General features: G+C 38.2%; 5 protein-coding genes and 3 long non-coding RNA genes across 13 annotated transcripts in view; 1 reads left to right on the top strand and 7 right to left on the bottom strand.

Annotated features, from left to right (window-relative positions):
* Positions 1–16,190, top strand: part of rubcn (rubicon autophagy regulator) — a 28,584-nt gene extending 12,394 nt beyond the window's left edge. For 2 of the 3 annotated variants that reach the window (XM_051909654.1, XM_051909653.1), the window contains 11 exons: positions 1,228–1,332; positions 2,753–2,827; positions 4,535–4,592; positions 5,694–5,826; positions 7,681–7,826; positions 7,912–7,976; positions 8,059–8,297; positions 9,322–9,383; positions 9,464–9,617; positions 9,769–9,862; positions 13,801–16,190. In XM_051909654.1, coding sequence (XP_051765614.1) covers positions 1,228–1,332; positions 2,753–2,827; positions 4,535–4,592; positions 5,694–5,826; positions 7,681–7,826; positions 7,912–7,976; positions 8,059–8,297; positions 9,322–9,383; positions 9,464–9,617; positions 9,769–9,862; positions 13,801–13,949 — 1,280 coding nt within the window. In that variant the 3' untranslated portion in view covers positions 13,950–16,190. The remainder of the gene's footprint in view (positions 1–1,227; positions 1,333–2,752; positions 2,828–4,534; positions 4,593–5,693; positions 5,827–7,680; positions 7,827–7,911; positions 7,977–8,058; positions 8,298–9,321; positions 9,384–9,463; positions 9,618–9,768; positions 9,863–13,800) is intronic. The other variant, XM_051909655.1, reaches the window with a different exon arrangement.
* A 114-nt stretch (positions 16,191–16,304) lies between these two features.
* On the bottom strand, positions 16,305–31,982 carry LOC127520926 (5-hydroxytryptamine receptor 3A). Its single transcript, XM_051909656.1, is given in 9 exon segments — positions 16,305–16,554; positions 17,400–17,663; positions 19,568–19,778; positions 19,948–20,108; positions 22,364–22,533; positions 31,338–31,447; positions 31,535–31,579; positions 31,667–31,835; positions 31,837–31,982. Coding segments are annotated over 9 exon segments (1,503 nt in total). The 3' UTR covers positions 16,305–16,327.
* A 1,765-nt stretch (positions 31,983–33,747) lies between these two features.
* On the bottom strand, positions 33,748–39,459 carry LOC127520927 (uncharacterized). The gene is made up of 2 exons (XR_007932231.1): positions 35,199–39,459; positions 33,748–34,395 (listed from the first exon to the last, which is right to left on the bottom strand). It is a non-coding gene; the product is annotated as an uncharacterized LOC127520927 (long non-coding RNA).
* A 38,868-nt stretch (positions 39,460–78,327) lies between these two features.
* On the bottom strand, positions 78,328–81,262 carry LOC127521385 (uncharacterized). The gene is made up of 3 exons (XR_007932343.1): positions 80,272–81,262; positions 78,666–78,728; positions 78,328–78,489 (listed from the first exon to the last, which is right to left on the bottom strand). It is a non-coding gene; the product is annotated as an uncharacterized LOC127521385 (long non-coding RNA).
* Positions 81,263–87,316: 6,054 nt separating this feature from the next.
* On the bottom strand, positions 87,317–96,965 carry LOC127520291 (5-hydroxytryptamine receptor 3A-like). The gene is made up of 7 exons (XM_051908265.1): positions 96,962–96,965; positions 95,803–95,807; positions 95,058–95,164; positions 94,616–94,793; positions 94,015–94,249; positions 89,696–89,887; positions 87,317–88,308 (listed from the first exon to the last, which is right to left on the bottom strand). Exons 1-7 carry the CDS (start codon positions 96,963–96,965, stop codon positions 88,019–88,021), a joined length of 1,011 nt encoding a protein of 336 aa, XP_051764225.1. The 3' UTR covers positions 87,317–88,018.
* A 5,119-nt stretch (positions 96,966–102,084) lies between these two features.
* LOC127521553 (5-hydroxytryptamine receptor 3C-like) lies at positions 102,085–116,002 on the bottom strand. Of its 4 annotated transcripts, XM_051910895.1 has the most exons (10): positions 111,618–111,949; positions 110,921–111,093; positions 110,485–110,529; positions 107,525–107,631; positions 107,208–107,260; positions 107,091–107,127; positions 106,829–106,995; positions 106,384–106,594; positions 105,871–106,062; positions 102,085–102,827 (listed from the first exon to the last, which is right to left on the bottom strand). In XM_051910895.1, the coding sequence occupies exons 5-10, from the start codon at positions 107,253–107,255 to the stop codon at positions 102,520–102,522; spliced, it is 963 nt and encodes a 320-aa protein (XP_051766855.1). In that variant the 5' UTR covers positions 107,256–107,260; positions 107,525–107,631; positions 110,485–110,529; positions 110,921–111,093; positions 111,618–111,949; the 3' UTR covers positions 102,085–102,519. The 4 variants fall into 4 exon arrangements, with proteins under 4 accessions (XP_051766855.1, XP_051766854.1, XP_051766856.1 ...); XM_051910894.1 differs by having other exon boundaries at positions 107,091–107,260; XM_051910897.1 differs by lacking the exons at positions 102,085–102,827; positions 105,871–106,062 and adding an exon at positions 102,834–103,320 and having other exon boundaries at positions 107,091–107,260; positions 111,618–116,002.
* Positions 116,003–117,830: 1,828 nt separating this feature from the next.
* Positions 117,831–119,907, bottom strand: LOC127521555 (receptor-transporting protein 2-like). Its single transcript, XM_051910898.1, has 2 exons — positions 119,670–119,907; positions 117,831–118,583 (listed from the first exon to the last, which is right to left on the bottom strand). Exons 1-2 carry the CDS (start codon positions 119,813–119,815, stop codon positions 118,241–118,243), a joined length of 489 nt encoding a protein of 162 aa, XP_051766858.1. The 5' UTR covers positions 119,816–119,907; the 3' UTR covers positions 117,831–118,240.
* Positions 119,908–128,210: 8,303 nt separating this feature from the next.
* On the bottom strand, positions 128,211–132,273 carry LOC127521019 (uncharacterized). Its single transcript, XR_007932262.1, has 4 exons — positions 130,407–132,273; positions 130,168–130,281; positions 129,518–129,725; positions 128,211–128,960 (listed from the first exon to the last, which is right to left on the bottom strand). It is a non-coding gene; the product is annotated as an uncharacterized LOC127521019 (long non-coding RNA).
* Positions 132,274–144,179: the final 11,906 nt, after the last annotated feature.

Raw genomic sequence — 144,179 nt, 5'->3', positions numbered from 1 at the left:
TCTCTTTCAATTAGAATTACAACTTCAGTTTCTACTATAAAGCAGCTCTCCAGTGTGTTCATGTTTTTACTTGTGCCTGACGAACTGAAGAAATGAACCGGAGATTTCCACGTCAAAGAAGGCAGAGCTTCAGAGCCACACCTACCTATTACATCATTACCACAATTGTAGTTCAGAGGTGTTTACCAGCCAGAGAGAAGTTGTCCCAGAAAGTTTGCTTTGGCAAGCTGTTTCAAACTCCTGAAATAAACAAATGTCATTTTGGCCTGATTTTATTCGCAATGACGTAACACCAGTTCATTCTTCGCATAGACCCATTTGGAATCAGACGTCACAGTTAAAGGATTAGTTCACTTTTAAATTAAAATTAGCCTAAGCTTTACTCAGCCTCAAGCCATCCTAAGTGTATATGAATTTCTTCTTTCTGATGAACGCAATCAGAGAAATATTAATAAATATCCTGGCGCATCCGAGCTTTATAATGGCAGTGAACAGGGGTCACGAGTATGAGCTGAAGAAAGTACTTCCATCCATCATAAACGTGTACTCCACATGGCTCCAGGGGGTTAATAAAGGCCTTCTGAGGCGAAGCGATGCATTTGTGTAAAAAAAAAAAATCCATATTTAACAAGTTATGAAGTAAAATATCTAGCTTCCGCTAGACTGCCTTCCGTATTCAAAGTTCAAAGAAAATGTAAAACTCTTGCAGTTCAAAAAGCTTACGCTACGTCTTCCCTATTCAACTTACGGAAAAAGTGTAACTGACGGTACGCCAGTTTACACTTTCTACGTACGTTGAATACGGAAGGTGTTTTTTTTGCCTTGCCGTTTCACACTGTATACTCCTAAACCCTGGGTTAATGTCTTTATTTGCATATTTGCGGTCTCAGTCTCACTGATTAGATGAACAATGAATGCGATATATTTACATAAAGTCTCTAGCATTGCCCATCCTCGTATTATATATTGCATATTGTACTATCAAGTTTATCTAGAATGGACTTCTTGCACTATAAAGGTAACCATTTGACAAACGCTGAAACTACTGTTTAAACTACTGGGTTTCATAACCCCAGGTAAAAAGTGGTGCTAACCCTGCTTCTAAATTACAAGTGTGAAACCTTCCTTTACCCGGGGTTTAAAGCAGGGTTTAAAACAACAATAATAACCCAGGGTTAAGCGCAGTGTGAAAAGCCCTAATATATTCATAATATTTTTTCCCCACAGAGGTCCCATCTGTTGATAGTGGGGGCTCACAGAGGAGCTCCCAGGATTCCTTTCATGCCTCTGACTCTGGCTCGGATAGAGAAGTGGAGGACATTGAGCTTCTAGGTAGGAACTCTAAACCGAACAAATGCATCTCTAAATGTGATGCCTTCATTCCCGCTTGTGATCATATAATCATCCTCACGATTGCCTTCATTACCCATAATGTCATGTGATGAGAAGTATGTTGGCCTCATAAAATCATTACCAGTTTCTCACTGATTATGCTAATTTTTAATTCCTAATTTGTAACTGAATCAAGTTCTTCTTGATTTGTTTGTGTTTCAGCAGGAAAGAGCAGAATAGTCATTGCAGGTGTTATATGCTTAAGTGCGCAAGTCAACGTAGAATCAAATTGACACCATTTACTTTAACTCGCTTTCAAATACAAAAAGCCTCAAATGTGGGTGTAGATGTTACAGGAGGTGAGATGTTTACTTCAGCTCTGGGTGGATGAAATCAAATCTTTATCATTAAATATCCTTGGCACTTGGAAATGTCACATTTATAGATGTAAAAAAGTACTGCAAAGGACATTTGCAACACTTTTAATATGGAAATAATGTGACGTATTTTTAGGGTTGCCCCCAACTGAAGATTTTTCTAGTCTACTTGTAGTCATTCATTTAAGCCATTAGTCGACTTATCGCACGTTTATATTAATTTAATTACTTAAATATATACTGAGGAGAATACTAAACCATAATGAACATTTAAAATACAGTATATAGGTGTAATATAGCCTGTTCTGCGCTCAAGCGCATGCATAAAGCTTGGTGCAAAGCACAGGCAAAAGTAATGATTATGAATGTGTCAGGAAAAATTGAATAAACTAGTATTTTCTGAGTCAGTGTCGGCTGCAAAGATGAAGTTGACGATGATGCTATAATGTTACAAAAATCTTCAAATAAGTGCTGTTCTTTTGAACTTACTATTCATTGAAATATCCCGAAACAAAATGTATCATGGTTTCCACAAAAATATTAAGCAGCACAACTGTTTTTAACATTGATGATAATCAGAAATGGTTCTTGAGCATCAAATCAGCATATTAGAATGATTTCTGAAGAATTATGTGACACTGAAGACTGTAGCAGTGATGCTGAAAATTCAGCTTTGATCACAGGAATAAATTACATTTGTATACATACTATATTCACATAGAAAATGGTTATTTTAAATTGTATTAATATTTAACAATATAAATGTTTTTTTTTTTTTTCTGAATTTGTGATCAAACAGCCTTGGTGAGCAAAAGAGACTTCTTTTTATATTTAAAATATATATATATATAATTTTTTTTTTTTTTTTTTTTTTTTAACATTGTATAACTATGTTTTTACATTGTCTTTTGAACAATGTGCAGTTTCTGCATTGATGAGTAAAAGTAAATGTGGCCAGTTTAGATGCTGTCTTGATAAATTGTACAACACCAAAAATGCAGCCATCTGGTTGAGCGGCTCAGTCTCTGGTCTGTGTCTCTCAGATGGCAATGATGGTCAGTCCCTCCTGGCGGTGTCTCAGAGCGGCCTGTCCCTGTCACTCGCGTCCCTCTTCTCAGGTACTAGAGACAGACGGGGGCCAAAGGGAAGCCATGTGTTCAGTCTTACAGCTTTGCTGCTTGATAAATGATAGACTATGCCAGTGGGCTCAGAGCAGTCAGATGGTTTAGACTTCCACAGCAGTAGTTGGTGGCTGTTCCTGCTTTTTTGCTTGTTCATCACTTTGCTTGTTCATCACCCCTCATCCCGTATGCATGTCATATACAGTAAGCCTTTTGTTTGCCATGTTGCTGCTTGCTGTCTTTGATTTATGGCACTAACTAATAAACCTGCAACCTTTAGCACTCCTAACTGCAGAATGATAAGATGATGAGAATGAATGTAATCATGTGGGTGAATCATTTTTTGTTAATATTAATTATTAAATCTGTAGTTTTCTTATCTTAATGCTTTTATTCATAGCCAATACCATGAATGACCTCTCTGTCTTTATGGTTATTGAGATTGATACCATTTTGTTATGTAATTTTTGGACATGGGGCATTTAGGAAATGAAAACTGATCGACCCTTTGCATAGTTTTACCAGAAACTGTAACAATTATAATAATAATTATTATTTATCATTACATAAATTATATACACACATACACACACTACTGTGCAAAAGTCTTAGGCACGTCAGTATTTTCTCCCCGTTATTTATATCTTTTGTTGTAGTGTATCAGTAGGAAAAATCAGTTCACATTTCCAAACATTTATTTTGCCATTAATTGTAATAATCCAGTGAGATTTTATATAAGGAGTCTGACAACAGTCAGTGCTCCACACAGAGATCTGATCTTACCATCACTGAATCCATCTATGATTACATGAAGAAACAGATGAAACTGAGACAAACTAAATCCAGAAGAACTGGCCGTGTCTCCAAGACATTTGAAGAAACCTTTCTGCAAAATGCAGTACTGTGAAGAATTTTAGGCACTTGTGTAAAAATGCTGTAAAGTGAGGATGCTTTCAAAAATACTGTCATAAATAGATTTTATTTATCAATTAACTTCTATTAAATAAAATCAAGATTTGGTGTGACCACCATTTAAAACAGCTTTTGTCCAGGTACACTTGCGCATCAATTTTCAGGTAGCTTTGCAGGAAGGTTTCTTCAAGCGTATTGGAGACGTTCTTCTGGATCGCAGTTCTTCTGGATTTAGTCTGTCTCAGTTTTTTCTGTTTCTTCATGTAACCACAGATGGACTCGATGATGTTGAGATCAGATCTCCGTGTGGAGCACCGGCTGTTGTCAGACTCCTTGTGCATGCAAAAATCTCACTGGATTATTACAATTAATGGCAAAAGGAATGTTTGGAAATGTGAACTGATATTTCCTACTGACACACTACAGCAAAATATATAAATAACTGGCTTTCCATTTTTTAGGACTGAAAATACCAACGGGCCTAAGACTTTTTATAAAATATTATAAATATATATTCAGAATTTATATAGTTTTTTATCTGGCCCCTTATATATTCAAAATCTTTTAAAAATATATTTATTGTGTGATAAACATTTACACAATATTTATTCAAATTTCTCTAAATGTTTTATGGACAAATATTTTTGCCATGCATGCACATCTTAATAATATAAAAATAATATTAAAAAAAGCCAAATACTGACCGGTGTATTAGTCTATTACTGGTACACAGCTCTTCTTGTAAATCAGTTATTGGAGGAAGCATTAACTGTTTCTTCTCATTGTTCTCAGATGCAGACATCAAACGCAGTGCTTCCAGCAGCAGATCCTTCCTCAGCTCAGACTCCATGTAAGCACTTCCTGAAATCTCTCTGTGATTCTGAATTTGAAGAGACACCATTTTTATTGTCTTTTTGTTAGGGCATCATTAGCTATATTTCCATCCACCTATTTTATGTGCTTTTTGGGATGTCACATTAAAAATTGTTGGGTAGAAACGCCAGGATGTGTATAAATTTTAAAAATGTGCACAAACTTTTGCGCTCAATTAAGTCGGATTAATTTTTTTTGTCCGATAAGAAAACATGCGCATAAACTATGCTGGAAATTTTCAGAATAAAAATTTTCAGAATAAATTCATTGATGTGAGAAAGTCATGTGACAGCATCTGAAATGCTGTTTTGTTCATTCTGAAAAGCCTAAGCAAAGTCTGTCATCAAAGTGGTTTGGTATTATCCCAGAACTGTCTTATATGACTGTGTTCCCAAACAGCAGGCATCCGTCTCAGAAAGCAAATAGGGTCGTGACTTAAATCCAAAATACTGGAAAATCCAAAAATCTTCCGCCATCATCTTGTCAGTCAGCTCCTAACTTTCTTGATAAACGAAATCTGACTCCTGCTGCTGGACTGTGCTGCGACAGACGCATTCAGTTTTTAATTGTAGTGTCTGTTTTCTAATTGAACTAAATTATTTTTATTACTATAAAAAAATCAAAACGACAGTGCCGCGGTGGGCAAGTGACGTAACCGGTGTTGCTGCTGAACACCAGTAACACCGACTATTGCAGCAAGCCTAAAAGCAAGTAAACATGACCGTGCTTATTGAGTTTCATCTGTGCGCTCTGAGGCCTAAGTAATTTATTATATATGAAAATTATTATATACAGTGGCCCCTCCTACTGCAGCAACTTCCATTTTTCTTATATATTTCTGATATTTAGTGCCAGTTTATCAGGAAATGATGATTTTGTTCTCTTCAGCTCACTGGATAGAAACGCTGCTTTTTTTGTTCGCAAATGTTTTATGCAATATTCCAATTTTGCGCATTAGTTAAATTCGCAACTTTGGATGGAAACATAGCTACTGACTGATCTTTTTGTGCTCAGGAAGTCCATTAGTTTTGAATTGCAAATGGTATCTACTGATCTGCTGTGATGTCTCTCTGCACAGCTCTCCATCCATGCTACAGTCCAATTCGGCAGAGTCTGTGGCTATGGGTCTCCTCAGGCAGTTTGAAGGCATGCAGCTGCCCGCTGCCTCGGAGCTTGACTGGCTGGTTCCAGAGCATGATGCCCCTCAAAAAGTACCTATATTTACATCCTTAGGCCTGAAACATACTCTATGCAAATACATGAATGCAATTTACGACTCTGGCATCAGCTTCCTTGTGTAAAGTTATCTGGACTAGTGTTCAACTGAGAAGGGCTTTTTTTTTTAACTCTTTCCCCGCCATTGACGTAATTTTCCAGCTTTCCATGTTTTCACTGTTATACGGTAAGGAGCGCTATTACACAACTTCTTATGCAAAACACAGGTGAAGAAGAAGCAGAAACAAGCGATAAAAGCATTGTGTACTACACGTTGTGTAGTAGTATTTATTTTTTTTAATAATTTTTTAATAATATTTGTAATAATTTTTTATTAAACTTATCCACATTCAAGTGTTGATAAAAAAGAATGCTTTTTTTTTTTTTTTTTAAAGCAGAGGCTCTGTTCTTTCTTTTGATTGTTTGGATGTTCAGATATTCATACAACAAAATGTTCTGGGCGTCATGAAAGTTTTGTGAAAATGATCAAAAATGATCAACTTAAAAACACTGGTAGGTAAAGAGTTAATGGTTAATGGCTGATAATATTGGAAAATAATGGTTTATTTATTAATTTATCATGCTATCAAGGCAAGATTATGGAAGCTTGTTTCCCCCAACAAAAAATAAAAAAGGTAATTGTGACTTTTTATCTCACAATTTTGACTTTGTTTTTCTTGCAATTGCCAGTTTAAATATTGCAATTTTGATTTTATAGCTTGCAATTCCGAGTTTATAATTCACAATTCTGAGGAAAAAATCAGATTTGCAAGATATAAACTCACAATTGCGAGAAAAAAGTTTAATTGTGAATTTCTCAGAAACAGTCCAAATTGTGATATTTAAACTTGTAATTGCTTGAAAAAAATCAGAATTGTGAAATTATAATAATAATAATACACAGCAATATCGCACGGCTACATGTGTGATAATGCGTTTATACAACAGTTCGACTGCACGAGTGAGTAAATAGTACAGAGTGAGTAAATTTTTATACAGAACTACTTCCTTCCACCACGGAATCAAATCTCAAGTTGACAGTTTAACAGTTGAGCCCAAGCCTCCGTTACTAATTCTAAAACGTCACTTTAGAAACACTGAGTCGCTTCATTGAAGCTTATTGTATTATGTAGAGTATTATGGTATTATGAGAGAGAGATTGGCTAAACGAGTGTATTATCTGCATCTGATATAGCATTCATTCTTCAGGTCGATGTCCATAATATTACATTTAATATTTAATATCATATTTTATTTCCATAGTATCTATATCCATTATAAAAATCAGTTTGAATGTTCACTGAGGAAAGCGATGTCTTTGTCCTTTTAAAAGATTTCCCATGATGGGGTAAAACAATTTGCTTGTTTTAGTCTAGTTTTAGTCACTTAAACTTCTTTGTCATGCTGCATATGGTTAAACAGACAATCACTATTAACCTATTTTGCTCAAAATTACAATCACAATGATAGAAATCTATTTTTACATTTCATCAGAATTATTGCACTTTCACCTTTAAGCACAAACGCATGGTTTATTTTACCTCATCCAGTTACCTGATTTATTATAGGCTATTTTTCATATAAATGAACACACTCTCTACATAAGAAAACTGGTAAAACAAGAAACATCTCTCAAAAATTAAAATGGTGAAATTCTTAATAGTAATTCCAATAATTCCAAATGACGTTGTTTTTCTATTAAAACAACGGCAAAAAAAAGCAAAAAATTTGACTGTATTGTCACACAGAGGGCAAGTGAGTGCATTTTTTAAGCAACCTTAAATTTTGATTTTTAATACAAAATGTTTGCATTTCTGCCAATTTTAGCATGATTTTTTTCTGTTTTACAGCTTCTTCCAATGCCAGATTCTCTTCCTATTTCACCGGATGATGGCGAACACGCAGACATTTACAAATTACGCATCCGGGTCCGAGGAAACTTGGAGTGGGCTCCTCCTAGACCACAGATCATCTTCAACATTCACCCTCCTCCAAAGTAAGACCATCACCATCAATATTCAGTTTCATTCACTTTATTACATGATTCTATAGCTTGTAAATCTCTTCATTGATCCTATTAGGAGGAAAGTGGTGGTAGCGAAACAGAACTACCGCTGTGCTGGCTGTGGCATTCGCATCGATCCAGGTACAAAACACATATGCACAATAAAAACAACTTGCTTTACTTGAACATGTAAGTTTACTTGAGTACTTTCTCTTTGTAATAGACTATATAAGGAGGCTGAGGTACTGTGAGTATCTGGGCCGGTACTTTTGCCAGTGCTGTCATGAAAACGCACAGGCCGTAGTGCCAGGAAAGATCCTTAGAAAGTGGGACTTCAGTAAAAGCTACGTCAGCAACTTTTCCCGGGACTTACTGGCCAAGATCTCAGGAGACCCGCTCTTCAACCCAAACGACATCAACAGCAGCCTTTACAAGAAGGTCAAAGCCCTGGAGACAGTGCGCGTACGTCACATGAACATGATTGTATCTTCGGTTACACTTTGTTTTAAGGTGTCCTTGTTACAGTGTAATTACACATTTATGTACTGAGTAATATTAATTGTTATCTTAAATATTAATTCATAAGTAATATCAATAACAACATATACTTACTGTACGAATAGGGTTAGGAATAGGGGTTGGTTTAGGGTTAGTTGTGTGTAATTATGCATAATTTATAGTTATTACTATAGTAACTACATGTAATAAGAACACAAGCGTTACCATGTCTTCATTTTAAAGTAGCATTTTTGCTCAACACTAAAAATGGATACATTGATTTAATGAATTGTATCATTTGGAAACTATTTTGTTCAAAATGTAGTAAAAATAATAATACATATTATTATTATTATTATTATTATTATAATAATAATAATAATAATAATAATAATAATGAATAATAATAAATAAATATTAATAAATAAATAAATAATAGAATATAAACTATTAAAAAATATAATATAGTAATACAATAAGATATATAACATGAAATATAAATAATATAATATATAAAAATATGTAATAAAATGTAATATATTTTGTAATTTCTTTCAAACTTTGTATTCAAAGAATCCTGATAAAAATGTATCACACTTTCCATAATAATAAGAAATGTTTCTTGAGCAGCAAACCAGTTGATTTTGATTGCTTCTATTGTTCTCCTCATTTGTAAGTCGCTTTGGATAAAAGCGTCTGCTAAATGATCTGATTTCTGAATGATCATGTGACACTGAAGACTGGAGTAATGATGCTGGAAATTCAGCTTTGATCACAGGAATATATTACATTTTACAATATATATTTGCATAGAAAACAGTTCTTTTAAATGAATAACTTACTGTACTTACAAACAAATAAATGCAGACTTGGTAAGCTAAGAAGAGAGCTTTTTAAAAAAAACCTTTGTTATAAATGTAATATTTAATGTTTTGTAGGGACATTTTATTTTATTTGTATTTTTCATGTGAAAAATGTTCTATTACAGGCATTGAGGGAACAGTTAAACCACATGAAGAATCTCTTAAAAACTTGTCGTTTGGCTAAGGAGTAAGTGTTTTTCCTGCATTTTTTTGAAACACCATGAAGAACACATTACATTGATTTACAAGTCTCCTCTCTGTTGACAGGGTGCTGGATCAGTTTGACACACTTCCTGGACATCTGACTGAAGACTTTCACCTCTTCTCTCTCAACGACCTCACCGCTGTACGTAGCGGCAGTCTGGCCCCAAAGCTACGCGACCTGCTCCGCCTCGGCTCCAGCCATGTCACAGACTGCATGGTGAGAAATTACTGCTTATAGGAGTTAAATAACTTTTCATTTCTCTAGGCATCTGAAGTGGGGAATTGATATATCATTGTCTAGATGTGCAGTCGATCAGTTCCAGATGATCAGGTTTATTCGTTATTCTTATCCTGTCATTCTCCCACAGCTCTGCCAGGCCAAGGGCTTCATTTGCGAGTTCTGTGGAAATGACAAAGATATTATCTTCCCCTACGAGCTCAGCAAGTGCATACGTTGTGATGGTGAGCTTCTATTCATTCATTCATTCATTCATTCATTTTTGCATTTATTTATTTTCACATGTATTAATTTATATATAAATTTATTTATTTATTTATACATTTATTTATACAATTTTTATATATATATATATATATATTACAGTGTTGGTCAGAATTATTGGCACCCTTGGTAAATATGATCAAGGATAACTGTAAAAATAAATCTGCATTGTTTATCCTTTTGATCTTTAATTCATAAAATTAGCAAAAATCTAACCTTTCATTGAAGGAAAATAATTGAAAGTGGGGGGGGAAATCACATTATGAAATAAATGTTTTTCTCCAAAACATGTTGGCCACAATTATTGGCACCCCTAGAATTTTTTATGAGTAAAATATCTCTGCAGTATATTCCCATTCATATTTACATTGTTTTAGCACACCAGGGTGATCAAGAACATGAAATTGTCCAGCCATGACTTCCTGTTCCACAGGAGTATAAACATGAGGAAACACAAAGGTCAAATTCCCATAATCATTCATCACAATGAGTAAAACCAAATAATATAGTTCTGATGTGCAGCAAAAGATTGTTGAGCTTCACAAAATAGAAAGTGGCTGTAAGAAAATAGCTAAAGCATTGAAAATCCCCATTTCCACTATCACGGCAATAATTAAGAAGTTCCAATCAACTAAAGATGTTACAAATCTGCCTGGAAGAGGACGTCTGTCTAAATCGTTCTAATGCGCGGTGAGGAGGAAAGTTTGAGTGGCCAAAGACTCTCCAAGGATCACAGCTGGAGAATTGCAGAGATTAGTTGAGTCTTGGGTCTCAAAAAGCCTAAAAAAAAATTATCAAACAGCACCTACATCCCCACAAGTTGTTCGGGAGGGTTTCAAGAAAAATCCTCTGCTCTCATCCAGAAACAATCTCCAGCATATTCAGTTGTCAGACAAGACTGGAGCTTCAAACGGGACCGGCTTCTATGGTCAGATGAAACTAAAACGAGCTTTTTGGCAGCAAACCCATCAGATGGGTTTGGTGCACACATGGATAAAAAGTACCCCATGCCCACGGTTAAATATACTGCTGGATCTTTAATGTTGTGGGCCTATTTTTCTGCTGGAGGTCCTGAACATCTTGTTCAGATACATGGTATCATGGATTCTATCAAATACCAACAGTTAAAAAATAAAACCTGACCGCTTCTGCTAGCAATCCATTAATGGGCCGTGGTTGGATCTTCCATCAGGACAATGATCCAAAACAAACATCAAAACCAACACAAAAATGTGTCACTGAGCACAAAATGAAGCCATGGCCATCCCAGTCCCCTGACCTGAACCCTAAAGAAAATGAGTGGGTGAACTGAAGAGAAGAAGCACCAACATGGAGCTGGGAACAGGGTATCCGCGGGGCATTAAAAAGCATTAAAAATCATTAAATGGATTTTGCGAAAATTAAGGCCTTAAATGTCATTAAAAAGCATTAAATTTTATTTCTACAGGCATTAAATTTTTTTAGATAGTTTTGAAGAAAAAAAATACTACAAGTTTATTTTGAATAAAGCCTAAATAATTAATAACTTTGATTTGCTGTCGCAAAATATGTACATTGGTGTGATACGCACACGGAACCAGTTTGGTAATTGCCGTAACGCCGGTTTGGACAGCGGCGGGCTGGGACCTGTAGACGGAAGGCTGCATCAGTGTTGCCAACTTAGTCACTTTTCAGCTCGTTTTTGCAACTTTTTTTCTAAGAAAGCGCGTTGTGACGAATATAGCAACTTGTTAACCTGATCTAGCTTCCGAGCTAGACTACCGCACGAGCGTGAGATCTTGCTTTCCTGCTGCAGGAGCACCTCTCTGGTTCAGCAGCGCATTCAGTTGAGGCTGTTCGCTCTGTCAGAGAACAAATAAAATAGATACTATTGCTTCTAACCTAAATGATCATTTTACCTGTACATATATCCAGAATCACAGCAAATGTCTTTATCTTATGTGTATTGTGATTTTTGTCAGACAATGTCTCGATTATAAATCAGGATTTTAGTGCTGGTGTAACATGTCAGGGCTCGACATTATTGCTTGTCCATTAGTCCGGGATAAGTGGATTTTTTTTGAAGGGGCAAGTGAAAGAGAATTTTACTTTCCCGGCTGGACAAGGACCTGATTAAAACGTCAATACCAAAAAAACAACAACAACTTGGGAATCACCAAAATGTGAGAGTGACTGATTTTACTACATTTAGTATAAGTGGCGATCGATAGTGGATAATAATAAGCTGTATAATGTACTGACAGTAACAAGGTTGCGCTGTTGAGGCTCGCGCAGCATCTCCAGGAGAAATGGAAACATGAGCGAAGCACACACAAAAAGAAACTCTGTTAAACATACTACGGTAAATATTAAAAATGGAGTTTTTATAACTTGATACTGGTAAGCAAAATCACACGACCAAGAATGCTGTTTTCCTAAATAGGCTACCATCACGATTAAAAACGTGACACTGATTTCATGCAACAGTTCAATTAACAAGAGGTTAATATTAAGTCACTTATGTTTTAGAAGGAACATTGACTGTTTTTGTTCCATTTTAGCAGCAAAAATAGTTTCAAACAAAGATCACAGCAGTACCATAGCGCAACACTCAGCCTTGTTTTCATTACTGAATGATTCAGCGTTTTGAACGAATCGGTTGAGTCAAAGATTAAATGACCCACTCATAAACAATTGCCTCATTCTTGAATGAATCATCCATTGGAATGAATCGTTTGAATGAATGACTCAATGACTCACTCATTAAGACGGTTACTTGCTGTCACCTACTGGTGGTTTAGTTTCATTTTTAAAAGTATCATTTTCCCCCCAACATTTCTTATTTGTATTTTCAAAAAATATTTAACACAGTCCCATAACATTATTTAATGCAGTTGTTATCTATCACAAATATGCAGATTTACATAATTATGTCAAAGCTGCAATATTCTGAAAGGATATTGCTTCAGAACAAATTTATATTTACACACAAAAAAAAAAATTTTTGTATTTTTTTTCCTGACAAGCAACTGTTTTACTTGTAAAAGTGAATGACCGATTTACGCAGTCACCATTTCGTATTGTCTGACAAGAGAAACAGAAAAATATATAGATGAAAGTTTTATGGGGAATTTGGCTGTATTAAAATATATTATGTGAGCAAAAGGGTAGCAGCAGAGAAGCAAACAAATGTTGGGCTGACACTTGGCAGAATGCGAATACAACAATGACATGATGAATATTCTAATTGCCGTATGTCGTCATCTATCGACATTTAGCGACATATATATGACATTAAAAATGAAAAAATTGGCATTAAAAAGGCATTAAAAAGCATTAAATTAGATTTGATGAAACCTGTAGAAACCCTGTGGGAATCTTAAGGATCTGTAGAGACTCTGCATGAAGGAATGGTCTCTGACCTCTTGTCAGGTGTTCTCCAAACTCATCAGGCATTATAGGTGAAGACTCAGAGCTGTTATCTTGGCAAAAAGAGGTTGCAAAAAGTATAAAGGGTGCCAATAATTGTGGCCAACGTGTTTTGGAGAAAAACATTTATTTCATAATGTGATCATTTTTATGCATGTATTTATGCATTTATTTATACTTATTTTTATGTATTTATTTGTATATTTGTTATTATTTATGTATCTATTTATTTATGCATTTATATATATTATTTATTTCTGCTTTTATTTATTTATGCATGTATTAAACTAGGCTAAAATGTTTTTTTTTTTTTTTTTTTTTTTTTTTTATGTCTTTGGGTTGTCCGTTCATCTTTCTGTCTTGCACCGTACAAGTATTTAAAAATTATTTTCAAAATGCTCCGAATCGGTGTTTTTTTTTTTTCTTTTTTTTTTTTCTTGTTTTTTTCTTGTTGTGTTTGGTTGTAATGGTTGGTGTGTTTGTTTTGCAGATTGTCGTGCGTGCTATCATAAGACCTGCTTTAAGGCTGGGAAGGAGTGTCCTCGCTGTCTGAGACTTGCCGAGAGGAGAGAGCGGATGGCTCGCAAGAACATGGAGGAGCTGGAGGACAGAGAGGAGGACGAGGCAAGTGGGACCTAGCACATAGTACAAGTAAGATTTCATGAGAGCACAACGGAACAATGAATGTAGAGACTGATATTCAGCAGAACTTTTCTTGATTCCCGTCCCAGTCCTGCTGACTGCAGCATAATTAATCATTAAAGTTACAAAGAGTTTTATGTGCAAACAATAAGCTTCTACTTTTAAGGATTGCTGCCTACAGCTAGAAAATTGTACTGATTTTTATGATCTGCTATGTTTTTGTTTGCTTCTTGCCTCCGTCCTTAAAAATCAAATTCGTTTTAATCAACTGGGTGTTGAGTCATAAACTTTTATGTGTATGAAATAACAGTCTTGATGTTTTTCTGTGTGTCCACGTTTTGTTGGTTATATTTATTAATGTATCTTGTTGTGTGCCTCATTAATGGCTGTTCATTTGTAACGATGAGAGACGGAGAAGGGCAGCTGAACTCTAGCAAGTCTTGCACAACCTTTGTTTTCTTAGAGGTTTCTAGAAGTGTCAGGTTCAAACTTAATGTGTTGAAGATCAAAGCTCTTAAGACAATAGGCCTTGAGTGAAATGACAGCAAAATTAATTTCTGTTATTGTAAAGATCAATTAATTTTAATACAACAATGGACCTCATTCAAGTGAAAAAAATTGTGAAAACAACTGGAATCGATTGAATGTATTTAACTGAATACAACAATTTGGGCGATTAAGACAGAAATTGTTCTGTTTGTTCGTAAAACCATTTCTACATAAATGTTAGTTTTGCAAACATTTTAGCCAGAAACCATTCTTGCATAAGTTGTTTTGGTTTCATGAATATTTTAGCCAGTAAGTAAAAATAGTAGGTTCGTGGGAGAAAAGCCCATTCAAATAGAGAATTTATACAAACTAGACTTGCTTAAATTCTTTTTTGGTTTTGCAATTTCATTGTTTTGCTCATTGGTTATAATCCCTTCTGAATTCTTTTGGTTAAATGAAAGATTTTCACAGAAGTTTGTTGTGCTCTTTTGTAAAACCATTTTTTTGGGGTGAACTTGGTCAAATTGTACTGAATGCAGCAAGTTGCGTAAGAATGGTTTTATGCACAATTTTGCACAAAAGTTCAATGTCCTTGTGCCTAAAATCATTCCTCCATTTCGTGAGGGATTTAGGCAGGATTTTTTTTATTTTTTATTTTTTTTATTTTTTTTGATCATTCACAAAATCTTTTCTGTGAAAGTTGTTTTTGGTTTCGCCAAATATTTTAGCAAGAAATTTCTTCTGCTCACATGTGTAGTCTTTCTTGCTTATTTTTTTTTAAAGAATTTATACAAATTTGTTCTGCTTGTTAGAAAAATCCAGACATAAATTTCTTTTGCTCTGTAATTAAGAACACATTCTTCCAAAATCCCTTGGGTTTTATGAACGATTTACTCGGAAGTTTCTTGTGCTCTTATAAAACTGAATGCGTCAACTTGCGAGAATGCTTTTACAGACAATTTCAACTGAAATTTTTTCTGCTCATGTTTCACAAATGAGGCCCAATGCTGGTCTTTCATTTAAATTAAAGGCCTTTTTGCTTTAACATTTTGCACCTACCAAAAATGGCACTTTGTTTGTATGGTTTCCTGTTCTTAAATAGACAAATCATTTCTTGTTGGTTCTTTAATTTGCACTAGTTTGATGTTTGTTTGAACAAGAACTGTAATAATGTTTGAACTGGAACATCATTCCAACATCTCACATTCAGTCCAAAATCTAAAATGGTCTTAAACAGTGGTTGTCCAGTGAAGTTGCTCATGCAAAAAGACTGTTGTACCAAAGTGTTATTTGATTAAAAGAGTTTATTACATTGGTAAGTTGTATTATAATTCATTACATCATACTGGACCTAAGTTAGTTGGAGTAGATAATGGAATATGTAAATGTATCTAAAAGAAAATATATTCAAGACGCCATTTGTTTGCTGCTCTGAGTATTTCTGAAGCAATAACAACCATGTACTTTGCCACAAGCATTTAATAACTTGAATGCACTGACCTTAAACTTTATGAGATTGAATGAATGAACAAACTTGCTTTTGTATGGTTGCTTATGAGCTATAATATTATGTTTATAACTTTTTCATTTGATCCTGCTGATGATGTGTCCACTTGAGCTTACTGTTGTAAAATTACTGAATTGCCTTTCTTATTCAGGGGTCTTTAATGCACTAATTGAGAAAGTGTACATATATAATTTCTTATTGTTATAAATACATAACTGACAATTAAAGATGTTTAGACTGTCTTAGACTATTTTTGTGTCATTATTGTGTTGTGTTAGTCAAAACCTTTGGTCTCTACATGATCACTATTTCTGCCCTAATGAATAAGGATAAAACAACAAAAAATATATATAAACATAATTTTCCTCAAGTCATTTTTCTATTGGTTCATCCAAATGCACCACATGCATATGATTACAAGTGCATAACCTGTGATTATCAGCAGGTAAATGCGGAAGAGAAGGAAGTCCAGGATGTATCCCACGTGGCACCACTGGTTCTGTAGATGGTCTTCCTTTCGTAGAATGGTCAAATAAGAGTTCATCTCTCTAAGATCCTGACTGATCTGTCTGAGTTCAGGCACATCCAGTGTCATGGTTCCAGACACTAGGGGCCAAAAAAGCAAAAATGTAGCATTAGTTTATAAACTTGCTATACATTAGCTGTATATTTTTATGCAAATGTTGGGATATCCAAAAAATCTGTTTGGAAACGCTAAGATGCACAGAAACTTGTGCGCTAAATGGGGCGGATAATTTTTTTTTTTATCCAATAAGACATGCTCATAAAGTACAGTGGAAACACATTTACCGAATAAATCCCTCAATGCGCAACAAATAAAGAGGACCAATTTTATTGCACAGCATCTCAAATGTTGGTTTGGTTGTTCTGAAATGCCTGAGCTAAAAGGCTTGTTCGAGATGCATCTGCGCAGACCAATGAACGTATGACATCAAAATACCGCGAGAGCGTTTGGAGCGCATACGATTCCTTATAGGCTTTTGAATCGCTCTCGCGGCACTTTGATGTCATATGCCGATCGGTCTGCGCAGCGCTAATGCATCTCGTACAAGCATATCGTCTGTCATCAGAATGATTTGGTATAATGACCTTTAAGAACTGTCACAAGATTCACAAATTCACAAACACCAGCATCCGCCTTCGAGCGCAAACATGACAGTGTTTATTGGAATTTATTTGCATGCTCTGAGATGCAAGTCATTTATGATGTAGGAAAAAAGAGCCACAGTGGCTTCCCTGATTGCGGATGAGACATTTTGCGACAATTTCTCAGGAAGTGATTTTGTTCTCTTAAACACATGGGATGGAAACGGTGCTTTATTGGCAGGTGTTTTATGGGATATTTAAATTTTGTGCACAAGTTAAATGGAAACTGGTTAAATGGAAATGGATGGAAACATAGCTAGTGAAATTTTGCTGGAGCATCTCACCATTAGTGGGTGTCTGTTGACTGGACGTTGATTCTGAAGGCTGGACAACCCATGCGTCGGTTTCTTGTTTCACTTCTAGTTTGGCTAAAGGGTCTTCGGGGAAACTGTAGCAAATAATTCGAGCAATGAAGCGCATCACCAGCACCTGTACCCAGTGCGGCACCTCCCTGTACTTCATTGAATTATGGTGGAGAACGCAGGTAATGAGGACCGTCTCCAGTAGACTTATTACCATGAGTGCCAAACACACGGAGAAATAGATACCTAAGGAGGTGAAACCAAATTTTAGACATTGTTTAATAATTTTTTTTTTTTTTAATTCACATACCATGTAAGTAAAATTGGTTAGCATAATGACTGTTAAACTGGATAATTCACCACTGTCCATGGCAAAATACTGGTGGTACTTTCATGTCTCTCATTTCACTCTGCATGTTTCATCTTGCAACACTTGTTTTGCTAATGGCCTTGGAGGACTTCAGAATAAAGCTGAAAGTATACTTCGGTTTTATGCATACGCTAGGGTATGTGTATAGTGCTCATGTCTCAAATTGTGTCATCAGCATGGTATGCGCCTGAATTTTTTTGCACTAATTAGTTGGTCCACAAAGTGGCAACACTGGTCTTTCACAGTCGGAAAAGAAAGTGAAGAGACAGAACAACAACAACAAACTACTTAAAGCTGCAGTCCGTAACTTTTTTTTGGCAAAAAATGATCCAAAATCAATTTTTGAGCAAATACATAATCAGCCAGTGTTCAAAACTGTCTCCTTACCTTAGGGAGTGAGAACAGTGACGCTTTTTTAAGTGAATTATTTATTCCAGTGTATTTTTAGCTTTAAAACACGCGCTCTGTCATTGTTTCTGAAGAGCGCAAGCCCTCACGCATCATGCTGTGTGAAATATCGACTGAACGTAATGTCAAAACATCCACATACCACTGTATGTCCGGATGTGGAGTCCGTTATATTGATGTGCAAACAAACCATTTATGTGTGCTCTCGACACACTGATCACACATTCCTTTTTTGGAAAGACACCTAAATTTACCTTGAAAAAATGTATCTATTGACATCCCTAGTACGAAGGCATTTTATCTTGAGAGAAATAGCACAGACACTGGACAAGGATGAAAATTCCTAATGCGCATGTATCGACCACCTGTGTTTGCGTGCTATCAACTGCTAGCAGTTTACTTTGAAAGGCCACAGGTGCGTCCCAATTTGCGTACTTATGCACTATTCTATGACGTTTTTGACAGGGTTGGCAGGTTTTCACAACAAAACCCACCCAATTGCTACTCAAAACTAGCCCAATCACGTTTCAGGGGGCTCCGCTGAAAAAAATCGTGTTCCGAGGGGAAAAATCCACATTTTTGGCAGGGTTCCCCTAGTAAACCCGCATTCCAGAGGCTAAATATCATGTTATGTGGGGTCGCTTCAACCCGCGGACATGAAAAATGACCTGCGGCAACGGTGTAAAAGTATCCCAATTCCGCGGGAAAACCGCGGACTTGGCAACACTGGTTTTTGAGTACAAATAGTGCAAGTAGTGTGTTTACACTGAAAATTCCAAAAAGAAAAATACTGAAGTATAGTGCGTCATTTGGGACACAGCTCATGCTTTTGGTTGTATGCATATGTTCATGTCAAAACTGGTGTACTTTTGGCTTAAGAGGAGCATACAACCTTTAATGGATGGATAAAAGCTAAAGATTCTTCAGCTGAAGCAAGAGAAAAAAAATGTTTAGAATATCGACCACTAAAAGATAATTAGTCCATAAAAAGTAACTTGGATTGTTTTCTACATTATTGTTTTGGTTCACAACACAATCATATGCAATTTTAAATGAATTTAATGGCTAGCATTGCTAATGCTAGTGGATTTACTTGATTTAGGCTACTTTAAATGGATGTGAAGTCTGACGAATTTTCTACATTCAGTGATGCCGCAAATATGATTGCCATTACACTCCTTGAGATTTGAATATACTTATGAAAATTGTCTGTTAAAAATGTTCAGTCTGTTAAAATTGTTTTTAGATGACCTGTTCCTTTAAGTAGAGTGTTAATAAAGCAGTCTACTCTACTCTCCTGGGTGTAATCAACCAATGTTCGTCATTTGATGTTCACACATTGCCTCACACAGGTGTGTTTTGGCTAATTGACCTATTAAAGGTGTTCCATTAGCAGTGCTGGGAAGCAAGTCGTTCATAATGAGAAGAAACACTGTATAGCCCAGAATGAGGGTCATTTTGAAGGAGGATCGATCCACGCTGTGCGGTGGCAAGTAGAACGACAGGATGTCAATGATCATGAGGAAGGAGCTGGGGATGATCAAGTTCACCACATACAGTATCGGCCGTCGCTTTATCACCACCTGCAGGATGGAAACAGTAAAGGCTCGTTCACACCAAGAACTATATTAGCGTCCACACCAACACGCATTCTGTTTATTATAAATTTTATTAGTTCATAAGTATGCTTAGTATGATTAGTATGCTATTCTAAACATAGCCATTTATACTCCCTTTTTGTCCCTTTCTTACCCAGAAAGTGATGATGTCCCATTCATCTATTCCGAACTTCAAAATGTTTGCGTCGCCCAGTATAACCACCAGCTCCCATTCTCCACTGGCCTGCAGGTATCGCTTTGAGTTTTCAGTCATCTCCTGAAAGGCCAGGGCAGGACTGACACGGACATCCTTTACTGAAGGGGTTACAGGTATTACAGATGTTATAACTACAGTTAAAGACACATGCAGGAACCTGCTTTGCCTAATCAGCTAAATTAGTTGTTGAATTCATGTCAACATGAAATCGGTTTATATTTTTGGTCATATTTATTAATTTGTTCCAAAATGCATAAAAACTTCCATGCTATTCATGTGTAATGACTTTAATACACAGCTTCTATGAGCATGTTTTAATTGATGTATTAAAAGGTATTTTTTCTCTGTCCTGATATCATTAAAAGAATGGAATTCTTGAAAAGTAAGTAGTTTTTAAGTAGTTTGGAATAAAATTATTTATTAGTTTTTTTTTTTTTTTTATGTATTTTGTTTTATGGAAGCTTGTTTCTGCCACAGAATAAAAAAATAATTGTGACTTTAATTGGTAACTGTGACTTTTTATCTCACAATTTGGACTTTTTTTTCTCAGAATTGGGCATTTATATCTCTCAATTCAGACTTTTTGTTCTTAGAATTGGGTATTTATATACTAATCTGAGAAAAAATAAGAATTGTGACATATAAACTCCCAATTCTGAGAAAAAAATTCAAATTGTGAGATATAAACTCGCAATTGTGAGTTATATAGTCCGAAATGTGAGATAAAAAAAACTTGAAATTGTAAGTTGTATAGTCCAAATTGTGATATAAACTCGCAATTGTGTTATATAATTTGAATCGTGAGATATAAATGCACAATTGTGAGAGATAAACTTGTAATTGTGAGTTAAGTCCAAATTGTGAAATAAACTCCCAATTGTTAGTTATAAAGTCCGAATTGTGAGGTAAAAACTCACAATTGTGATCTATATAGTCTGAGTTGTGATATAAACTTGGAATTGTGAGTTATATAGTCTGAATTGTGACATAAACTCACAAGTGTGAGTTATGTAGTCTGAATTGTGATATAAAATAGCAATTTTGAGTTATAAGGTCAGAATTGTGAGATATAAACTTGCAATTGTGAGCTATATAGTCTGAATTGTGATATAAACTTGAAATTGTGAGTTATATAGTCTGAATTGTGCAAGATAAACTTGTAATTGTTAGTTATAAAGTCAGAATTGTTAGTTATATATTTTGATTTGTGATATAAACTCACAAGTGTGAGTTATATAGTCAGAATTGTGATATAAACTAGCAATTTTGAGTTATAATGTCAGAATTGTGAGATATAAACTTGCAATTGTGAGTTATACAGTCTGAATTGTTAGACATAAACTTGCAATTGTGAGTTTAAAGTCAGAATTGTGAGAGATAAACTCGCAATTGTTAATTATAAAGTCAGAATTATGAAATATAAACTCACAATTGTTAGTTATATAGTCTGATTTGTGGTATAAACTTGCAATTGTGAGTTATAATGTCAGAATTGTGAGAGATAAACTTGCAATTGTGAGTAATATAGTCTGAATTGATATAAACTCGCAATTGTGAGTTATATAGTCAGAATTGTGATATAAACTCGCAATTTTGAGTTATATAGTCAGAATTGTGAGATATAAATGCACAATTGTGAGAGATAAACTCGCAATTTTGAGTTATAAGGTCAGAATTGTAAGATATAAACTTGCAATTGTGAGCTATAAAGTCTGAATCGTGAGATATAAACTCACAAGTGTGAGTTATATAGTCCGAATTGCGATATAAACTCGCAATTTGAGCTATATATTCCGAATTGTGATATAAAGTCGTAATTGTGAGTTATATAGTCCGAGTTGCTTCCATAATTTTTTAAAATTCAAAACTTCTTTATTTCTGGTGCGACCCACACAGTCATGTGGTTGAAACATGCAGTAAATATCCAAATATCATATCCATGCAGGATATGATATCATAGAAAGGACCCTTGCAGACCCTCATGACTGTCAAGGTTTTTTTTTTATAAATACTTTTGTATTTAAATGTATTGTATTTAAAAAAAAAAAAAAAAAAAAAGGATTAAGGTTGGTTCACATATTGTGATGTAAGGAAAATATGTAATTACGTTTTACTTGATGGTTACACCACATGACATTTTAGAGGCATTACATTTAAACTGTTCAAAATTGACATTCTCTTATTGCCATACAGTATGTGTTGACTTTAAATTACTACATGTGAAAGTCCACAGAAACTAAAACAGATTAAGTGAACCTTCAAAGACCTCAGAAACACACAAAAGGAAATGCCTCTGTCAAATATGCGCTGAGGTGGCAGGAAATGTGGAAAGCAATGAAAGTTGAGACGTTACTGGTATGCATGTAGGAGCCGAAGGTGAAAGAGCAGTTCTGTATGTCGAAAGGGAAACTGAAGATCTGTAGGTTACAGGCGCTAACCAGCCTCAACATCCTGTCATAGCGGATGTGGCCCGTGTGGTTCACATACACATAAGGACAGGCCTGAGATACATCGTCATCCACACTAAACACCAGAAGAGAGGGAGAGAGAGGACAAATATTGATTTGAGGTCAAATTATTATTATTATTTTTTTTTTACTTTTTATTTATTTATTTATTTTTTTACTTGTAGACAATATTATTACTATCTTCGGCTAAGACAAAAATAGTCCATTACAGCGTACAAAATTGGCCTTGATACAAAATGATCACTGCAAAAATAATACATAGCTAATATTCATACTATAAATCTTCTGAGGTCATTGTCGCTATTCGATGACTGAGACGCAAGATGGTGCCAGTTTTGTTTGTATGAAACAAACAAGAAGTTTTGAAGATTGTATGTTTTAAAGGAAAAAACTATTTCAGTTCCCTTTCGGAAGGGAACTCAACACTGCGTTTTACCGCATATGGGGAACGTCACTCTTGAACCGGTGTCTGAAAGCAAAATATCAAATCTCTCCAATCCTATTGGCCGGCGACAGCCTATGACGTCATCAAGATGCGGCTTGGAAGTATAAAGGAGCCGCCAGTGAAGCAGTCAGTATCTTTTCGTCTTTCAGAACTGTTTTGTCTGATCGCGATTTCATTGAATCTGGTAAGGAAACTTTATATCATGTCTGACAAACGTTTCAGAAAGTGTGCTGACCCGTGTCCAAGGTTTTTGACACCCGGTGACACACACAATCTGTGCGTTTTCTGTCTGGGAGAGGAGCACGCACAGACAGTGCTTAAGGGCGCTGTCTGTGTTAACTGTGAGCGTCTCCCTATAAGGACGCTCCGTTCTCGTTTGGCACTCTTCTCGAGGGAAGAGGTGTCAGCATCTTTGCCTGGTGGTTCTGGCCCCGCTCGTGCTGAGGCAGAGCGGTGGCTGAAATCATGGGGCTCGCAGGTGGAGCTCGATGAGGAGTTTGAGAGAGGTGTAAATCTCTCTCAGCCCCCAGCGGCCGGCGAGGATGAGCTGTTGGATGACGATGACGTCCTTTCATTGACGTCATTGGATCCAGCAGCGAGTGCTCTTCTGGCTTCTAGCCCTAGAGAACAGGAGATGGCTGTTGATGAGGAAGCAGGTGAGCCTGCTGAATCTTCAAAGCCTCCCTGCCCTGCGTATGCGGAGCTGCTGGAGGTTATGGAACGCGCTTCTGGCTGATTGCAGCAGCCTTAGGAGCGTGTTAAGAAAGGGTCCGCACGCGGACGGCTCGACGAGCGGTTACTTTCTGGCCATAGCCCAGCAGCCCCCGTGAGCCTTCCATTCCTTCTTGATCTCCATGTTGAGATCGAAAAGGCATGGAAGAACCCATATTCGCTCCCAACATCAGCAGGGGAATTTTGCTGATGTTGAGGGATTGAGCCAGCATGGGTATGTGTCGATGCCTCCTATTGACGAGACGTTTGCGAACTATCTTGTCAGGGGGCAGGCACCGACACTGAAAGCTCCGGTCCTGCCTTCTAAGCCCCTTAAGACCACCTCTCGCTTAAATGGCAGGGCATACGCGGCAGCGGGTCAGGCCAGGGCGGCCTTACACACCATGGCGGTGTTACAGGCCTACCAGGCCGACCTGCTGAAAGATCTGGATCAGGGGCAGGGTCTGTCCCCTGAGGCGGTAGAAGAGCTGCGCCACACCACGGATCTCGCTCTCCGGGCCACCAAGCAAACCGCCGCGTCGATCGGAAGATCGATGGCGGCGATGGTGGCCATGGAGAGGCATCTGTGGCTGAACCAGGCGGACATCGGGGAGAAAGAGAAGGGCTTTCTCCTTGATGCGCCAGTTTTGCCTTCCGAACTTTTTGGCACCTCCGTCAAAGCGGTGGTGGGAAAGTTCAGGGAGGCGAAGGTGCGCTCGGCAGCGTTTAAAACCTGCATACCGCTCAGATCTGAATCTGGGCCCAGACAGACAGGAGGTCCCGGCCTGTCTCGATTTGAGGATCGAAGACAGGGCCAAAAGTCCAGCGTGGCCTCTCGGGCACCTCCTCCTCCACGAAGCAGGTCCCAGAAAAGGTGGGACTCACGGAAGAAGAAGCAGGATTTGAGAGAGGTGATCGATCGCAGACGCCAGCAGCATCAGTAATCAATCCCCTCTTTGCAAGGGCAATTTACATCTGCCCTCTCCTCTTCTTCTTCACCTCCTGTGTTTTTGATTCATGTAACATGCTCAGACGCTTCTTACAGTCAGGCTGATGGCTGGGCCCATGATGAATATTTTTTTGGTGGCTCGCCTTCTGGCTTGATAGTGAAGAGGCTCTTTTAGGCTTAAAGGGTTAGTTCACCCAAAAATGAAAATTCTGTCATTAATTACTCACCCTCATGGCGTTCCACACCCATAAGACCTTTGTTAATCTTCGGAACACAAATTAAGATATTTTTGTTGAAATCCGATGGCTCAGTGAGGCCTCCATAACCAGCAATGACATTTCCTCTCTCAAGATCCATTAATGTACTAAAAACATATTTAAATCAGTTCATGTGAGTACAGTGGTTCAATAATAATATTATAAAGCGACGAGAATATTTTTGGTGTGCCAAAAAAACAAAATAAGGACTTATATAGTGATGGTCGATTTCAAAATACTGCTTCAGGAAGCTTCGGAGCATTATGAATCTATGTTCTGTTTACTTCAGTTCTGTCAAGTCTGCACCTGTCCTCGTTAGTCCCTGATTAGTTAATCTTCCTCCACCTGTTCCTGTTTAGTTCCCTCATTTACCCTTGTATTTATACTGCCCGTTCTGTTCAGTCCTTGTCAGTCATTGTTGGTGTAACCTGTTCTTATGTGTATAACCAGTAAACGCTATTCTATCGTATCCTGTGTGCATCATCTTCATTTATGGACCATGCGTTACAGGAACGGCATGAGGGTGAGTAATAAATGACATTATTTTCATTTTTGGGTGAACTAACCCTTTAAAAGAACCCTAGATTCCATCCTTCCATGTGGAAAATGAGGAGTCTTCAGTCTTCGAGCCGCAGGAAGGTAAGTCTATATTTTAAAATATGTCGACCTTGTTTTTCCTGTATAGTTTTTCCTGAGCATGTAGATGGAAAAAGATAGGGGGTTTTGGGCACCGAAGTTCCATTAGGTTGGCTGGAACAATTTATTTGTACTGTGTTGGCCACAAAATGGCCGCATCTCAGCCACCTTTGGTAGAGTAGCTTCTCCTCTGGTTTTAGCTAGAGTATGTTTGAGTTAGCACTCTTTACTTCGGATAGATCTATGTCTAGTGTCGGCCTCCTGGGCCGCCTGACATTGTTTGCTTGTTGAGCTTTGCTTTACTTGAGTTTCCTCTTCTCTGGTTGAGTTCAGAGGTTGAGTTTTAGCCCCAGGCAGATTCATGCTTCGTGCGGCCCTATAGGCCCACAGCTTAGCTGGCCTAGGCTAGAACTAGGGTTTAGGTGATTTACTAAAGCATTCACCCTTTATTGCTACTATCCCTTGTCAGGTTGTATAGTTCCTAGTTCTGGCCTCCTCTTATTTGAGTTGTCAGGCCAAATGCCCATTATCCTTTAGGTGTAGGTGCTAGTTAGATAAAAGCTAAGGTAGCAGGCTGCCACTAGCCTCCCTGGTGCCGTTGTCTCAGGTGGTAGGCCCTTGTCTTTGTTTAGATAAGTGTATGCTATGTTGCTTAGGCCCCACTTTTCTAGAACTTCATTCATACTGAATTTGTCTTTCCCCTGAGCCCCTTGAATTAGCATTCAAGCTTGAGGTTACGGTGTTAGCTTGGTTAGCTCCTGTTCTCTAGGGTTCAGTACAGATGTGTTATTTCTGTTTGGTGAAGGCATCCATTCTTTTCAGGATGATATGTATTGTGCAACCCAAAGCATTGTGTTTGCTTTGGGTTCTAGTTTTGCCCTACACATGTGTGAGCTTAACTCCTTGCTGCCACAGGCCCTCTGGGCCTCCTTTGAGAGCACGTTGGCGTATGTCTTTGTACTCCTCTTGCTTAAAGAGTAAAAGGTGTTTTACTGAGTACATTGCTGAGTGGCCATTGGCTCAGGTTGAGTTTATCTAGTTAACCCCACTTTGGTTTGGTTTTCTTGTGTTTGCTCCCTTGAGATTAAAACACTGCCACGAGCTGATGCTACGTGTCTGTCTGAAGTCGTAGGCCCACTTTGGGCCTCCTACAGAACATGATGGCATATGTTGTTCTCCTCTTACTTTAAGAGTAAAAGGTGCTTTTACTGAGTATACTGCTTGTCTGATTGTGGTAGGTGGACTGTTATGTGGGCACTCTACAGTCTTATCTGCTGGTTTAACTCAGTTTCATTCTGAATGAGTTACATGTTTGTGGGTTCTTGCTTTCAGCAAGCTAGCTGTTCGAGGTTTTGTGGCCTTAACAGGCCGCCCCTGAAGCTTTCCCACCCCCACATCTGGGTGTTGAAACTTAAGCAGATTAAACTTGTAGCTTCACATGTTGGCCTTTAGCAAGGCTGCTGTGTTATTTATATTTTTCTACACTGTGTAGAACTGTTGTCATGTTGTAGGCCCCTTCTTGGGCCTCCATGATTTTGTGCCTACAGTACGGTCTATCTGTAGGTTATACAGGTTGAGCTCTGTACTCCCCTCTTTTGAGGGTTGTCCTGCATAGTACTTAGCTCCCTAAGCTGGTCAGTGGTTGAAGGCCTCTCCGAGGCCTCCCTATTGAGGACCAGCCCCCAGGCTGGTAATGTACTCCCCTTGTTGGGTTCCTTTAGAGTGCACAGCCTCCTCAGTGCAAATAATCAGGCACTGAGTAGATCCTAGGATTGAGCAGAGTTTACTCCCCTCATTTGTAGGGTTAAGAGCACTTAGCTGAGTCCTGCTCTCCTGGATGCCCGTCTCTATGCTCTGGTCTGAGTTGCTTACTGCCCCTTTGCAGTCACTCTTACTGGATATCTTCTCTGAAGAATGCGTTGTTGAGGCTCTGTGTTCAGACAGGTAGCTGGCCAAGACTAGGTTGCTATCGGACCGGGTCGGCCTTCCTGGTGGCATTTGGGATGACTGTGTTCCCCTTCTAGTGACTGGCTGGGGTTCCTTCCAGCCCCCTGGCTACATTCCCTTAGAGGGACCCTCTTTCCTCTGAAGGTTCGGTCCCAGAAGCCTTGGAGCGGCCTTGGTAGGCCTTCTGCGGAAGGCATCTTTGAGGCTTATAGCTTGGGCTGTTGGCCGTAGGGAATGCTGTCACTGACAGCCTTTGTTTGACCCGAGGGGGAGTTGCTCTGGCGTTTCATTTGAAACTGCTAGTTGACGTTTGTCTAGCCATCTTCTTGGCATACACTCCCCTCAAGCATGGCGGCGTGGGTATATCGTACCTCGTATGCGGTAAAACACAGTGTTGAGTTCCCTTTTGAAAGGGAACGTCTCAGGTTACGCATGTAACCATGGTTCCCTGAGAACAGGGAATGAGACACTGCGTTCCTTGCCATGCATCGGGGCTGCCTGCTGAACAATCCCTTCAGACGATAAGATACTGACTGCTTCACTGGCGGCTCCTTTACAGGTGCTGGTCATATAATTAGAATATTATCAAAAAGTTGATTTATTTCACTAATTCCATTCAAAAAGTGAAACTTGTATATTATATTCGTTCATTACACACAGACTGATATATTTCAAATGTTTATTTCTTTTAATTTTGATGATTATAACTGACAACTAAGGAAAATCCCAAATTCAGTATCTCAGAAAATTAGAATATTATGAAAAGGTTCAATATTGAAGACACCTGGTGCCACACTCTAATCAGCTAATTAACTCAAAACACCTGCAAAGGCCTTTAAATGGTCTCTCAGTCTAGTTCTGTAGGCTACACAATCATGGGGAAGACTGCTGACTTGACAGTTGTCCAAAAGACGACCATTGACACCTTGCACAAGGAGGGCAAGACACAAAAGGTCATTGCAAAAGAGGCTGGCTGTTCACAGAGCTCTGTGTCCAAGCACATTAATAGAGAGGCGAAGGGAAGGAAAAGATGTGGTAGAAAAAAGTGTACAAGCAATAGGGATAACCGCACCCTGGAGAGGATTGTGAAACAAAACCCATTCAAAAATGTGGGGGAGATTCACAAAGAGTGGACTGCAGCTGGAGTCAGTGCTTCAAGAACCACGACACACAGACGTATGCAAGACATGGGTTTCAGCTGTCGCATTCCTTGTGTCAAGCCACTCTTGAACAACAGACAGCGTCAGAAGCGTCTCGCCTGGGCTAAAGACAAAAAGGACTGGACTGCTGCTGAGTGGTCCAAAGTTATGTTCTCTGATGAAAGTAAATTTTGCATTTCCTTTGGAAATCAGGGTCCTAGAGTCTGGAGGAAGAGAGGGGAGGCACACAATCCATGTTGCTTGAGGTCCAGTGTAAAGTTTCCACAGTCAGTGATGGTTTGGGGTGCCATGTCATCTGCTGGTGTTGGTCCACTGTGTTTTCTGAGGTCCAAGGTCAACACAGCCATATACCAGGAAGTTTTAGAGCACTTCATGCTTCCTGCTGCTGACCAACTTTATGGAGATGCAGATTTCATTTTCCAACAGGACTTGGCACCTGCACACAGTGCCAAAGCTACCAGTACCTGGTTTAAGGACCATGGTATCCCTGTTCTTAATTGGCCAGCAAACTCAGCTGACCTTAACCCCATAGAAAATCTATGGGGTATTGTGAAGAGGAAGATGCGATATGCCAGACCCAACAATGCAGAAGAGCTGAAGGCCACTATCAGAGCAACCTGGGCTCTTATAACACCTGAGCAGTGCCACAGACTGATCGACTCCATGCCACGCCGCATTGCTGCAGTAATTCAGGCAAAAGGAGCCCCAACTAAGTATTGAGTGCTGTACATGCTCATACTTTTCATGTTCATACTTTTCAGTTGGCCAAGATTTCTAAAAATCCTTTCTTTGTATTAGTCTTAAGTAATATTCTAATTTTCTGAGATACTGAATTTGGGATTTTCCTTAGTTGTCAGTTATAATCATCAAAATTAAAAGAAATAAACATTTTATATATATTAGTCTGTGTGTAATGAATGAATATAATATACAAGTTTCACTTTTTGAATGGAATTAGTGAAATAAATCAACTTTTTGATGATATTCTAATTATATGACCAGCACCTGTATACTTCTGGGCCGCGTCTTGATGACGTCATAGGCTGTCGCCGGCCAGTATGATTGGAGAGATTTGATACTTTGCTTTCAGACACCGGTTCACGAGTGACGTTCCCCATATGCAGCAAAACGCAGTGTCTAGTTCCCTGTTCTCAGGGAACCATGGTTACATACGTAACCTGAGACATTTTTCTAGTTTAAAATTTCATGTTTAATTCAGTGTTGTTTGCCATTTTCGTGCAAATTTCTGAGTGAAAATTGTTTCAAAGCCATTTTTTTTCAGTGTGACATGAGACATAAATGTAGCGTCTGTTTCAGTTAAAACCCTTTCACATCAAGAAAGTTACAGTAACTATAACAATAACTATATTAGCACCCAGCAGACGATAATATTCTGTTTAAGTGCGCGCTGTAGTTTTTCTCATCTGCCATTTTAAATGATCGAGTTCTTTAAGTAGGATGGATTCTGATTGAATCATTTATTAGCTGGAAACATTTTTTTCTGAACATTGTTTCATTGATATCATTCCTCTGTGCCGTATATCATTATAGTTGTGATGTGGACGTCGCTACTCTCATAAAATTAGATCGATTATTAAAACGTTATAGCTAAGACCCGTTCACACCAAGAATGATACTACAGACGATTATAATAATGATAACTGGCCCTGTTTACACCTGGCCCTATTTATTAAGATGTGTTTTTGTTGATCCGATCACAAGTGGACAGTGCTAAATACAGGTGTAAATGGGGTCTAAAATGTTTTGAGCTTGTTCACTTTCAACCACTTCCAGAGGTAGTCTAAAACACATCCACACAGATTGCTTTCATGGTGTAGATGCTCATGTAGTCAAATGTGTTCGAACAGCCACAAAAGACCGGCTACTCTCCGCCTACTAACCTACTGTGTAAACATTATGGGAAGCGCAGTAACCAGACAGGATTTTTTTTAACTTTGTCGGCTGAAGATCCAAGTTTGGTTTGAAGACGAAAAACATACCAAGCACAGTGTTCTCTGACCATTCCTGATTTTTTAAAAATATTTATTTTTGCCGTTTTTGCCTCTATTATGACAGGACAGGAAGTGAAGTTGGAGAGAGAGAGAGAGAGAGGAGGGGAATGGGATCAGGAAAGGTCCACGAGCCGGGACTCGAACTCAGGATGCCCGAAGCGCAACTGCGCGTTAATATGTAAATTGCAAGACCGTATTTTGTCCATTAGATTGAAAGATCTGAAAAACCCATACACTTACCCACCCATAGATCCTCCCCTCGAAGAAATCAGGACGGAAGTGGTTGAAAGTGGACAAAAGAGATGGATTAAAATACCAGGTATGCCATTTTTTTTTTGGCCATTTTATCATCTTGCAAACATTAAAACGTAATAACAGTTAAAAAATCTTTCAGTCATTAAATGACCATGTATAAGTAATGTTTTTATGTTAACATTTTGAAAACATTATTAAAGACCAGATAACTTTGAATGAACATTCTATTAATGTTACTAGAAGATCATTTGTTCATAACTTTGAGAGAACCTTGCCAGAACATTGGCCAAAGTTCTGAGAACATTTTCTCTTTGCTGGGTATTTTGCCATGGATGACAACAAATATTAGGAAATTGCACTGAATTCTGCAGTTGATCAGAATTAATTTTTGGAATTTTTGGGGTAAAACATTGTGAAACATCTTTATTAATTCTCTTCAGAGCAATAAAAAAAGATGTCCTGATCTTTCCCACTAGAGGGCACTTACAACTCATAAACGATTATGTCAGGAGTCCAGAGATCTTTGACAGGAAGAGAGATCTTCGTAATGCCATCACAGGGTTCTGGATCCCAAATGAGGAACTCATGGAACCAGTACTATACCCAAACATGATTAAAGAACAGGATTATGTCATATTCAAGTGATTATTAAAACATTTTTTACTGTTTATGCACCAAACTTACCAGTCTGAGCCAGAGGAATGTGGTAAGAATTTGTGCTTTTTCATTCTGCAAAACAGAACAGCCATCAAAATGTTCAGATGCGAGTATAATTTATACAGCCAGACACATATAGCTAGTCCCATATTGACTTACAACTCCCAAGATAGCGTAGAGAGTGAAGGAGATGTTGGTGATGGTGGGGGTGCTGAGGTTGACAGAAGGTCTGAAGGACTTCTTGTCAATGACTTGCTGTAGAGATTCATACGTAGGTCCACTCTGTCCGTCTTCACATTGAAGCATATTCACCAGACATGGCAACACTTAATAACACAATAAATCAGGGAAACTAACTTAGTGACTTCATCTGATGTCCATTTTTATTTACAGTCAGATGCAAATACTGTAATATTCGATATTTTTGTACACAGTTGTACATAATTTTTTTCTTTTTTTTTTTCTTTTGGTGCATAAACAATTTTCACTCAGAAATTGCTAGTAATTTTCACAACAAATTGAATTAAACGTGACATTTTGGTAACACTTTTCAATAAGGTTCCATTTGTTAACATTAGTTAACTACATTAGTTAACATGAACTAACAATGCACAATATTTCTACTGTATTTATTAATCTTAGTTAATGTTAATTTCAACATTTACTAATACATTTTTTTAATCAGAAGTTGTATTTGTAAACATTAGTTAACAATTAGTGTGAACAAACATGAACAAGTGATGAACGATTGTATTATTAACTAACATTAACAAAGATTAATAAATACTGTAACAAATGTATTGCTCATTATTATATCATGTTAGTTAATACATTAACTAATGTTAACAAATGAGACCTTATTGTAAAGTGTTACTGAAATTTTAAAGTAGAAATACTGAAATAGTATTTTCTTGTAAAACATACTCAAATAATCTTTTATTTACAACTTCGAAAAAAATTATTATTTTTTTTTTTTTGGAATGAATGAATTCTACCACTTTTAAGGCAATTACTTTCCAACATTTTTAAGTGTACTGTATGTTGTTTGATCATCCCTAATGGATATTTTTAGCATTTTTAACTTTAGCGATGAATTTTCTTTCTAGTCCATGTTATCTAATCTTATAAATGTATAGAAAGCAAAATAAATTCAAAATGACAGCAGAATAAAGACTCTGTATAGAAGTCGTAAGTAATTACTGTACAAAAACCTTTTTGAGGTAAGAAAGTAAAATATCACGTCTGGTTTATAATTTGATTTGCAATCATGTTAGATGATAAATGACAACTGATAACATATGAAAGAAAAAAAAAACACACACACACTTCCTCTAAATCATGTCAAGAAGTACTTAAATACTTCTGTAGATCAAAGTCAAAATAAGAATAAAATTTTACAAATATTTTGGAAGCCAGCAAAACTAATTGCTTTTAAAATAAATGTGTTCATTTTATTTTTAAGACAATCGATTCGGTAAAAATGAATCATTGAAGATATTTCATAATTGTTTTTACTGGTTTACAAAATTGACAAAATTGACCAAAAGTATTACGTCTGTGATCCACATATAATTTCAATTCATTACCTGTAAGTAGAATGAAACATGCCAAAAGAAAATTCAAAAGATGTCCCATATTGCTCTGTGTAGATAAGATATCCTTTTGTTTAAAACTGCTCAAGTTTAAATCACACCACTTACTTCCATAGGTGAAATGTGACTACTCTTTACTGGCACCATTATGTGAGGTTACATGTTGTTTAACACCTTCGGTAACCACTGACCTATCTTGTTTTAATAGCTTTGGATCTTGAACTCATTAGTGATCTACCTTGTTTTTCCATTAGACAAAAAAAAAAAGAAAAAGTGCCACACATTTAATTAGAGGAAAGAACACTGCATTCACACTTGAGCTATGATGTCTCTTCAAGATGTTGACACTCTTTCTTTATTAAATCTACTTGAACATATTTGTCATTGTGTATATTTGTAGTGTTTTTTTTTTTTTTATATGCTATGACTAGTTTTATATTTTCACAATCCCACCTTGAAACCCACAGAATCTGCCTAGTTTGTATGAAACTTGACATGTAACTTTTTTTAAATTAACATGCTGCATTTTTATTGCATTTTCATCATTTACCATAATTAATCATTTAGAAATTTATTAAAATATATTTAATATAGCATGGCAACTCAACTCAATTAACACTTTGACAAAACAACCACAAAACCAGGAGCAAAGTTTGTTGATATTTTTATTATAAGTTTTCCTCAAACTTAACTGGATAGTGACTACAATCAAAATTGCTATTCATGCTGTACCAAAACTAATAAGACAAATAAAACAAAATGTCAGATTCAAGTTAAAAATTAAGTTTAAATATATATTTTTTGAATTCTAGAGCAGAAAAGTGTGCCATAATTCTATGCAATTATAAGTATTAGGACACATAAAGCACCTATAAAGGGTATTTTGTTGATGATCCTTTGCATTACATCAGAAATAAATCTGGGCCCCATTGACATCATCAGACATTTGGTGTCTTCAGTTCGCAAAGCAGGCAATAATATTCTATGACTTTTTGTCTAGACTGTACGAGTGCAGCCACAGAACCATAATTGTGCTTAAACTCACAACAATAAAGACAGTATACAGTATAAAGAGCACACGGTCAATGACCTGACCAAACATCATCCATTCATCAGTGCTGTTGTCATTACTGAAGTGCTCTTCAACTTGCTGGCGGATGGCCAATAAATCTTTACTCATCTTCTTCATTTCCTCTAGACATTGATCCCAGACTCTCACTGGACTTGCACTAACTTGTTCTTTCTTTGGAATATCAGTCATGGTGTTTTTGTAGAAAGTGCTCTCAGATCCATTTCCTATATGTAAGAAACAAGAACACTGTTGTAAAACATCGTCAAGTTCGCAGCAATAACTCTAGTTGACACAATGTACACAATGGCACCTCCCCACACTCCAATTTTTACTAATTTTCAATATCGCTCAGTCCGTTGATCCGCACAGTATTTATTTGCCCATCAATAATAATGAACTGTGCCTAATGTACGAGTCCTGTATGCCACTGTAATCGTTTTTATCTTGATTACAATCGCCATCCATCAACTTTATTAGCGCGACACTGGTTTGCTTTATCCAACTGAGAGATGTAGTTTGTGTATCACATGCTCATGCTGTGGTTGGTTGAACCGCTGTTCAGTCTGTATTTTACAGCACAATGAGAAACGGCTTGGGCTGCTTCAAAACAATCACAGAATAGGAGAAATATTATGCTTTGAAGCCAAACACACTATTCTCTCCTCCATCTCTGATAAAATCAGCTGGGTTTTCTCTGCATTGGGGCTGTTTTGGACTGGCTGTTTGAATGCATTCACTTACTAGATCCTTAGACTGAAAACTTTCCAGGAGTTTACGGTTTAAAATGATCTGATCGAAAACAGAGAAACCAAAACGTAATGTCTCTTTTCCAAAAACCTGCTTCTTTTTAACTTTTTAAAGTATTGTTTCCTCTATAATGTGTTGTTTAAAATTATTAGTCACTAATTAATTAATTTTTTTTTTTACCACTCTGCATGCCTCCCCTGACATGCTCTGGCGCCCCCCACACTTTGAAAACCCCTGCTCTAGTGTAAGAGCATCCTGGAAGACGAAAATATCTGCTTACCTTCAGAGTTTTCTTCACAAGATTTCTTCATACAAGCAAGTTGAGCCAGATATTTCAGGACCAGAATCCTGAGCCACTTAGGTAAAGGAGGAAAGTCACGGGAACCACACAAGATATTGGTGATGAGGACAGTCTCAAGTAGACTTGCTACCATCAAGGCCATGCAGAGAGAGAAAAACACATCTAGATTGAGAGAGAAAGATTAGATCAGATAAGGCTGGAGGTGAAGAAGGATTACCTATGCTTCTGAAAGAGTCCTGGGCTGTGTTTCCCAAAAGCCTCTTAAGCATAAGTACAGTAGAAGACTGTAGAGACCATTAGCACCTTTGATGGTCTATGATGCTTTTGAGAAAGGCAGTTCACGCAGGTTTTGCTACAACCTAGACCAGAAAAACTTAAGCCCAATGTACACATCACTTTTTACATGTATACTAGCGTCCTAACCACACATGCGCATTGAATATTTTTTGCACTAATTAATTTGTCCACAAGGTGCGAAGAGGTTAGAAAGTACCCGTATTTGTACAACTCTAGCCTAAAATATTAACAAGATGTGTATTTGGCTTATAACTCATTGTGAGAAATTGCACAGACACTGGGCAAGGTTGCAAGGATGAAACATTCTGTCCACAGAGTGCAAGTTGTTGTAATGCACGTTTCAACCTCCTCTGAGCGTAAACATTAAAAGTATACTTTGAAAATCCATGCATACAACTGTCGGTTTTAAGCTGATTAACCAGAGCCATCTTCATGATTACACTGGTCAGCTCCAGTGAAGGGTAGGTTGCACCAGCATCCCATTCTAGAAACCATCAACGTATGCTGGTGACCATCTGGCCTTTTCAGCAGGGTGAAGATAAAAGAGGCCATTTCCCTCTTGAACTGATAAATGCCTTCCAAGGCATATGCCTGTAAGTGCAATACCCCTCTGCTTAGTGCAATATCTTTGCAAACTCAGCTAATATTTATATTTATTCATAATACTGTAAATATTTTCATAATCTGTAAATGTTTATTAGGACTAAATCTAGTGTCTTTATACTTTTATCTGTTTTATATTTGTGTTTCTTGTTGTATTGTTTATGTGCACTGGAAGCTTCAGAACCAAGAAAAATTCCATGTGTGTGCAAGCACATTTGGCAATAAAGCTCTTTCTGATTCTGATTCTGAAAATATGCAAAGGTAGAGAATAAGAAGGTTTAATTACTTATAAGAGGTAAGTTGTTTCCAGTGACAGGCAGCAGGTCATTCATTAGTAGCAGGAAGACGGTGTAACCTAGGATGAGTGTCATTTTGAAGGAAGCACGGTCCACACTTTGAGGAGGCAGGAGGAAGCTGAAGAGATCCAAAGAAAGCAAGAAGCTGCTGGGAATCAGGAGGTTCACCACATACAGCGTAGCTCGACGTCTCAAGACAATCTAGTCCACAACAGTGAATGAGAATATTAGTGTTTCTCAGGAGTAAACGTCTTTTCACAGTAGCAAACGTAACACTTGGGAGTAAATTCACTATAAAGTTTCACAACTTTGTGAATGGTATTTCAGCGCAACATCTAACCTCCTTGTACTGTATTTCCATTTTTTGTTGTTTTCAACTTTGTCTTTTGTTGTTTTTATTTTATTTTCTGGCATTTTCCATCCTCTTCTTCAACTAGTTCTTAAAAGTAACAAATCAACTGTGAGTGATGCCAACTAGTGGTCCCGTTAAATAGTGCATTCAATTCCTGTCACAAGAGCAGATGACAAGCAAAACCATATGGCATATGCACAATCTGTGTGGAACCTGGTTATTATGTGTGTTCGACTTGAAGCGGCACTGTGCAGACTGATCGGTGTATGATGTCAAAGTACTGCAAGAGCAATTTAAAAGCATACTGAGCCGTCTGCTCTCTAATCACTCTGGCTGTACTTTGTTCTGCAGCAAATCACCATCTCGTTTGGACTTGTATTTAAACCATTCATTTGCACTCAATCAGGGTCTGGCCTTGTTGTATGTTACATGGACTCACATTTTGCACTATTATTTGTTGGAAAAGCCTTACCTGTGTGTTTTTTTTACCTGTTGATGGACAATTTTTATTGAGATAACTGTTAAAGAGATAAGTGATTATGTAAACTGTTTATTGGATACTTACCTGTATTACTTACCATTTTTGGATTTTGAAAGACCTTTAATAATGTTTTGTTTACCTGATTTCTTGAAAAGACTGTGCTTTTAAAAGGTTAGTTCACCCAAAAATGAAAATTCTGTCATTAATGACTCACCGTCGTGTCGTTCCAAACCCATAAGACCCATAAGAACACAACTTAAGATATTTTTGATGAAATCTGAGAGCTCTCTGACTCCTCCATGGACAGCAATTTAATTACCACTTTCAAGGCTAAGAAAGGTAGAATCGTTAAAATAGTCCACTTGACTACAGTGGTTCAACCTTAATTTTATGAACAGCGTCGGCCAATACTGAGTCGCGTACTATGCCAGTACTGTGCTGTGGCTGTGTGGCTTGTCGGCCAGCTCCAAGTCTCTTTCGTTGTTGATGCTCTCTGCCTCCCACTCCCACCTCCTCTGCTGTTCCTGAAGTCTCTGCCATATCCAAGAAGGCCATCTTGAAACCCTTTGCCTTTGCTACCCAGTTCTTTGGCCCTGTCTCCGCTGGCTCCATTCTGCCCTTCAACTCCTCCTATGCTGGCTACACCTAGCAGCTTCTGGTGTGTTGACCCTCTGGCTCCACTTCTAACCTTAAAGCCCATCACTCCACCTTGGCCCATCAATCTGTTGGCTCCACCTCAGCTCCTTGCTTCCTCGGCTCCACCTGGGAGCGTCATCCTTACGGCTCTACAGGGCTTCCTCGTCCCTCTGGCTCCGCCTTGGTCAGTCATTGCTCTGCCTTCGCCATGCACTTCCGGGCCTTTGTCTGCGACTCATCCCTCTACCCCTTTGGCTCTGTTGGGTTCCTCCTTCCTTCTGGCTTCACTTCAGTCCTTAGTTGCACTGGCTCCGCCTCAGTCTTCTGGTACCCTGTCTTCACCAAGGCCGCTCCTCCCCGCAGTTCTGCCTTGGTCACCAGAACCTTCATTGTTACCCAGTCTCTTTGGATCTGCCTGGGTCTCCATCTTCACTAGTTCCACCTCAGTCAGTCATCCCCCTGGTTCCGCCTAGCATCTCCACCAAGGCTCAACCATGGCTCCTCCCTTCTTTCGACTCTGCTGTGGGCCCGCATCCTGGTGCTCCTGCTTGGGGTCACTCCCTGGCTCCTCCCACCATTGTCTCTTCCCTGGCTTCTCCCACAGTCATCTCCTCCCTGGCTCCTTCCATTGTCATCTCCTCCCTGGTTCCTCGTTCCTCCCTCCACTCCCCCATGGATTGTTAGATAAAAGTTTGGTGGATGTGGAGGTTCAGTCACAGCACATTGTAGACACCTCCCTCGCCTTCAGTCACCCGCTCTCACTTGCCTGAATTGTAATCATACAGACCCATAGCTAATCACCATCTCGTTTGGATTTATATTTTAATTGCTCACTTGCACTCCGTTTACTTGATTTCTTGATTTTAAGTCCCTAATTTGAAAAGAAAAGACATGTGACACTTACCTGTCATCGCGATTGGTGAATCGCGTTCTGTTTATGTTTTCTGAACTTCTTAAAGGGATAGTTCACCCCTAGTCTCAGCCTCAGACATCACGCCCATGGACGGTTGGCTGAATGTCTGATGCATATGGCAAGCTTAACTGGAAACACTTCAGGAGTTTCGAAGTCGTCATCGGTTGGTTAAATTCTACAGGATGTGCGGGAGATGCGTGTTGCGTTCTTTAACGGTCCGCCTAGAAACAAAGGCCATGACGCCAAATCCCCTCGTAGAAGAAGAACGCCATTGTGTTTACAACTGTGACAACGAGTGCTTACCAGGAACAAAAAAATTGCTGGAGTTTCAAAAGTATGTAAATTTTGCAGCTCCATTGTTGCAGTAAACTTGCACAACATTCTTGAATGAATAATTTATTAGATGCAAGCCGGTCTGTTATTGTAGGGACATCGACTTTCATTTTCACGCCCCTAAACATGACGTGAACAAAATGAACTGTAATTGGTTGCGTTACATGTCAGTCAAACATCCTCTTGAAAACGTCCACAGAATTTTCATTTTGGGGGGAACTAAACCTTTAAAGACTCTTCAAAGTATCTATTAATGTACCTGCATACTTACCTCACATTCCTCACCTGTTTGATCTCCATTGGTTTCAATAAACTCCCGCTCCTGGGTTATTCTCCCTAGTTTGTGTTGTTGTGTTGTTACACTTATGATGAATCTGACATCAAGCATGACATCATACTTTTGGCTTGTTTACTAACCATCAAACCAAGTGCTATCTGCAGAGATATAGAGAACTGCAGTGATGACATATTTTTGTAACCATCCCAGTTTGTAAGCATCACCCTGGTTCATTCGACAAAACACCCAATAGGATTTTTCCCTTGGCTTTTGGATTATTGCAGAAAATAAGATATGCACTCTTAAACATAAAGGTTGCAAAAATTAAGGTTGCCAATTCATGACATTAGATTGCTGTTGTGATTCTTTCTTAGTGAATTACCCCTAAATCTAAAATGCCACCAACATGAACAATGAGGTTATCCCATCCCCCATCCATAAAGAGCTGTACAGGTTTTTCTGCCCGTATGTCTATCAGCTCCCACTCTCCTTTAGTTGTCATTGCTTCAAGAGACTGCTTGAATATCTGCTCCACTGGCCGAAAGAAGAACAATTGAACATCATCACCTGTAGAGAAAGAGACCAACAGGTAAAATGTAATCACAAGTAGCCAAACAAGAAATATACAGTTTTCAGTTTTGCTCACTCACGAGAGTGTTTGTAAGAGTTGAAAGTATATGAGCAGTTTTGAAAATCAAATGGAAAGGTGTAGATGTCAAGTTTGCATGAGCTGATCACGTGAAACGGCCGTCCGTCGAGCACTTCACCAGTGGAGGTCACATAGACATAATATGTTTCTGGTGCTCTGTTTTCATCCATGCTGCAAAATGACAGTGGGTAGTAGGTTAAAGACAGAAAAGCAAATTCACTAAGAATTATACTTTTTGCATGTGCACAATCCAACACACTCACATAGCAATTCATAATTTTACATTTTGCCTAATTGGTGGCTAATTCATAACAATTCATACAATCTCATTCATACATTTTCGTACAATCTGCTTATGCCCCAGTGACTGTTAGGTTTAGGGTTGGACCTTAATGCTTACTTTTTAGAAACATCTTACAGTACATTTTCATACAAATCACATCATACAAATTCATACAAAATCACCACCACATAAATTATTTACATTTTTTTATGAGATCAGGTTGGCAATCCTGACCTTGCAAAATGTTTTTTTTGATAATGTTTTGATAAAAGTGTGAATTAAAGGGGACATATTATGTAAATTCACTTTTACATGGTGTTTGAACATAAAATGTGTGTCAGCAGTGTGTGTACTAGGGCTGGACAATTAATCGAAAAGTAATCGAAACCAAAATTCAGAACCTCTAACCGAAGTAATTTTCCCATGTTGGTTATTTTGTTTTTTTAATCCTGTTAATACTTAAAAACATACTACTGCGTGTGTATTCACATGACTCCGTCCCGTCCTATCAGCAGCATGGAAGCAACATGGAGGCGAACTCAAACGCCGAGTCTACACACACAGACAACGTGCGAGTGGCGAGCCCTGAAGTGAGATCACTTTCACTTGCATCTTCACTAAACTTTGTCAATTCTATGTGTTTTAAGGCTTGCCAGTTTGGACATTCAAGCAATTTTAGATCATCAGATGTGTATTATTATAGTGCGCTGATGCATTGTGACACATGAACACTCATGCAGACAGTGGCTTCACGTGAAGATCGCACACACAGAGAGGAGCGCAGAAACTCTTTCATGCTGTCCTGTGATTTATCACTGTAGCTTAGAAACTCAAAAGTTATAGCATATATATTTTTTCTACTTTTTAAGTAACTACTTACAACCCATAGCTTCACAATTAATAGAGAGAGGGACTAATTCACACACGCAATCGCTCTCATTAATGCATTCAAATAAATGTACTGGTACTGTGCTAATTTGCAGAAATCTGTAAGAATTATAGATAAAATAACTGCTGAAAGTGAGCTGTTATGTCAGAGCACTCTTCCATTAGGAAAAAATATCCCATTTTTAATAGTCAAGCATATTTACAGTACAAACCTTGTCAGTGAACTATGAGGGCCAAAAAAACAACAACAACAACAACAACAAAAAACAATACAAAAACAAAATAATCGTTCATTAATCGTAATTGAGGTAAAATGTTCAATTAATCAAGATTTTGATTTTAGGTAATATCATCCAGCCCTAGTGTGTACACAACCACCCTATAATGGTAAAAATCCACACACTCCTCTTTTTTTAATCCACATAAATCAAAAGCAGTGTCTCAGAACAAGCCGTTTGCAGATTGTAGCTTTTGTGACGTCACAAATGCTTAGGCCCCACCCATGACTGCTTAGGGACTCTGCCCTATTCGCATAGATCCCACCCTGAGTGGAATGTGTCCAAGAAAATAGCTAAATTCGTATATGTTTGTGTAAATCATTTCACACCGGAATGCTTTGCAAACAAGTGTCAGTAAAATGCATGATTTGCAAAAAAGATGATTCTCAAAAGATGGATCAGTACCAACTGTTCGTGATCAAACGTACTCGGTTACTAACGTAACCTCAGATCCCTTAGATACGGAACGAGTACTGCATCATTTGTCTTATTATTCATAAGACAAGACGCATATGGGGAAAACTCCTTTTTCTCCGATTTCTGAAGCCTTTTTCAATCACGCAGTGAAAAGTTAAAGTAAATGAACCAATGACGGCACGGCGGAGCTGCGCGAGCCAATGGTGAGTGAGCCCGCCAAAAAGGCCAATAAGTGGCCTTCTCACCTTGGCAAATCAATTTCATTCGACTGAAGCGATGGCATGAGTGTCCCGCGAGTAGCGCGACAAAGTATGCAGTACTCGTTCCATATCTAAGGGAACCGAGTTTACGTTAATAACCGAGTACGTTCCCTTTCGAGACTACACTCGTTCATCTTATTATTCATAAGACAAGACGGATATGGGGACAGTCCAATCATGCCGTGCTACGAAGGGGGGCAACAGAGCATCCGGGCAGAGCGCTCAAAAAAGGGGCTCGCGACGGATACCCATAGGACAGGATAGCCCGGACAACGGGGACTGAAAAACAGGGGAGTCATCCTCCCAATCCCATATAGCCAAGGCGCCAGCGGGGCCTAGGATGCATATAGGGGGCACAGAATATAGTTACCCATAAGCTGGTCACAGCAGTGAAGCTTATGCAGAATGGACCTGCATCTGTAGCGCAGGAATGTCCAGATTATAAAACCTGACAAATGTGGACGGCGAGGCCCAGCCGGCTGTCGCACAGATTTCGACGATGGATACGCCTCAGGACCATGCCCAAAAGGAGGCCATGCCTCTCGTGAAATGCGCTCTAACACCTAAAGGGCATTGTAGGCCTAAAGAGGAGTAAGCAAGCACTATAGCATCGACTATCCATCTGGATAATCTGGGCTTCGTGACCGGAAGACCTTTTGTGCGGCCACCGAAGCAGATGAAAAGCTGTTCCTTCTGATGAAAAGAGGCGGAACTGTCAATGTAGGTCCTCAGGGCCCTGACAGGACAGAGTAGGTTCAACTCCTGATCATCCTGAGAAGGAGGAAGAATGGAGAGAATGAACATCTGTGCCCTAAAGGGGGTGGATAGGAATTTTGGGACGTATCTATGTCTTGGTTTCAGGATGACTTTGGAGTCAATAGGCCCGAATTCAAGACAAGGGGGGCTCACAGAGAGAGCCTGTAAATCTCCCACACGCTTAACCGATGCTAAAGCTAGGACCTTTAAGGCCTCTAAGAACCAAGGATAGGTCCCAGGTATGAACCGTGAGGGGACGAGGAGGTTTCAACCTCCTGGACCCTTTCAGGAAGCGAACAACAAGGTTGTTTCTCCTTATCGACTGCCCTGCTATAGGAGCATGAGAGGCCGCTATAGCTGCGACATAGACCTTAAGGGTAGAGGGAGTACGGCCTTTATCCATTAAGTCTTGAAGGAAGGACAATGTCACAAGTTAATGAGTCCTTGCCCCGAGCTGTGCACCAGGCACAGATCTCGTCTCAGAGTAACCGGCCATGGCTTCATGGGCAATAACTGAGACAGTTCAGAGAACCATGGTTGGCTCCTACACAGAGGAGCCACCAGGAGGACCTTGTGAGCACCCTCCCTGATTCGTTTGATAACCTGAGAAATCAGAGTGATCGGGGGAAAAGCATAAAGGAGGAGGCTGGGCCAGTCGTGGGGGGAGGGAAGGTTGGTAAATGGAAGGTTGATAACGAGCTCTTGGGAAAATTGACCCTGAGCCCCAAGCACTCTAAGTGGTTGAGGATGATGGATCTGTGAGATATTAGCTCCGTCTCCGACTGGGCCAGAACGAGCCAGTCATCAAGGTAGTTCAGTATGCGTACACCCATCTGTCTCAGAGGGGAGAGAGCCACATCCATGCACTTCGTAAAAGTGTGGGGAGCTAGAGATAGCCAGAACAGAAGGACCGTGTATTGATATGCTACCCCTTCGAAGGTGAATCTCAAGAATTGCCTGTGATGGGGGGCTATCTGGATTTGAAAATAAGCGTCTTTCAGATCCAGGGTAAAGAACTAGTCTCCCGGGCGAATTTGCAGGAAGATCTGCTTCAAAGTGATCATTCTGAATGAATGCTTTATTAGGGCCCTGTTCAGATGTCTGAGATCGAGGATGGGTCTGAGACCGCCATCCTTTTTGGGAACGAGGAAGTACCTGCTGTAGAAGCCTGACTCACTCAGTGCTGGGGGAACCCAGGGGGAACCCCTTTGCCAGCATGGTGTTCACCTCTGAATGCAGGATGTGCACGTCCTTGTTTTCCACAGAGGTTGAATAACGGGGCCCGTTGAGAGTACATAACCTCGTTTTACTGTGTTCAGCACCCAAGTTGACACTCCGGGGCCACCTTGACATTCCCTGTGGTGAGTGTGTTGGTTTCCTCTCACTTGGAGAGTCGTTTTGTTCAAGCCACCACTCCGTTGAGCTCCAGGTGGTGAGTTCCCCTGAGTGTTGTGTGAGCTGGCCTCCTTTCTTTAGAGTTGTTAGGCTGAAGTCTCCGCTTCATTGAGCTCCAAGGAAGGTCATGAGTGCATGTGTGACAGCCCTTCTTTTGGGCCGCCCCGATATCCGGCCTAGGCTTGTACTCAGGAATATGTCTTTTTTGACAGAGGCTGTTCAGCTGTAGCTTTCCGCCTCCTAGCATGCAGTAGCCCGGAGTAGGCTACTCCTTGGAGAGCCTCTCCAGCTTAAGACTACCAGCTAGTGATCCTAGTATGCCTCCTCTCTTTGTTTGAGTCGTCCCCGGCCGGGGCCCGCCTTTTGCATTAGGCTATTAATGCATTAGGCCTCAATGTATCTAGGTTGAGCTGAAACTCCTCTTGATATTAAAGTATAAGCGATATGCTGAGCTTCAGTTCCCTGGTGGTGTTAGGCACTAACAAATAGCCAGGTGTTGTAGGCTTTCGTTGAAAGCCTCCCCTGTGGTTATCCTTGAGCGTTGTTAGGCTTCCTCTCGTTTAGAGAGTGGAAAGCACTATGCTGAAGTCTCCGCTCTCCAGAATTTGGTAGTAGCTAGTTTGAGCTTGGAGCATCTCTCCACCAAAAGCTCCTTGATTCTTATCAAGTCACAGAGTCGAGTGTTGCAGGCCCCTCCTGTGGAATTTCTTCCTTTTGGGGCCTCCATTCCTCCAGAGCTGAGCTCAGACGGCTTTTCTCATCTTGGAGCGAGAGTTTTTGCTCAGGTTTTTACTTTTGAGCCTTTATCGGGTTAGCTCACTTTGCTCCCAGAGCTCTGTGCCCCATATGTGCCCAACACCAGTGATGCTTAGGTTGAGCGTGTCGAGTACTCCCCCTTTTCAGGGCGAGTTGAGCACGCTCAAGCATTAGCCTCGGGCCTGTGGCCGTGTTATGCTAGAGTAGTGGGCCCTGACTGAGGCCTCCTTGTCAGCCCGGTCGCATAGTTTTGTACTCCCCTTGTTTTAAGTGTAGAAAGCGATATGCTGAGTACACGGCTCGTTATGGCAATGCGATTGAGTATTCCAAGCCTGCATACCTCTAGTGGCTATCTCTGCTGGAGATTTGCTACAAAGTAGTTGGCCCTCCTTGGGTCACCTTGAAAGCGAACCTCTGGGCTGAGCTAGGTTCCTGAGTGTCCTAGTTCCCTAGAATTGAGCAGATGGTTATCAGGTAGCTCAGGCTCCATTGGAGCCTCCCTGATACTAGCCCTGGAGTTCTAGATCTTTACCAAGTAGTTGGCCCTCGAGCAGGCCACCTTGAAGGAGATCCTCTGGGTCGAGTAGGTCCTTAGCACTTCCAGCTAAGATAGTATTCTGACTCCCTAGAGTTATATCAGAGTGTAGTACCCTGGTACTTGCTTTGAGCTTGGTCAATACTCGGCCTTTGAGTGGCCTTGGTAGGCCTCTAGATGTTTCTGGAGGCCTCTTTGAGGCTTATAGCTTGGGTGGTGGCCGTAGGGAATGCTATCACTGACAGCCTTTGCGACCCTTAGGAGGAGTGTTTTTTGCCATTTCAGTTGAAATGGTTTCTGATATTTGTCACAGCCATTCTTCGGCATGCACTTCCCTCAGCATGGTGCCGTGGGTATTCGTTCCCCAGATGCGTTAAGACGCAGTGCGAGTTCCCTTTTGAAAGGGAACGTCTCAGGTTACGCATGTAACCATGGTTCCTTGAGAACAGGGAACGAGACACTGCATCTCCCTGCCATGCCTCGGGGCCGCCTGCTGAACAGTCCCTTCAGACTATAAGTGGATGACTTGTTCTCTAGGCGCCCCTTATGTGCGTTTGGGTTGCACTAGTAGTGACGTCATAGGCTGTCGCCGGCCAATAGGATTGCCGTGATTTGATAGCGTTTCAGACACCGGTTCCCGCTAAGGCGTTCCCCAAATGTGTTAAGACGCAGTGTCTTGTTCCCTGTTCTCAGGGAACCATGGTTACATGCGTAACCTGAGACGTTTAATCATGTACAGTTAGTATTGATCCATCTTTGGGAATTCTATTAACTGTGTGGGGTTCTCCAGTTCTGCTGATGCCGTAGCATTTGAAGCAAGAGCTGGAAAGGCTATACACTCTTCTGGAATGGGGACAGGGAGCAGCAGCTCATTTGCATTTAAAGACACACACACACACACACACACACACACACACACGAAAACAGCGTGTTTCTCCCACCCAAATAGGGGCTTTTAAAACATCCTATAATAAATTATCTGTGGGTATTTTGACCTTAATCTTCACAGACACATTCTGGGAACAACTGAGATTTATATTACATCTTGTAAAAAGGGGCATAATATTTAAGTGTCCAAATGCTTTTCGGGGTCACTGATATTCCTGGTTATAATGAATTTCTCCATTCATGATCATTAGAAAGCATATAAAAAAAATTATTTTGTAACAAAAATTAGTTTGAAAATTTAGTTAGTTGCACCAAACAAATGCCACTGACGTTTGTGAATATGGTGCGATTTATAATAAGTCTTATTTACTTATAAAGAAGGCATGTTACACTAAAAAGAATGACTTAAATATGAATGGCACAGTGGAAATTTCATAAACAATTTGGAGGGTTTTTGCACTGAAATAATAGTAATATAATAACTATTTATAATGTAAAATTATATTGGTGTAATATAGTGGTTCTTACAGTTTGCAAAAAGTAACAAAAACACAAAGCAGATATTGACTTAGAGTTCCAATACAAAACATTGTGTATATATTACCCTATAGATGTCCACTGCAAGTGTGCAATTATGAACTTTTTTTTTTTGTTGTTTCCTAGTCACTTGTCAAAGCTGTTACATTTTACTAGTGCAACTTACAATTCGTTAATGACAATGTCTGGAACCCATATCTTCTCTCTTGGTAGGGAAATCTTTGTTGTTCCACACTCATCAGGATCCCAGCTTAAACCTTCAATCTGCCACCTCTACAAAAGATGAATAATTCTATCAGCACTGCTCTTTAAATAGTGTTCTTGCAATAGTTAAAACAGGCCTGGATGTATTAAGCAGTGTTAAATGTGTTTGGATCACACAAACCGACTGTTAATACCAGGTCTGAACAGTGTCTTTGTTGACTCTTACCATCCTCACCCACAGAAATGTTTCCAACACCTGTGATTTTTCATTCTGAAAGGGAATTTATATGGATTCTGTAACCATTTAGTGGTATTAGTACTATAATAATGTCATAATTTTGTAAATTTTAAATAAAAAATGCAGACTTCCATAGGGTTGCTTACCACTCCTAAAATGCCATAAAGAGTCAAGTCCACACTGACGTTGGTGGGAGTTTTCAGACTTATAACCGGCCTTGCCTCACTGTAGCTGATGACTTCCACTTTCATGGCATTAAGGAGTGACTTTGTTGTTGGTTCTGAACAGTTTAACGGCTCCACAGATCCTAGCAAGAGAGCTGAAAGAACAAAACTTGAATACAGGATGTGACATTTTATATAATTCAATCAGACTATAGATAGACGTTAAAGGTCTGGTTATGCAGTGGACAATGCGGTTTGTTTGTTAATTAATGCATCTTTTTGGCTAAACTTTATTTCAATGTTCCACTTTAGACATTCTACTAACTACAAGTAATGTTGCAACTACATGTCAACTAACTCTCATTAGAGTATTGGTAGACTGTAGTATACTGTTAGATTAGGTTTAGGTGTTACGATTAGTAGAATAAGTTGACGTGTAGTTGCAAAGTTACTTACAGTCAGTAGAATGTCTGTTGGGGAGCATCAAAATAAAGTGTTAGAAGATATTAAGCATACAGTCTACTAATACTCTAATGACTGCTAGTTGACGTAGCTGCAAAGTTACTTAAAGTTTAGTAGCAGTGTTGGGGAGTAGTTAACTACATGTAGCGACGCTACTAGTTTAACTACATTTTTCAGTAGCTTGTCAGTAGCTCAGCTACTTTTAAAACAGTGTAGCTTTTCCAGTAGTTAACTACTTTTTCCAGCAAGTATCGGTGTAGCGTGACCAAAAGCTACAAGCTACATTCCGTTTTGCGTTCTGACTGATGCATTGAAGCAGCACAGCGTCTTACTAGATCACGAACTAAAATCGTGCATTACTGCCATCTATTGTTATATCACGCATCTTGCGGCTTTACAGTTCATCGAGAAGAGATCGTCTCATGATTATGTAAAGGACAGGAGTGGGTTTACACTTCACATGAATCGATTAGTAAAGGTTACGATTACTTTATAAACAAATGATTAAAACGCTGTCTATGTCGAAGGCTTCAAGCACATACAGGTGAATAATAGCCTTTTTAAATTGATTGTCCTGCTTTATTGCAGCCTATATCAAATGTATGAAAACTATTTTATTACAGTGGTGACCCGCCATAGTCTAATCTGTCCCGCCATAGTTTTATAATGAACCTAATTCACTGACGCGGTGTTTTGCGTCATTGCATTGGCAAAGCATCCGTCAATTGAACAGAAAACAAAATCGCGATATAGCTTAGTGCGCTTATCACATGGCAAAGGCTGATCTAATAAAATAGGCTGCGCGGGTTTCAGAATGTTCACGCAAGAAACGCACGATTCGCGTCTCAAAGCTTCATCACTGCATGTGCTGTGAGTTTAACATGCATTTTTCTGTGTATCCAATTTAAGTTGCATATATTTTGTTCTTGCATTGGTGCAGGCCCAGTACCAGAATCAAATCACTGAGGGTGCTTCTGAAATCAGTCAGGATGCTATAGTAAACTGCAGATGTAATGTGTAAGAAACAGCTCCACCATAACAAGAATAGCAATGTACAGTGAGACATTTAAGATTTTTTAAGTCATTCATTTTACAAATAATTGGAATGGAAACTAAAAAATATTGATACAAAAATTCAAATATTTTTCTAGTCTGCATTTACATTGCTTATTATTATTATTATTATTATTGCATATTTTTGTCCCGTGTTACGGATATGGTAGCAATTTTGAGCGTGAATCTTGCATTTATATGTAGATATCACTTCTGAAACTGCAGAGTGCAATTGGTCGTCGGTCCTCTCATAGCATGAAAAACAAAACTTACATTAAAATTCTGATTGTATTATATAAAGCGTGCAAAGAGCGCTTCCTTTATAATCACTAAAAAGTCATAACTCATCTCAATTATAGCTGTCTACACTGCACAATGAGTCTCTTACATCATGTCTACACTTTGTTAATGAGAGGCTTCGCAAGCGTGCAAACTCAGTGCTGAACAAAAACTCCGGCGTGTCTTCCAGTGATTCTAACTAACTTAAACACCCCTGATTGGCCATTGCATTCAAGAGATCAACAGTTGTGTCTGTGATTGGCTACGTTGCTCACTGCTGCAAAATCATGTTGTAAATAGAAACATTTGAAATTCTCCAGAGCGCAAACACAAATACACACTGGAGCATTTGCCAAATCTGTTTCGCCAATATGATATCATTACAGTATCGACTGAGGGTGCTCTTGCTTTTGCTTGCGTTTGAGGGTGCTTAGGTGCGTAGAACCAGGCCTGCATTGGTGTGACATTTATAGCAGTTTTGCACTTTGACAGTCAGGTGTGAGATATAGGCTACATTTGAGTATTGTATCTTTTGATAATAACAAAATAAAACAGTACGCTTTGAAATCATAATTGTAGTGCATTGCGTTGTTTTAAACCCCAAACATTTTACTTAAACATTCTTCATTAACAGTTATTCAGTTATTTGTAATAGGCTATGTCATTTAAAATAAATAAATAAATAAATCAAAGTAGTTTCAATATAGCTAGCTACTTTTTGTTAGTAACTTGTAGTGTAGCTAACTACTTTTTCAGATGGGTAGCTTGAAGGTAGTTTAACTACTTTAATCTATGAGTAGCTTGTAGTTTGTCAAACTACAGTTTCAGAGTAGCTTCCCCAACACTGGTTAGTAGAGTTTTAGTCTAAATTTGATCAAAATAAAGTGTTACAATTTTTTTTTTTATTAATCTACTATCAAATCACCTCAAATGTTCTTGCTGTAAAACCACAGTCAATTAAATGGATTAAGGAAACAAATGATTTGTATGGAAATGTAACTTACATTGTATAATGAAGCAGTTGGTGATCCACCAGAACCAAGTGTGAGTGGCATACCATGTTGTAGCCTGTTAAATTTATTTAAGGTACATGAGTACATGAAAATACAATATATGTCACTGAGTAATTAAAACAAAAGTACAGAGCTCCTAAAGGGCATTGTGATGGGGGAAAAAAAAAACATGAGCTGGGAGGAAAAAACATATTTAAAAACTTTTGTGTTCACTTGCAAAACATTTGCGTTCCACTGAGAAACTTTGCATTCGCTTGCAAAACTTATGTTTCCTCAGAAAAAATACTGCGTTCCCCCAAGAAACTTTGCGCTCACTTGCAAACAACTGAAGATTTACAAGCAAACGCAAAGTTTCTCAGGGAAGCACAAATGTTTTGCCAGTGAACGCAAAAGTTTTAAAATGTATTTTTCCTCCTAGCTCATATTTTTTCACCACCATGCCCCTTAGGGGCTCCGTACAAAAGCTCTCAACTCTCATTCCCAAGATTCTTTAACATTACCAAGATATTAAACTGTACAAAATTAGAATTTCTCTGAACACTTTTTTTGAAAAAAAAAATAAAAAAAAAAAAAAATAAAAAATTAATTAATTTCCCTTGGCAATACACATAAAATTAAAATTTAATTTTTATAACACAAAAATTGTCATACATTTATTAGTCTTACCTGTGTTCTTGGAAGACAGATAAAAGCCATCACGTCCTCAATAAATTGGACTGCAACTAAATGTTTAGCAGATTTTACTTTACCAGTTTGCATGTGTGGAGGTTTGTATGGCACAGTGGCTAGTGAACATAACCTAAATACTTGCTTTTTATATGACTTATTTGTTTACACAAATTAGAATAACCAAAATGGGTGACAATGCCTTTTTCCACATCCATTCTTATACATTCAGTCTCGATATTTTACAGCCATTCGACAATATCCAATATCTCAATATTCATGTGTTTGAACAAAACTTTTTTTTTTTCTTTCTTTTTTAAATCTGAAGAACCATAATTTCCAACAGACATTGTTTTGCCAGCTTGTCACGATGAGAGCAGACTATGGCCTGAACCAGAATTTGAGCTGCTTTTCAGGTAAGAAAAGTTCTCTCAAATGTTTTACAGACAGACCAAATGTGTCACACCACATGGACTCTGTTTGTGTTTTGCACTGTTTCCTGGTCCTTGTTAGTTGTCATGGTTATTCATTTGATGCCATCATTATGTTCAGGTGTGTGTGTCTCGTTATGTCCTCTATTTAAGTTCAGTTCAGTTTGTGTCTTTGTTGGGTCTTGTCTCTGTGTAGTTGTTTTGGATGTATACTGTTGGTATTGCCCTGTGGATTATTAAAGCCTGTTTACCTTCATATTCTTTGTGCGTTTTGTCTCTTACCTCACAACCCAAGACAGAAGACCCTGACCCTGACCCAAAAGTGCAAGTAAATGACGAATCGTTTGTTTGTGTTTCCCCCCTTTCATCTCCAGTTCGTAGTCAAGTCAAGTCAAGTCACCTTTATTTATATAGCGCTTTTTACAATGTAGATTGTGTCAAAGCAGCTTTACATTGATAACTGGTACATTGTTTGGCTGCACAGCAGCTCTTAAAGAATAGTGTCAATGCAGGCAGATCAAAGCACTGTTGAATATCAAAATGTCAAGTCAAGTGTCCCCAACTAAGCAAGCCAGAGGCGACAGCGGCAAGGAACCCAAACTCCATCAGGTGACATCAGGTGGCAGACAAGTGGCAAATTGGTGTTAAAATGGAGAAAAAAACCTTGGGAGAAACCAGGCTTAGTCGGGGTGCCAGTTCTCCTCTGGCCAACAGTGCTTTGTTACAATTCAGGTTGCTATCATAAGTCCAATAGGATCGCAACATTAAAAGTATTTATTTCAGTTCCATCCAATTGAGGATCGTATTCATCACGCCGGTATGGACGGTTGTTGAGGAACTGTGTCGTGGCTGTCGTGTCGATGAGGCCTTCACAGGGGATGATCTAATTGACTCAATCTCTGCTGATACTTCAGGGCTGCGTTGTGGTCGTGTCAAGGTGCAGGTCCTTGGTCTCACCTGGATACGGCCCGGATCCGGTTGAGCCACTGAGAACGAGACTATGGCACCAAGTTCGGACCTTCAGTTAAGAGAATCTTCATCTGTCCCACCAGTCCCACCCAGCCTCCCTCTCCCATCACCTCACCTACCATAGAGGACTTATCCTTTATCATCGGACTATTTTTCATTCTACAGTCTCATCCTCAGCCACTCCTGTCACCCACTCATCACCATCTCCCACCAGTTCCTCTGTATCCACTCCTCTCAGTGGCACGGACCCACCTCGCGCCGAAGTGGGACGTCTCTGCCTGGGCAAGAGGAGCCCGCGACTCAGCCTACAACCTTGGCAGATTTCACTCAGCTCGCCCTCAGGTTCCGCCACTGCCCTTGGTCGCTCCAGCTCTGACCTCCAGACCCACACCGTCATCGCGGAATGTCATCGCTGTGGCTCAGTCATCTGCCGCTGGGGTCTTTGACATCGCTCTATCACCTCGGCCCTTCGGCTATGCGATGGGGTCCTACTCCAGCATCATCGCATCTGGCTGTCCTCATGGGGGGCGTCAGGACTTGTGCCACCATGGCTCCTCCCTCCAGCGATGCCACCATGGAACACAGTTCTGGCTGTGGCCTGGGCAATGTCTATCATGCCCTTGCTCAAGGCTCTTCCCTGGCTCTCACCATCTTCAGCACCGCCCTGGATCCTTCAGTTCTGCCTCCTCCTGGTCAGCCGTCCTCCGGAGAAACCTCCTCCAGTTTTCTCTACCGGCTTCGCCTCGACCACCTCTAAAGCCCCCTCCATCCCTTCTGTTATGGTGCAAGGACGCGCCTTCCGGGAGGGGGTGTTCTGTCCCACCGCATGGTGCATGTTCTGTTTTGTTTTGCACTGTTTCCTGCTCCTTGTTAGTTGTCATGGTTATTCATTTGATTTCATCATTATGTTCAGGTGTGTGTGTCTCGTTATCTCCTCTATTTAATTTCAGTTCGGTTTGTGTGTCTTTGTCGGCTCTTGTCTCTGTGTAGTTGTGTTGGATGTACCGTTGGTATTACCCTGTGGATTATTAAAGCCTGTTTACCTTCATCTCCTTGTGCGCTTTGTCTCTCACCTCATAACCCGTGACAAAATGACAGTTGTCTAGTGTTGTATCAATGTTCTTGTCTTTCTGTATGGGTGAGATGGTTGAGCTGAAAAGGTCTTGGCAAGGGTGGTTCTTGCCTGGAATTAGCACCAGTTTGGATTTTGATGGGCGTTTATGCAAGTTATGCTAGCATATGCAGTAAAAACTCTGTAGCATAAATAATCAGCCATGCTTTCTACACTGTTTTTCACTATAGGAACATGAGGAAGTATGATATTTAAGCCTTATTAAGATTCATAACATTTGTTGCAAAGTCATTGCAACCACTAAGTCATATTAGTGCTGTACATTTTAGGTTTATCAAACAGCACAGTAAATGCTCCCATGCTCCCATATATGAACTTACAAACAGATGCAATTTTTCTTAGTGTATTAAAAATTAATTAAAAGCTATTAAAAGATTTGACTTTGAAAAACCTTTGTAACCCCTTGGCAAAAATAATACAACTGTACTAAGCCACAACTTACATTTTACTGTACACACTTAAAAATAAAGGTTCTTTATTGACATTGATGGTTCCATGAAGAGCAGTTAACATCCATAGAAACTTTCCATTCCACAAAATGTTCTTTATAGCAGATAAAGGTTCTTTAAATTATTAAAATGTTCTTCACATAAAAAATGGTTCTTTTAAGGACTGTTTGCAGAAAGGTTCTTTGGGAAACCAAAACATGTTTGTGGACTGTAAAAATGGAAAATGGAATGTAAACATTTTTCTCCCCCGTTTTTATTCTTTAGTAGATTATTTTTAGTAGAATATTTATTTTATCATCATTTCTAGCTAACCTTGATGGTAGAATTAATATCTAATTAACAATGAAAAAAATCTCAAAAAAAAAATTCAGAAAGGGGTTATTATTTAGAAACTTAGCATCAGTGGGTAAAGTCCGAGGTGTCATTTATGCACAGTGATGTCGCTAACATCAGTTGTCGGTTTCATTACCGTCTTGCCTCTTAAGCTGAAATAAAATGATAAATAAATCTGTGGCATAAACCATAAACAACTCCAGAAAATACAATCCTTCATACTTTTAAGATGGACAACTGGTATTAGCTTAGCTTGCTAAAACAAGCATAGTTGAGGATTTATGCTGCCTTTACATGCTATTGAAAATTTCCTGCTTCCTACTAAGTCATGATTATGAGCTTGTCGCATTCAAATGCTTTGTTGTCGGAAAGAAGAGGAATTATTAACACCAAGTTTATTGACTATTTCTTGAGGAAATCTTATTAAAGCCAAAATGAAAAATTTTTTAGTGTCCCATTCGTTGACAACCATAAAAACATTCACCATGCTATCTAGATAGTTTGATGAAGCAGCGAGTGTTCTGTAAAAGATGTGTGCGGGAGCGTAGTCTTTCTTTACAAAGTAACATCACCATCTGACCTGGCATGCATAATGCAGCATTTTTAGTTGTTTTCATGGATCCGTGTGAACGGGGATCATTTTGACAGCGTTGTCATCTATACAAAGAAAAAAACTTTTTCGTTTTATTTATTTTATTTATTTATTTTTTTTTTACATCGTTGTCATGTAAATGTACCCTATATGGGTTCTCTTGTTACGTTCTGTGTATTTATACCCATGGTCCTGTTCAGATCTCTGTCGGTTCTCATTAATGTATTGTTTGGTTTGCATTTTTTCCAGTGCTCTCCTGAGTATTTTGTATAGTTAATAAAGTCTGTTGAATCACCTTTGTCTTTGTGAGTACTGACCAGCAACAGTGACACAAATGATTATTCATATATGTAAATATGCACTACTTTAATGACAAGGCAATGTAGCTGTTGTGGAAAAAAACTAATAATAAAGAATAGCAGTCACAGCAGCAATCATTCTGCCCTATGCCATGTTTAAAGTTTATGGCCCGTCCAACTAAGAACTTTGGGTATCAAAATGAATCCTGTGCATCCCGGTAGTAAATACGATTTAAGATTTTCAACTAGGAAACTTGTATTTATGGTTATTCCGATAGCATGTGAAGGCGGCATAAAATTTTACATCAAAAAACAATAGCAAACAACAACCTCATATGTTCTCCTATACTCAGGCAGTGACCACAAGGGTTTAATGGATCATACAAACCAAGCAAACCAAAGTGGAGAAATGGGTTATAGCACTTACACTATGTAAATGATGGACATTTGTAAAACCTGAATATTTGACTAAAATCAAACAACCAAATCCAGCATTGTCTTTGATCTCTTTGCTTTCTTCTTCTTTTTCATTATCTTTTTTCGCAGTTTTGGCTTTTCGTCCACACTGAGACAGAGTTTTTTTTTTTTGTATAGTGAAAATAGAGCTTTTTGAATACGCTGTCCCAAATGGATGAATTTTAAAACGTTTTTACGTTGTAGTGTGGAATGTGAAAACAGAGGTATTCAAAAATGATGGCACATGTTTAGCCGCTGTCTGCCTCTTTAAAGGATTAGTTCACTTTGAAATGAAAACTAGCCCGACCTTTACTCACCCTCAAGCCATCCTATATGACTTTCTTCTTTCTGACGAAGACAATCAGAGAAATATTAATAAACATCCTGACGTATCTGAGCTTTATAATGGCAGTGATGGGGTTCAATGAGTATGAGCTGAACAAAGTGCTTACATCCACATCCATCCATCATAAATATGTGCTCCACGTGGCTCCGGAGTGTTAATAAAGGCCTTCTGAAGTGAAACGATGCGTTTGTGTAAAATGAATATCCATATTTAAGTCCAATATCGAGCTTCCGCCAGACCGCCTTCCGTATACAAGTTATGAAGAAAGTGTAAACTGGCGTCGCATCAATTACACTTTTTCTGTAAGTTTAATAGGGAAGGCGCATGACGTAGCATAAGCTTTGTGAACTGCAAGAGGTTTACACTTTCTGTGTACGTTAAATATGGAAGGCGGTCTGGCAGAAGCTCAATATTCGACTTCATAACTTATTTAAATATGGATATTTTTTTACACAAACGCATCACTGTGCTTCGTTTCAGAAGGCCTTTATTAACACTCCAGAGCCGTGTAGAGCACATATTTATGATGGATGGATGTGGATGGAAGCACTTTGTTCAGCTCGTACTCATTGAACCCTATCACTGCCATTATAAAGCTCAGATGTGTCAGTGTTGGAGAGGCTTTTGGACTGTTAGGTTCCGATTTAGTAATGGAGGAGTAAACCCTTCTGGGTGCCGGTCAGAGCACCAATAATGAGGAGACAGGTGATCAGGTTTATACTATGTATTGGCAGAGAACGGTAGGGCCACAGATGTACAGTCAAAGATGCAGCTAGTCTGAAAAATAATAAATACAATAAAGATAATGAATAAACTAAATATATATACAAACAATAATAACGATCCCCGTTACATAATAAATCAGTATTCCTCATTCACATGAATGACATTTCTATATTAAACATACAGTTAAATGAGCATTAACTAGGTATTTCTTGTGAAAATGCACACCATAAGCTATCGTTTGTCATTAATAACATGCAGTGCCTATATATGGATCAAATAGTGGTGCAACTGAGCAGCATTTAAGTAAACATCATAACGTTAAACACACACTCAGTATAATAACAGCTTAACAGATCGACATCGTATCATTAAGACATCATTAGGAACCCATATCATCTGCATCTCCATATCGAAAGAATAAATCACAAGGGAAATAATATCACTGATCTGCATAACAACCATTGCTACATGACATGTCTGGGCTTGTCCATATGACACAGATGCATACAAAGCTGTTCAGATAACTATTAACACAAATATAAACAAAAAGGCTTACTTTGGGGTCAGTGACTAACACCCAACGGTTACATCTGCAGCAATCCCCACCAACGAACTGGGATTAGCGTGCTTTCAGCTGATAGCTCACACCAATCACCCAAACGCAACAAATAACAGCCGATCAACTAACTATGCTGCCCTCTACTGGAATGATATGGAATTATGAGTTTCATAATAAAAGTCTCTCTTGTAGGAGCCTTTAATACAGCCACCCACAAAGATGTGGTGCATCTTTGCTTCCAGTAAAGGTTACTCAACTAATCAGGTTTGGAGGCGTTAAGTCCATCCTTTGGTAAGGCCGGCAGGATGACCAGGCGGGCTACCGGTCTGGTATAAACTTGGCCCTTTATCTTTACATCAGCTGACCTGATATGACCATCCGTGCTTAGATGGGTCTTAACAACTTGTCCTACAGGCCAGAAGCTCCGAGGTAGTTGGGGGTCTTCAATCAAGACAAATGTTTTGTCCTTCAAGTCAGGAGGAGAGGTTTGCTATTTCTGCCACGTTTGGAGGCCAGGAAGATAGTCCCTTATGAACCTGGTCCAGAATCAGTCTGCTAGGACCTGGGAATGCCTCCAGTGCCGGTGACTTAACATCTCTGATTCTGGATAAACGACCTGAGGCAGAGATCCATCGGGCCGCCCCATTAGGAGACTACTTGGCGTTACCGGGTCAGCATCTGCCATGTCAGACGAAACATACCCCAAGGGTTTTGAGTTCAGGATGGCCTCCACTTCCAGCAAGACTGTCATTAAGACTTCCTCAGGAACTGACTGTGAACCCAAAACTGTGTACAAGGCCGATTTAACGGATCTAACCTCCCTCTCCCAAACTCCACCAAAGTGGGGGGCCGATGGGAGATTAAAGTGGAAGTGGATTCTCTGGTGGGCAAGCTGATGCTGTAGGTTAGGAACCAGTGCGGCATAAGCTTCGCTGGTGTCCCTCTCCTCACCACAAACCTTCTAAGAGCCATGAGGAATGAGTCTGTACTCATGCTAGGGAGTAGGTCTAAATGGACTGCTCTGGTGGTCAGACATTTAAAGAGAATACCCCAACGCTTCTCTGTCCGTCTTCCAATCTTGACCAACAGGGGCCAAAGCAGTCCACTCCACAAGAATGGAGGGCAGGTTTGTGGAGCCGAAGGTGTGCAGAGGGTAGATCCGCCATCTTAGGGATTGTTGGCTGGGCCCTCCACTGTTGACATTCTGGACAGTCATGTTGAAACCGTCGAACAGCTTCGCGGCCACGTAGAATCCAGTAGTATCTCCGTATTTCCGCGAACAGCCGTTCTGATCCAGAAAGATGTAACTGATGGTCATAATGGTGAATGATATAAATGATGCCATAATGGTGCCAGAATAAAGGACAGGTAGGTCCGACCTTACTGGTCGGTAGTCCGGAGGTAAGCCACCGCTCCATATGCCTGCTCAGAGGCATCCGAGAAGATGCACCTCATGGGTTCCTCCATCCATTCCAACTACAAAAGGAACATAAGGCCAGGGAAAGGTGATACAAGGAAGGTATCGGAGTTCCTCCTCCCATGCATTCCAAGACTGGAGGAGCTCAGGTGGCAGGTTGGGGTCGTCTCACCCTCTCTGCTTGTTCCACAGTTGCTTAATGATAACTTTCACTCGAGTAGTAAAAGGCAGAAGCCATCCCAGAGGGTTGTACTGGGTAGCTAGGACCTTATAGATTGTCCTCAAAGTGGGAGTCTCATATACCACAGGTCGGTGTTTGTAGGACAAGGTGTCCGTCTGCCAGTTCAAGCTCAGACCCAGCGTCGACTCAGGGATGTCTGACTTCTCCTGCGTTAACCACAGTTCCACACTCGCAGCTCGGGCATTGGACGGTAGGTGACTTAGCACACCAGGATCATTGGAGGCGAATTTCAAATCCAGCTCCATAGAGGATGTTTTGTAGTTGAGCAATCAAGCTTCGAGCTGCATCAGTAGTAGGCAGGCTCTGCAGGCAGTTATCAACATAAAAACATCTCTCCACTGAAAACCGAATCGCCTCATCCGTCTGGGGGTGTTGCCACACATGGCGTTGTAGTGCGTAGGTAGCACAACATGGACTGGAGATTGTGCCGAAGGGTAATACCTGCCTCTCGAGAATCTTGGGTGCCTCATCCATCTTCAGGTCCTGCCAAAGGAAATGGTGTAAAGGACGGTCCTCAGGGAGAAGATGGACCTAGTGGAACATCGCTTCGATATCTCCACTCATAGCCACAGGATGTTCTCTGAAGCGGATAAGGACACCCAACACAGAGGCACAGAGGATGTGCCCTGGCAACAGGTACTGATTGAGGCTTTGTCCTTGGTACTGATGGGAGCAGTTAAACACAATGCAGAACTTTCCATTGTGACTAACAATGTGGTGAGGGATGTACCAGCATTCAGGTGATTCGGGTATAGGATCAACCACTTCCTGAACAGCTACAGTCTCAAGGAGTTTCCTCATTTCCTTTTTATAGACCTCAGCCTTTATTGGGTCTTTGAGCAGACACCTCTCAACATTGCAAAGGGTAGGTAGAACAGACTCCTTAGATGCATTCACCAAAGGCATGTCCTTACGCCGCAGTAAGGGCGTAGCCAACTGATTGATTCCTTTCATTTCCAGAAGCTGAAAAGCATCCTGATCTTGCTTGGACCGGGTTACCTCTTTGCCCTCCCACTGCGGAACTGTATCCAACTGCCACAGCCGCTGAACGTTCTGGAAGAGTTTTTCCTGAATTGAAGCCATTGAGGTTAGCAGACATTGCCGTGTGTCAGGAGGCCAACCCATGGAAGGTATGGGGCCCTGGAGGGTCCACCCTAGGCATGTGTGAACTGCGGCTGGCGTGCCCGGGCCGCCCCATGGAACAGGCTCTGTCGGAGTTATGAGATGGGGCTGATCAGAACCAATGAGAAGTAAAGGTTGGACGTCCGTAAGTGTATGGATTGGAAGACCCTGCAGATCTATACTTCTGTTGTAGCTGTTCTACAGGGTAAGACTGGCGTGACAGGTTCAGACAGTCTGCAGTAAAGGCATGATTGATCTTATAACAGGTCTGGGGTTTACAGAGGGGAGATATCTGAAGGGATATTAAGGAACCATGAAGGACCTGCATATCATCCCTCACTGTCCGCAAAGGAAGATCTTCAGGGACACCCTGAATGACCAGGGCCTTAACTGCAGTGGAGTGGAGAATAGTCCTCTCTGAGCCATCATCAAGAAGAGCAAAGGTGTCCAGGGTGCGATCTTCATAATATAAATTAACAGGAACCAATTTGAGCATAACTCGACCTCCGACAGAGGGTTTATCAAGGAAGAAACGATAGGGAGAGGAATTTGTCAGGCAGCTCTTCTCCACGTTAGCTGAATCCTCTTTGTGGGATGGATTAACATTAACCTCATGGAGAGTGCGGAGATGGGTGCCTTGAAAGATGTTGCAGGACTTCTTTAGCTCACATTGAGTGGCATGGTGTGCCCTGGCGCAGCGCCAACAACGGTTGTTGCTATGAATCCATGTCCTGACCTGGTCGGAGGTAAGCTTAGTGAAGGATGCACACTGGCTCAGGTAATGCTCAGTCTCATCACAGAAAGGACAATAACATTTCATTTTAGCAGACTTGGTTTGTGAAACGGGACCCTTTCGAGGGATGGGTGTCTCGCTCTTGGCTTCTCCAACACCATACAGAATGGTCACAGTTCTCTTCCCAGAGTCTGACTTAGCGTGCGAGACCTTAGACATCGGCTAAGCAATAACTGTGCACCAGCAATAACTGTGGCACCAGGTTTCATAACAGAGCCAGTTCGAAAAGTTAACCAGATTAGGGGCTGTACCAGGTTGGTGGAACATATGTCGACGAAACTCAGCACGCTGCTCAGAGGGAAGCTTACTCAGCAGTCACGCGACATAGGACCCACAACTCAGCTCCAGTTCAACATCACGTCCCAGGGTTCTCAGTAGGCCCACTAGTGACTGCACCTGGAGAGCGAACCTCTGGAAGGCAGAGATATCACCTCGTTTTATGTCAGGATTCTCAAGGACAATAGCAATTCTCCTTAAGGCTAGCTGATGTGGTTGGCTGAATTTCTCATGGAGCGAGGCCATTGTATCAGTGAATGGGGTAGGTGAGTTCAAGTAAGCATCTGCTATCATTCTGGCTTCCTCAAGCTTAAGGTGATCCACTAAGATCTGGTATTTGAAAAGTTCAGTCCCGTCTGGAGGGAGCAAGTTCTCCAAAGCTATCCAGAGTCGAGCAAACTCACCCGAATCAGGACAACTGAACTTAGGGATCGTAGGAGTAGGTCCTCTGTACACAAATTCAGACCCAGAATAAGGTGCTACAGGTCGTAGATTAGGCTCTGTCTTTGGTGCTAAGGCTGGAGGACTCGAATAAGCAGGTACTGCTCTGAATCGTGGGGAAATGGGCACTGTCGTGTGATGGGCAGGCAAGGGCATGGCCACAGGTGTTAGCAACTCCTGAAGCTCTTTAGGAGTAGGAGGAGGAGGAAATCCACAAGCATCAGGAGCATGAAGCTGATGAGGGTGTGTCTGTGTAGCTGGGAAAGCAAAAGGATATTTTCTAGGCCCCGGCACCACAGGCTGGTAAATAGTGGCACCCATGTCAGAAAGCGTGAGGTTGCCCATCCGAATCCTCAGGTCAACATCAGGTTCAGGCCACGGCGGTGGGGGAAGCTCAGCGAAGTTTCCATCCTCCGCTAAGGTTGTGGATTCATATGGCTTCACAGGAGGACTGGATAACTCTGACTCCAGTGGCTGTGCTGGTGAGAGGTTTTGGCCTCTGGCTTGACTGAGGTCAGTTTGAAGGGACTGAGTTACTTGAACTAATTCTCTGACTTCTGCACGGATTCTCTCAACTCCCTCAAGTCTGCCTGGAAGGCCTGATGTGTCTGCATTAGTTGTGCATGCTCACTGCGCAGATGCTGTAGCTCACTGTTGTGTGCAGAGGTAGTGAAATCAACTGCTTGAGGTGAAGAGAAGGGTGGCTGAGGGAATGCAGCATGCTGTTGAGGCTTATAACTCGAGGACATGATCTGTGAGCCATCAAAACATACCAGGTCACCACCAGGGGGAGTGGCGTAAGGCTGGAAGGATGTGGGAGAAGTCCAGTGGACAGGTGGCTCCCAGGTGCGTGGAACATGCTCAGTGACAGGTCTGCCTTGTGTATATTGTACCTCATACTGCTGGAGGTAAGCTGGAGGACGAATATGGCGCTTAGGGCAAGCTCCTCCAATAATCTCCTTATCAGAGTCCATAATGTCAAATGGGAATACTCAGTCCGGCTCAAAGGACCAATTTTGTTGGAGAGGCTTTTGGACTGTTAGGTTCCGATTTAGTAATGGAGGAGTAAACCCTTCTGGGTGCCGGTCAGAGCACCAATAATGAGGAGACAGGTGATCAGGTTTATACTATGTATTGGCAGAGAACGGTAGGGCCACAGATGTACGGTCAAAGATGCAGCTAGTCTGAAAAATAATAAATACAATAAAGATAATGAATAAACTATATATATATATTACAAACAATAATAACGATCCCCGTTACATAATAAATCAGTGTTCCTCATTCACATGAATGACATTTCTATATTAAACATACAGTTAAATGAGCATTAACTACAGTATCTCACAGAAGTAAGTACACCCTTCACGTTTTTGTAAATATTTTATTATATCTCTTCATGTGACAACACTGAAGAAATGACACTTTGCTACAATGTAAAGTAGTGCAGAGGCTGAAGGGGTGGGGGGGTCAGCCTGTCAGTGCTCAGATCATACGCTGCACACTGCATCAAATTGGTTTGCATGGCTGTCGTGATGCACAAGAAAGCCCGCAAACAGTTTGCTGAAGACAAGCAGACATGGACATGGATTACTGGAACCATGTTCTGTGGTCTGATGAGACCAAGATAAACTTATTTGGTTCAGATGGTGTCAAGCGTGTGTGGCGGCAACCAGGTGAGGATTACAAAGACAAGTATGTCTTGCCTACAGTCAAGCATGGTGGTGGGAGTGTCATGGTCTGGGGCTGCATGAGTGCTGCCGGCACTGGGGAGCTACAGTTCACTGAGGGAACCATGAATGCCAACATGTACTGTGACATACTGAAGCAGAGCATGATCCCCTCCCTTCGGAGACTGGGCCGCAGGGCAGTATTCCAACATGATAACGACCCCAAACACACCTCCAAGACGACCGCTGCCTTGCTAAGGAAGTTGAGGGTAAAGATGATGGACTGACCAAGCATGTCTCCAGACCTAAACCCTATTGAGCATCTGTGGGGCATCCTCAAACGGAAGGTGGAGGAGCGCAAGGTCTCTAACATCCACCAGCTCTGTGATGTCGTCATGGAGGAGTGGAAGAGGACTCCAGTGGCAACCTTTGAAGCTCTGATGAACTCCATGCCCAAGAGGGTTAAGGCAGTGATGGAAAATAATGGTGGCCACACAAAATATTGACACTTTGGGCCCAATTTGGACATTTTCACTTAGGGGTGTACTCACTTTTGTGGCCAGCAGTTTAGACATTAATGGCTGTGTGTTGAGTTATTTTGAGGGGACAGCAAATTTACACTGTTATACAAGCTGTACACTCACTACTTTACATTGTAGCAAAGTGTCATTTCTTCAGTGTTGTCACATGAAAAGATATAATAAAATATTTACAAAAATGTGAGGGGTGTACTCACGTCTGTGAGATACTGTAGGTATTTCTTGTGAAAATGCACACCATAAGCTATCATTTGTCATTAATATCTTGCAGTGCCTATATATGGATCAAACAGTGGCGCAACTGAGCAGCATTTAAGTAAATGTTGTAATGGTAAACACACACTCGGTATAATAACAGCGTCTGTGTTCATAGACAAACAGTTGTTCATGCTATAAATTAAACGCTACCTTTACAAAAATGCTACTACTCAGTCATGTATTCGGCTACAGTAAAGCTTTATTCAGGATAAAACCGTATATTGAAAGCTAACAAACAGCAGTGACAGCATATCTAAACACTTTGACACAAATACAAAATGAAATCCCATTTATAAACGTCCTTTAAAAGCCGCGATTGCAGAGGTTCTGCTTGACCCTCTTCATCTGGGTCTAATTCGGGCTCAGTTTGATACAGCAATTTAGACGCCATTATTTACATTTCCGCCGAAGCGCGTAACAACGATTAGTAAGGTGCGTGGCGTTTCCGGACGCTTCAGCGAATCACGATACACTGGGCCAGCTACCAACCCGCTAACCAATCTTAGCACATTGCGTATTTCGGAGGGAGTTTTATCATAGAAGCAGGAAGTCAAACAAGCCGTTCATATGACAGTGGAAACGGAGGTGTAGAATAAAGGTAAAATATATGAAAAATACAGCATTTTCAAAAAAACGAAGCATTAAGCATTACACAATCAAGCCTAGAAAAAAACCACTGAACCACCCCTTTAAGACATCATTAGGAACTGCATCTCTATATCGAAAGAATTAATCACAAGGGAAATAATATCACTGATCTACCTAACAGAACGATTGCTACAGGACATGTCTGGGCTTGTCCGTATGATACAGATGCATACAAAGCTGTTCAGATAGCTATTAACACAAATATAAACAAAAAGGCTTACTTTGGGGTCAATGACTAACACCCAACGGTTAAATCTGCAGCAATCCCCACGCACAAACTGGAATTAGCATCCTTTCAGCTGACAGCTCACACCAATCACAACAAATAACAGCCGATCAACTAATTACGCTGCCCTCTATTGGAATTATATGGAAATATAATATGTTTGCCTCTTGTGTGCCCACGGAATGAGCATTTGCTCATTCTCATGCGCTTTGTCCTGTTATGTGAGCGTTCGGTTTAGAGTTCGCTCGGGCCGTGCGCTCTGTCCGTGTGTGTTGTCATGTTCTGTGTAGCACGCGGTTTGTTTACATCTTCCGCGTGCTTTTATGTCATGTTTTGCGTGAACATGCAGTCTTTGAGCGTGCTCACTGACTGCGTGCTCATGTTATGTTTTGCCTTGTGCTGTGTAGCATGCAGTTTGTGTTTTTTCACTGCCTGCGTGCTTTCATGTTGTCTTGTTTAGTGTGAACATGTGGCTTATGAGGTTTCTCATTAGCTGCATGTTCATGTCTCGTTTTGTGTGAGCACATGTCTTGTGATTTGTTTTCACTGGCCACTGAGTTTTTGTCATGTTTGGTGTGAGCACATGGCTTGTCATGTGTTTCCTTGTGCCATGTGCTCTCATGTCTTGACCCCTCCCATCTTGTTACCACATTATTGGTTCATTTGTCCCACCTGTCCTCCCTCATTACCTGCCTTGTTTGCTCTCCCATTTATTCTCCTTGTGTTTTCAGTCCGGGTCGTCATCATATTCCCTCATGCGTGGTTTCCTCAAGTGAAGTCAAGAAGTCAGTCTAGTCTTGTTTTCCCCCTTGGGGTAGTTTTTGTTGTGTTTTGTTTTATTTTTTTTATTAAATAAAAGGCCATTTATCCTGCATATTTCTGTCCTCACTCCTTTCATCACCACCAAAGCCTGACAATTAGAGCATAAACATCATCTGCAAAGTTATGAGGCTCTTAGTTCAATGCAAAGGGAGTTTTTTCTTTTAAAGAATTTGCTGTTTCAAGGCCCCAATATACTTCAAGCGAAGTTCTTTTTCGTTCTTTGTTTAGGGGTAAAACGAAGTTTGAAATACGTGAGCAGCGATATACTGTAATTGAACATCTAACACCACCCACACAGCTAAGAGCAACGGTTAGATGAATATATAAAAAATGTTGCATGCTTTCCTCTCAGTAACAAAATAAACACAACAAAATTGAGAAACTAGCAAGGATTGTTTTTAATAAAGCATCTGATCATGGCAAAGTGGATATGTTTGTTTGCACAAGGTCTGTAATTCGGCACTCCAGTAAAGAGTATATACTTAGTATATAAAAATAATATATACTTTATAAAATAGTTTTCTTAAAATTAAGCAACTTTACCGTATTAAACACAAAAAACAGTGCCAGTCTCTCATTTCATCAGAAGTTCAACTTCATTTTCTACTATAAAGCAGCTTTCCAGTGTTCACGTTTTCAGTCATGGACGTCTGAATTCTACGGACTCGAGAGGAGAAATGAACTGGAAAAGGTTTTCTGAGTGAAAGAAGGTGGAGCCTCAGCGCACACCTACCTTACGTAATGACCAATGGTAGTACGAAGGTGTTTACTAGCCGAAGCGAACTTTTTAAGAAAGTTTTCTTTGGCAGGCTGTTCCGAACTTCCAAATCAGACTCCAAACGAACTTTGTTTCGGCCTGATTTTGTTTGAAATGTCGTCACATCAGTTCGTTCTTCGATTTCGTTTAAAGTATATTGGGGCCTTAAGGACTGCAACAAATGGCTGGTAGGAACTACAATGAGCTTCTTCCCGGGTTAGTGACGTCACTAACCCTAAAATTTACATAAACCCTGCCCCCGAGAACACGCAACAAAGGGGGCAAGGCCATGGTGGGCTGCTTTAGAGAAGAAGAAGAGTTGTTGTAGTAGAGTGTTACCATGTTACCACAACAAGTAAATATGTTTCATTCTTTGTTGATGTGATTTCCATTAATAATTTCTATAATTTTTTTTTTTTTTTTTTGTAGTTGTAGCAAAGACGTAAACAAAGGGCAACGCTGTTTGGCTCCGCTAGCCAGTTACCTAATTGCTAATTCAAACTTATCTGACAAATACCTTCAAACTTCTTTTTAATCTCACCAGCGAACTTCGAATGTTGGTGTTTATGTGATCATTATAAATTATTTGGTTAGCTTTTATGTAGTGTATACCCACATGCTCGTTTGGCTACAGACACACTAAACATGGTTCTGTGCAAACATGGTTCTTTACTGTAGTAAAGTCATGGTTAGTCTTCGTAATGGGCTCATAGTTCTGGCGACAGATATTTGACTACACTTGTTCTATAAAGACAAGCCTAACGGTGCCATACAGTCAGTAGCGATCACTATAGATCCACAGTCTGTAATCAAATAATCCCTTCGAGGAATGTAGTATCATTTGTTAGAACGATTATATGAAATGCATGGATATTTTTTGCGTGTATGAAGCTTTGTTTCTGTTGTCTTCTGATTACTATCCAGTAATTCCGTTTTTTTTTTTTTTTTTTTTTTTTTTTTTATAAAAATAGTGCGTGAGAAGTTTTGTTAATAGACAAACATTTGTTACTGTTATAAAATCGTGTTTTAATCATGTATTATGCTGTACTAAAGCTTTATTAAGAATAAAACTATATAACTAGTATAAATTAGTATATTAAAACTATAAACTAGTATATTAAAAGCTAACATAAACAACAGTAGTATTTACAAATAGCAGCATATCTAAAAAGTATGAGACAACTACAAACAAAAAAAAACATACCATTCTGAGACATCCTGTAAGAGCCGTGCTTGCACAGGTTCTGCTCGATCCTCTTCATTAATATTCTCTGGGTCTGATTCAGGCTTAAAGTGAGAAGGAAATATTGACGCCATTGTTTACTATACACCAGAGCACATGCAACTACCTGTAATGGTAAGGGGCGTGAAGTTTCTGGATGTGCACTAGGTGGTTAGCGAATCACAACACAGCTAACCAATCTGAGCCCACTGCGTATTTCTAAGGGAGGGGCTTAATAGAATCAGGAACTCAACAGAGCGTTTTTAGGAGAAGGGAAACAGCAGCGTAGAATAGAGGTAAAGTGATGTAGTTTCTCTGTACCGTTATCGTTATAGTTGTGGTGTGGACTCTGCTATTCTTTTATATTTAGAATGATTCACAATATCTTTTTCATTATTGTTATAGTTATCATCCTGGGTGTGAATATTAATACCCCGCTGTGTTACCTCGCGGGTGTCAGCCTAAACAAACGGGTCCCCGCACGCCAAGTTGCCGAGGCTTACCCTCGCCACTACAGGCAAAACGTCTCGGGCAATGCTGCTCTCTTCCTGCGAAGGAATGGGCCTTCCTCCAGCGTCAGACCTCCGCAGCAGGCCCTTAGCCAAGGCTGGCGCGTGCCTATACAGTAGGTGAACTAGGCAGCCAACTAGGGCTAGACGCCATTCTTCTTATGAACTGTTCCGCATTTGTCATTGAGAGCATATAGTTTAGATATATTTTTAAGATGGAAGAACACGGTTTTACAGATGCTAGAAACATGGCTTTCAAATGAAAGATTGGTATTCAAAGAGCACACCCAGGTTTCTAACTGATGACGAAGACTTAACAGAGCAGCCATCAAGTGTTAGACAGTATTCTAGGTTATTATGTGAAGAAGTTTTTGGTCCAAAAATTAGAATCTGTTTTTTCTGAATGTAGTAGTAAGAAATTACTGGTCATCCAATTTTTTATATCAGCTATACATTCCGTTAATTTTGTTTCGTCATGGCTTGAAGAAATATAGAGCTGAGTATCATCAGCGTAACAGTGAAAACTAACACCATGCTTCCTAATGATATCTCCCAAGGGTAGCATGTACAGAGTGAAAAGCAATGGTCCTAGTACTGAGACTTGCGGTACTCCATATTGAACTTGTGATCGATATGACATCTCTTCGTTTACTACTACAAACTGGTAACGGTAAGATAAGTAAGATTTGAACCATGCCAATGCAATTCCACTAATGCCAACATAATTTTCAAGTCTATTCAAAAGAATATTGTGGTCGATAGTGTCAAAAGCAGCACTGAGATCTAGTAACACTAATAGAGAGATACAACCGCGATCTGATGATAAAAGCAAATCATTTGTAACTCTAATGAGAGCAATCTCAGTACTATGGTATGGTCAAAATCCTGACTGGAAATCCTCACAGATACCATTTCTTTCCAAGAAGGAACGTAGTTGCGATGATACTGCCTTTTCTAGTATTTTTGACAGAAAAGGTAGATTTGAGATCGGCCTGTAATTTACTAATTCTCTAGGATTGTTACAGTTGCTGGTTGTATACGAAACGCATGACGAGGAAGATATAAGAATCACAGTCTTTAATAAATCCATAGGCAAGGAAATCCACAAGCAGGTACACAGGAAGGCACAACCACACATATCACAAACGATACCAGACCACACAGAACTGAAAACACAAGGCTTATATACAGTGACAAACGAGGTGGGTGATAGAAACCAGCTGGATGTGATAATTAGGGTGATCTGTAATTATGGTGACAAACTAGTGGCGGGAAATGGTACAACACAAGTCCAAAACAAGTCCAAAACAGAGTGCACATGTAACAAGGATAAAGTTGTGGTTTTTTAATAAGAGGTTTAATAATAGCCAGTTTAAAAGTTTTTGGTACGTATCCTAGTGATAAAGATGAATTAACAATATTAAGAAGAGGATCTATGACCTCTGGAAGCATCTCTTTCAATAGCTTAGTCGGTATAGGGTCTAACATACATGTTGTTAATTTTGATGATTTAACAAGTTTAGACAATTCTTCCTGTCCTAAAGCAACGAATGAATGGCATTTTTCCTCAGGGACATTACAGTGCACTGTCTGACACGATACTGTAGTAGACGGTTGCATGGTTATAATTTTCTCTCAAATATTGTCAATCTTGCAAGTAAAGAAGTTCATAAAGTCACTACTGCTGTGCTGTTTGGAAACATCAGAAGTTGAAGCTCTATTTCTCGTTAATTTAGCCACTGTATCAAATAAATACCTAGGGTTGTTTATTTTCTTCTAAAAGATTTGAGAAATAAGCAGATCTAGCAGTTTTTAAGGCCTTTCTGTACTCAATCCTTCTCTCTCTCCACGAAATGCGAAAAACTTCTAGTTTTGTTTTCTTCCAGCTGCGCTCTATTCTTCTGGCTGCTCTCTTAAGGGCCTAAGTGTGCTCGTTGTACCACAGCGTTAGATTCGTTTCCTTAATCTTTTTTAACTCCCTCGGGTCGGCGGTCACGCCGGCGATACCACTTCGGTTTTTTTCTTACCAGTGTGAAAGAGACTCAAAATACTCCGTCAATGTTGCACATACAATTAAGAGTTATACACCATACCACTGTAGGCAAATCTGGGTCGAATAATGCAAGTGCAGGGATATGAATAAGCAATTTTTTTTTTTTACAGCATCAAAGCATTGCTGTGCCTTCTCTGACCAGACAAAATCTGAGCCCTGTCTGATCCAAGCCTGCAGAGGTTCAACTACCGTGGCAAAATTGGGAATGAACTTATTGTACCATGATAGTAGCCCAATGAAAGAATGGAGTTGAGGTGCATCTTTTGGGGCTGGTGCATGAAGAATGGCAGAAAGATGATCCTCATCAGGTTGAATTCCTTGCGCATTCACTGTATGGCTCAGGAAGCTCAGACTGGATTTGTTGAATTGACACTTCGATTGATTCAACTTCAGTCCAGCATCCTGTAAGCATTGGACAATGGCTTTGAGTGTGTGATCATGTTCAGTTTTTGTATGTCCCCAGACAATGATATCGTCAAGGTAATTGGCAACATTCGGAAGTCCTTGTAAAACCGTTGACAACATTTTCTGAAAGGTGGAAGATGCTGAAGCAAGTCCATACGGTCTTATTACTTGGAGTAATGATAAAGAATGGAGCTCGACTTTTGTTTACAGAGTGTAATGTGTTATCAGCTATTCACGTTTGTGCTCTGCTAACGTGGGAGTTTACAACATAGTTGTGGGCCCGGTTCGCTTACATAACTGTAAAACAAACAGTTTTTTTCCTTTGCGTTTTCATTATTACAGTAGACTGGAGATCTATCTGTATTGTAATAGGATGTTAAGATGCTAGTCTGCGCTAACTAGTTTAAGTATTCTGTCTGTAAACAGTAAACACCCATTGTAATTTCAAACAATGATATATCCATTTTTTTATTTAGTTATTAGTTATGACAAAAAAGTCTGTGTATTCTGGCCTAAATGTTTATCTTATGTTAGGGGTTTTCAGCGTCACTTGGTATTCTGATACAGTTCCCACAGGTGCACCCACATAAAGTATAACAATGACGCTGCTATCATGTCTTATAAATAACGAAAACTAAGGTGACACTTACCATAGAGAAACATCCTACTCCAGTCGTGATTGCGAATCAGTTTCTGGTTGATCGACTACTTCAGACGTTTCATCGTTGGACTCGGGCTCAAATTGATACTGTAAAATCGATGCTATCTTTTCTGTCCAGACATTGTATACAATGTCTTGCGAATTGATAGCTGTCATTCAGTTATGGCAATGGATGCACGGTGCGCGCAGTAGACCAATCACAAAGGATTGGGACATCTGACCAATCAGAGCAGTGTAGGCTCACAGAAAGGAAGGGTTTAGAGAGACTGATTCTTTGAACTGCTTCTAACGAAATTGTTTATGAACTGAGGCGAAATTAAACGTATATTATGAGAAAACAAAAGTGTTTTTTGACCTTGCATGCATGTAAACCTGTTGTAGGAGACTCCCAAAACAATATTAGGAACCTTAAAAAAGGCAAAATAGGGGCACTTTATTAAAATTGTGCACAATATAATGTTGGTTCTGACTCCCTGCCTGCAAATAACTGTCACTTAAATGATCTCGATCTTGTTACATGCTCTAAGCGTTGTAAATGCTAAGAAAGAATTATTTTTTTGTGACCATGAAAAATACCCTTTTCTTAGAACTAATTAATAATCAATACTGAATGTTTACAGGATGAACTGATTAATTTATTGTAATGTTAATGAAGCTACATCAGGTTAATCTGATTAACTCATTTAAATATTAACAAGTTATGAATAATTTTTAATATTTGCCCTTTGATATTTGCCTCTCCCGATTAGAGAGAGAAAATATCAGATTCGAACCAGAATCATTGTATCCAGAATCGAGAATTGATGTATTGTCCCAGCCCAAATTAGTAGATGTGCTATACTTTTATTATTTAGAAAGTGACCAATATTTATACAGTGTGTGCAGAATTATTACATTGATTTTCTGATTATATTTTTTTTCTAGGCACATCTTACCAATTCCAAACCACATCAATCTTAATAACTATTATTAATTTTGTATTTAATCATTTATAAGTGATTTATAAATCATTTATAAGTGACAACCATTTTCCAGAACTTCAACCTACCTGGAGTCTCCAGAAGTGCAAGGTTTCAGGATCTCAGAGAAACATTTATATTCATTATATATGATAGGCTCAACTAATTGGCTTAGTGTTACATTGACACTTACTTGTACGTCTTACATTCATTGATCATTTACATGCATTAAGAAAGTTCATGCAAGTTTTCTGTGGCATGCTGTTTGGTGGTATAGAAAATAATTTTGTCTTGTTCCTCAGTTTGTAAAAACAAAGTTTTACATTAATATGCTTGCAATGGACGTTTAATGAGAGAATAAAAGAAAAAAGAGTCAGATCTAGCTTGCTACTTAAAGAAACCACCATGATATGCATTATGTGTTTACACAGCATTGCTTTATTGATGCAAAATGAAATAATTATGAGATTAAACTTTTTTTTTTTTTTTTTTTTTTAAACAAAACAAAAACATTAAAGGATTCTTCTAATAATTTACAATTAGAGTAAGATGCTCTAAGTCTTACTCCAGGACTATAGTGATTAATAAATGCAGATGCAAATTAGAGGACAGAATGTTTATCATAAGACCAGAATAACTTCTGATCATTGATCAAGTTTTCTCTTATGTCTTGTCTTTTCCTAATTATATTTGTAGCATACTTCTGTTGCCTTAGGCCAGAGGTTTCAAATTAATTTTAGGTACAAAGGCTGGATTGTAAAGAATGTGCCCTAATGTGGGCTAAATTTCTTATTTGGTAAACCATGGTCCACCTTTTCCTCATTAAGAGCGTACAATGTTATAATTCACTTGCGTGCTCAACTACTGAATGCTGTGCATAATTAAAATTAAAAGCTACTGTATGACAAAAGACATACTATGAGGAATATGCAGTTGAGCAGTCTTTAAAGAGATCAACCAGTGAATCTGCATTTACACCTGTACAGTTTTGGCTGGGCCATTATGCTTTTTTGTCAAAACTGTACCAGTACAACCAGAATATTAGTATGGTGAAGAAGCTGACTGTGAGGAAAACAACATACAAAGCGAACAGAAATCGATCAATAACCTCCCCCAAGTGTATCCACTCATCTGTGTTCTGATCACTGGAGAAATGCTTATCAACATGCTGGCGAATGGTGAGTACATCTTCGTGTAGCATCCTTAGTTCCTTCAGTTCTTGCTCATCAAAATTTAATGGTGTTTTAATGCCCTTTTCGTGGTATCTAATTGGATTTATTTCTTTCTCAGGTGAACAGGAAATGATGTCATTGGTGTTTTCTGTTGGCAGAAATAGTTTGATTTATTCATGTGATCTATAGGTAAGTAAACAAAATTCATCATCAATATGTTGTAAAATAGACATGCTGCATCATTTTTTAAGCTTATGACTTTAATGTATTTTAAATATGCAGTATTTTAGTTTAATTTTTTTTTTCTTGTAGAGGCACACATTATATATACTGTCAGTTGTCCAACTGGGTTAATATTATTTTCTTTTTTTTGCAGAAAATGTTTCACTGGTTGTTCAGCTGGTATGAGACTCACTTTGAGGGGCAGAATTCTGGTCAAAGATTTTCTGGCCCAAACAAACCATTCGTGCCAGGTAATGCAGGAATAACACTTTAACCCAGTTTGGTAGAGGAGGATAGTCACTCGAGCCACAAAGAATATTAGTAACGACAATTGTCTCCAATAAACTGGCCACCATCAGTACTAAACACATAGAGAAAAACACATCTGTAGGGAGAAAGATAGACAATAACATAAGTTACCAACCTTCAAATAAAGTTATTGATGTGTATATATATATATATATATATATATATATATATATATATATATATATATATATATATATCAGTGGGTCTTACACTGTGGTACAGAAGGTACACAACATGACACTAAAAATTTAAAGTCCCCCTGTGGTGAAAATCAAGTTTTTAATGTTGTTTATATGTCTATTGTGGTGTTTCTAATATGCTTTAAGACAAACCATGTGCAAATTCATATTTCAACACCATTGCTGAGTATTTTCTGTTTAAAACTGCAGTGATCTAAAGATTTTGAAATTGCTGGTGTTTGTGACATCACAAACTACCTTGTAACCAATCACGTCAACGTGCCTGCGGGCTTTAAATATGTCACTTTGGTGATCAAAGATGAGTTTTAAGGGATAAAATTATTGACTACAGGGGGACTTTAAAATTTATTTAAAATAAATATGTTTAGTTTGATGACCTCAGTACTATTATAATAGACTGAAAAGCATCAGGTGGATACTTCATGACTTTTACTAATCTTGTGATACTTGATAAGCTTCAAATGACCACCATGAAAATGCAAAGTGCATGATTACTTTATGGTAAAATCAGCCAAAGCTTCAATATTTACCTACTGAATTTTTTTAAGGTAGAATTTAGAATTAAATAAATTTTAATAGGAAAATACGAGGTTAATTTTAAAATTGATATTATCTTTACACAGCTTTACTACATTGTTGGTGTCTGTAGGGTCTCTAATAAAAAGGGCAATCTTAACACAACATGAGGTTTAAAAATCAAATAAATAAATAATAATAATAATAATAATAATAATAATAATAATAAAAGTTAGATGGAACATGGTTGCAGGTAATTGGTACTTGAATGTTCTGATTTGATTAAAGGTGCCCGAATAGTTTGAGCACCACTGATATATGTATATGTATATATATATATATATATATATATATATGATGTACGTTTTTTATTTCATATATTAAAAAAAAGTGCAATGGGGTCCAAAAGTCTGTGATTTAAAATTGAATTTAAGTAAAGTTTTAAGATTTCAAAAAAAAAAAAAAAAAAAAAAATCTGAAACACATAAAGCTGTTATGGTTATCAGTGTTGGTTTCTGTTTATGGGTGGGTTTTGTCTATGTTTAGTTCTGTTTCCTTTGTTTCTAGTAATTTTCATGGAGTTTCTTTGCTTTGATTTGTTCATTGTTTGCTCATCAGTTACAACTTTTAATTTTCACTAATTAGATAGGTTTGGTATTTAAGTTCTGCATTCAGTTCAATTCTGTTCATGTCTGGAACAAAGTTATCTTGGGAATGTTTTGATTTCCTTTGAGTTTGTTAAATAAAGACTGCTGTGCTTAAATCCAGCCTTTTTATTTTAATCTGCTGCAACCATACATAACAAAAGCGTAAAATTATAAAAAAAAATATATATATAATTTGTAAAAAAGTTTTCTATTAGAATTAAATGCAATACTGAAACATATCGGACTCGAGACTTTTGGACCCTGCTGTTTATATACAGTGAATACAGACTTATTAGAGGGATGGTATCTCCTGTAACAGGAAGTAGATCATTCATGAGGAGAAGGAAGACGGTGTAGCCCAGGATGAGAGTCATTTTGAAGGCAGAGCGATCCATATTTTGAGGAGGCAGGAGGAAACTGAACAGATCTACGGTAATCAGGCAGTAGCTGGGGACCAGGAGGTTCACCACGTATAGAGTTGGTCTGCGCTTTAGGACAATCTAATATGTGAAAACAAATAGAACAATAAACAAAACAAAAATCAAAGAAATAGTTCATTCAAATGAAAAATTCTGAACTAACCATGAACTTGTCATCACTTAATCTTAGTACAAAAAAATAGCATTTTCTTGCTATAACAATGTTTATCAACTACAATATTTAGGAATTGAAGGTGACACAAACATTGTAAACAAGTTCATCCCAGCTCTCCAATCCACCCATGTTAAAGTATGATGTGTTGGCAGATTTTCTGGCGATTATGTCAGTCAGTTGCCACTCCCCTTTAGTCTCCATGTATTGTAGAGATTTTTTAAAAGTGGCCTCCGCTGGTTCTGAAAATAATATCTGAACATCTCTAACTGTAGAGGGAGAAATTAATTTGCTTCAATCACAGTGGATGCAACATTTTGAGCAATCATTTCTTTTGTAAGCGAGATGCCAATAGCACTTGTTTAATATTCCGTTGACTGTCATCCACACAAATTTCATATATTTGGTTTTCTTTTCTTAAATCAGAACCAAAAGTTAGCATGTTATTAATCATAATTAGATATTTTAATTGACAGCCTAAAAAAGTTATTACTTACTTGTGTGCTTGTATGAGCCAAATGTGTAGGTGCAGTTTTGAATGTCAAATGGAAAGGTATAGATGTCTAGGTTGCAGGAGCTGACCACATGGACTGGCAGCCGATCTTCTACTTTGCCGTCGTTGTAAAGATAAACATAATAGGTGTCTGGGGCTTGGTTATCACTTATGCTGTAATTAAAAAGAGCAGTATGACACAGACAGACACAACAGTTGTATTATTACAGCTATTGACAAGATGTTACTAATATATTTGATTAGTAATATAGTAGAGTAGTTGATTTCTTTAGTGTTTTAAGTTGATTAGTCGACATTTAGTCATTGTGTTGATTTTGAAAATATGTTGTTTTGCACATACTAGGGATGTGCAACACTGTTTACATTGACCAAGCAGCATCCATTATTTGGAACTATCCATTTTATAATTCTCAGTAATACCTGCTTTGTCTTGGCAGTAATGTTCACAGTTTGCACTTCATGTCCAGCCTGTTTAAGCAATTACTAAGTTTTTTTTTTTTGGTTATTAACTTATTAATTAAATTAAGTTGTTATTGTATTAAAAAAAGAAATAGTCTAAGCATATATAATAACCTTAATGGTTTGAATTTTAAAGAGACTATATTATGCCCTTTTACAAAGTCTTGATTTTGTTTTTCATGCTTGAATATGTTATTTTTTTGACACATTTTATATTGTTGCTGCACATCTCTTCCCAGTCTGTCAGTAACACTGTAGTTCTTGTCTCTATGAAGCCCCTGCTTCCAAAAAGCACAACGTGCTCTGATTGGTTGGCTGAATCAGTGTATTGTGATTGGTCAACCCCTTCCAGCGTGTTTCAGAAATGTCACACCCTTTACCATAGCCACGAGTTTCAGCACACTACTAACACAACTCAATCAGGCGTCGTCCCTTTATTTTGTGCATGGCAGGGGTGCAAAACTCAGTTCATGGAGGGCCACAGCCCTGCACATACCTGTAGTTTTTCAAGCCTGAATGACTTGATTAGGTGCATTTAATTAGGGATGAAGCTCAACTCTGCAGGGCTGTGAAATTTTGCATCCATGGTGTATGTTTTGGGCTGGGATTATTTAAATGAGGGACTTTATATAACATGACTATAATCGAGGCGTTTCAGGGAGTTCAGAAACTGTGCTTACTGATAGAGAGAATAATTCCCTTTGTAGTGACTTTGTGCTTCTTTACTTTGCAGACCTTTTTAATGTTCAAACAGCAACATTATACACAAAAGAAAGGTAAAAATGTAAAAAAGCATAATAAGCTCTCTTTAATGTTGTATTTTGGAACTCACAATTCATTGATAACAATATCAGGCCTCCAGAGTTTTTTTCTTGGCAGTGTGATTCTGTCTGTTCCACATTCAACAGGATCCCAACTCAAACCTTCAATATTCCAGTCCTTCAAAACACAAATATCATTATTGATTAATTTTCCATTTATATAATGTAAGCACTTTTTTAAAGTATCAAAATATTACATTTAATATATTTAAGATTTTAGGAATTTAAGTCAAAGAATAAACTGCAAGGTGACAGTTCATAATAGATACGTAGAGCTCTTACAAACCACAGCCAGATAAATGTATCCAAGATTTGAGCTTTTTCATCCTAAAAGGGAAAACATCCACAATTTCTATTTAGCCATTTGTAAATTATTAATGTAATGTGACTGCATACTGTGATTGGTATATTTGGTAATTTACTCACCACATCTAAAATGGCAAACAAAATGAAACCCAAACTGATCTTTGTAGGTGTTCTTGGATTAATAACTGGCCGCACTTCGGTTTTGTTGAAGACACTCTCTCTGAGCGCTTGTAGTAGAGACTCTGCGGTTGGCTGTGAGCAGTTTAATGCATCTGCAGATCTCATGAGTGTAGCTGCCAGAAGGGTTCGGACCCAAAGAGAGAAGACAGTACAAAGATAGTAATGAAGGAAACAAGCTATATGCATACTAAACCAAAAATATGTATTACAGTCCTAGAGGCCATGAATGCCAGGCTCTTTTTATGATTTGCTCATGTTTTGGACTTGATTATTTAACTGATTATCTTACATTGCATAATGAAGCAGGTGAAGATGAAATGAGTTGTAGAAGTTTGGCAGTTCATTGTCTAGCCTGCAATGACAATTATAAACACTTGTTTCTGTATTCATGAATCAACCAAATATGTAATAAATCAGTAAGAAGGTTTCTTGAGAACAGCTGGACCTCTTGGCTTTGGAAAATATTTTGAAGTTTAAAATGATCTAAAATGATCTTTACCAGACCAGTCCTAGATAAATGTTTCTTTCACAGTTCTTTTACATCTACAAAAGGCCATTACAATTTGGACCTTGCATTTGACCAGTTCTTTTATGATAGGCAGCATATGTCTGCAGCACAAAAGGGTCCAGTTAATGTATTAAGACTGAGGCTACTACAAACCCTTTGTGAGTGAAACAAATAATTTTTGGTCACACTACTACTATTGATGTGGGATATGGGTATGGTTAGGGCCAGGTATGGATAGGTTTAAAGGCGGGGTAAGGGGTAAGAGAAGGGTCAACTGTGTAATTATACAGTAGATGTAAATACAGATGTAATTATGCAGGATTTATTTTTATTTTTTTTTTAATGTAAGTACAATGTATGTAAACAGTAAATGCATTGTATCAAATGATTAATTTAAATGTTAATACATAGTAGTTAAAGACACTTAATATTTAGTGGGGCAAATGATAAGACTAAATTTAGTGGAAGGCTACAAAGCAAAAAGTTTATTTCCAGATTTAAATTTGATTTTGAATCCCAGATTTTTACCATTCTGAGACATTTGGTGTCCACTTTATATACATGCAGTCAAACCAAAATTTATTCAGACACCTTGAACATTTCATTCATTAATAGTTTAGTCACTATAATTTAAAAAAATGGTAATAAGTTAAACTGTGTCAGAAAAAAAATAATCTTAATTATGTCAGATAACACTTAAACAAAACATGGTCAGGTCAAAGTGTCTGAATAATTTTTGGTTCCAAATTTTTTTATCAATTTTACTGGTAGTCCACTGCATGAAGAATTTTTGGGTATGATATGTCGCAGTTTACTTTATTTTGCTATCCTCACTTACATAAATGAACTATAGTGTCCTGCACCCACTAGTAAAAATATATCAAAAATGTCTGAATAATTTTTGGTTTGATTGTATATATCTTCTGTGTATAGAAGACAGCTGTAAAGTGCATTAGCTTGTAGTTTTTGGTAAATAATGTAACTAGTGGAACAAGGTATGGTTTTCCTCTGATACATAATGTCCCCAATACTGTGTACAGGTCTTGTTTTATTCACTATACATTATATTTGAACTCTTGTCATCTTTTTTTATTGCATTTTTATTTCTGACAACAAAAATTCAACATGATTGATGAAAGTATTATAGGGCCAATCACCAAGTTTAGGATTTGTTTTTTTGTTTTTTGTTTTTCAAATTTTCAAAGTATATAGAAACTTTAAGATATTTTTTCTTTTTTAAATTTAAAATTCATGCATCAAAAAAGGTAAAACAGAACAATTTGCATTACTACCTTCTGCTTAAGTGTAAATTCAAAGTTTTCAAGCAAAACCATATCCTAATTATTGTCAGGTGAAACCCAGCCTATTGGTAATTGTTGAATCTTACCTTGAATATTGACAGAAGATCTATATCCATTAAGTTCTTGGTCAGTGTTGTGACTATCAGTGACCCATAGATTTTAATTTCAGAATCATTTCTCAGTTTGACAGGTAAAGTGTTAGAATGGTGGGTATGTATCATAAATACAAATAACTGATTTGCTTAGGCAAATATGAATTAGTCATCCAGCATGCAATGTCTTGCAACAATGAACACTTTTGCAAAACTATCAGACATTGGAGCCACAAGCCCAACATGCAAAATATCTAGTGTGTGTCAAAAATAAATGTGGTGGTAACTGGGGTCTCTGTGGTGGAACATACTTTTGCATACTTAAAGCTCAGGGTAAGAAACGTGGCATTGTCTAAAATTGTAGTGTGGATATGACAATAATTTTGCATGGTGTGACACCAATGTGAAAGTCTCCCTTTCTCATGTCACATTTCTATTTGATGTTTAACACAGTTTAATATACAGACAATTGTATATTAACAGACTATTTTTTTTTTTTTTTTAAACCAAATCAGTTTGTGTCTTCAAACATTTATTTCATGCCTAATACAACTGCAAGAAAAAAAGAAAAAAAATTCTAGTACATTTTATTTATCATCTCTAAATTACTTTATCTACAGCATTACTTTAGAACAAATAGTGTTAGTGATCTATTTATTTTCATTATTATTGCTTAATAATAATGTTGTTTTCTTTTTTTTTTTTTTTTTACTTTTCTCAGTTCCCCTTCAAAGTGGAACTTTGACATTGTGTCATGACGTTGATGCTATGGGAACGCTCCTGCGTAAGCCCATGTCTGAAGCATGTGTCTAAAGATTCAGCATGTGTAAGCTCCTGTCCTGCTTGGCTCTTTCTTAGGGATGAGATGATCCGGCATCTCAGGTCATGAGGATCGCAGATTGAGTTGGTGGAGGCAGAGTTTGAGACAGGTGAAAACACCCTATTTCTCATACTCTCCACTGACTCGGAGGACCCATTTTGGATCTCAAAGCTCTCTCTGTGAATTCTTCAGACCAAAATGAGGAACTCATGAACTCATGCTGTCTGCATCTGACTCAGAGGGGCTGGATGTAGGCGGGTGTTTCGACAGAGCAGCTTCCTCAATCTGCCGCATTGGAGGAGCTGCTCGAGGTTGTTACTCAAACGGTGGCCAAGTTAAGGATCGATTGGTCAAATGAGAAGCAAGCAGTCATTCGTTCTAAGCTTGATTGCCTCCTTACCTCAGCTAGAGTGCAACCTCCACACTGCCAACTCTTGCTCTTCCCTGACCTACACACTGAGGTGTTGAGGGTTTGAAAGAACCCATACTCAATCTGCATACATACTAAGGCCACCTCGACATATTCTGTGATGGTCGGCATGAATGGGTATGGGGTGATGCTTAAGGTGGAAGTGATGCTTGCAGGCTATCTCTCTCTTTCAAGTGCATCATTGTAGAGGAAACCAGCCTTACAACATACAAAGCCATGTAGAGTCACATCCAATCTGGTGGGTAAGGCATATGTGTAGGGTTGGGTATAAATTGAATTTTAACGATTCCGATTTCAATTCTAATTCCAATTCTGCTTATCAGTTCCAATTCTTATTGATTCCTAATTTTGATTCCAATAAGGTAAAAAATTTTTTAGACATTCACATTTATTCAAAGTCTTGTTGCAATACATTTAATTGTAGCCGAATACCATGAACAAAAATCAATAGGCTAACGAACACTTACACAAGGAACTTTTGCCTATGGTTTAAAAATACCACAGCAAAACAACTAGCCTAACTGATATAAATTTCAAGCATTATTAAAGACAAGTAAAAAAATTAGCAGTCACACAAATAAATACAACTGTACAAAGATACGTGTCACGGTGTGGTTGCAGTAGAGATGAGGCGTATACGGATATCCACAAAATAAGGGTATTTATTACACGAAGGAGTAGCAACAACAACCAAACTCACCTAACTCAACATTACACAACAATAAGACCAGACAAGGAGAGAAGGGAGTGAGTCAATTATAAAGGGAGTGCAGAAGATCAGGTCCAGGTGCAGGTGATGAGTGCTGATAGGGAGATGACGAGGAAGTGAGTGCAGGTGAGGAAACAGGAGGATCATGGGAAATGGAGTCCAGGAACAAAGGGAACTGTGACAGATATGATTGAAATGAACAGTGTTTTAAGATTTTCAGGTATTCAGTTACAGAAACTAATAAAATGTAAAATAACACTGCACTTTATAAATAAAATATACATTACAAATTTAGTTACAAAAGTTATTCAGTCAAGAACAGTGAGTGAATTTTTTCTTTGTCTTTTGTTTTTTATTAACATTATTATAGAGACGACAGCAGGAATATTAGGCTGCTGCCATTTAAGAGCTGCACAGATCCAATATACTGTTTTCTTTATCAACTGTTTACGTTCACGTAAGACATAACCGATTGTGTATTTGTCCATTCAAGTGCAAAAAGATGTGGAAAAGAACTTAGTTCAGTATCGAGCAGTATTCAGTATTAGAGGTGGCTTTCTGCTTTGCATGTATGTGCAACACAGAAAATAGTGCACATCTTCTTGTGATTGAATGGTTTAAAGTCATATTAAAATGCACACAAAGGAATTGATGAGGAATCAAAAATTTAATTTTATAACAAGTGTTTGATTCCTGAACTTAAGTATTCGACTCCAGAATTGTAATTGAATTTCGATTCCCAACCCTACATATGCAGCAGCGGGTCAGGCACACCTTGGCAGTTCTGCAGGTGCACCAGTCTGACCTGCTAAAAGAGCAAGATTACGGTGAGGGGTTGAATCCCGAGGCAGTTCAAGAGCTCCGCCGGGCCACAGATCTTGCCCTCTGTGCGATCAAGCACAATGGCCCATGCCATTGGCCAGTCAATGGCTGCTTTGGTCACCCTGTGGATTAATCCATCCCTGTGGATTAATCTAACAGGGATAAACGAAAAAGACAAGCTTTTCTCTTTGACATCCTGATTTCACCTTCCGGCCTGTTTGGTGATGCAGTCAAAATTTTTACTGACCCCAAACTTTTGAACAGTAGTGTATAATGTTACAAAAGCTTTCTATTTCAGATAAATGCTGTTCTTTTGAACTTTCTATTCATCAAAGGATCCTAAAAAAAATATACACAACTCACTTTCAGGGTGGAGAGAGACAGCATTCGCTTCGCTCCAACCCATACTGCAGGAAGGAAAGCACAGTCCTGATCGGGCATCTCCTAAAGGTCTTCATGGCAGAAAGAACATCACTCAATGAACAGGTTCCACTTAAAGCATAGAGGCGCCTCGTAGGAAGGGGCAGGGAGTGGCTGTCAAGAGGAGCATAAGTTCTTTGAACCAAGTCAGATTGGGCCAATAGGGTGCAACTAACAAGATCTGCTCCTCGTCCTCCCTGACTTTGCGCAGTGTCTGTGCAAGAAGGCTCACTGGGGGAAACGCATACTTGCATAGGCCTCGGGGGCCAGCTGTGTGCGTGTGTGTACGTGCCGAGGGTCCCCTCGGTCAGGGAGTAAAACAACTGGCAATGCGACGTGTCCAGAGAAGCAAACAGCTGGACTGCCTGGGGATGGAGTCTCGATTCTCTGGAATTACAGGCTATCGTGAGAGTTTGTCGGCTGCATGATTGAGCAGGCCCGGAATGTGAATGGTACAAAGTAACCTCAGATGCTTCTGACTGCAAAGAAGGAGATGGCGGGTGAGTTGCCACATGCAGTGGTAGCGTAGACCACCCTGATGGTTGATGTACGCAATGGTCGCAGTGTTGTCTGTACAGACCAGAACGTGCTTGCCTTGTAGCGGCACTTTGAAGCGGCCCAGTGCAAGATGTACTGCTAGCAACTTGAGGCAGTTGATGTGTCAATGCAGTTGGGGACCCGTCCAAATACCCGAAACTGCATGCCCGTTGTATGTGGCCCCCCAACTGGTGGCAGAGGCATCCGTGTAAACCACAGCATGCCTGGACACTTGTTCTAGGGGAACTCCTGCCCATAGAAATTAAGGGTCCAACCACGGGCTGAAGGTTTGGCGACAGTACGGGTTAAGGGAAACCCGGTGGGTGCCACGCTGCCATGCCCGTCTCAGGACTTGACCATGAAGCAAATGCTGAAGTGGCCTCATGAAGCAATCCGAGTGGCATTACTGCAGCTGTGGATGCCATATGCCCCAGGAGCCTCTGAAAAAGTTTTAGTGCCTGTCCTGCCTTTGAACAAATTCAAGCAGTTCAACACTGACCGAGCACATTCCTCTGTGAGGCATGCTGTCTGGTTGACCAATCCAGTTCCATACAGAGAAAAGTGATCCTCTGCACAGGGGAGAGTTTGCTCTTTTCCCTGTTGACCTGAAGTCCCAACTGGCTGAGGTGACTGGGCCAGTATGAGCCAGTCATCGAGATAGTTGAGAATATGAACGTCACATTCTCTCATGGGAACAATGGCTGCCTCCGTGACCTTTGTGAAGATGCGAAGTGACAGGGACAGCCCGAAGGGAAGGACTTTGTACTGATATGCCTGACCCTCGAACGCAAAGTGTAGGAACGGTCTGTGTCGAGAGAGAATTGAGAAATGAAAGTATGCGTCCTACAGGTCAATCACTGCAAACCAATCTCAGGGACGGATGCATTTGAAAATGCGTTTCTGTGCATTAGCATTTTGAACGGGAGCTTGAGAAGGGCCCAATTCAAAACTTGCAGGTCCAAGATTGGCCATAACCCACCGCCTTTCTTGGGTACAATGAAGAGGGACTGTAAAACCCTGTCTTTATATTGGCTGGAGGGACTGGCTCTATCATGTTCTTCACCAGTAGGACTACGATCTCAAGCATATCCACCAGGTTCAGCCAGAGATGTTGTTCCTGGACCGTCATAGTGGACATCGCCTGACCCAAGTAGCGTGCAGTGACTTTCGGCGCTTGTAAGGTGAGGTCCGTCGCTGAGCACAGTTCCAGCATAACACCTGGGTTTGAACTACCCTCGTGCAGTTCCTTAAGCACTTTGACCTGGTAGACCTCCAAGAGCACCATGGCATGAGTAGCAGAGGCAGCCTCTCCACAGGCTTTGTAAGCCTTGGCCCCAAAGAGGATGAGAACTTACAGGCCCGGGAGAGGAGACGCAGATTACCCCTCCAGGGGGTAGCGGCCTTTGGCCACAATTGCATCGTAACCGACCGCTCCACCAGGGGGATCGCCACGTACCCCTTGGAACTATCCCCGTGCAGGGTAGTGAAGGGGGCAGAAGCACCAGACCGGTTTCAGCCAGAAAAAGTTGCTGTCCACAATCTAGTAACCTCCTCATGCACTTCCGGAATGGAACCGGGGCGTGGTGCTGAGAACCAGCACGGGCCGCCCAAAGAGACCAATCATCCCTCCACTCGAGCCCTACTCGGTGGCCTAGGAAAGCATAGCTGTCAACTCTGGGTCAGGTTAGGGTGACGCTACAACACCCAAAGGAGGCAGCACAGCCAAATCTTCATCCCTGGAGGAACCAAGCTCACCCTTCGATGCAGCGACTGACATCCGGTCATCCGTCGGAGCCCCAAAGGAAACGACTGGTACCCCACAAGAAGGACCAGCGCGCTTATCTGGAAGCTCCACAGCTTGCGGTGTGCTAGAGGAGTGAGGGGCCCATGGAGATCAGGTCACCAAGGCTATTAGCTGAAGTAACCCTTTTCTGGTGGCCACCAGAAGAAGAACTACATTGGGGAATAGGCGAAGGGACTCCACCTCGTTTGAGGTGTAAGCTCTTTTAGGGAAATCTAGCTCTCTCTGGTGCTGAAGTGCACCAGCAGGGATTAGTGCAGTCCGCTGTGTGCACTCACTCTCATTGAAGGCACAACCTCTCTCAGGCTGAATAAACAGCAAAAACTCTCAATCAACTCTCAAAAAAAGCTGTGAAAACAGCTGTTTGAATGATGTTCAGATCATGACCACAGCTGAAAACACTTTCACACAACAGGCTTGTAGAAAACACTCTAGTAGACTTACAGCGAAAAGCTGAATATGCAATGCATCCGCTTCCGTATTTATACCCACACTGCGGGGCGGAGCGTGAGATGCAAAATCCACATGCCAATGTACAATGGCTCATTTAGTTTACACTCAAAGTGGATTGGTCTCTCAAGCTAGATCCCAATTTGTCGGTACAGTTCCAACATGACATCGAACGTGTCCGACAGAAAGGGAATTAAACATAAAATTGCTGATTTTTTTCTTCTTTTTATTAAACAGTGGTTTACTGAACAAATTGTGTCTCTCTCTAAATAAATTCAATTATGTTTTATTGATGTCTTTCCAAGGTTGGAACACTGGTTGAGAACTTATCTATGCATAGACCATCTGTTCTGCGCTTTTTTTTTTTTTTTTTTTTTTTTTTTTTTTTTGCAGCATTGCATTACCGCCCATGCCCCCTTCTGGATTGGAGTGTGCAGTGTGGTATGTACTGTATATTTATATACAGGTGCATCTCAATAAATTAGAATGTTGTGGAAAAGTTCATTTATTTCAGTAATTCAACTCAAATTGTGGAACTCGTGTGGAACTGGGGAGGCTAGCTGCTTCCATTCTGTGGTGTGTTTCACGGTGTGCTGATACAACTTCCCAGTGGTGGGTGTGCGTGGTGTCTGCTTTGGTGTGAAGTGAGTTGGGTTTTGGACGACCTCCTGAGTTGCAGCTGGCCTGCCTTGTTCCCACTAATCCTGGCCCTGGAAACTATTTCTACCATTGTGGGTGTGTTTTGTGAGAGAGAATTTTAATCAATGCTGGTGATTTTACAATAAAGTCTATTTTTGTATTGATACTCACGTCTCCCTTATCTCTTTGCCTTCAATTGGTGAAACTTATCTGTGTGTCCTTTATTGGGAGTTATTTCCCTGGCCTCCCACCAGGGTGGCGTAGTCGGATAAATTTAATTGTGATTAACATTCCCCTCCATTTGGTACTGCCACATCAGCATTTTGGAAATTGTTTTTGTGTTCATTGAAATATTGTTTAAAATGTTACTTTTCAAAGGGGGTGTACTCATTTATGCTGAGCACTGTATATATATATATATATATATATATAATATATGTATAAGCATTCCATCACCATAATTCACATTCTATTTTGGGGGTGGTTTGGGGGTGATATGTAATATCCTGATGTTTTTATAAAGTCCTAAATGTAAATATGTAAAGGAAGTACTTGTACTGAACTGTAATGAGAAGGTAAACATCCATGGTGCAACAATTCATGTTTTGTATAAACCCACTTAGCATCTTTGAATCTCATTGAAAAGGTCATGGTCAGTCTTGTTTGGCCTTTTTTTTTAATAGTTTTTTTTTTTTTTTTTTTTTCAAAAATGAAAAAGTGTCACTTTTCAGAAATCATACATATTTGTTGATTTGATTTATTCATTTTTTTTCACTCGTTTCAAACAACAGCAAGAAGGAATTTTTTTTTATATATATAAAAAAATTCTCTAACCAACCTGTATTTTCTCAAAAGACCAAAAACAGTGTTTCTTGAAACAGTTCTTCTACCATAACTTACTAAACTTTATACCTAATAAACATCTGACAACAAGCATTTATGCTGATTAATCAGTTGGATTACAAAAAACAATCAAAACAAATACAGAACTTAACATTGACAGAAAATCTTCATTACAGACTATTTAATTTAATAAATGGCAACTTGTTTTTACAGGTTCAGTGATCATATACACTCAACAGCACTTATTTTCATGTAGTTCATTTATGTCAATTATGCATTTTTGTTGTACCAGGACAGCCAAATGACAAAAATAGTAATGAAACTCACTGAGAGAAAGATAACATACAGCCCAAAAAGCAAGCGGTCAATGACTTGACCCAAATGTTCCCACTCATCTGCGCTCTCATCAGTTTTAAAATGTTTATTGACCTGCTGACGGATGGATAGTAACTCGTGGCTTATCTTCCTCAGTTCCTGAAGAGTAGGAGATGTCTTATAGACCGCTTCGCTCTGAGGAGTGTCAGCTACGGGATCACAGCATTTGGTCTCAGTTCTGTACTCTACAGGTACAAGAGAAGTTTTTGAAATAAATATATATATTTTTTTTTAATACATGAATAGAATACTCTTAAATGACACATGGAAACAGGCACGTGCAGAGGGGGGTGGGGTGCTTTGGGGGCTCGAGCCCCTGCCCTTTTTCGAAATTAATCAAAAGTGTCCCTCTCAGACAAATAGCAACGATAATATTGTGGTCAATAAAACAAAATGCATTTAAATTATAATTAACAATAATGTATAGTAACAAATCACTCAAAAAGCCGGAAAAACAGTCAGTCTGAGGCGATGTCATAACACGTTGCTATGGGTTGCGTCTTGCGTGCGTTGTAATTGGCTGACTGTTTTTCCACAGTCTGTTCGAAACCTAGGCTCTGGAGCCAAATATGGTGAGTGCCTATATGGCGAAAAAAATATACCAAACATTTTTTTTTTTTTTTTTTTACTTTTTTTCATCAATAATCAAAGCTAGTGTGTTTAATTAAAAATCTATATATTACATATTTTAAAATATTACAATATTTATCAATGCCCGTTTGTCATGTATAATACACCAACCAATTGTGATATGGCACAAGAAGTTCAAATTTCATTGGACAATGTGAAGTAGAGCGGTAATTTTCCATTCTAATTCATTAATCGGTTGAAAATTACATGGACAGTTTACTATTTGAGAAACTATCATAATGAAGCCCAAGTGCCACCTACAGGTCTATTATGTGAAGTGTAGGCTGGCGAAATGGTGACGTAAAAGGACTTTATTATATTACTATTTTTGATAATTATGTAGCATTATGAAAAAAGTCTCTTAAGCTCATCCTGCATTTATTTGATCAAAAACAGCAATATTGTAAAATATTATTACATTTTAAAATAATGATTTTCTATTTTAATATACTTAAAATATAATTTATTCATATAATTTATGCTGTTCTTTTTTAACATTTTATTCATCAAATAATTCTGAAAAAAGTATCACAGGTTATAAAAAATATTAAGCAACACAACTGTTTCCAACACTGATAATAAATCAGCATATTAGAATGATTTCTGAAGGATCAGGTGACACTGAAGATTAGAGTTATGATGCTAAAAAATTCAGTTTTGCTTCACAGAAATAAATTATATTTTGAAATATATAAAAATAGAAAACCATTATTTTAACTGTAATAATGTTTCACAATATTACTGTTTTTTTTCTGTATTTTTGATCAAATAATTGATGAGACTTCTTGCAAAAACATAAAATAGTAATGTATCCAAACTTTTGACACACATACATATTATATATATCACATATTACATATAATATATATATATATATATATATATATATATATATATATATATTTATAGGCAAAAAAAAAAAAAAATGCATGTAAGACCTACCTTCAGGATCACAGTTTTGGTCACTGCATTTCTTGCTTAAAAAAACAAATTTAGCAAGGTAGTTGAGGAAAAGCACCTTGGCCCATTGAGGTAACGGTCCATAGTGACTGGAGCCACACTGAATATTTACAATAAGAATTGTCTCCAGAAGACTGGCCACCATCAGTGCCAAGCAGAGAGAAAAAAACACATCTGGAAAGAGATTGAATATAAAAGAGAGGAAATGTAATGTCATAAAATAAGCTAAAACTTTACAATATTAATTCCAGTTAGCAAGAGAGGAAAGGAGTGCTTTAAAACTGTCATAACCAGCAGTGACTGTGACAAGTGACAAGAAACCTTTGGCCAGATTTACTAAATGGCAAATTTGACTACAATCCCATTAAAGCACCAAAGGGAGTAAAAGTTTTGAGGGTGATCTACAGACAATGTTCAAATTAAAGAACACAGACGCAGCCAGCTCATTTCCATAATGACCAACACAATCTACCAAGAGCAGCACAAATTAGCAAAAGGTCGCAGCAAATTAAAAATAATGTGGCTTAGTAATTGATATGTTTGGATAAAATCTTCCTCTGGCAAATTAATTAACACTAGTGGAGAAAATTCTCTCCCCTCTACCACACACTCTCTTTGTTCTCTGCCATGCCTCCTTCTAGCAGCAACTATTGCAGTCATGCCAAGCACAAAATGGGCTTTAATTAATGGTGCCAATACTGGTAAATCATGTTGCATAATTAATTTAAATAAATGAAACTCTGCTCCCATAAATTTTGCATCTGAAAGTGAAACTTTACAAATGCAAATATAGCTGCAAACAGCAATTACAGTGTCACATGCACTCTGGACTCTGCCCCACTTTCTCACTCACCTGCTTTCAGTCTCCTAAGTACTAACAAAACTCACCTGGTGAAAAGCACCAAATCTCACAGTCATAAGTTGTCTGGCCTTGGTAATATTCTGGGACTCAACATTTTGCTATCCTGAACTCTCTCCTGCCTGTTTCTTTTGTTATTCTTTGTCCTGTTGTTTGGAATTATCTCATGATTTGTTTGATGCTGGATTTACCTGTATACTTCCCTGCCAGAGGACTCTAATCTGTATCTGTTCAGTTAAGTTCCTGTTTTTACCCATCTTTTTACCCATTACCTGCAATCATTCTTTGGATACTGTTAAGCCTCCCATTTATTTGTTATTTGGAAAGGACTGAAATTACCTGTTAATACTTGCCTGTTAAAGATCCTTAGTTGTAGTTAGTTGTAGTTCCTGACATTGTGGCTTTCTGTTTACTAAAGACTCTGTGGGAAGGGAAAGACTGTTACCTGTTGATACTGCAATGCCAAGATCCTTAGTTGTAGTTCCTGGTACTTTGGCTATACCTTTTGTTTCCTGTAAGAAGAAAAGTGATCATTACCTATTTTACTCGTCTGTTGGTAAGTGCATCTACCTATTTTGTTAAAGCCTACTTACAGTTTACCCACCTGCTTTAGTTTTTTTTGAGAATAAATGCCCGCAACTGGGTCCTAACCTATTTCTGAGTTGGTGTCATTACAGAAGGCCAGACCTTCAATATGGACCCAGCAGGAGAAGTTCTGTGATCCATATGTCAAGATGGCAGTAACATAGAACCATATGTGGAGGAATTTGACTAATATTGGCCATCTAACCACCTTGGAAGACTGAGATTTGATGGATTTGGTCTGGAGTCGATTAGACAATCACATTGCACCATTGATACCAGTAGGCAATCAGACCCTCTCCCTGAAACAGTATCTGGATTGGGTGCTGTGGATATGTGGCTCTCCTTACATGGTTGGTGATGTTTATGAGGTTCAGCACAACAGTGCCACAGAACAACTATTCTTCTGTGCCCAACCCCTTCCTATGTGGCAAGTCTTGTTACCCAAGCAGGTATCAATCACCAGAGCCAAGCCAAAGTCTTGTCATGCCAAGTCGGCCAAACACCGTTCTGAGTGAGCAGTTTCTGTGAGTAATAGTCTGGCTTCTAAATTGGAAGATCTTCCCATCATGTCCATCCAAAGGGCTAGGATAACAAGCTCTGCACTGAATCCATTTCTAATAAAGAGCCCCTTACATGTTCCATGCCAGCCCACTAGTCTGCTCTAGCCCAAGAACCTAGCTTCAGAGTCTGATCCAGCCCTGGAGCACAGTCTAGAATTTGCTCCAGAGTCTGCTCCAGAATACACTTTGGCTCCGGGAGCTTTGCCCAAAGTCCAGACAAGTGTTGGCCATAGAGACCCTTCCAGAGGTTCCTGCCTCTTCTGTTATGACCAAGGAAGTTGTCCCTGAATGCCTTGCCTGTTCCATCTTGTCCAAGAATGCCATTCCTAGTTTCCTTGTCTCAGCCACAGAGGCCATTCTGGGTTCCCAAGTATCAGCCTTGATGGCCACCATTGAACTCTCTGTTTGTAGTCTTTTTGTCTAATTAGGTGTACTGAGGCCGGCCATCCAGATATCTTCAAGTCAGCCGGCCCCCCAGATGTCAGCAAGTCAGCTGGCCCTCCAGATGTTCTCAAGTCTGCTGTCAGCCTGCTAACCAGGGGTCAGTTTCTCCACCTGCACTCCAGATTTCAGCCAGTCAACTAGTTCACCAGATGGTACATGTTCTGCAAACACTCCAGATGGCACTGTAGATAATCTCTGTTCAGCTGGCATTCCAAAAACTCTCATGTGACCCAATATATATAAATCTAGAGAAATATTCTGCCTGGTCCTCTCTACTTGCCCTGTCCTGGTGGTTGCCTCCACTACCTGCTCCATTCTGCTGGCCACCTAATCTGCGTGGTCTACCCTGGCTCCCCAAATCTATCATGTGCACTCTGGACTCTGCCCACTTTCTTTCTCACTCACTCACTCACTCACTTTCAGTCTGTGTTTTCAAGTGTTACCAAGACTCAACTGTGGCTCATTATACCCAATCCTAAGATTACTAAAAAATTAAGAAATTTGTATAATGCTGAGCCAAGTCAACCCTTGAATGTACTTGGCATACCAGTAACAGTTTGGATATTGCATCATATGGTATTTGAACCCCCAACTTTCTGATCAAGTGTTCATTGCTTATCACCACGCACCACTCATCAAATTTTTTTCAAATTTATTCATTATACTATTCATTACTATCAACACAAAATTCATAACTTTTTGCCAGCATGGTCAGAAGATCTGAAAGATCTGAAGGACAAACCCATCAGAAGTTACAAGCAAAAAAAGCCATTTGTATCTCCGGATCAGTTGGTGGCGCTGCACCGAAACTGCATGTTGCCTCAGGCGATGCTTGTAATGACAAGTACCAAGTTTGGTCTAAATGCGATAAAGCATTGCGGAGATACAGCCTTATGTCTATTTTCGCAAGCGCTACGTAAAATTAGTTTGTGCATTTTTTCGAAAACAGTTTGAGAAATTGACTTGTATTCCATAACATTTTGTCGGCATGGTCTGAAGATGATCTGGTTCAATGTTTGTGAAAATCGGACCAACGGCCTTGGAAGAGTTTGAAAAAGTAGGTTTTTCAGAAAATTCAAAATGGCAGGAAATTTTTCATGACTGAAAATGACGTCATAGAGTGCAATCCCAAGGAATCAGAGGAAGCTAAGTAATCAGAGCCAAGGAATCAGAGGAAAAAATAATTTTGTTTCTAGCCCTTATGGTTCAAAAGTTATTAGCATAAACGTGAGTGAAACTTTGGACAGGTGATGGCGCTAGAGGGATTGAATTAGAGAATCCAAAACCGGTGTGGTTAATGTTGGGACTGACTTCTATCAGTGTATTAAATGGGCTGCCATAGACTTCCAGAGCGAAAACGGAAGAATAAAAATAAGAACGCCAACAATAGTTGCCTATGCACCTTCGGTCTTGGCCCCTAACTAACAATTACAATAGGGGCTTGGCCCCTAATAAAGTCAGCTGCAAAAATAACTGTCCACGCCTTTTCATCACTAATTTCTCACTGCGTGTCTTTAGTAAATCCTGACAGTAGTTTTTAATGCCAAAAAATAGTACCTTCGGTCTTGGCCCCTAACTAACAATTACAATAGGGGCTTGGCCCCTAATAAAGTCAGCTGCAAAAATAACTGTCCACGCCTTTTCATCACTAATTTCTCACTGCGTGTCTTTAGTAAATCCTGACAGTAGTTTTTAATGCCAAAAAAAAAAAGGGTTTGCGTTGGCACAAGCAGTTAGTAAATCTGGCCCTTTAGTCACTTCACTTGAGCATTTTTCTTTCAGTGAAGACCAAAAACTTGTCATATGCCTGGTTAGGACAAAGTGTAATGCTACAACAAAGCTCCTATACAAACTTATGAGAGGTAAGGTGTTTCCTGTGACGGGCAGCAGGTCGTTCATTAGCAGCAGGAACACAGTGTAACCCAAGATGAGGGTCATTTTGAAGGCAGAACGATCCACATTCTGAGGTGGTAGAAGAAAGCTGAATAGATCTACAGCAATGAGGAAACAGCTGGGAATCAGGAGGTTCACCACATACATGGTGGGTCGACGGCTGAGAACGATCTGATTAATAAAATAATATAAAATGTTAATTTACATTCCAATAAAAGTTCATTTAATTAAAAAATGGACAATAGAATTTTTAACCCAATTTATCCTTATACAAGTTATACAAATTTAACTTCTGTGTGTTCATACATAGTAAATGAGTGTATCAAAAGAAGTTTTTAGCTCTTCAGGAAGGATGGTAGGTTTTTCAGCAAACATGGCGATTAGCTCCCACTCCCCTTTAGTTTTCATTGCATCTAGGGATTTTTTAAGTGTTTGCGCAGCTGGTTCAACAAAAGACAATTGAACATCCACCGCTGTAGAGAAGACCAAACCAATGAGAGATGACATGGGTCACAAAGGTACAATAGTAGTTATAACTGAAAATCTACCCTTCAGTCAAACCAACTTACCATTAAGCTTGTATGAATTAAAAGTAAATGAACAGTTCTGAATATCGAATGGAAAGGTATAGATGTCCATGTTGCAGGAACTGATCACATGAATTGGAAGATCATCCATTACCAAACCAGTATGGTGGAGATAGAGGTAATATGTGTCTGGGGCTTTATTTTCATCCATGCTTCAAAGTAAAAAAAAAAAAAACAGCATTAGGAATGAGTAGTATGCAAGACAGTAATGTTAATCTATTCTATTACAGGGCACTCCTTCTATTATCTATCATATTTATTTAAGTTTTTGAGTAAGCTTTTTAGTCAAATGCACTAAACTGCAAACAAGTCTTGTAACATTTCATGAGATACAGGAGAAAGATTTCAGATTTGTGTGCAATGATCAGCATTGACATACTGTAAATCATATAATAGCTTGATACTTTTGTACTTACAATTCATTAATAACAATATCAGGCCTCCACAGTTGTTTTCTTGGCAGTGAGATTCTGTCTGTTCCACATTCAACGGGATCCCAACTCAAACCTTCAATATTCCAAAACTACAAAACAAAATATCATTATAATAAAAGCTGCATGAAATAATGGGAAATCACACTGGTTTAGAAGCCTAAAGACAACTGCAAAAGGTCTTACCAAATACACCCAAATGAAGGAATCAAATATTTGAGCTTTTTCATCCTGAAAGAGAAAAATTAAGAATGTACGCAAGTTTTACCCCCACAATTGCCAAAAGACCTGCTCTCTAACATTTATTTCATAATTGATATCATTCACAAACCTACTCAATATGACAGCAAGGTGGCGAGCAGGAAAATCAAGTGTTCTTTAAATGAAAAACTTTAAAGAGTAAAGTTTTTTGAATCTATATAAAAAATAATTCCTAAATTTTAGGGACTCCTCAGGGTTCAATGCTTGGTCCCGTCCACTTCTTGAAAATACACAACCTCACTCAGCCCTGTCGTCACAAAGGCACACTGCCTTTACTTTTCCTATCACTGCTATACAGATATGGAGCTCATTTTGTTCCGGCTAGTCAACCCAACAAAGTCTGCTTGTATTTCTGGTCGCCTTGCCTTTTCAGATGCTTGCCTCTGCTCTGATTTTTTTTTCTTATGTGGCTCACTCTCTTGTCCCAACTCCCACACGTTTGATTGCCAGTGATATTAAATAAACTTACCACATCTAAAATTCCATACAGAATGAAGCTCACATTGATGTTGGTGGGAGTTTTCGGGTTAATAACTGGCCTCATATCAGTTTTGCCAAAAACATTCTCCTTCAGGGCTACTAAAAGAGCATCTGTAGTCGGTTCGGAGCAGTTAATAGTCCCTGTAGGTTTCACTAATAGTGCTGTAAGAATAAATTAATATATTAAACAAAATAACAAGAGATAGTCATGAAAATCTGGAAGCACCGTTTTATGCAAGTTCAGTGAAATAAGTAAAATATCAATTGAACATCTTTTTGTTTGAATTTGAGACTGAAAAGTGGAGAACAGTTTATAATAACTTTTTAGAACAGCATTACACAAACATCATTTTATTTAATGCTTTATATAATGCTTGGCAGATCATCAACTGATCACTGAAATGTATCACTTAACATTTATTATTTATTCAGTTCCAAAATGAAAAATTCTCTCATCAAAATGAGTCGAGGGTTAGCAAAAGATGACAGAATTTTCATTTTTTGGATGTACTTCCTTTAACTTAACATGTGTTTTCATAAATACAGTATTAAAATCTACACAAGCAACAACAGTAACCATTAAGCATTACATAATTTTGTTAATTACCTTGTTAATTAAAGCTTTTTAACTAATTTGATGTTGAAAATGATTTGATGTGAGAACAGCTGTATTATTATTAATGAAAATCTAATTTCTTCTTACACTGCATTAGGAGACAGTAGATAATGAGCTGGAATTGTGGAAGACTGGCTGTGAATTCAGCAGCCTGTAATGATGATATATTTAACAAGTAATGTTAATGAGTCAAGGAGTAGCATTTTATACTACAATGTACATATTACATATACTGTGTAACATGTTCATATATTATAACAAACACACAAATGTGTAAACTGCTCCTGGAAATGATTACATATTAAATACATTAAAACTGTTCTTTCCATATGTAATGACACCATAATGTACAGAAGATGAACTACAGTATATTATTAATTACAATCCTTTATCTTATAAACATGCTATTTACATAGTTTACATTCAGTAGACACATGAAATGTGCTTGCTTTTATGAGGTAAAACACTGTTGAAAAATCTGAAAAATATCAGAGATTTACATTAATGCATTACTATTTTAAGACTGTCTTACCCATGATCTTGAGAGCAAAGCTACAGCCATCACCTTCCCAAGAATGTGAAAACAGTTGGCAATGAATATGCTATAAAATAAAATGTATTTTTAAACCTACAGTTTCATGATGTCTGTGATTTAAATAGAGTGTCAAACTATATACCAAAACTGATTTGCCTAGATATGTTTCTGTATCCCATAAGTCTGAGAAGCCAAAAATATGCAAAGCAACACATATGCGGTGTAAATCCCACATTACAAATACGGTGGTTTCTGCGGTGCTTCCATATGAAGGGCAAAGTAAATAACTGATATCAGGGATTAAGAATTTATTTATTTATGTCTTTTTTTTTTTTTTGCGACTGATCAACTGATCCCAGCACTACCAATGACACCTTTGTGAATGGACATACAAAGTACATAATCATAAAAAATTCCAAAAACAAACAAACAAAAAATAATAATAATAAAAAAAAATCAAAACATAAAGTCCATTATTTAAAGAAGCTTATACTATATATTAAAGGACCACTAACACAAAGCTATCCATGATGATCATTACATATTTCATAATCTTAATGTTGACAGGTCAGGAAGCAGGTCATAGAGTAAAAATGTAATTAATGTTAAAACACACACACACACACACACACACACACAGATTTGTTTTGCTATCTTAGTGAGGACATTTCATAGGCGTAATGGTTTTTATACTGTACAAACTGTACATTCTACCCCCCTACACTACCCCACCCCTAAACATACCCATCACAGAAAACATATTTCATGTTTACATCGTAATACCAGTGTAATACCCATGTCTTTATACAAATTTGTGTCCTTATAAATCACAAAAACGCACACACACACACACACACACACACACACACACACACACACACACATAAATAATGGTTTACGGGGACTTTCCATAGACGTAATGGTTTTTATACTGTACAAACTTTATATTCTATCCCCCTACACTACCCCTACCCCTAAACCTACCTATCACAGAAAACTCTGCATTTTTTGAATAAAAAAAAACAAAAAAAAAAACAGTTTAGTATGTTTTTTAAGCCATTTGGTTTACGAGGACACAGGAAGTGTCCTCATAAACCATGTTTACATTGTAATACCCATGTCATTATACACATAAACCATGTATGCAAGAACACACATATACACACACAAACCCTCCCAGATATAATACAGATGAACAAATGATAAAGCTCTGTTTGCTGAATATTCGATCTGAAATTAGCTGATTTTCTTTCGGAGTTAGTACTGGCTGCAGTCCTAATTGTTGGTGATTTTAATATCCATTTATATAATGAAAAAGGACTGACTGACATTTACAGACATTCGGATTGACATTTACAGACATTCTAAACTCTATTGGAGTTAGACAACACGTGTCAGGACCCACTCATTTTTGTAATCATACTTTAGATCTAATATTGTCACATGGATTCAGTGTTGATGCCGTTGACATTCTGCAGCAGAGTGATGACATCTCAGATCATTATCTAGTCTTGTGTATACTACATTTAGCCAAGGCTGCAAAACCGACTCCCTGTTACAATTATGGTAGAACTATCACCTCTACCACTATAGATTATAAATAATCTTGCTGATCAGTTTCATAACTCGATGTTGCAACAGAAACTACTGACTCTCTCTTTTCCAGCACATTAGATATTAGACATGCTCATTTACGTTTTAAGAAGATTAAGAAAAACAGTCCAATGCTGTGCTACAACAAGCACATGTGTGCCCTTATGAGAGCAGCCAGAAAAATGGAGCACACCTAGAAGAAAACTTAACTAGAGGGTTTTTAAAAAATTTTTTTTTTACATTTTGTGGAAAGAAAGCATTATTGCATACAGAAAGTCTGTAATAACTGTTAGATCTGCGTATGACTCTCTTAGAAGAAAACAAACACAACCCTAAGTATTTATTTAATACAGTGGCTAAATTAATGAGAAATAAAGCTTTAACATCTGACGTTTCCAAACAGCACAGCAGTCATGACTTTATGAACCTCTTTACTTGCAAGTAGTGTTGTCAAAAGTACCAGTACTTCGGTACCAAGTCGGTACTAAAATTTTGAAAATGTGACGATACCCGCATTTCTGTGGTACCGGTAGTACCGAGAATCCGGGTATATTCGTTACCCACTGATAGGGCTGTGGCAGTATTTACTTGAATATGACATGAGTGAAGCACAAAGCTTTGTTTACAAAAGAAATAATAGGTTAGCAATTAAATGTGACATCGCAGCCATGGAAACATTTTAGTTCATGCCGAATAAGAGAGGTACGTGAGTCCCTAAATTTAAGCGTTGTATTCTGTTTTGCGAATCGCGATCTGGTCACCCGATTAGCAGAGAATTTAACAATATTCCATTAGTTATTCCACTGAACATGGAATCTCTGTTTCTTTTCCCAAATCTTCACTCACAAAGGGGATTATAAACGTTTCTTTCTTTCTTTCGCATTTAGGCCTATTATAGGCTATTCGCATTCTTTACTGTGGTAAAGTAGAAAAAACACAGTAGGACCTGGGCCTAGACACGACCACAGCGCATCCCTGAAGTGTCTACAGAGATCATGTCAACTAGAGTATCCCCTGTAAAGGCCTCATCGACATGACACCTGTAGCAGAACTATACAGGTGGATCTGGGGAAGGTGGAGGGTTTCTGAAGGGCGCGCTACACTGCTAAGCAAATGCTAACCAAGTATTTGAAGGTTGAGCATGCAAGCGCATTGGCTACTAATACAGCAGAAACCAATCAGTTTTAACAACTGGATCGATCAAACACACAATTGTAAAAGTTAATCTTCACAACCCCTCACCCACTGAGAAATATCACCATTTGCTTCCCTCATGCATTTCAAAGACACTTGGGAGATAGTGCCTGCTCAGGAAAGTACAATCTACAAGAATCAGACATGCAGCCTATAGAAATGGAATCCTTTCCACTAATTCATTGACAAATTTGCTTAAATAAATGAACATGCATTTTCCCAGTACATTTTGAGTATTATTACTGTTTGTATATTGTTCTTTTGTATATTGTATATTGTATATACTGATGATAGAACTACTAGATAATGTAGCCCATCTAGGTGATGTCTCATATCAAAATATTGTTTAATGACATTTTGGTGGACATCATCTCTTGGTGATGCATTGTATGTTTATTATATTTATCAGAGTATAAATGGACACAAACTGCCAGCTTACTCTCCTCATGCAAATGAGTTCACGTTCAAACAAAGGAAACTTCCCGCTTGAGAACTGCACCTTTCTCATTGGTCAAGCCAAAACTCATTCAAGCCATGCGCAACTTTCTTGACCACAGAGTCAAATTAACAGTGCAAGTTCATCATCATTTTCTTCATTCAACAGAAAAGATATTGATTACAACTTCAGCACCATCGGACCGAACCATCAAGAATTTCTCCTCAGCCTCTTCTCTTGCAGATCCGGACACTCCTCAACAGCTCAGGCATTTGCAAGTATCGTACATTTAAACACTAAACTAAGTTTGAACCCTTTTGAGAACTGATGGTTCTTTTTCCTGGTTTAATGACTCTTTTCCATATTAATTTCCTGTTTCCGTTTTCAGTTCATTATTTCATTTCTCAATCTACCCATGTACTGTATGTGTGATTGTCTGCATGTGTTTTGATTAGTTGTGTCTGTGATTTAGTTTATAAACTTGTGCACAATACATATTTTTTTTTGTTTCTGACTGCCTGCCTGCAAATAACTGTGACTTAAATGATCTTGATCTAGTTACACACTCTAAGCGCTGCAAATGCTAAGAAAGAATTATTTTTCTGTGGCCATGAAAAATACCCTTTTCTTAGAATTAATTAATAATCAATACTGAGTGTTCACAGGATGAACTGCTTGATTGATTGTAATGTTAATGTAGCTACATCAAGTTAATCTGATTAACTGATTCAAATATTCAGAATTAATCATAATAAGTTATGAACAATTATTAATATTTCCCATTTGAGGTAATTTGCTACAACCATTAATTGTACCCAGTATGTAAAATGTTACCTGAAGGATAGAAAGAGAGAGAGTAAGCAAGAGAGAGAGAGAGAGAGAAAATGTAGAGAGAAAGAGAGATTGAAGGCTAAGCTCAGGTAGAGAGGAAGAGCAAGGCCAAAGAATCAAAGAAAAGAACAGCCAAAGAATGAGTGCCCCATAAAGGGACCCAGAGGAAAAGAACAGACAGAGCAATAGTTACAATATATATATATATATATATATATATATATATATATATATATATATATATATATATATATATATATCCCTTCCTTGACCATGTGACTGAAACCTAAATGTGAGACATTCAAACTGACCAATTCCCTGCCATACTAAAGGTGTGACAATTAGCAGACCCCTGATGAATACATATCTTGGACTACAGACCTTGTTCACTATCAGCACTTCTTTGATTTTAGGTATTCCAAATGGCCCTTGGAGGGGGCTGGAATAGGAAAGCAAAAGTCTTTGTTGATTTTCATCCTTACAAAAACAAAACTGAAACTAGCAGGGACATGTTTCTGTCCAAAGGTCAACACCAATACTGCTTTACCATTCAAAGTAACAGAGATAGTGAACTATAGCTGAATAAAAACTTAAGGATGTTGATCAGTTTTGTATTATGAATATGTGATTTTTACATGTAAGCAGAATTAGTATGAGATACGAGCTTGCTAATGTCTCATTCAGTCTTGGCTGGTTGAAATTGCACGAAAACTGTTCCAATACATGAATATATCACTGCAGCTGTCACAACTGATCAAGTTTGTGACAGCACAAATCACAGAAATGCAACTGAAAGCTATTTTTCACCCCTGCTGGACAACATATTACAGAAGTACAGTTAATGTCAACATGAAATTAAAACTGATCATATATTTAGGTTTGTAATTATTGTTTCTAATCTTATTGTGCATGATTATAAAGTATAAATTATTAAATAATTAATTTAATATTGTTCAAAAACTGTTCAAAATTGAGTCAACTTCTGATAGATAACATCAAATTAATAGCCCTACATTTTTTTTCTTGTTGACTGAAATAAAGATCACTTCCTCATATATGATATTAAAAGATTTTTATTTTTCAAGAGGGGAAAAACACAATGGACAAAACATTTTAGAAGAAACAACATGGTAACACCCATCAATCCTTGTCCTATGTAGGTTAGTGGGTAGACAGCAACAGTAAAATTATACAATATTTTAATTTGAAAACAATTTTCTATTCAATTTAACTCAAAATATATAATAATAATAATAATAATAATAATAATAATATAATCGTCATAATATATAATATATCATAATATATCAGTAACTTAAAGGGGAAATTAAACATTACAGAATTACATTTGTGACAAAACAAATATAAATGTAAAGAACTAAAAAAAAGAAAGAAAAAAAAATTACTATTCACATTTCATTAGATTTAATAAATGACAATGTTACAGGTTCAGTAATCATGTACACTCAACAACACTTATTCCCATATAGTTTCAGTAGGTTTATTTATACTGTATCAAAGATGCAATTTTGTTGTACCAGTACAGCCAAACAACAACAATAGTGACAAAACTCACTGAGAGAAAGATCAAATACAGCCCAAAAAGCAAGCGGTCAATGACTTGACCCAAATTCACCCACTCATCTGCACTCTCATCAGTATTAAAATATTGATTGACCTGCTCACGGATGGATAGTAACTCGTGGCTTATCTTCCTCAGTTCCTGGAGAGTAGGAGGTGTCTTATGGACTGCTTCGCTCTGAGGGCTTTCAATTACAGAATCACAGCGTTTGGTCTCAGTTCTGTGCTCTACAGGGACAAAAGAACAATAATGTAACAATCTATTGGCAGATGCTATTTGCACTAAGTGAAAATAGCAGTATTTTCTTTGCACTAAGTGTATATAGTTGTTAGTTGATAGCTATTTATACTTAGTGCAAATAGTAGCAAATAGCTTACTGTTTGCACCTCAGTGTATTGTAGTACATTTATAAAACAGTGTGCAGTTATAACAACATATTCAGTGTATGTGAATATATTTATTAAAATGGAAACACAAGAATGTCTCAGCTATGTGATAAACAATACAAGTGTTATGTTGTTGGCTATTTCAATCAACACAGAATGTGTTTTTTCCATTCCACTGCGCTAGTTTTCCATTGCTTTTCTATGTAAAGGCAGTAGACAGACGTGTTTGACCGTTGCGCATATCTTGCATCTTTTACAGCATATCGCGCAGGAACGGCACTCAAAAAATGCAGCGCTCAAGTTAAAAGAAGTTTAACTTTTAAAAAAAACACATCTCAACACCTTGCGTTTTTCACTGCCCGCGTCTCACGTTTTTAGATGCAAAGACGCATTGTGTGTGAATGACCCAGAATAGGAGAAAAAAATGCAAGGTCTGGCTTGCATGTGTTTACATAGAGAATAATGGAAAAGCAGCGCAGTGGAATGCAAAAACGTGTTCTTTGGAAATGACAGCATAACAACTGTTTTGTTGTTGCAAGTGTACCCGAGGTACAAGCTGTAAAGGCACCACCCTCTTCTGGAAAGGGGGAGGGAAGCAGCAGCTCATTTGCATTTAAAGATACACACGCAAACAGCGTACTTTTGCTTCCACCCAAAAAGGGGGATTTTGGGCATGGTACTGTATAATAAATAATATGTGGGGTGTTTTAAGCTGAAACTTCACAGACACATTCTGGGGACACCTAAGACTTCTATTACATCTTGTAAAAAGGGGCATAATAAGTCCCATTCAAACATTTTATTCACAAAATCGTTACTTTCACCGCTTCGGCCATTCACAGCGGCAGCGTAATAGCTTGTTAGTTCATGTTCAGGCAATGATGACAGGGATGCATGCCATTTTACTTATTCTTGCAAGGTAAAGTTGTCAGGGTTACAGTTCACAATAACTCCCAGGTTGATTGACTTGAATAAACTAACAGAAAAGCAACAGAGAAACTTTCTTGCACAGCAAGAGTATGCACACTTGATCTGAGCTACATTACCCAGATACATTTCTATAAGGACTTCAACACCCGTAGTTATTGATCTTAAAGCGATAACCCTTATTTTCCTCTTCCATAACAATATTCTATACAAAGCCTTTTGATATACAAAGACGGTGCACATATGTGCACTTAAATTACTTGAATGGGAGAAAATGCAATGGCAATAAGGCAGAATAAGTCCCACCTTCTAAATAAAAGAGCCAATCGCTGATTGATAAAGTCATCATGTCACTGCAGCTGCCGTTAGAGGCTCTGGTTTCTATAGAAAAATTCAGTGTTCTGAGACGTGCACTTATGCCTACACATGTGCATTGGCTGGTTTAGCCTGAAAAATAAGTTTTTTTTAAACGCTATTTGAGCATAAGAAATTACATTTATTGGACAGTTCATGTAAGAGCTTGTTGCTGATTTGAAATATGTTATTTAAATGCAAGTTCGGCAAGCAGTTTTTGAGATTTCAGGATATGCCCATTCAAGTAGATAGGACTTGGTCTTGGATGCCTGAAATAGCTGCCTGGAGGCGTTGCAAATATGGCCACCGAGTGAACAGACTTTCCACGAAAGGTGGAGAGTAAGGTGACCGACCCGAGTTCGAATCCACCTTTTACCGAACTCATTTTTCTCCCCTTTCCCATTGCTTATCAACTCAGAGAGGTGTTTATTTTAAATAAAAATAAAGAAAATATTTGAAAAGTGAAAATAAAGTGCCTAATGGGTATGGACAAAGTCCTGATTCTCTTATCAGATGGGTTTCTTTTGTAATTTTGTCTGGCTCAATCAGACAATGGTGGCCAGAAGGTGGGCTATTTCTACTTGGGGTAAACACTCTGGAAACTATTTATGTTTGTTGAACATAATTATTACACTGCACACTGAATACTTGATTCTTATTGGCAAATTGCGAGAAAACGCAACTAATGAAATCTTGAGTCTTTGTTGCAGTATTCAATTTTTCACATCCAGTGGCCAAATAAGCCAATCAGACACAACATTATTCATTATATTTAATTATATAATTAAATATAATTAATACATAATGATATAAATAAATATAATGCAAACCCACTATGTGAGTTCTGTGAACCATCCCCCTAAAGAACAAGTAACACCCAGACAAAGCCATTTATGACCTAAAGGAATGTGAAGAAAAAATCTCACTCCATTTCCCCATAGGAAAGACACATAAAGCCCATAAAACAGACTCTTTGTCTTCATTAATTTATAGACAAACTAAATAGAGGTTTAAGATAAGCTGCAGACTTCTTGTTTAACAAGGTGCTTTGAAATAAGAAACTGATGGTTCTTTCAGGTGGTTAAATGACTCTTTTCCATAGCTTCATTCCCTGTTTCTGGTTCCATTTATGTTCACATTCCATTTTACCCATGTATGCGTGATTGTGTGTATGTTTGTTTAGATTAGCTGTGTTCATAATTTAGTTATTAAAACTTGTGCACAATACATATAAGTATTTGTTTCTGATTATCTGCTTGCAGCAAAGTCAATTTAACGATTCCTGATCTTGCTACTGAGCACTGTACACAGTAATATCTTTTCTGAGAGTTGATAGACTGAATCAAAACTGAGTGTTCACTGGATATACAGGTTAACTGATTTTAATATTAATTCTGCTACATCAAGTTAGTTCTATTAATTGATCTGAATATTTATATATTTATAACAAGTTGTGATTAATTATGAATATTTCCCTTTTTAGCTAATTTGCTGCAATATACTGTACATTCAGCAATTCATTATTGCAAAGTACAATAGGTGATTCAAGACCCCAAGTTGGATTGAAAAAATTGCATTATTGGATTCGCATGGTAAGACTCACCTTTAGGATCACATTTTTGGTCACTGGGTTTCTTGCTTAAAAAAACAAGTTTAGCAAGGTAGTTGAGGAAAAACACCTTGGCCCATTGAGGTAACGGTCCATAGTGACTAGAGCCATAGTGAATATTTATGATAAGAATTGTCTCCAGAAGACTGGCCACCATCAGTGCCAAGCAGAGAGAAAAAAACACATCTGGAAAGAGAGAGTATAAAAGAGAGATAATGTAATGTCTTAAAAATCAGCTAAAATTTGACAATATTAATGTCAGTTGGCAAGAGAGGAAAAAGGTGCTTTAAAATTGTCATAACCAGCAGTTAGTGCGACGAATGATGAGACAATTTGTCACTTTGAGTTTGCAGAAAGGTGCTATATAAAATAAACTTATTATTATTATTATTACTTCACTGGTGCATTTTGCTTTTAGCAAAGACAGAATAAGGAATTGACTCTGGAAAATTGGCACATGCCTGGTTATGACAAAGTGTAATGCTACAACAAAGCTCCTATACGAACTTATGAGAGGTAAGGTGTTTCCTGTGACGGGTAGCAGGTCATTCATTAGCAGCAGGAACACAGTGTAACCCAAGATGAGGGTCATTTTGAAGGCAGAACGATCCACATTCTGAGGTGGTAGAAGAAAGCTGAATAGATCTACAGCAATGAGGAAACAGCTGGGAATCAGGAGGTTCACCACATATAGCGTTGCCCGTCGCCTGAGGACAATCTAATGAAGGACAAAAGTAATTTAACCAACTTCAGTTAGAATGCTGATTCATTTAAGCAAAATACCAACAAAGGTTAATTTGACAGCTAAAGCAAACATACTGATATCCTATTTAAGCTTATTATTATTCTTTAACTTCAGAGAGCAAATGCCATGAGAGTATGTTGGTCTTGATAAGCTTTATTTTCTTGTTTAAAGCTAAGATTTTTTAAAATTGTTTTAAAATTGTAATACATAGTAAGTAAGTGCGTCCCGTGAGTTATTCATTTCCTGGGAAGGTATCGTAGGTTTTTCAGCAAGCATTTCGACCAGCTCCCACTCTCCTTTAGTTGTCATCACTTCAAGAGAATATTTGAATGATTCCTCCACCGGTTTAGCAATGGACAACTGAACATCCAGCACTGCAGAAAAGACCAAACAAATGAGTTAATGGAGTCACACAAAGTTAGTAGTTACTGTAAAAGTGATAATTTGCTCTTCAGTCAAGCCAACTTACTGGTGTGCTGATATGAATTAAAGGTGAATGAACAGTTCTGAATATCGAATGGAAAGGTGTAGATGTCCAGGTTACAGGAACTGATCACATGATATGGAATATCGTCTGTTACCTTACCAGTATTTTCGACGTAGAGGTAATATGTGTCTGGGACTTTATTTTCATCAATGCTTCAAAGTAAAAAGAGGTATATATTAGGGACGGGATGGTAATTTTATTGTCCAAGTAAACCTTTATTATTATTATTATTATTATTATTTTAAAAAATGTAATCCAAATCAGCCTTAAGCCACAAAAAGTCTAGCACCTAGAGGGTGACAACATTTTATGAGATGTGGGGTAATGACTGCAGCATCACATGCAATATATAAATTAAAAGTGGATAATGGTCAGCTGATCACAGAATTTAGAAATACGGATACTGTAGAACTCACAATTCCTTAATGACAATATCAGGCCTCCACAGTTGTTTTCTTGGCAGTGAGATTGTGTCTGTCCCACATTCAACAGGATCCCAACTCAAACCTTCAATATTCCAGTACTTCAAAACACAAAGTATCAGTATTATGCACTTTGGATTAAAATAAATCAATAAATAAATCTGTCAAATGCAAATATTAATACATTTAATGAACTGCCAATGTCATTTAATTCATTAATTTAATAGGCAAACTGTTAAGGTTAAACTTTATTTTGATGGCCCCCTTTAGACATTCTGTTGAGCATAAGTAACGTAAGCACCTACATTTTAACTAAGGGTGCTTCCGCACTGGAAGTTTAGTTTTAAACGGGGCACGGCTTGAATGAAAAATTGCTAATGTGAAAACTGTAGTATTAGAGACCAAACAAGAGACTACCTGAAGGAGGTGGTCTGTTTTTGTTTGCACTCTGATTCATGTAATGGTGAAAGCAACACGGACTCGGGTGTGCACTTGTTCAGGAAGAAAAAAACCTGTGCATGTGTTTTAGCCGATGATGATGTATTTAGTTCAATAAAACACTTGTAAGGGATGATAGTGTTGATGATTTACCTTGGATACGTGTGAGAGCGAGCCTGCAGTGTAATTGCGCATAGCGAGTGCAATTGGGGCGGCAAAGGAATGGCAATCCGTTGTCTCCTAAAGATTCTGTTTGCAAGCAGCAGAAAGCTGCCTTCATGCAATGCACATACAGTAAACCCAAGTGTCGTTTACTTTGCTGTGCATAATAGCACCAAATTAGTAAAAAAAAAAAAAAATATATATAACACAATATATTGACTGCGTTCTGTTTTCTATCATGCGGCATGCACATTTGTGATGATATAAGATGAACGCAAGTGCACCAGGGCAAAGCCATAACCATGGCTGCATCCAAAATCGCATACTTCTCTACTGTATAGTAGGCGAAAAGCAGTATGTGACAAAAGCAGTTTGTCCGAATTCACAGTATTCATAAAAGTGTAGGCAGAAAGTACCTGGATGACGTACTTCTTCTGGCGAGTTTCTGAAGTGTACATACGACACTTTACTATCCCATGAGGCCATGGTAGAGGATTTGTGAATGGCAGTGAAGTGATGTAACTGACGCTGGTAGGTCACGTGATAAGGACAATGGCGAATGTAGTATGTCCAGATTATGTTCATACTATACATATTCATACTATATAGAACATACTTTTTCAGCGGTTGTGAAGTAATTACTTTTTCAGAATAAGTACCTACTCAAGAGAGTATGCGATTTCGGATGCAGTCCATGTCTTAAACATTGGGGGGAACCAAAGTTTTTTTTTTCTTCTTCTTCTTTGGGGGTGGGGGTGTTTTTTTTGTTTTTTTTTAAGGCATTAAATAAAGGATTAAAAGGGATTAAGGGGATTTAAGGGAATAAAGCAGAAAAAGAATAGTAAAAGATGTCCCAGGTCTAATTATTGTGAAGTAGTCCATTTAAACTCTTTGCAAATAATATTTTATTTAAAAATATGCACACATTTACTCTTGTTTGTATGTCTAATGTCAAAAATGTAAAAACAAAAACAAACAAACAAAAAAAACGTTTCTTGTCTCGTTGCATTCAGTTATTATTAACATCATCATTTAAATGATAGCATATTTTAAATTCAAAATGGTGAAATTACATTAAAATGTTGAGTAGTTTGCATCACTGTATGTTACTGTGGGTCATTAAACGTATCCATCATAGTGTCAAATTTTAAATGTTTAGTTTCTTATATCTTACCACGCACACACACTTTCACTATAAAAACTAAAAGCGTGGTGTTGGAATTCACACTCGTCTGAATAGTAAGCCCTGCTTTCTTTGATCTGATTGGTCATTATTTTGACGTTGATGAGCGCTGTTAGACTGTTGAGGCCTTTGGCCATTGCCTATGGTGGTTACAGCCCTGCACCAGGGTTCGATAGAATCAAGTTGAGTGTGAAACCAGACCAATGTTGCGGGGGGTACCGGGAACAATCGCGCTCTGACTCGAGCCGCAGCTAACGTGCCCAATGTGAAAGCCCTGTCAAAGTATTAGTTGAGACAGTGGCGGATTTATGCATGGGTGACATGGGCAACTGGCGCCAACATGAGTTGGTGTCTGACGTAGAAACTGGAAGTGCTGCACTGTGTCTACAACATAAACAGTGCAGGAGAATGACATGGAATATAAGAAATTGTTGAATAAAGTTGTTATTTTTGTTTTGTTTTTCCGCACAAAAAGTATTCTCTTCACATAAAATTAAGGTTGAACCACCATAGACACATGGACTATTTTAATGACGTCTTTACTACCTTTCTGGGCCTTGAAAGTGGTAATTAAATTGCGGTCTATGGAGGGGTCAGAGAGCTCTCAGATTTAATATCTTAATTTGTGTTCCGAAGATGAACAAAGGTCTTACAGGTTTGGAACGACATGAGGGTGAGTATATGTAACCCCTTACCCAGGTCCTACTTGCCCCGCTCTGCGCGGGCTTCAAACCTTGGTCTCTGGTGTGGGAGTCGGACGCTCTAACAAGGAGGCTAAAGGCTGCAACCTCTAGCGTCAGTCGCTAGAGCATCTCTTGAGATCAGAGGAGTGAGGTTTACTCGCACAGCGACTACTAGCTGGCCTCCATTACATATAATTAATGACAGAATTTTCATTTTTGGGTAAACTAACCCTTTAAGGCTGCCGTTATTCATGCAGGAATCCATATGACTCCAGTCGTAGTTAAGGATAGCTCTTCACTGGTTTGTGATTAGTTCATGCCTTTATTAATCATTAGTTCATGTTGAATTAAGTGTTAATTCAGGTAGGCCTATTAGTATTGTACCCTTATTGTAAAGAGTTACCGATAAAAAGCATCTGCTAAATTAATTCATTTTATTTGTTTTAAAGTTTATAAAGTAAATCAGACCTTGTTGCAATAAAACTTACCAAATTCAACCAGAGGAATGTGTTAAGTTTCTGTGCTTTTTCATCCTGAAAGAAAGAAAAAAAAAAAAAAAATATATATATATATATTTTTTTTTACATGATTACCAACAAGCAATTGCTATTCATAAACCAATTAGCATTAAAGTGGCAAGTGTGCAAGACTTGGCTGGCTTTACACTTTTACTTGAAGACATAAATATAAACTCTGAAGTAGGTATTTTTTGAATCCATTGTTTTATAAAAAAAAAAACAAAACATGGAATTATTTAAAGACCCTTTACAGACGTGTCTGGAGTCCGAGATAACCACAGCTGAAAATTGTCATGTCACAATAACGCTGCTAGCATCTTGGCTGCAAATGGTTGAGAAGTTTCTAATGTATTGAATAGGCTACAGATTTTGTGTGGCCATAATTATTGGAATGATCAGAACTTACCACATCTAAAATTCCATACAGAGTGAAGCTCACACTGATGTTTGTGGGAGTTTTCAGGTTAATAACTGGCCTTATTTCAGTTTTGCCAAAGATGTTCTCCTTCAGGGCTGTTATGAGAGCATCTGTAGTAGGTTCGGAGCAGTTAATGGTCTCTGTGGATTTTATTAGTAGAGCTGGAAGAATAAAATTGCAAATTAAATATTAAAAAGCTTGTCTGTTGTATTGTCAGGTTCTGTTTAAAGAGAACCTAAGCTGTTGATGAAAGATAGATTATTCTTTTTTTTTTTTTTTTTGCAGACCCCTGCACATGACGTGGGGAAAAAAAAAACATGTATATTGTGTCCACAAATTACCGACTCTTTTACTGATCCATTTTAATTAAATTGTATGCACAATATTAATATTAATTAATATTAATATTTATTTGTGGGAACAGTGTATATATGTATTTTTTTTGTCCGTATGTCATGTGCTGGGCTTCGTATTATTTAGCACTTTAAAATATTTCCATTATTTATTTAAATTATTCATAACATTATTATTACAAATAAAACTAAAAAGTCATGAATCAAATTACAACATACTACTGTAATATTGAATACACACAAATGATTGTTGGTTGTTGATTGTTGGTTTTACATATAGAGTCTATGAACTTTGTATTGAAATTTGTACTGAAAATCTATTTTCTTCTTACACAGCATAATGAGACAGCAGATAATGAGCCGTAACTGTGGAGGACTGGCTGTGAATCCAGCAGCCTGTAATGATAGTGTTATCAGACACAGCAATATACACTTTAATAAACTAGTAAATCGCTACAACAACACTAAACAATGATAACTTTACCTCAAAGCTATTGCATTAATATTTCATGACTATGCCTTACCTGTGGTCTTGAAATCAAAACTACAGCCATCAGTTGAAGAATGAAAGGGCAGATTACAGAAAGAATGTTATAAAATATATTTAAGCTTTTACCTCACAGTTCATGATCACTTTGAGGATTGAAATGGACTATCAGACAAAACTATATACTCCAAAAATTATTTGTTTAGGTAAACTAAAACCAACAGACTTTTTTTTCACCACATTATTTTCATTTTTTTCATAATCCCAGAATACAAAAGCAACAACATGCAAAGCACAATATGTCTGATGTAAAACCCACATTAAAAATATGGTGGTGTCTGTGGTTGCACGCTTTTTTACATACAGCACGTAGGGTTGCAATGAATTTGTATAGTCAGTAAATGGCAAAGATTAAGACATTGCTAACAATATTAGTTAATCGATAAAGAGCAAAATTCAACAGTGATGAATAAATCATCTTAATTTTGCGGCAGTAACAGGTGTAGCGTCTGCAGTGGATCAGATTAGCAAGTCAACTATACATTTCGTTAAAGTTTAACTTCTTGAACTTTGCTTGTAAATCTCACATTGGCTCCGGCCTGGCTGACATTAACAGCCCACTCGACACATTTTATGGCCGTGTGAATGGATCACCGGCACCCACGAATCTCTCCCTTGTGACTTAAAACGATCGCGATCAACTCAGATCGAATTACACCAAGCCATGTGGCCACATTCCAGATGTTGTCAAACTCCAATACACGCACACACACACACAGAAGAACACACCAGGACTCTCTTTAAGTCACATTCATTAAAATATGATAAAAATGTAATCCTGTAAGCATGTATTTCAGTTTTAAGCATGTATTTCAAGTTACGACTTGTGTGAGTTGTACCCCCAAACCTTTATATGCGAGTGTAAGACTGTATCTCTGTCTTTATGTCTTTTTCACCCTGCCATGTTTAGTCTTAAATGAATCCTTTCAGGATGCTTTAATTAATTATATATGTTCTGTTACGATACCACGCATTAGTCTATTAGGTCTTTTGGAGTAAAAGTTACCAATTCTGAAACCATCATAAATTATGCAAATTGAGCCGCAAGACAAGACAAAGAGAACTTTTCCCTCCTCAAAGTCCACGCTAGACATTGGCTGTTCACCCAAGGAGGCATTTTGGCTTGTTTGTCCTTAAAAGACAACCACACGCATGTTCCTTTGTCTCTCGATTGTCTCTCGCCATCTCACGCACGTCTCGACGACTGCGCTCCCATCACGCGCTCCTCTCCTCTTCGGGACGACCACCTTTGGCGAAACAAACTTTCAAATTCTCAGTTCAAACTTCCTGCGGAGACGGAAGAAGCCAACGAAATGCAGCCACGGATGCACTGAATCTTCACATGTATCTTTTTGAAACTCAGCACTTCTATCTATCTTAGATGCGCTAAGTTACACGACCTAACAAAGGGATACTGATTCTTTGCTGGCTCTTAAGGAACTGTCTGTAAGTTTTGCTACTCTTTGTGTTCTCTCTTTTCCTGTCTTTACTTTCGCTTCTGTATATATGTGTATTCTTTGTGTATTTAGTCGTATAGTGTATGTGTTCGTAGTTTCATATATTAAATACATTATATTCATGCTCAATTGCTTCTGTTGCTCATTCAGCAAATCAAATCACTTTTACGTTCCAATTTTGCAAACTGCTTTACACTTTAATGCTAGAATAGGAAGTTATTTCTCGTGGCCAGAGGAATAATCTCCTTTCATAATAGTCGATAAGGAAACTCCTTCCGGTCTCTTTGGGCCAGCGGTAGAGGGCTTCACGGAACGCTTCACCGCAGCACAGAAGTCGTCCCAAGCCATGCGACACTTCCTGCCCAAGCGCTCCAGCTCTGCTTCTGCTTCCAGCCGCCCCAGGCCTGCGCCGGCTCAGCAGAGCAAGACTGCCCCCTCTACCTCTCAGGCAGCACCTCCCAAGGAACAGCGCCAGCGTCCACGCCCCGCAAAGCGCTCCTCCTTCCCGAGACGTCAGGGACCCCGGCCTAAGAAGTCTTCCTGATCTGCCAGGAAGGAAGAGGATGGAGCTAAGTCTCGCCGAGGTCGGACCACCCCAAAAGCTCCTTCGTTCAGTCTCCTCTCCGCCCCGTTTAGTTCCGGGCGTGGGAGATATGTTCAGTGTTGCGCTAACTGGGCCCACAAATGTTGAGTCCATGCAAAACGCCGTTCTCATGGCGAACACTATAAATTTTTTACCTCCTCAAAGAAGGAGCAAACTTCCTCTTCTACTCTTTCCGGTGTACGGGCCCCCGACCGGCGGTCCGTCATCCGATGCCATACAACCCCTTGTCACGCGGGCCGAGGCCTGGCAAGCCATCCCCGGGGTGTCAAGTTGGGTCCTGGGAACAATAAGTCGGGGCTACTCGCTTCAGTTCGCCCGAAGGCCCCCGCGCTTCAGCGGGGTGCTTCAGACTTCAGTAAACACAGACGACGCTCATGTCCTCCGAGCCGAAGTCATGACTCTACTGAGGAAAGGAGCTATAGAAACAGTCTCCCCCTCAGAGAGCGTGTCGGGGTTCTACAGTCGTTATTTCCTGGTTCCCAAGAAAGATGGCGGTCTCAGACCCATCTTAGATCTCAGAGTCTTGAACCTCTCCCTCATGAGACGGAAGTTCAAGATGTTAACGCTGAAGCAGATCCTTGTGCAGATTTGCCCCGGGAACTGGTTCTGTTCGCTGGACCTGAAAGATGCTTACTTTCACATCCAGATAGCCCCCCGTCACAGACGATTCTTGAGATTTGCATTCGAGGGCGTGGCTTACCAATATACAGTCCTTCCCTTCGGGCTGTCCCTAGCTCCTCGCACTTTTACCAAGTGCATAAACGCGGCGCTTTCCCCACTGAGACAGATGGGAAGCCGTGTTCTGAATTATCTCGACGACTGGCTCATTCTGGCCCAGTCGCGAGCCGAGCTAGAACTCCACAGATCCGTGTTCCTCAGCCACTTGGAGTGCCTAGGACTCAGGGTCAACTTTGCCAAGAGCTCGCTGCTTCCCAGCCAACATATCACGTTCCTGGGTGCAGTTTTCGACTCAGTCCGTATGACGGCGGTAGTCTCGCCAGAGCGCGCCCTGGCCATTCAGCAGCTCGCGGCTTCAGTCAGGAACAGAGCCTACCTCCCTCTGAAGTTCTTCCAGAGGATGCTAGGGCTGATGGCTTCCGCCTTCTCGGTTCTGCAGCTCGGCCTTCTCCGGATGCGGCCTCTGCAATACTGGTTGAAGTTTCGGGTCCCTCCTCACGCCTGGTGGCACGGCCGCCTGCGTCTCAGGGTCAATCAGGCCTGTTTGACAGCTCTGAAACCCTGGATGAACCCTGTATGGTTCAGTCTTGGAGTACCCCTACAGGCGGTGTCCAGAAGGACGGTGCTCTCGACAGATGCGTCCAACACAGGCTGGGGCGCTCTTTGCGAGGGCAGACCAGCCTTCGGCTCGTGGTCTCGTGAGGAAAGCCATCTGCACATCAACTGCCTTGAGATGTTGGCAGTGATCCGAGCCCTTCAGGCATTTCAGGCACACCTGACGGGACGCCACGTCCTAGTCCAGTCGGACAGCATGACAGTGGTGTCATATATAAATCACCAGGGCGGCCTTTCGTCCAGCCGCTTATGCGCACTGGTGAAACGTCTTCTGGAGTGGGCATTTCCGAGGTTACAGTCGCTCAAAGCGACTCACATACCCGGGAAAACAAACTTGGGAGCAGATATGCTATCTCGGAGCAACGTCCCCTCAGACGAGTGGATGCTCCACCCCCAGACGGTTCTCACGATCTGGGAGTTCTTCGGGAGGGCAGAGATAGACCTCTTCGCCTCAGAAGACAACTCTCACTGCCCAATTTATTTCTCGAAGGAGGAAGATGCTCTGGCCCACGACTGGCCCTGCACCCTCCTTTACGCTTTTCCCCCGATCGCTCTGATCCCTCAGGTCATCAGACGAGTCAGGGAAGACAAGCACAGAGTCCTCCTAGTGGCCCCGCTCTGGAGGAGCCAAATCTGGTCCACAGAGCTATTCAGGCTTTCCACGGAAGCCCCGTGGCCGATCCCCCTGAGACAGGACCTCCTCTCTCAGGCAAACAGGACGATCTGGCATCCCCAGCCAGAACTCTGGACTCTGCACCTCTGGTCCCTCGATGGGAGCCTGCAAACCTCCCAGGGGACATACTAAATACCATCTCTCAGGCGAGAGCCCCGTCCACAAGACGCCTCTACGCCCAGAAATGGTCGGTCTTTGTTGACTGGTGCTCTGCACGCAGCATAGAACCTGTGGAGTGTGACGTATCACCGATACTGTCGTTCCTCCAGGAACGTTTAGATATGGGTCGCACCCCTTCAACGCTCAAGGTTTACATAGCAGCCATTGCAGCGTTTCACTCTCCTATCGCTGGCCAGTCAGTGGGACGAAACAGCCTTGTGGTGCGCTTCTTGAGAGGTTCTAGGGGATTGAATCCACCTCGTCCTCTCACCGTTCCCACCTGGGATCTCTCTTTGGTCCTCAGAGCTCTCAAAGGGCCCCCCTTTGAGCCACTGCATTCAGCTGACCTCAGGCCCCTGACACTCAAAACCGCTCTGCTGCTTGCGCTAGCATCAGTCAAACGAGTCGGCAACTTGCAGGCCCTCTCTGTGAGCCCTGTATGCCTTGAGTTTGGGCCCAACGACTCCAAAGTCGTTCTGAAACCTAGGTGTGGCTACGTTCCCAAGGTGCTCTCGACTCCATTCAGAGCACAGGTCATTTCCCTCTCAGCGCTTCCTCCCTCGTCGGACAAGCGAGAGCTGGAATTACTCTGCCCTGTCAGGGCATTGAGGACCTATGTTGTGCGATTACAGCCTTTCCGGCAATCCGATCAGCTCTTTATCTGCTTTGGCGGCCGCACCAAAGGGTCTTCGGTCTCAAAGCAACGTCTTTCGCGTTGGATAGTCGACGCTATTGCTCTTTGCTACTCCTCTATGGGCCTCAACTGCCCCATAGGAGTTAGAGCCCACTCCACTAGAGGAATGGCTTCCTCTTGGGCATGGTCCAGTGGAGTTTCTATTAAAGACATCTGTGAGGCGGCCGGCTGGTCCTCACCGTCCACTTTTGTCAGATTTTATAACTTGGATATCCCGACCTTACAAGCTCGGGTCCTCTCGGTATGATACAGCGGCCTCTATTGAGCTCCGCCTCATGCCACCCCGGGAGTTAGCTCCCCTCTTGCAAGTGTAACACATGGGTTCGACGGCTCCGGCCCTCTCACTTGTCCGCTGGTTCCCTCACGGTGTCCAAGACAAGTTCAGACGTTCCCTGCCGTGGCACGGCGCGGTGGAATTCGTTCCCCATACGCAGTACGAGTGAAGTATCGAAAGGGAACGTACTCGGTTAATAACGTAACCTCGGTTCCCTGAGATACAGAACGAGTACTGCGTTACATGCCGTGCCACGAGGCTGCGGCTTCAGTGTCGTCGCTTCAGTCGTATGACCTGAAATCCTATGGCGAAATGCCTGCTTATATAGCCGTAAGCCCTGCCTCTTTTGGCGGGCTTCTTTGCGCGCTTTGTTGCCATAGGCCGCGCAGCTATGCCGCGCCGTCATTGGTTCAACAACTTTCTATGAGTGAACCAATGACGATGCAGTTACACTGCGTTATTGAAAAAGGCTTCAGTAACGGGGAAAAAGGAGACCTTCCCCCATACGCAGTACTCGTTCCGTATCTCAGTGAACCGAGGTTACGTTAGTAACCGAGTACGTTATCTCGAGATCACGAGAAAATGAAGTAGTGATCACGAGACAACAACTTTTGTTATCTCGAGATCACGAGAAAATTAAGACATGATCACGAGAAAACAAGATAGGAAAAAAAAATAATCCATGGCCGTTTAGGGCTTCCGTAGTTTTCTCAAGATTTGTTTGTGTCCACATTAGGGGTTTCACGACTACTGATTTCTCCTAATTGGTTTTTCTTTGAAACAGTACTCGAGTACTCGTGGTTTATGTTACCATTAAAAAAAAAAGACATAAAAAACCAATAGCTTGTGTCATTCATTCGGTGTTTATTAATCGACTGTATATGTCTCTTACATGTATTAACGTGTATGTAACAATAACTGCATACATACTAAATATTAATAAAATGTATTTTAACAGTTAGGGGTATTATACAACATTAGTCTAAACAACAACAGATTTGTTCACATCACTTAGATCATCACTGGTTCAAAATAGTTTATAATAGAATAAGACCCAGGAACGTGTCTAACTCTGCAAAATCAGGACGTGAAGTTATGGTTATTGCGTGCAAAAGTACTCAATGGCTTCTGACAGCGCTGACTAGTAGTTGAAGTAGTCAACTACTACCAGACTAGTCTATGCAAGACCTAGTCCACATTGGATACATCATCATTATTTGAACTCATTATTTGAAATTTGAAATGAAATCAACCTCAGTTGGCCTGACTACAGATGCCAAGCCGACAGGCTTCACAATGAGCACTTTCATGCGGCCCATTAACTCTGCCTTCGAACACTGAGGGTCTGTTCTTTTCACCCAGGTTTTCTTTGTAGCATCTCACACGGATCTTTTCAACTAGTCTCCCAATCAGCACATCAATGTTTTCCACTGGAAAATTTGGATCCTCCATCTGAGCTTCATTGCACCTCCTGCACATTTGTTTGAAGCGTCGCAGTTTAATGGTTCCATGTTTCCTTGCTGTGTCCAAGTGGAAATGGAACACTACCTGCACTCTTTTAGACATCCAGGTTCTTCTACAAAGAGAACACTTGAACCTACATATTGAAATGGAGAATAGATAAGTTTTTCTACATTCATTACTTATATTTTTTTATATTTAAAAAAAAAAATTATATTTTTTTAATAATTAGTTGAAATGTTAATCAATAATGTGCAAAGTGGTCTATTGCATGCGTCAGCACAAGTTGTGTGATTCAGTCTTTTGATTCTGATTCAATGATTCAAACCACTGTTTAGATAAAATAGACCAGTGAATTTTAAACAGAGATTTTGGACAACATTTATTACAATTACTTTTAATGTATTTATTATTTGGAATTTTCCAAAATGTAAAACAAAATGTATTATGCCATTACACACACACACACACACACACACACACACACACACACACACACACACACACACACACACAAAAGCATTAAAAGACAACATTAGAATGGAAAAAACATTGGTAACACTTAACTTAAAGCCTTTATGTGTAATGTATTATAAAAGTATTTTTAATGCATTATGACTTTTATTATTGAATTATTTATTTATATTTTATTTTATTATGCATTGTATGGTCTCATGAATATTTGAATAATGAATAATTGTAACTACAGTTATAATATAATACTTACGTTTTAGAAAGCAAATAATTGTCTTTAGAAAGTATAATGCATTAAAACACACGACAAACAACCAGTTATAAGATATAACGGATACAACAAGGAATATGCAAATATTATAATGCATTTTAGCTTTGGTTACAGTTATTTATCAAAAGATATAGTGCATTATAACATACATTATGAATGCCTTTCTAAGGCATTATACATAAATCTTAATAAAACTCCTTCAACTGATCATTACCATTCTGCGTGGACCTCTTAATGTGTATGTTTATAAGACAGAACATGATGTGTATATGTGCAATTGTAATTAGAACTGATAACTGTGCATTTTTATACTGCATTAAACATGACATATCCATCCGGATTAGATTCTTTCAATATTATGAAGAGTTTAAATGAAAGGAGTCATCAAAATATCTCCATACACCATAAAGCCTAATATAAAACATATCTTGAAAAGAATGTTCGGTATATTTTATTGTGGTAAAGTTGTGCTCTTACCTTGCAAAGGAGCCAGAAATGTATTGGTGCCAATCACAAGCTTGTTTGTGTGGCTCAATAGACTCATTGATTGTAATGTGCCATGTGTCCCCGTGAAGTTCACTCGCATTCGCCTGTAAAGAACTTTCCCACAACATTGATGCCATGTCTTTGTACTTACAGCACTGTTATGATGTTACCTTGTGATTACCCACTAAATATATACTGTACAGCTAATCTCTCACTTCACAAGAAACAAAACTGAAACTTTCAAGCAAGTATCTGTTTTCTGCAACACAAAAGTGAACATTGCTTTACAAGTCAAACAAGGTGCTTTACCAGATGTTTTGAGCTTGCCATAACATTACAAACTGTATTATAATGCACTTAACCTAAAATAATGGACAACTGTAACTACAGTAACTATAACACCATATCAAATAACTTTATTATACCAGATAGTAGTCAAAGCTTTTACCACTTTAAATACCCATTATTTTATTTTTATGAGTTATTTTTGAAATAGCAAAAATAAGTTGAAAACTAATTGTCTAATCAGTGTGAACAGTCAAGAAACTGTGTGAAGAAAGTTACATAAAGAAATGGTTGTTATTGTTTTACCTCCTCCTACTGGACAACATGGTAGCCTACATTTGGTGTGTATGTTCTTCTCTGTTGCATTTTCTCATTTAAATGTGTGCAATCCAATATCAAGTATCAGATCTTAGAAGTCTCAAATCTCAATAAGTAAGGGATAATGCACAGTCAGATGGTCATTATTTAAAAAATAATAACCAGGGTTAATAACCAGGTTATTCACAAAACATTTTATCTTACCACTAAGAGTTCTCTTAAATAGCAGTAAAAGTTTTTAGTTAAGAGTTTTCTCTTAAAACCTATTCACAAAGCTGCTGAGACCAACTTTTACTAAGAGTATAGAGAGAAGTCTTAAGCTAAGAGAAAGAGCAGGGTTGACCTTGTTGCTATGGATGATGTCAACACGCTTATACTAACTATGCACACAGTGATTGGCTGATAGGGGAGGGGTCTCTGTCAGTGATTTATTCATAGAAATATTATAGAATGAGGTATCATGTTGCCATATTCAAATAAAGATTTTAAAATAAAAATATTGCCAAATTCAAATAAAGATTTTGGCTAAATGTAGGCTAAATGTCACTAATTATACAAGTATATGTTCAGCTACTTGTCAGCCTCTTACATGTCTGCATCTTGAGAGATTGCAAAATTCAAGTGACAAATGATGCATATATTTTATAAACAAAGTTGGGGAGGAGCACATTCAAATGGTCTATCTAATGAGCTTGAGAGGAGGCATTTACACACCGCCGACTCACCTAGTTACCTCGACAGTTTTCTGCATCCCTCCAATACCTCAACTCCTCACTCTCTGCTGGTTCCTATTCCAGGATACAGGGGAGTACTCTGGGTTTGGGCTAAATTCCGAGCTCGGAGCCTCCCCTCAGACAGCACGGGATCGGGAAAGGTCCACAAGCTGGAATTTGAACTCGGGTACGTGAACTGCCTACAAGGCTATCAGCACCGACGATAGGATATTAATTTCAACTTGACTGCAATGTTTTATTCTCCATCATTCTATACATTTTGCCTGTACATAAATAAACATTTATGTTATGTCATCGCAGATTAAAATCTATAAATCAAAATATTTATTGCATTTATGAAGAAAAGGCTCATCAAGGCTCTACTGCCTATTGCCTCAGTGTCTTTGGGCGGATTGCTGAGGCAGGTTGCCGGCAACAACCATTTTAGGATTATTTGTGATTTGTTCTCGGTGACTTCTCCTAACTTTTCAAGCATTTAGGAGCTAGTTTTAGCACTAAAATGCTTTGTGAAAAAAGAGCAAAAATTTAGGAGTCCTAAATTTAGGACTGACATGCCCATTATTTTTAGGCGTTTATCCTAAATCGGCAAGTTAGGAGCTACTTTTAGCCTTAAGATTTTTTTGTGAATACAGCCCAGGGGCCGTATGTATAAAATGTCTCAGAAATGCTCTTAAGAGTAGTCTTAAGCTTTGACTTAAGTGTCAAAAAAGAAATTCTTGATAGTTTGGTCCGATGGTGCTGAAGTTGTAATCAATATCTACTGCGTTGAGTGAAGAAATGAAGACGACCTTGCGCTGTTAATTTGACCCTGTTGTTGAGGAAGTTGCGCAGCACGATCTACAGAAGTCACACCTTTCAGTTTTTTCTTGACCAATGTGAAAGGTGCAATTCTCTGGCGGTAGAGTTTTTTTGTTTGAAAGTGACCTCATTTGCATGAGGGGAGTAAGCTATGCAGTTTTATCTCTGATAAATATAACAAACAGACAGTGCACAACATAAATGAGTACACCCCTCTGAAACTTCTGAAAGTCAGCAATTACCATTACTTAGAAGACATGTTAGGGTTCTTTAGAGATATAATGTTCCAGCAAGTCTCCTTAATCAATTACCAAAGAAGCATGTCAAAATTATTCAGGAAAATAAGATTTTCTTATTAAGGTGATAAAATGTTGTGTAGCAAAAATGAGTACACCCTCCTAAAAGTTACTAACTAAAATGAAATAAAAATTTTCTGGTGTAAGTTTAAGGCAATGTTTGATCAACAGGTAAGTATGTTGAACCAAAACATTTAAAGAGAGCTGCCAGAAAAATGGAGTGCAGCTGGAAGAAAACAAAACTAGAAATTTTTCACATTTCATGGAGAGAATGATTGAGTACAGAAAGGCCTTAAAAAACACTAGATCTACTTATTTATCAAATCTCTTAGAAGAAAACAAACACAACCCTAGGTATTTATTTGATACAGTGGCTAAATTAATGAGAAATAGACCTTCAACTCCTGATGTTTCCAAACAGCACAGCAGTAATGACTTTATGAACTTCTTTACTTGCAAGATTGATAATATTGGAGAGAAAATTGTAACCATGCAACCGTCTACTACAGTATCACATCAGACAGTGCATTGTAGTATCCCTGAGGAAAAATTCCATTCTTTCGTTGCTATAGGAGAAGAAGAATTCTCTAAACTTGTTAAATCATCAAAATCAACAACATGTATGTTAGACCCTATACCGACTAAGTTATTGAAAGAGATGCTTCCAGAGGTCATAGATCCTCTTCTTAATATCATTAATTCATCTTTATCAATAGGATACGTACCGAAAACTTTTAAGCTGGCTATTATTAAACCTCTTAAAAAACACAACTTGATCCTAGAGAATTAGTCAATTACAGGCTGATCTTGAATCTACCTTTTCTGTTAAAAAGAAAGTAATGGTATCTGTGAGGATTTCCAATCAGGATTTAGACAGTACCATAGTACTGAGACAAAAAAATCTTAAGGCTAAAAGTAGCTCCTAACTTGCCAATTTAGGATAAACTCCTAAAAATAATGGGCATGTCAGTCCTAAATTTAGGACTCCTATGATGGTTCAAATCATACTTATCTGACCGTTACCAGTTCGTAGTAGTAAACGAAGAGATGTCATATCGATCACAAGTTCAGTATGGAGTACCGCAAGTCTCAGTACTAGGACCATTGCTTTTCACTCTGTACATGCTACCCTTGGGAGATATCAGTAGGAAGCATGGCATTAGTTTTCACTGTTACGCTAATGATACTCAGCTCTATATTTCTTCGAGCCCTGACGAAACTTACCAATTCACAAAATTAACGGAATGCATAGCTGATATAAAAAAATTGATGACCAGTAATTTCTTACTACTAAATTCAGGAAAAACAGAGATTCTAATTTTTGGACCAAAAACTTCTTCACGTAATAACCTAGAATACTGTCTAACACTTGATGGCTGTTCTGTTAAGTCTTCGTAGTCAGTTAGGAACCTGGGTGTGCTCTTTGATACCAATCTCTCATTTGAAAGTCACGTTTCTAGCATCTGTAAAACCGCATTCTTCCATCTTAAAAATATATCTAAACTATGATATATGCTTTCAGTGAAACATGCGGAACAGCTAGTTCATGTGTTCATGACCTCAAGGCTAGATTACTGTAACGCCCTACTGGGTGGTTGTTCCGCTTGCCTGTTAAACAAACTCTAGCTGGTCCAAAACACAGCAGCTAGAGTTCTTACTAGAACCAGGAAATATGACTATATTAGCCCGGTTCTGTCAACACTGCATTGGCTCCCTATTAAACATCGTATAGATTTTAAAATCTTGCTACTTACTTACAAAGCACTAAATGGTTTAGCTCCCCAGTACCTGATCGAGCTCTTAATGCATTATAGTCCTTCACGTCTATTGCGATCTCAGAATTCTGGACAGTTGATAATACTTAGAATATCAAAATCAACCACAGGCGGTAGATCCTTTTCCTTTTTAGCACCTAAACATTGGAACAGTCTTCCTATCACTGTTCAGGAAGCAGACACACTCTGTTAGTTTAAATCTAGACTAAAAACACATCTGTTTAAACTTGCATACACATAACACATTATCTACTTCTATAATTCAAATCATGTAAATTGTTAGGCTGCATAGATTAGGTCAGCCGGAACCGGGAACACTTCCCATAACACCTGATGTACTCGCTACATCATAAGAAGAATGGCGTCTACGCTAATATTTGTCTCTCTCTGTTTATCCCGAGGTTTACCGCAGCCTGTCAGATCCAGGGCTATCCAGATGAGATGAAAGACCTGCATCTAGACATGATCATAAAGCAGCCCTGACGTTTCAACTAAACTATCCCCTGCGAAGGCCTCCTTCCCTTTCCTTTCCGTATGTATAGATAAAACGTTGTCAAAATTATTCCAGTTCGCATAGATCCGCGGACAACTAATTTTTCTGTATTATGCGGACCAGACAAGTAATTTGGCAAATATCACTTTTTAAAAAAGACCAAGCTTCTGCGCACATACACACTCAAACACGCAAACCTAAAGGCTAAACACGTAAATGAACGGCATTAAAGGTATTCGTTTTTCAGTAGGAAAGGTGTCATTTAAGTGGCCCCTAAAGTAATAATTAACAATATTTACAACAGAAGTGATTCAATCAAAAAACAACTTTAGCTCGATATTAATTTTTTTTTCTTAGCGCTGCTGTAAATCCAAAACAATCTATTTCAATTAATTTTCCTATTGTCACAGTGAAGCTGCTTTTCACAATATGTATTGTGAAAAGCGCTATATAAATGAAAATGACTTGACTTGACTTAAAGAGAAGTAATTTCTTGACAATTAAAAGTTTTATATAGCCCACTGAATCATTCTCAGACTTAATGCTGACAACAATGGAACTACTTGGGAGAGGACTGTCAGGAGACTTATTTCTTATCACAAAAGAGGACAGTGGTACATGAGGGATTTTTTTGCTAGACAAAGAGCAGGAGAAATACCAAGCTAGTGTCTCAGAGCCAGCAAAAGCTATGAAAAGAGTGACTGTTTATCTCACAGAGTAAGATGCAGCCTGCAGAAATTACATGCATGGTTGTTGTTCTCACTGGAATTACCTACTGTAGCCAAAGCACAATAAAGTCAGTTAGCCATTTCCAAAGCCCATATTTACAAAATATAGATTCTGGGAATCAATAACTCTGGTCTCATGAGACCAAATCAATCATTTTGGATCTAACAGTATCCAAAATGTTATGGTGTTGCTAGAGGAGGAGTACAGTGAGAAGTGCCTGGTTCCCACAGTAAAGTTTAGTGGTAGTAAAGCTCTTAAATAGGGATGTATGAGTGCTGAAGGTGTGAGGGAGTTGTGCTTTATCAACGCTGTCATGAATTCCCACACCACTGTGTAATTTAATACACAAACTTGAAACAGAAGATGTTACCCTTTCCTCATTCCCTGCATTGTTGGGCATTTTTTCAACATGGCAATGAGGATATGCATTCTCCCAAGGTGAAAAACCTTCTGTGGACATGTATTGCACTCAATCTTAACACTCTTGAGCACCTGTGGGGGATTGAGCAACACTCCCTATTAAAGATCAGGGCATTTAAGGAGCTCATCATCCAGGAGTTAAACAGGACAGATGTGACAATTTGTCATGAATTTGTACACTCCGTGCCAAGAAGGGTCAGAGTAGTATATTCAAAATTATGGAGGGCATACTAAGTACTAGAATATTATACATTTCTTAAATTAAATCTAGTGTGTACTCATTTCTGCAATCCTTAATTTAAACAAAATTGGCTAATTTACTTATTCTATGGCTATTAATGACATATATGTAACAAGGGCAAAAAAAAAAAAGAAGCCTGTAGTCATTCCTACCCGCCATTAGGGGGCACCTTTGCGTATAGGTGCAGTTGCACAACTAAAGAAAGAATATGCGTTCGGGACTGAAAATAGAGACATCACGGAGCACACGAGAGCTGAAGTGCGGTGGCATATAACACCATTTTTCTGGAAGAAAGGAGTCTGTTTGAATCTGTTTACTGTGCAGCTGTGGCAGGTGTTGATCGCACGGATTACGTTATTCTCCCGAGTGACAGATATTGAGCGTGAGTGTTCGTTCAGTGTAATCATTACATGTTGTTTGAGTGTTCTGTTGTAGTTTATGTTGTCATTTTGAGGGAAAAGTGAATAGTAATTCTTTCGTTTTTTGATAAATGGTATCAGAGGGGAGAACGAAGAGAGGTGAGTGCACGTGAATTGTCAGCTGCGTGAGGTTTATATTGTGGTGCAGCGCGTCATAGAGTGAATGTTATTTATTTTATTCTTTAAATGCTTATGTTCACTCCAAGTAAATTGTTTAAGAGCTGTATACTGTTTTTGACATCGATATTCATTCAACTTTATTAATAACTTATCTTAAGGGATAAAAATGAATATAATGTTAATGCGGTAACACTTTACATTAAGGTTCCCTTTGTAAAGGGTTTATAAAGGTGTTCATTAATGAGTAATAACTCATTTACAGATGCATAATAAATCATTTATAACCAGTTATAAATACATGAATAAAAAGGCTGGCTTTTACTCAATACTTGCCAAATAGTGAGCCAGTTTTAACTCACAAGTTATAAATGCTTAATAAATGTATTTATTAATACTTTTTTCTCCCCTCAAAACCAGATTCAGGATTATCATAATGTTAATTGTTATATGCAATTGTTGACTGTTATAGTGAGGCCAAAGGGTGCTGTATTGTTTTTTTCCCCTCATTATCCTAATATGTCTTGTCTTTTCGTGCATGCTGATGCTGGTCATGATGCTTAACCACAGCAATTCATAAAAGTTTTAGATGTATTGGTCCATCTTTATATCCTCCAAAACACTAAATGCAAAAAGGGTGATTGACTTGTTTATTCATGATATTTTATTAACGAATCAATTTCTTCCAATAGTAGTTGTACCAGCGAACCTCAGGGTGGACACCAGTGAACCATTTATCGATGAGCTAGAAACATTAGCAATCTGTGAAAGTGTGCTTGAATACAAAATGGGCACCCATGAATCATTTATTTTTTAAGTTTAATTTTTGGCGTTTATGTCTTTACTGCTTAGGATAGTATAGGTGTGATAGGAAAGGAGAGAAGGGAATATGATTAGCAAAGGACCTCAAGCAGGGATTCAGACTTGGATTATCTGAAGTGAAAGTGCGCTGTATTGGAGAGCTTGCCCACAAGCCTGTGGGTCTGATGTGTGAACCATTTATTCATGAGTTATAAATGTTAGTAACTGGTGAATAGGAACATTAATGTAAAGTGAAGACCTGTGAACCATTTATTAATGAGTAATAAATGTTAGTAACTGGTGAATGGGAACATTAATGTAAAGTGAAGACCTGTGAACCATTTATTAATGAGTAATAAATGTTAGTAACTGGTGAATAGGAACATTAATGTAAAGTGAAGACCTGTGAACCATTTATTAATGAGTAATAAATGTTAGTAACTGGTGAATGGGAACATTAATGTAAAGTGAAGACCTGTGAACCATTTATTAATGAGTTATAAATGTTAGTAACTGGTGAATAGGAACATTAATGTAAAGTGAAGACCTGTGAACCATTTATTATTGAGTTATAAATGTTAGTAACTGGTGAATGGGAACATTAATGTAAAGTGAAGACCTGTGAACCATTTATTAATGAGTTATAAATGTTAGTAACTGGTGAATAGGAACATTAATGTAAAGTGAGGATCTGTGAACCATTTATTAATGAGTTATAAATGTTAGTAACTGGTGAATAGGAACATTAATGTAAAGTGAGGACCTGTGAACCATTTATTAATGAGTTATAAATGTTAGTAACTGGTGAATAGGAACATTAATATAAAGTGAGGACCTGTGAACCATTTATTAATGATAAATGTTAGTAATCTGTTATAAATGTTAGTAATCTGTGAAAATGAACCTTAATGAAAAGTGAACATCAGTGAACTGTAACTCAAAGGAAACCCCAAAGTATAATTTATTTAACATTAATTTAATATTTTTAAAAAATAACTCCTGCAAAGAAAAAAAAAAGCCTCAATGGGCTAATGAAGATGCCTTGTGTGCAATTGTTCCAATAATTCCAATATAATTTATTTTCATATATTGTCATTCCATTTTCACTTTTTCACAAAATATTCTGTTACAGTTTTATATAGCTACATACTTAAACATACAAGTACATCAACTTGCGACTGGATTTACATTGCTTTTGTTTGTTTGATGTAGAATATTGGCAAAGTTTACAGATCTATGCATCCATGAGTTTTTTTCAGCAAAGACAAGACAAAATTATAATCAATAGATGACAGTTGAAATGTCATCATGTATAAAGCCACAATTGTATACCATAGAAAAAAACTTTTTAACATCACTAGTAAAATGAAAGGGGGCTGGGGTGTGTGCTTTACAACGGATATGCATGCAAAATATCTTTGAACAGCTGCCCTAGTAACCCATCAGGATGTTTTCTTCCTGCCCAGTATGACCACTCAATAACCGCAAGATGCTCTGTTAACAACGCCTCAGTTCTGTTTCCCCTTTGTCTCCAGATGTGTTCCTTAAAAGTTGACCATGCTCTTTCTAAATGTTGTGTATGACTTACCTGATTGAGGATCAACAAAACACTGACTGTGATTCACAGTACAGTGGATGTATCCCATATTTCCTAAGGCATTCCTGTATGTCCTCCATTGGTCACTGATAATGGTACTGCCTTGCTTCACATGCTGTCTAATCAGAGGCAATAGGTGGTGTCTTGACCTTCTTTCCACAAGTTTCAGCACTGGTCTTCTTCTGTCCTTTTTAACTCACATCATTCCGAAGACCCATTTCTTTCTTTGCCAGGTTCTTCCAAAACGCCCACGGGCATACTAAGTCCCAAACATTTCCAGAAAAATTAAATAAAACAAATAAACAAATATATAAATAAAACAAGTCATTTTGTAGTAAAACTCTATAGTGGTGGGTGATAAAGCATTTAAATCAGTTTACTGCTAAAAACATTTCTGTTAGTAACTTCACTAAGAGCATTCATGCTCTCTATCTCTCTCTCACACACACATACACAGTGTGAGATATTCTAGAGTTATCCATCAAAGTTTTAATAAAGAATTTTTGGTGTGGAACTGCCTCTTCAGGTGAGCCCCAAGCCCCTTATTTTCTGTTTCTAGCAGCATTTTGGAATCACATTTCCTTAAACTGGTGTATATTGAGATTTTTAATGACCAACAATTCAATAATATTGTGGGTTTTTTTTTTTAGATTATATCACTCACCACTATACCTTAACATTTAAGGAAATTCAATTACAATCATATGCATGTGCAACAAAATTTTTTGAACATAAACATTTGAATTCAATCTTTTTAAAAAAGAATAACTCAGCCAAGAATTAAAATTTTGTCATCAGCATTGTTAAACAACTAACCTTTCGCTTATGTCGGAAGCTGCTTTCATCTATTATGACAAATTCTCTTCTTCCACCCACACAAACTTTATTCCTTGCTCTCAGTCTTTCCATTGAAATAATGCAGACGTTCCTTAATTTTTTTGCCATTCTGCTTAGTGTTCTACTGCTTCCAGCAATGCCATCACTGATTAGGTCAATCTGCCTGAGCCTGAGCCCTTGTGAGAACCTGATAAAGAAATAATTACTTAATAGTTCTCAGTTCATCAACAATAGTTTAAGACTTCAGATTCAAAAGCCTCTAAGTGCCGTCTGAAATTTTCTTCTAAAATGAGCATTTTTATCAAGGTCATATGTTTAGGTTCAGTAATTTCACTTTAATGGCAATTAATAGGTCATTTTCATTGCCATTAAAGTGAAATAACTGAACATAAACATACAAGCTTGATAAAAATGCTCATTTTAGAAGAAAATTTCAGATGGCACTTAGAGGCTTTTGCATCTTAAGTCTTCAGTTATTTTTATGGCATCAGGCATTCACATACAGCAGAGACAGACAGAGAGACAGAGAGATATATTAGATAGATAGATAGATAGCAATTAATAACAACTATTGTCATGTCTGTGGGTGTGCATTCAATTGGAGAAAATAAGAACACATGAAATAGTACCTGTAAATAAATTTCAACCACTGGAATAGAGAGCACCTCGAATTCTCAAAAATTGACCCTGTTCTGACAGTCCGATTACAGGTTTGTCCAGGATGTCTTGAACTTTTACAATTCCTGTGATGAAAAAGGTCACTGTTTTGGTATGTTAATGCATTAAGGAATTCTACAACTCCTAAAGAACATGATAGATAGATAGATAGATAGAATTTCATATCACAGAACCTTTGAAGTGTATTTACCATAAGCAGTAGTCATTTTTACTGGTAGATTTTAGCTTCATGTCTCTCTTGCAAAGAAGGCACTTCATCCTCTTCTTCAGGAGTTTTTTCTTCTGCAGCCACCTAATCAACTTTATTGTTTTCTTTTTTGTTTGTCTTCCCTCAACATGGCAAAGTAACTTTCTTGGTAAAGACATGGTATCTTGAAAAGTAAAAAACAAAAAAAAAAAAAAAAAAAAAAAAAACACTTATTCAGCCTCATGTTTTTACAGTAATGGACATATTTTTGTAATTTATTTAGTATTATGACTTATTAAGTGTTACCAATCTAATTACAGGCTTAATATAATGCTTAACTGACAGTGTCGAGAAAGAATAAAACAAGATGGACCCACTTTATATTAAGTGTTCCCATGATTCAATGATTCAAAAGATAAATGATAATTTTTCGCGAGAGCTCATAATGCAATTTAAAAACAACTTACGATCCAGTGGAGTCCGTCTCTGCAGGTGTAAAGTAGATGACTCTTCAGTGTCAATTTTAATTAAGTAAAGCTGGACTAAACACTAAACTTGTGCACAATCATAATTAGTGCGCTCAATTCTACCCATCCCCCAAAGGTTTCGTTAAAGAAAAAAAAAAAAAAAAAAAAGCAAACGTCTGATTGGCCCATTGCATGCAATCAGTCATTCCCATAAGACATTTTACTGGTTGTAAGATTTCAAACAGAGAAATGCAGATCATTATATAAACGTAAATTCCAAGCCAACATTTATATTTGGGCCATATGGGTTATATTCAAGTGGCATTCCAAATTGTAAAAGTTACACAGAAAGCAAAAATATCAATATATCAAGTTTATACGACAAGAATATTCGCCTGTTAAGGAGGGGTAATGATACCTCATTGGTCCTCATCACGTTAAGTCCACCAATAGGCGCGACTCCCAGGAATACGTCATATATTCGCAATTTTCAACTCAGAGCCGTTAACGGTCAGTTGTTTCAACTGAAAGGACAAACGGCGCGCATTTGCCTGAAGTCATCCTCGTCTGTCGTTAAAGCTTTAAGGTAAGTTGGACTGTAAGCAATAAAGAGAAAGCAACAGGCGTTTTAGGCATGCTATTGCAGAATTCAGCTTACACTTTTAGTCATTGTTCATTTAATATAATACTTATCTTTTCCAAAAGAGCCAGCATAAAGGCAATGGATGAGGCAAGTTCAGTCGGCACTTCTGCCCCTCCCGAAAATGAACGTCCAAAACGAACAATTAAAAAAAGAGAGATTCCAGATCATTTGATGACCAAATCTAAAAAAGTCAAGACGGAAGGTAAGTACAAGGGTGGTAGTTTACCAATGAGATGTAGGGATTCAAAAAATGCACTGAAATTGTCACTTTACATACGTTTTAAAATATGTGTAAATAAGTGTAACGTTAGTTTTTATCCGATTTCTACAGCCTGCCAAAGGGCAACCAGTCCACAGGTATTGTTTTATACGCAGTTTTAAATGTTCCCGAAAGTTCCACCGTCACACACATTTTAACTATACCACGTGGGTGAAAGTACTACGATATATGCAGAAAGCATACTTTTTGTGCTCAAAAGGACTTTAAAATACAAAACAGTAGGTCTAATTAGGGATAGATCCATTTCCCAAACCATAAAAATAGAATAACATTTGAAAAGTTTAAAAAGGCCTACTGCATGCATTTCAGTTTGTGAAAATGATAATATTAAAGACAATTACAAAATGTTGTATTTGTTAAATACAGTTTGTTTTGCAACATATATTATTATTTTGTTATTGTTTATTATTTGCAAGTGTTACTATTTTGTGTTTTTCATAGCGAGATTATTCTTGAATTGTATTCAAATTAGCAGGGTTGTTTCAACATAAAAACATCAATTGAAAAACAAAAAAATACAAAAATGTATTTTTCATAGATAATATGTGAGATTTCAATCATATTTTGACCATTTTGACACAAACACACACACACACACACACACACACACACACACACATTTTTCCTAATTTAATGGATCAAAGTTTTAAGCTATTTTCTTAATTTTATATTTAAACTGTAGATTGCTCAAAGAAGTTGGCGCCAACTGCTGAACAACTGATCAACAAACACAAAAGGGAGATTGACCTCTTAAAGGAGCGGGTCGAAGGTCAGAACAATGTAATCAAGGAACTGCAATCTGAGCGAGATTTTCTGAGGCAGCGGGTTGCATCTCTTACAGCAGGTGAGTTATGATGAGTAATATGCATGGTGATGAATGAGACATATAATGCAATGATGTAAATAAGATTTTAATTTTTAGATTCATTGCTTATAATAGGACTTTCAGTGTGAGTGAGCTCAGTCAGTTGCACCATAAATGGAAGTGTTCTTTTCACAATTGGAAGAAAAGCTTGTTCACATGTACTGCAAAGTTTCAGGAGTGACAAATGCATAAATACTAAATTATTCACTTGGCAACTCCTGTAGTAACTATGCTTAACAGTGATAACTGTAGCAAGTTAGCAACGGACTGGACAAGCCTATGTCAAAATAAGTGTTGTAGTGTAAATGCAGAGCAACACACCTGCAACAGTTACCTTAAACAAGAATAAGAAAAAAGGTCTGTTGGCTGAATATGTTTTTCATGTGTCCTTTATAAAGCAATGTTTAAAAAATAGTTGATTTTTTTTTATTGAAACTAAAAATATTTAAAGGTATCTAATACGGCTGCATGATTAATCGTATTTTAATCGTGATAACGATATCTGCTTCTCTCAAATGATGAAAAATAATCGTCACGATATTGGCCCGCTCGTTATTTCAAACGTGTTTTTTCTTTGGGATACTCTTGTGGTTGCCAGATGCAAAGAGCTTAAATCCCCCAAATAGAGCTTTTCCCTTAAAAAGATATACTTTCTGAAAACAAACATGTGCACTGCAGTTTAGCGATCTCCACAGCGAAATTCTGCTGCAATGAAAGTGTCATACTGCCAGTCTTTGTTTCTTCACATGCCACTCGTACTATTTGTGTGACTAAATCTGCCATGATCAAACCTTCAGTGATGAATTTCAACAAATGCAACACGGATCTCCACCTTACTGTTTGCAGAATGCACTTTTGCAACCTACAATTCAGTCTTGAAAATGAACATAGTTTGGAATTATTGGAAATAATATTAGGAGTTTCGCTGTTTTATCTTTTGAAGTTTTGAAGAGCAAAATAATCGTGATTATCAGTTTAACCATTATCGTGCAGCACTAGTATGTAATGTATTATTTACTTAATGATGAATATTGTAATTAATAATTAAATAAGTTCATTTGTTTTGTATATTGAATAGCTAAAATGGTAAATAATTAACCCCCTCTAAGCTTATTAAATGTTCAAAATGACTTGACACTTTATGACTTTTCCAACACTAGCTATACTTCATACCTAATAGGGCTGCATAATATATCGAAATTATCGTAATATCCAGGGTATCCACGGGGCATTAAAAGTCATTAAATGGATTTTGCAGAAATTAAGGCCTTAAATGGCATTAAAAAGCATTAAATTTTATTCCTACAGGCATTCAATTTTTAGATAGTTTTGAAGAAAAATAATACTACCAGTTTATATTGAATATAGCCTTCATAATTAATAACTTTTATTTGCAAAATTTCCGTAACGCCGTTTTGGACAGTGGCGGGCTGGGACATGGAGATGGAAGGCTGCATCAGTGTTGCCAACTTAGTGACTTTTAAGACCTCTTTTGCGACTTTTTTCCAAGAAAGCGCACAAATGTACTTGTTAACCTGATCTAGCTTCCGAGACCCCCCCGGTACTGCCGTGAGATTTTGCTTGCTTTCACCTCTCTCTCTGCGTGGCTGAGAGGAGCAGTGCATTCAGTTTAAGCTGTGCGCTCTGTCAGAGAACAAATAAAATAGATACTATTGCTTCTAACCTGAGCGTATTGTGATTTTGTCAGACGTCTCGGATTATAAATCAGGATTTTAGCGCTGGGTTACCATGTCAGGGCTCGACACTAATGCTTTTCAATTAGTCCGGGATAAGTGTCTTTTTTGAAGGGGCAAGTGAAAGAGAATTTGACTTGCCCAACTGGACAAGGACCTGATTAAAACTTCAATTAAAAAAAAAAAAAAAAAACGCGAGAAAGACTGATTTCATTACATTTAGTCTAAGTGGTGATCGATAGTGGATAATAATAGGCCGTAATGTAGTGACGATAACAAGGTTGCGCTGTTGAGGCTCAAATCTATCACAAATATGCAGATTTAAATATGTCAAAGCTGCAGTATTCTGAAAGGATATTGCTTCAGAAATTGTACATTTATATTTACACCACAAAAAAACAACCGGACAAGCAGCCCTTTTACTTGTACAAGTGAATGACAAGGCTTAATGTCGCGCCCTGTATGTAGTCTTAATGGGCGATGTTTCAGTCATCATTTCATGTTTTCTGACAACAAAACCAGAAAAATATATAGATGAAACAATTTTATTTGGACTTTGACTGTAATAAAATATATTATGTGAGCAAAAAGGGTAGCAGCAGAGAAGCAAACAAATGTAAAGGGCTGACATTTGGCAGAATGCGAATGCGACAATGACATGATGAATATTCTAATTGCATGACGTCATCTATCGACATTTAGTGACACACACATATATATATATATATATATATATATATATATAAATATATATATATATATATTTTTTTTTTTAATTCCATATATATGTATATTGAATATATACATCTATTGAAAGTCCAGGCAATCAAAAATTTCTTCTGAAGAGATCACTTTATATGATAAAGCTTTTAAGTTTTTGTCATATATAAATGTTGATCAGTTACCATTACAATTATCTCACAAATATTTGCTAACTCAATGTATTTGCTTTTACAATGGGGTAATTTTGTTGCAATATCTTACACACAGCACAAGGAAGCTTGATTTCAAATGGTAATTTGAATTTAAAAAAGACAACAGTAAAAAAATAAGAACAAATGAATTACTAACCCTAGCACAATAGAATAAAGATAGAAATTAAATAGACTGCTTTATTTTTTTTAGTTATGTCTAAAGTAGTAATCAGGTAAGAAACTGAATAAAGAAAAAGTAATCAAATGTAAAAATAACATTGGATAATCTTCATTCTAAAAATTAAATACAGATTAATCAATTAAAGTTACAGAAGTTAATCAGTCAAGAGCAGTAAGTGATTTTCTCTTTGTCTTTTGTTGTTTGATTAACATTAACAACATAGAGAGTGGCACGTTTATTCGCCTGCTGTCCCTTTAAGACATGATGAACACACGGACACATTCTTCCTGAACTGTTTTACAAGATGGGCATTGTGACATTGTTTCTGAGTGTATTTGACCATTAATAAGCCGCAAAAAATAGCTTATTTTGGCACTTGTATGTCAAAGGCGGCTTTATTATGTGTCTGCGCTTTGTGTGAGGGTGAAATCTGCGGGAATTAACATAATTATGCGCAATCCTGCGCCAAAATTCAGACCTGGTCACACCAACACTATTAAACCTGAGAGCATGAGACGATTGAATGAGAGGAGGTGCGTGCGTCTCAACTCGCTGTCAGAGAGGAGAGCAAGAACGCGCAGCTGGTATCGGTGTATCGATACTGCAGAAAGGAGTATTGGTATCCTTTCTGATATGTCAGTATCGATACATATCGAAATATAGATATTTTTGACAGCACTAAGCTGTGTACACAGCTTTTTGAAAATGGCGGGTCATGGTGTTTCCCATCAGCTTACACATACGTCACTGGTAGCTCCTTTTGTGCTGGTTAGACGTTTTACAACGTAACATGCTCTCACACCTCTTAAACACACAGAATAATGCAAGTGAATATTTTTCCTTGTAATCGCGCCTTTGAACGATTATGAAATCATGGCATCTGTAATCGTAATCGCGATTAGAAATTTGATTAATTGTGCAGCCCTAGTATTAAGTGAATGTTATCAGTTGGGAAAGAAATAGGATGCGTTTTAGTAGGATCCTTGGCCGTGCAATTGGTCTTAAAGGAACAGTATCCTAGTACAGTAAGCCTGCTGCTGTCTATCAAACAACAAAAAATAAAGAGAAATTCACTCACTGCTCTTGACTGAATAACTTTTGTAGCTTTATTGTGAATTACTGTATATTTAATTAATGTGAAGATTCAGCAGTGTTTTAGATTTACATTTGATTGTTCAGTTTCTGTATTGTTTCTTACTTGAATGCTATTTCACGTAAGAATTTGTCCTGTTGAATTTGTCCTATTGTTTGTAGTTCTTACTTTTTTAATAACAAAGATAAATTAAAATAACAAAAATAACTAATCGTCCACCCTTAGTTTCAGGTGTTTCCTTTACTTTTTTTTTTTTAGCCTGAATTAGATTTAATTAGATCAGAAAAATATCTGTTGCCTGTTTATTTTAGTATTATCATTACATATATAAATTAAAAAAAAAGAAAAAAAGCTAATTTCTCTAGGGAAATGTTATATCGAAATGTTATAAGAAATATTGTTATCGCAATACTCAACAACAATATCGCATATTTTCCCAGTGTCATGCAGCCCTAATACCTAAGTAAAATAATAGTGCTAAAATGGTTATAGTAGTTATTTTATAATAAATCCAAAAGCAAAATATGGAAAGAACTGTATTAAGGATTACAAATGAGCTAATGATTGGTCCTCTGCTACCATCTACTGTTTATAGTTGTAATTTCATGTCATTTTCATTTTAAAAGTGTTTGTTTTCCACCAGGTGTTGTCCACTAAAGCATGGCACATTTTCCATCATGTCTCCATAAATTAAAATATAATGTGTAGATCTTCATTACAGTGAAATTCACTGCACAACTGTAGAGTAAAAAAATGTCATGTTTGATATGTGTGTGTGTGTGTATATATATATATATATATATATATATATATATATATATATATATATATATATATATATATATATATATATATATATATTATTGTTTAGTGTCCAAACATCCCAAGTGTGTGCCGATGACAAATGGCCCTCAGAGGGTTATCCGTTTCACACTGGATGCGCAAGCAGAGCAGGAGCAGCATGTGTCCGTTGTGCTTTCACACTGGCAGCGCAGCTTAACTGAGGCTTTGTATACTGCATATACAAACTAGTATCGTCCATTATGCCACCTATTTTCAGCTGTTCTCCTTTGACCACTGTCTGTACTGTGCTTTGATTTATGATGGGCAGCATACTCTGCTGTGGTGCAACAGTGTTCCCCTCCTACTGTCCATAACATGCTGTATACATGTAGTTTACATGATAAAAGTAATCTTAAAGTTAAAATATTCCTCTAGTTTTAAACATTTAAACAGGCCTTTGAAGTTTGGGCAAAAACTCCTGGCATTGATGAGTTTTTTCTTTCTTTTTTTTCCCCCACAGTGCTGAATGTCATATGGTGTCATATGGTAACAGAGAACACCTCACTTATAATTTATTTGATTTTATAGTTAAATTGCTACATGCTGCCACGCCGCCTCTGTGTGCAGTGTACCTGATAACATGGGCACTGAAAAAAAATGCACTGCTTATGCGATATGAAACCGGCCTTAAAGGGGATGTTATCTTTGTCACCTTTTTCACCTCTAATGAGTTTGCATCTGTGAATGACACTGTTTTCTTGGTTTGAATTAAAACTATTTCCAGTATCAATGCTAACATTTAATTTTGAAATACAGCCATCAATCTTAAAAAGCAACACAATCATGAAATTGTCAATGTGTACTAGTTACTATAACATATTGGAGAAGGATGTTCTTATTTCAAAACAGGCTGATATACTGGTAACACTTTATTTTAGGGTCTTTTAAGTAGGTGCTTATTAGCATGCATATTACTAGAGTAATGGCTATTTATTAGTACTTATTAAGCACATATTAATGCCTTGTTCTGCATGACCTTATTCTACATCCCTTAATCCTACCCAATACTAAACTTAACAACTACCTTACTAACTATTAATAAGCAGTAAATTAGGAGTTTTTGAGGGAAAAGTCGTAGTTAATAATAGTTTATATGTGTTCCTTATACTAAAGTGTATCCAATATACTTAACCCTAATGAAAGTGATAGCAATATTTTCCATCGCTTGTGGTTAATTGTATTTGTTGGTATCTGTGCTTTTTGTCTCTCAGCTAAACCAAAAGAGGAGAAACCCAAAAAAGGAGAACCAATCACTGTGGAAGACAGTGACTCTTCCACTGATGATACAACCCTGTCCACTTCTTCCACCACATCATCTTCCACACCATCCTCCTCTAAAAAAAAAAAAAAGATATAAAGAAGATGAAGAAAAGATACAAGAGTAAATTGTCCTTGAAGAGTATGCGGCGCAGTAAGTTACAGCAGCAACAGTATTATTATGTTATACATGTATTGCTTGGTACTGAAGTCATCAAATGTATCAGATGAGCCCTCCCCCTTTAACCCTCTGGGGTCTGAGGATTTTCGGGGCCCTGGAGAAGTTTTGACATGCCCTGACATTTGTGCTTTTTTCAGTTGTTCATAAACATATTAATGGAAAAAGTGTCATTACACTGTATTCAGCACAAACTAGGCTACCATAATATGTGAGGAACATGTATGTACATGTTTGTGTTTTTGAAGGAATAACGTTTATGCGTGGTTATTGAAAAAACAAAAAACTTAAGTCAATGAAATAAAGCCAAAAAATATATATTACATCTGTGCTCACAAGACTTCTGGGTATTGGAGGTTGTAGACTAGAATTTTTGCTTCAAAATGATGTAAAAATTATCGTGCATACTCGTTCATTTATAACAATATATTGATTTAGTTTTTGTAAGACACTTTTTGTCAAGAAACACAGTATGCGTGGAGGCGTGAATCATCATGAATAATGGGTGATTTACACCTGAGAAGACAAAAGAATCGCATAAAGAACCTCTAATGAGCTGCATATTAATGAGGCCTTTCAGTCAGGTAGGCTGTGAAAAAACCCTCTGTGATCATGTCTCAAGCTCATCATGGTGTATATCAAACATACAGAAAAAACAGCAATACTGTGAAATATTATTACAATTTAAAATAATGGTATTCTATTATATACTTTAAAATATAATGTATTTCTGTGATGCAAAGCGTCTGAACATTCATGTTACCTCTATGGCATTTCATATAGTCTTTTAGCTTAAAAGCATGCACATTTGGAGAAATATTGATGGATTCTCATATGTTTATGTAAATTTTCTATACAGAGGAGTAATATTTATTCAGTATTTATTGTCATCACGGTGAGCGCTGGATACTGTGTTTTCAATTCATACTGGCAGCCGGAGGGCGCTCTGTACACCTTTAGTCCACAAATTACTCTAAAGAAGAACAGGAAATTCAGGAACTAACGGCATGTCTTCCAGAGATCGCTAACCATGGCTTTAACATCCAGATAAACACTTTTCAAGACAATAAATGCACGATTGAGATGATGTATACATGTATTGCCTCAGAATTTGCGTCTGAATAGCGCTCGCTCCGTGGGCGTGGCCGCATTAGCCGATAATGAGCTGAATCACGGGCGTCTGACATGTGTCTCTTTTCATACAGATTACATAAACACAGAATATTTGTTTTCGATTTGACTTACACGATTTAAAACCTGACATTTCAACGTTTTTTTAGACATAAGTCTCATTTTTGTGTCATTAGTATTCACTAAGTTACAGTTCATTTTCTGAGAACAATCAGATTAAACTTCGTTCAGAGGGAGGTGAGAGATCACGCATCATGTTAGTTTTCTTTATTTTGCAAAAAGCACATCATTTTGTTTTTACTCTGAGTGTACACAAATAAAAGAAGATATTCCACAAATTTTAATGGTGTATAACTCTTAATTATATGTGCAACATTGACGGAGTATTTTGAGTCTCTTTCACACTGGTAAGAAAAAAACCGAGGTGGTATCGCCGGCGTGACTGTCGACCCGAGGGAGTTAACTCGGGGGAATTCCACTTTAACAATATGAGAACATGCCTAGAAAGGGCTGTTCTATAAATTAAAGTTAATATAAACTGGAGGAGGTTTGTCAGTGGATTTATCTGAAAGACTTGTGAGAATTCAGAAAACAAATAGAGCATTTAATTGTCAACACATGGAAGACAAAATTGTAATAAAATTAATGAAATTTATTAACAATACACATACAGGAGTAAATACTACAACTAAAGATTCTGATAAATAATATTTAGTCTTTGTTGCTTCTTCTTTTTATTTTTATATTCTCATTTTTATGGTAGGCCTAAATTTTAAAACTGATTTTGGTGATTAGGGTCAAATTGTAGTAAAATAGGAAGACTTCTTACAGAGAGATATAGCAGGCAGCTGTCTTGGCAGTCTATCCAATGTTGCTGGTTATTTATTTATTTTAATTGACCAAGGTCCAATCATAAAGTGGCACATTTTACAGTGATCCTCCGCATTTGTTTTTGAGGAGCTCCATATTTGTAGAGAGGCATAAACTGGGCCTAGGAATACAATCTCAAGCGTTGTTCACGTACGGCATGTTGGCATAGAGGTTCCCCTTTTGGATAATTGGAAAATAATTCAAAAATCAAGTTCAATTAGTTTTCTCTGATTCAAAAATCACGCCAAAATACAATTATTTTATTTAAATTTATGATTATACTTTTGATAATGAAATTTAGGGCTTCCCATAGAGCTTTCATGCTGCTTTTGAAAAACTTCTAGAAATTTGAAACAATGAATATTTAGTAAGAATATTTTCTGCATACCATTAAATAATAAAACATTCAATACTCATAATCCCTTTTTCTCTGTTCTCTTTCTGTTTATCTAACAATCTACCTTCCATAATCTATCTTTTAATTTATCATATTCTTCTTTTTTCTTTTTGCAGTTAGTACAGCAAAAGACGCGGTTCAGCGTTACACTTCAATCCTGAAGACTTTCAAGAAAGTTGGTGTTATGTCTAAGGCATTCGATAAACACAGAGTTGACAGAAAAACGGTGGTTTCAACTGCAGCAATTGGAGAAGTGGCAATTGCTGCCCCTGACCTGTTTAAAGATTTAGCTGACAGTGCACCACGAAAGGAAACTGTGCTAAACTTCGCAAAACGTTGCCAGGCTGTTATCGAGGGGGACCTAAAAGAAAAGGTAGAAGGAATGAAAGCAGAGGGGGAACTTCTTCCCATTGGGAGGGCCAAGTGAAAAAAAACAAAGTTTGATGTAGGTCTTCAAGACTATTTTCTTTTTCATTCAAATTTCCTTTTTTTTTTTTTTTTTCTTTTCTTTTTTGGCTACAGGGATTATTTGTATTTGTTAAGTGCACTTAATTTTCTTCCATAGTGCATATGTATCTCTGCATTTGCAGCGTTTTCTTTGTTTTGTTTTAATTTCTATTCAAAACATTCTAAACTTACACTTGTTCCATTCAGTATTTCTATTAACAGCACTATGTGTTCTGTATTTCCAAGGAGCTCCATATTTGTAGATTTCCTTTACATTTCTGTTCAAGGTTTGTTTTTATTTAACAACACTTTAAAAGTACACCAAGTTTTTGAGGAGCTCTACATCGAAAACTAGGTTAAGTTGTTAAGAGCACCATAATGTTCCTGTATTTTGTTTCTCTGCAGTATTTACCACCCAGTTGTATTGTTTATTTGACAAAAGTTAGTTTTATTAAAATTTGTACTAAAGAAAACTTAACTTGCTTCAGTTTTATTAGTAAATCAATTTGGTAAAACTATTGGTGATTTTCCAACAAGAGTCATGAATATTAAACTTGTTACTCAATGATCTATTCGTCTTCGCTTTGCATTTAAGTACACTTCCACAGGTTACTAATGTTTGAATAAATGGTTCACAGGTCTTCACTTTACATTAAGGTTCCTATTCATCAGTTACTAACATTTATAACTCATGAATAAATGGTTCACAGGTCTTCACTTCACATTAAGGTTCACTTTCAGAAGTTATTAATGTTTTTGACTCATTAATAAATGGTTCACAGGTCTTCACTTAACATTAAGGTTCACTTTCAGAGGTTATTAATGTTTATAAATTATTAATAAACGGTTCACAGGTCTTCACTTTACATTAAGGTTCCTATTCACCAGTTACTAACATTTATAACTCAATAAATGGTTCACAGGGCTTCACTTTACATTAATGTTCCTATTCACCAGTTACTAACATTTATAACTCATTAGTAAATGGTTCACAGGTCTTCACTTTACATTAATGTTCCTATTCACCAGTTACTAACATTTATAACTCATTAGTAGTTCTATTACTAGTTACATTAATGTTCCTATTCACCAGTTACTAACATTTATAACTCATTAATAAATGGTTCACAAGTGTCCACTTTACATTAATGTTCCTATTCACCAGTTACTAACATTTATTACTCATTAATAAATGGTTCACAGGTCTTCACTTTACATTGTTTCCTATTCACCAGTTACTAACATTTATTACTCATTAATAAATGGTTCACAGGTCTTCACTTTACATTAATGTTCCTATTCACCAGTTACTAACATTTATTACTCATTAATAAATGGTTCACAGGTCTTCACTTTACATTAATGTTCCTATTCACCAGTTACTAACATTTATAACTCATTAATAAATGGTTCACAGGTCTTCACTTTACATTAAGGTTCACTTTCAGAGGTTATTAATGTTGATAAATTATTAATAAACGGTTCACAGGTCTTCACTTTACATTAAGGTTCCTATTCACCAGTTACTAACATTTATAACTCAATAAATGGTTCACAGGGCTTCACTTTACATTAATGTTCCTATTCACCAGTTACTAACATTTATAACTCATTAGTAAATGGTTCACAGGTCTTCACTTTACATTAATGTTCCTATTCACCAGTTACTAACATTTATAACTCATTAGTAGTTCTATTACTAGTTACATTAATGTTCCTATTCACCAGTTACTAACATTTATAACTCATTAATAAATGGTTCACAAGTGTCCACTTTACATTAATGTTCCTATTCACCAGTTACTAACATTTATTACTCATTAATAAATGGTTCACAGGTCTTCACTTTACATTAAGTTTCCTATTCACCAGTTACTAACATTTATAACTCATTAGTAGTTCTATTACTAGTTACATTAATGTTCCTATTCACCAGTTACTAACATTTATAACTCATTAATAAATGGTCCACAAGTGTCCACTTTACATTAATGTTCCTATTCACCAGTTACAAACATTTATAACTCATGAATAAATGGTTCACAGGTCTTCACTTTACATTAAGGTTCCTATTCACCAGTTACTAACATTTTTAACTCATGAATAAATGGTTCACAAGTGTCCACTTTACATTGATACACTTTCAGAGGTTATTAATGTGTATAACTTATTAATAAATGGTTCACAAATGTCAATTTTGAGGTTCACTTTAACAGGTTACTAACATTTGTAATCATGAATAAATGGTTCACAGATGTCCACTTTACAGGTACTGATTAACAGGTTATTGTTGTTAATAGCTCATAAATAAATGGTTCATGTCAGAGCCACAGGCTTGTGGGCAAGCTCTCCAATACAGCGCACTTTCACTTCAGATAATCCAAGTCTGAATCCCTGCTTGAGGTCCTTTGCTAATCATATTCCCTTCTCTCCTTTCCTATCACACCTATACTATCCTATGCAGTAAAGACATAAACGCCAAAAATTAAACTTAAAAAATAAATGATTCATGGGTG

The sequence above is a fragment of the Ctenopharyngodon idella genome, chromosome 10 (assembly GCF_019924925.1).
Source record: "Ctenopharyngodon idella isolate HZGC_01 chromosome 10, HZGC01, whole genome shotgun sequence".
In the NCBI taxonomy this organism is placed as follows: domain Eukaryota; kingdom Metazoa; phylum Chordata; class Actinopteri; order Cypriniformes; family Xenocyprididae; genus Ctenopharyngodon; species Ctenopharyngodon idella.
This window is presented reverse-complemented; position numbering and strand designations above follow the sequence as displayed.

Coding starts and splice junctions, on each gene's coding strand:
- LOC127521553 (XM_051910894.1), bottom strand. Junction 106,996..107,090: donor TAATTCATATCAGCACACCA/GTAAGTTGGCTT, acceptor TCTTTTCTGCAG/TGCTGGATGTTCAGTTGTCC. Junction 106,595..106,828: donor GGGACGCACTTACTTACTAT/GTATTACAATTT, acceptor GTCCTTCATTAG/ATTGTCCTCAGGCGACGGGC.
- LOC127520291 (XM_051908265.1), bottom strand. Junction 94,250..94,615: donor ACAAGCTTAATGGTAAGTTG/GTTTGACTGAAG, acceptor ATGTAAATTAAC/ATTTTATATTATTTTATTAA. Junction 88,309..89,695: donor CCAAAACTGTGATCCTGAAG/GTAGGTCTTACA, acceptor TTGTACCTGTAG/AGTACAGAACTGAGACCAAA.
- LOC127521555 (XM_051910898.1), bottom strand. CDS start 119,815: ATGGCATCAATGTTGTGGGAAAGTTCTTTACAGGCGAATGCGAGTGAA. Junction 118,584..119,669: donor ATTTCTGGCTCCTTTGCAAG/GTAAGAGCACAA, acceptor TTCAATATGTAG/GTTCAAGTGTTCTCTTTGTA.